This window comes from Phascolarctos cinereus, unplaced genomic scaffold, assembly GCF_003287225.1.
Source record: "Phascolarctos cinereus isolate Bilbo 61053 unplaced genomic scaffold, phaCin_HiC Scaffold_5;HRSCAF=322, whole genome shotgun sequence".
Classification (NCBI taxonomy): Eukaryota; Metazoa; Chordata; class Mammalia; order Diprotodontia; family Phascolarctidae; genus Phascolarctos; species Phascolarctos cinereus.
In genome coordinates this window covers 59,528,610-59,666,429 of record NW_027555958.1, presented here as the reverse complement: position 1 = coordinate 59,666,429, position 137,820 = coordinate 59,528,610, and the positions used below count along the sequence as shown (strand labels likewise).

General features: G+C 46.5%; 3 protein-coding genes across 8 annotated transcripts; 2 read left to right on the top strand and 1 right to left on the bottom strand.

Moving 5' to 3' along the window:
* The first annotated feature begins 6,205 nt into the window (after positions 1-6,205).
* Positions 6,206-25,811, top strand: SARS1 (seryl-tRNA synthetase 1). Its single transcript, XM_021000631.2, has 11 exons — positions 6,206-6,429; positions 10,789-10,859; positions 18,626-18,706; positions 19,565-19,723; positions 20,767-20,910; positions 22,171-22,326; positions 22,906-23,127; positions 23,857-23,986; positions 24,414-24,568; positions 24,882-25,011; positions 25,429-25,811. The coding sequence occupies exons 1-11, from the start codon at positions 6,294-6,296 to the stop codon at positions 25,584-25,586; spliced, it is 1,542 nt and encodes a 513-aa protein (XP_020856290.1). The 5' UTR covers positions 6,206-6,293; the 3' UTR covers positions 25,587-25,811.
* Positions 25,812-53,423: 27,612 nt separating this feature from the next.
* On the top strand, positions 53,424-105,177 carry CELSR2 (cadherin EGF LAG seven-pass G-type receptor 2). Its single transcript, XM_021000642.1, is given in 35 exon segments — positions 53,424-57,291; positions 67,752-68,399; positions 82,855-83,077; positions 84,421-84,536; positions 84,754-84,842; positions 86,789-86,946; positions 87,354-87,517; positions 87,662-87,787; positions 88,169-88,335; positions 88,637-88,933; positions 89,048-89,222; positions 89,381-89,522; positions 91,475-91,595; positions 91,927-92,110; positions 92,412-92,513; positions 93,554-93,629; positions 93,631-93,646; positions 95,223-95,432; positions 95,874-96,057; positions 96,284-96,427; positions 96,630-96,810; positions 97,102-97,269; positions 97,607-97,733; positions 97,890-98,090; positions 98,697-98,871; positions 99,407-99,519; positions 99,902-99,981; positions 100,111-100,237; positions 100,437-100,559; positions 101,275-101,402; positions 101,645-101,733; positions 101,873-102,055; positions 102,250-102,387; positions 102,722-102,959; positions 103,331-105,177. Coding segments are annotated over 35 exon segments (8,763 nt in total). The 5' UTR covers positions 53,424-53,969; the 3' UTR covers positions 103,359-105,177.
* On the bottom strand, positions 105,014-113,515 carry PSRC1 (proline and serine rich coiled-coil 1). 6 transcript variants are annotated; one of them, XR_002327196.2, is made up of 9 exons: positions 113,162-113,515; positions 111,746-111,802; positions 111,551-111,608; positions 110,321-110,759; positions 109,448-109,562; positions 109,104-109,349; positions 108,727-108,820; positions 106,658-106,747; positions 105,014-106,082 (listed from the first exon to the last, which is right to left on the bottom strand). XR_002327196.2 is itself a non-coding variant. In XM_021000662.2 (8 exons), exons 2-8 carry the CDS (start codon positions 111,762-111,764, stop codon positions 108,524-108,526), a joined length of 975 nt encoding a protein of 324 aa, XP_020856321.1. In that variant the 5' UTR covers positions 111,765-111,802; positions 113,162-113,513; the 3' UTR covers positions 107,678-108,523. The 6 variants fall into 6 exon arrangements, 2 of the variants coding, with proteins under 2 accessions (XP_020856321.1, XP_020856326.1); XR_002327200.2 differs by having other exon boundaries at positions 113,265-113,515; XR_002327208.2 differs by lacking the exon at positions 113,162-113,515 and adding an exon at positions 110,976-111,171 and having other exon boundaries at positions 111,746-111,778.
* Positions 113,516-137,820: the final 24,305 nt, after the last annotated feature.

The window sequence follows — 137,820 nt, the reverse complement described above, 5'->3', positions numbered from 1 at the left end:
ACACCCAGCCGGCAGTAGACGAAATCCCTCTGGGCAAATCTGTCTCAAATTCACCTTGTCGTCTACCTCAGTAGCAACTCCTTTAGCCCTGTCTCATATTTGAGTTTGGGTAATAGCCTTTCAGCTCTCATCCTTAAAGCTGGAATGGAGCCCAGAAGTCCACTAGCAGATCCCGCTCCCCTCATTTTAAAGATAGGGAAACTGAGGCCCAGAAAAGTGAAGTGATTTCGCCACAATCACACTGGCAGTGCCCAGTGCTCCTTCCCTAGTACCATGCTATTTACAAGCAGTTTAGCATTAAATTTCACTTAGCAAGACTGGAGGGGGCAGAACCGGCCACTCTGAAATTACACTATTGCAGTTATATTCTAAACCACAAAACAGTGCATAAGAGAAGTACAAAGCACTTTGAGAGTTCAGAGATTACTTTCAGAAGAGGAGACAGAGGGGAATATGAGAGAAGACATCATGCAGTAAGTGACATTTGAGCTGAGCCTTGGAGTATAGAGAGGATTTCAAGGCAAATATGGGTGAAGAGGCCATTCTAGACTTAATGGCATAAACAAAGGTATGGAAGCAAGGAAGCATGGGACGGGATTGCAGGACATCCACAAAGGCAATAATAATTAGTAGGCATGAGGAGGCTCATAGAATGCATGTGTACAAACTACCTGAATGGCAGCTTAATTATAACTACTCGGGCAACCAGGTTTTCCTGCTTTTACACTGTCATTAACTCTAAGAGCCCTCCTCTGTCCTCACCCAGGGACTCTATCAAAACGGAAAGCTTGAGTTTTATTTTGAAAGTTCTATCACAAAACTCCAGACTTCCCCCTAGCAGTGTTCCATAGTAAAGATGCCGAGAAGAAGAACCCCAGAAAGAATTCCATGGGTTAAATGTTGGTTCCAGATGAATGAATTACAACACTTCTTTTCTGTTACATGTTAAAACATACTTTCCCTTCCTGTAAGAGTGGAAAGTTATATGTGCCAACAATCACCATCACTGTATTAGATGGCTTTGCTTAACTTTTCTAAGGGAAAGTATCAGGGATGGGAGTAGGGGAAGGGAGAGGTTAGTAAGAAGCGATTGCTGGGTCCAAACAAAATATATCCATACGGGGTAGCTAGGTGGTGCAGTTGATAGAGCAAAGGCCCTGAAGTCAGGAGGACCTGAGTTCAAATCCAGCCTCAGACACATGACACTTACTAGCTGTGTGACCCTAGGCAAGTCACTTAACCCCAATTGCCTCACCAAAAAACAAAACAAACAAACAAATACATATATACATATATATCTCGATACATTTAAAAACCCACCACTAGCTACTGATCCTATTACCACAGAACCCAGATCCATGATAAGCCAATAAGCCCGGGATAACACAGATAAGCCAAGGGAGGAGCTGAGAGGAGAGATTCAAAGGGAAGGGGGCTAAGAAAGGAGGATTGGGAGAAAGCAGGATTTTTGTGGCTTTTCAATTATCCAGCTTCATTACATGGCTGCCTTTATGTCAGACTGATCTAGGGCACCTCCAGAACTATTAACAACAATCTATGTTTATATAATACTTGAAGGTGGAAAGTATTTTCCCTAAAACCACACTGTGAAGTAGATAAGCCAACTATTTCTTAAGCACAGACCATACCAAGCACTATTGATTCGGTTTAGGGGCTTCAGGGGTCCTGGAACCCCAAAATCACAATACGTGGGTCCTGGCTGAAAGAATTCGACCCAAGCCTTCTTTCAGCCAAAGATAAGGTTTATTAGAATATACTGGGCAGATTCTTAAGGAGTCTGAACATTAGTAAGCTATTGGCTAGATCATAAGAATCTGACCAGGGGCTATATTTTAAGAATCTAAACAGTGGCTAGATTATAAGAATCCCAGCAGTGGCTAGATTTTAGGAATCTGAGCAGTGGCTAAATTATATAAGAATCTAAGTATCTTAATGGAGACAAGGTGGACCTTGTGGGAGGGACCTAGGAGTGGCCAGTAAACTGGGGTGAACAGAACTCCTGGGACCTGGACCTCACGGTCAAGGGAGAATGAAGCCTAGCTAGGATTAAGGGTGGGAAATGACCGGGGGTCATACAAAGGGAGGTAAGACAAAGGAAGGCCAGGCTAGGTTAATAGAATTGGGAGACTGGGTGTAGCCACAATGAAAGGCCAGTTGATGGGATTATAGCCTCAGGCCAAGAGGAAAAGTCCAGGGTTTTTCCTTTCTGGGGAGCAGATCCCAAACCCATCACTATGTTGGTGGGGAAGGTGGGGGAAAGCTTGTGCAAATACAAAGACATACACAAAGCAGTCCTGGCCCTCAAGGAGCTTACATTTTATGTAAGGAGGAGGAAAAAAACATGTGCAAGTAAGCAGAGAAATTAGTAGTATCCTCATTTTTCAGATGAGAAATCTGAGGCTCAAAGAGATGAACATCAAAACCAATTTTGAACCCTGGTCTCCAACTCTATCGAGCTGAATTTTAAAGGGGATGGTCCAGACACTTCGGATATGGAATGGTCAGTGTTTTGAGATTTAACTGCTGTAATGTCTGGACACAACTTTGATAGTGGCTTTGTTGCAAATCACTTGGGGACTCATCCCAAAAAACATCTGCAGCCCTATAATTCAGCCTACCAACATGATGGTTTGTGAGGAGTTTCAGGAATATCTTGTTCCCCTGCCTTACCACATCTCTGACTCAAAGATTACTTCTCTCTGCACTTGCTTGCCATTGGGTTTAGACACTACTACCCTAAGGCAAGTGGAATTCGAGGGGGGCAGGTCCAGACAGCCACACTTTGCAAACCTGTCGGCAAGTGTCCACATGCCAGGTCTGCAGCTGTCAGCCCTGTTCTGGGGCTCGGGGTCCTTTAGCAGAGCCTTGTTGGAGAGAGGGCCAAACAAGGTGTAGGTAGATAGAACTAAAATGTATCTGGTAGACCTAGATTCAGAATTGTTAAGTAAAGTGGTGTTCTATGCCCTGCTTATGGCTAGCACTGGGTAACTGATGGAAGAAATGGAGTAGAACAGGTAGTTTACTAAATCATCCCCCTCCCCACCCCTCTCAGCAGAAGACTTCATTCTTCACTGTAAAAATTGAGGCTATCCATTTTTATCCCCAATTTATCCTGCATGTGCCTTGTTTGTCTGTAGCTGTTCCTATGTTGTTTCCCCCAGTAAACTTAAGATACTTGAAAGCAGGGACTGGGTGTTGGGGGGGGCAAGGGGCTCTGCCTTTCTTTATATCCACAGCACTTAGCCCAGTGCTTGGCACTTAGTAGGTACTTATAAATGCTTGTTGACTTGACTTGCTTTAATATCACATTCATTGCCCAATATACTCCTCTACTCTTCTGTCCTCACTAAACCTTCCCTGGTAACGGAGAGAAATCCACTGACATCCTGACACGTATATACATGTATATGCATATATATATATGTATAGGTATATATGTGTAGGTGTGTGTATATATATATGCATGCATGCATGTATATTTATGCAGATACATATATGTATGTTGTGTATATGTGTGCTTATATATATATATATATATATGTACATGCATACAGACAGACAGACAGACATTTAAACATTTCATACCCAGAGTCCCTGTCATCTCCCACAAAAGTAGAAAGATGCATTTTCTCTCTTAGGGGCTGAGCTTCTTCATTATAATTACACATTATTCAGTTTTGTGGTAGTCCTTCAACACAGTTTCAGTGCCTCTGTATGTTGGGAATTGTGTGAGGCACCAGGTACACGAAACCAAAACATTTCCTGCCCTCAAGTAGCTTATATTCTATTGGGAAGAAACTACATGTGCACTGAAAATTATATCTGAAGGAATTTCTGGGTGTGTGGGGAGAGCACCAACTGTGTGTCAGGAAAGGCTTCCTGGAAGAGGTGACACTTGAGTTGAGCTTTGAAAGAAGCTGGGGATTCTCAGAAGTAGAAGTGAGGAGGGAAGGCTTTTCAGGCACAGGAAACAGTCTATGCAAAGGCATGATGGCGGGACATATAATGGGCAAGGGGAACAAGAAGTAGCACATACATGAAATTGAAAATCAATTTTTAATTCTATCTGGTTGAGACTTAATCAAGCTATTTAATATTCCCCCTCACTGCTCCTTGCCCTTGTGAGTTTACTTAGCTAAACTCATGTCACTTGGGTTACAATTCTATTTTTTCTATTTATTTTTTGTTATGTTTTGAGTTCTGAGTTACCATCCTGTCTCCCTCCCTCCCAACCCCACATTAGAGTAGGCCAACATTTGATATAGAGGTTGTAGTTTGTCCTTTGTTCTGGAATAGGACCACCAGGAAGATGATGCCATGATTTGCAAGTGAATTGGATTTAAGTGAGGGAGGATCTGTGCAAAGTCACCAGCCTCACTTTCTCCTGCAGAGCCATCTGGATCCAGTGGCCAGGTTCAGATCAGGACAACTGGAGATGGCCCAGGATCCAGTGGGGAACCTTGGCCTTTTTAAGTTAAGGTCTTTCCCAGGTCTCAGTTTGACTGAGGCAATGCCCAATTGGTGATTAAGGCTAGGGAAGAAATGAGGCAGAGAATAGCCTCTTTTACCTAATCCAAAAAAAAAATCAATCTTGGGTTTATTGGCTAGATTTCTTTCTTAAAGACTATGTCTTAAACCTAGCTCTCTCTTAAATTCTGGCTCTCATGGATTGGCCATCAATAGGTCCCCCAGGCCAAGCCCATTTAATGGTCATTGCTTGGGCCCTGATGGTTCAGAGTGAATGTAAATAGTAATTGTTTCTGTTTGAACCAGAAACCCAGAGGGTCTTTCCCTCCCAGATTGAGGGTTTTTTAAAAATTATTATTAGATAAAAGAGGCCATTACTTGGCTCATTTCTTACCTAGCCTTAGTCTCAGAATGGGCTTTGCCTCATTCAAAGTGAGAACTCAGAAAGACCTTAGCTTAAAAAAGCCTAGGTCTCCCACCGCATGGGAGCCATCTCCAGTCATCCTGATCTATATCCTACCACTGGACCTACATGGCTCCAGAGGAGAAAGTGAGGATGGTGACTTTGCACAACCCTCTCTCACTTAAATCCAATTCACTTGCAAGTCATGGCATCACCTTCCTGATGTCATGGTCCTCTTTGAGAACGAAAAACAAACAATAACAATAACCATTTATGCCTGCCCATCTTGTGCAATTTTCATTCATGTCTTCCCAAAACTTTGTCACACGGGATCCAATCAACACCCTGGAGGCCTTTCCCAACATTTAAAGCATACCAGTAGGCACTTAATAAACGCTTGATTAGTTTCCCTAATTATTAGCTTCCTCCACAAAAAAATTCACTTTGTATTTATTTTTTTAGATAAGAGTATTTACTTAGCTGTCAAGATCCTATCTCCCAAACAGAGTGTAAACTGATTGATAGAGGAGACTTTCATTTTTGTGTTTTATTCCTAGTGTATAGGAGTAGCTGGGTGGCCCTGTGGATAGAGCACCAGACTCATCTTTCTGAGTTCAAATCTGACCTCAGACTCTTAGTTGTATGACCTTAAATAAGTAATTTTACTCTGCTTGTCTGAGTTTCCTCATCTGCAAAATTGCTAAAATGGTCATGAAGCATTGGACACAACTAAACAACAACTTCAGTGCTTTGCACAGTGGGTACTCAATCAAGGTGACCCCATTTGTGGTTTTCTTGGCAAAGATCTTGGAACAGTTTGACATTTCCTTCTTCAGCTCATTTTACAGATGAAGAACTGAGGCAGAGTGAAGTGACTTGCCAGGAAGTATCTGAGGCCAGATTTGAACTCATGAAAATGTCTTCCTGACCCTAGGCCAGATGCTCTATCCTAGCTGCCTAGCTACATCTACAGGTATCTATCTACATCATCCATCCATCCATCCATCTCTCTCTCTTTCTGTCTCTGTCTCTCTCTTCAGCATTGCTGAATTCCCTATGCCAGAATAAGCAAGGGTAGGGGAGCATCCCTTGATCATAATATTACTGAATAAATTGATCAAGAATATTGACCAAGAATAAATCTTCCCTTTATATGAAACAACGCAGAAAGAGAGACAGGGAGAGAGAGGACAGAAACAGACAGAAAGAGAGAGAGACAGAGCCGCCGACCAGAGGGGGCGCTCTGGGATTCCGACCTTCCAGGTCGCCTCTTTCTCCGGCCGCGCCTGCGCAATGCACCGCCCACAACGCGCAGCCGCAGTGTGCCGCTAGCTGGCAGGGCGGAGGAAGCCTAGAGAGGTGACTTCTATACCCTCAGAGCAAAGCCGGAAGAGAAGGGAAGATGGTGCTGGACCTTGATCTGTTTCGCGTTGATAAAGGAGGAGATCCGGAGCTGATCCGGGAAGCCCAAAAGAAGCGCTTCAAGGACCCGGAGCTGGTGGACCAACTGGTGCGGGCGGACCGCGAGTGGCGACGATGTAGGTGAAGGGCCACGCGGGAGACCCAGACCCTCCGTCCGTTCCCCTACCCCTTCCTCAGACTCCCTGACCCCGGCCTCCCCGCTGCCTGTCCTTCCCCCGGCCCTACCCGGGCCAAGTTGGGAAGGGATTCTCCATCCTCGCCTCCTTAGCCAGCTCCCCAGCCCACGTGTACCCGGCCCAGGACCCCTCGGGGCCCCGCCCACAGCTCGCCGGCGGGGGTCGCGGGGAGTCGCGTGGCGCATGCGCTTGGAGAGCAAGCTGTCAGCCTTCCTGCCAAATAAGGAGCCAGGGGGAGGGGGAACCCCAGGGCCCTTCCCTCCTCTGAGCCCCAAGGCTGTCTTAGATTAGAAGCCCCCTCTTCCCTGCTGCTCGAGGAGATAAAAGACCAAAGCTCCACCACGTGCACGGCTCTTAAGTTTTTACCAAAAGCCTATAAAGCTGATGCAAGGTAACCTTGGAGTCCGAGGCTTCCACCGCCGGTGTGGCTGGGAATGCCTCATCGGCTCTGGATCAGCCACCTTTCCTATAGCAAGGAAGGAATAGGGGTAGGCCTGGAATACCGCGGTGACCCAGGACCTTGCCATTTTAGGGGCGCAAAGTTCTTTCTGCATCAGATGGGATCGTGGGAGAGTTAAGAATGGTCAATCTTAGATATACTTCTGAGGCCCTTTGTTGATATAGAAGAGGGTAGAAGCTTGTTGGAAATGATTATTGGCAAAAATGGGTGTAGAAGTCAAATCCCTGCCGAGTTGCTGATGTCTAAGGAGCACCGGGGCAAGGTAGGGCATCCATCCTCTGCTGTCAACGTGGATCACTATTTGGCAGGATGCTGCTGCAGTTCTTGTGATTCATTTCATCTGATGCAATGCATCGGCAACCAGCTGGGAGCTAGGTTCATTAAGATGATGCTGCACATGCCCTGAAACCAGGGTTCCTCCCTTTAAAGGTTTTGAGAAATTTGTTTTCTTGGGATGGTGAAGACAGTGCTACCAAGAGTTTCTTTATAGCTTGTTTTATGCTGATTCTGTTCAGTAATGGTACTTTAAAGGGGCATATATCACAACTTGCCAGACAGTGATGTCCTGTATACTTTCCTGAAGTTCTGTGTTACATTAGAGTCTTTCTTCCTTCTCTGTTTGCTACTCTTTACTTATAAAAAGAGACAGGACACACCTACGTTATGCTTAGAGAAAATAAAAGCTGGGCCTGACCAAAAGTCACTAGAACCAAGTTCTTGAAATAGCCCTCACCTTTGACCCTGGCCACTGCTTTAGTTTCCCCATATGCAAAATGGAGAGTTAAAAAACAAAGAAAAAACTCAACATTCTCTAGTGAACAGACAGGTGCTTCTTAATAGAGGATGTATTTTCCCCCAAATCTGACATATAAAATGAAATTGTAACGCAAAAGTATTGTTTTTTAGTGTATGTTAATTTATCAGTTTTCTTACAGAGAGATCTCATTTAGGCATACAGCACATATTAGAATTAGAAGTTACATATTTTTTGGTAAAACCTTAGGCCTAGGGAACTCAGTGAGGAATCTCCCTCTACCAGGGAAAATCAGCAGCTGTTGTGCAACTTCTGGCCTTACAGAGCTACCTGTAAATGACTAAGTTTTACATGACCTGTTTTTAACCCAGGTCTTCTTGACTCTGAGGCCAGCTCTCTGCCATGAAGTTCCCCATATCAATGAAGTCACAGATTGTGACACCCGACCCCCTACTCACCTGCTTCTCTCCCCCTCACCTCCCCTGCCAAAAAAAGAGAGAGATGAAGAGAGATGTAGTGCTTTAGAATACTTGTATACTTACTAGTTGTGTGAATGTGAACAGGCCACTTCTCTGGGCCTTATTTTCTTCATCTGTAAAATGGAGATTATACTTACAGAGTTGTTGCAAATTTCAAATAGATGATGTAGAGCCGGTAAAACTCAGCACAGCCCAAACCAGATTAAAATACAATTGGGAAATGTCTAAAAAAAATACATTAAAATATAATACAGTATAGATGATGTTAATTGGTGATTTTCTAAGTTAGTGTGCAGCCCAAACGGATCTGCTTCTATTTGAATTTAACACCACTGGCATAAAGTGCTTTGCAAACCTTAAAATGCAGTTTGTTATTATACAGATTATGCATGTTGTAAGAAGAAATGAGGCCAGCGCATCTCAGAGTGCTTTGAACCCCTTGGATGAGAGACAATTTTAAAAGCAGTTCTTTTTTTAAAAATTTTTTTATTTAGTATTTTATTTTCTCCAGTTACATGTAAAAACAATTTTTAACATTCATTTTTAAAACTTTGAGTTCCACATTCTATCCCTTCCTCCCTCCCCACCTCCAATCCCCATTGAGAAGGCAAGCAGTTCAATATAGGTTATACATATGTTCTATAATAGTCATGTTGTGAAAGAAAACATAGCCTTTATCAGAGCCTATTCCCCCGTTTATTATATTCTCTCCTTTTACCCTGTTCCTCCTCAAAAGTGTTTTTCTTCTAACTGCCCCCCCAATCTGCCCTCCCTTCTGTCACTCCCCCTTTCTCTTATTCCCTTCCCCCCTACTTTCCTGTGGGGTAAAATAAATTTCTATACCCAGTTGGGTATAGAATGTTATTATCTCTTTGAGCCAGTTCTGATGAGAGTAAGGTTCACTCACTCCCCCTCTCCCACCCACCCCCGCTTCCCCTCCATTGTAAAAGCTTTTTCTTTACTCTTTTATGTGAGATAATTTACCCCATTCTACCTTTCGCTTTCTCTTTCTCCCAGTATATTCCTCTCTCACCCTTTAACTTTGTTTTTTAGATACCATCCCTTCCTATTCAACTCACATCTGTAAAAGCAATTCTTTTTAATACACCTCTTGATCTTCTGGAACAGCTAGGTGGCACACTTCAAATCCAGCCTCAGACGCTTACTAGCAGTGTGACCTTAGGCAAGGCACTTTAACCTTGTTTGTCTCAGTTTCTTCATCTGTACAATGAGTTGGAGAAGGAAATGGCAAATGACTGCAGTGTCTTTGCCAAGAAAACCCCAAATGGGGTCACGAAGAGTCGGATACAACTGGAACAACTGAACAACAGAAAATTGGTCTTCTGTTTTTTGAGACAACAATAAGCAATACCAATTTAAAGAGCATATCATATACTTGTAATAGTTTACATATTTAAGATTTACAAACATTCCTGTGAAACGGGTCAGTGTTAAGTATTATTCCCCTTTTACACATGAGGAAGCTGAAACACATAAAGATTGGCTCAGGGTCAAGCAGCTGGTAATTGCCATAGGTTGGACTCTGACCAGGAAGGGGTTGGCCTAGATCAGGGGTGGGGAACCTGCAGCTTAGATGATTCCCAAGGTACTCTGCAGCCCTGCATCCTGTGATGATAGTAGCAACTCACATTTATATCCTAGCCTGCTACTGTTTACAACATGGTTTCCTCACAACAGTGTAATCTTTAGAAAGGAAGATAAATTGAGAGTATGAAGGATGGTTTAGAGGAGAGACTGTTGAAGTGATCTACATGTTGGTAATGAGGACTTGCCCTGGGATGTGGCAGTAGAAGAAAGGCATGGATTATGAGAGCTCTAAGGAGGTTAGCACAGGACTTGGTAAACTGGTGGGATGAAAAGTAAGGAAGAGACATCAAAGAGAGATCCCTACAGTGTTTTACTTATTTTGGGAGAGGGATGTGGAATTTGACTTCACTGTTCTAGGGAACTCCTTATGAGGAAACCCCTTCTCCCAATGCAAATTAGTACCCCCTCTGCAACAGCCTTAGAGAGTTTGGAGCACTGTGGGATTAAGCCACTTTGCCCAGTTAGTCAGTATGTGTCTGAGCAGGATTTGAATCCAAGTTTTCTACCCATTATACCATACTGCCTCTCAGTCCCTGTGGTGTGTTTTTTTCCACTTTTTACTTTTTTTGAGACAGTGAGGTTAAATGACTTAACTCAGAGTCACATAGCTAGTAAGTGTCTGAAGCCGGATTTGAGCTCAGGTCCTCTTAACTCTTGGGCTGGTACTCTATCCACTGTGCCAGCTAGCTCCCCTTAATCCCTGTGGTTTTGACCCCACTCCCAAATCCCCTGATTTCTCATTATAGCCAAACATATTTGGAACATGGGCCTTCTGGTTTGCTGCCAGAAACAGAAATTCCATTCTCCCCCGGAAAGTATGACTTTTCTCATAGATGACATTTTTTCAGATACACAGTTCATCTTTAATCATTTTTTTTTTCTGCTTTGGACTAAAACAAAAGGTTTTCAAGATCAGAATTGTGACTGAGAAGGGAATTTCCTTTATGAAGTCTGCTCATCCCTTCAGCTTGATTTAATCCTGAATCCTTCGTTCCTAGGCAGATTTCGGGCAGACAACTTAAACAAGCTGAAGAACTTATGCAGCAAGACGATTGGAGAGAAAATGAAGGTAAGGAAGCTATGAAATGATAAAGGCAGGAAGGAGATGGTTGGCACAGGTACTGGATTTAGTCCGATAGACCATCTCATTAATGCCACGAGACCAATATGTCAGGTGTCTGCCTCATTTCACATTTATGACTAAGTCTATGGGATGTTGAGTTTCTCACTTCTCACATGTATAGAAATTATACAGATTTACAGCTAGGAGCAATCACTAGACAGGTGCTTGGAGAATCTGTGATTTAGTCAATAAAAGATATTCCTTTCACTAACATAGATGGCAAACCCTCCATGCTTTTCATCATAGAGGATCCTCTAGATATTTTGGAGATCTTCCTTTTATTCTCTTTACTTTCTCAAGTATAATCTTGCCAGAACTATACCCAAATCATTAGCTATATCTTTGTCTTGTTCTTAAAGGTTATGCTGGGATGTAGATTCCTCTCTAACTTTTTCCACACATAACAGTCACAGTACCTGGCATACAACAACCTTTATTAAATGTTTATTGATAGAGAAAAGGTCCCTTCTGGTGCATTTTAGGTTCATTTCCTCTTATTCTTTCTTTGGTTTTACACCAGCCATTTCCAGATAATGCCTTCCCTCAAATGAACCCTCCCTTGTAACAAAGAAAAGCAATTAAGCAAGGCCAATGAATACATTGATAGAGTGTGTAACATTCCATACCCACAGTCACTAGCATCTCTACCAGATGGGAAGACATGCTTCCTTGTTTCTTGTCCCAAGGTTGGTTATTACAATTACTTTGTTTATTATAAAGCAATAATCATTAAAACTATTTTGCATTGGTTAAAAAATAGAAGAGTAGATGAGTGAACTGGACTGAAAAAGTGAGTCATAAATTACTGAACTCAGTAACACAACATTTGATAAACCCAACAACACATACTACTTGGGGAAGAACATTCTATTTGATAAGAACTGCTAGAAAATCTGGGAGGCGATTTGGCAGAAATTAGGTTTAGACCAGCATCTTTTTACCACATTCTCAAAAGAGATGCATTACCTGAATATAAAACATCATGCCATAAAAAAAAGAGATTAGATGCTAACCTTTGTAGCTATGATTGAGAGAATTATTTTTGTCCATAAATTTTGTATTGAAACTCTTTGTTTTTACATTATCTACATTTCCTAATGATCTGTCCTAGCCATTGCTTATTACAAAAAATGTTTTTTAAAAATACAGCAAAACTAATCACCCCATGGAAAAAGTCTGATGTTCTATATAATATTCTGCACCCGTAATACTTCACCACTGCAAAGATGGTAGGGAGGTACCTTCTCATCTCTGAGTGGGGAGGAGGCCTAGTTTAGTCATTGTGATTTGACAGCATTAATTTTTTATTGTTTTGTTGTTATTGTTCTTTGCGTTTATGTTCCATTATCCCAAGAGAACACCATGTACAATGGCTTTAACAATGTAAAGAACAAGAAAATGGAACTGAATGCTGCATAATTATAGTGACCAAGCTTAACCCAAGAAGAGTTGAGAAAATGGGCTTCCTTCCCTTTGTTTCAGATGTGGAAAACTATGGGTGTGGAGCATGCCATATATTGTCAGCCACAGGTGGTGGTGATTCGTTTTGCTGGAGTTTTTTTTTTCCTCTTTTAATCTTTGTTATAAGGCATGACCTGCTGGATAGGAAAGGAGGATTGATATATTCAAAGACAAATGTGATACAAAAACGAAAAAACCAACAAAAATAAGAACACGTAAAAAGTGCTCAGTTTTGTTCTTTCCATTTTCATTATTGTAATCACTGTTGCATTGTCTTCCTACCAACCTGCATCTGGAAAAGCTTCCCAAAGTTCCTGGTTTTCTCATACTTGTAGTTCCTTAGGGGCAGTAGTATTCTATCACATCCCACAGTCTGTTTCGCTTTTCTATTTCCCTTTGTTCTTCCATCGGCAAAAGGATCCCTCTTCTAAGAATCTTTCATATACTTGAAAAAAACTGTAGTTCAGCCTCTTTTTAGGTAAAGTAATTCTAATACTGCTTGTCTTGTTTGTGACCTGGGCAACTTATTGAACTCCTCAATTTCTTCATTTTTCAGAGAGTTGAACTTGATGGCCTCTTGTTCATTTGTTGATTTTATGAATTTTACATCCATTTTAAAATTCTTTTAATCATTTTTCTATGCTTTTAGATCATTCAAAAATCTCTATGTCCTCTTCATTGTGATTGGCTTTCAGTTCAGTCATTAAACATTTATTAATTGCCTACTGTGTTCCAGACATTGTGCTAAGTGCTACAGATAGAAAATGAAGCAAAAGATAGTCCCTTCTCTTAATAAAGTCATGGGGGAGACAAAATGCAAACAAATATGCGCAAACCAATTATATACAGAATAAATAGGAAATAACAGAGGGAAGGCACTAGAAGTAAGACAGGTTGGAAAAGGCTTCAGGTAAAGGTTGAGATTTTAGTTTGGGATTTGAAGGAAGTCAAGAGGCAGAGATATAGAGATTTTTGAATGATCTAAGCACATTGGGCGGGGGGGGGGGGGGAGAAGGGCAACCAGAGAAAATTCCTGGAGCTGAGAAATGGAGTATCTTGTTTATGGAACAGCCAGGAATGCGGTGTCATTAGATTGAAGAGTATATGTTGGGAATAAGGTGTAAGAAGCCTGGGAAGAGGGGCAGCTAGATGGCACAGTGGATAGAGCACCAGCCCTGGATTTAGGAGGACCTGAGTTCAAATTCGGCCTCAGACACGTAACACTAGCTGTGTGACCCTGGGCAAGTCACTTAACCCTATTGCCTAGCCAAAAACAAAAAAGCCTGGGAAGGTATGAGAGAACTAGGTGATGAAGAGCTTTGAATGCCAAATAGCATTTTGCATTTGATCCTGGAGGTGGTGATTGGGAGCCACTAGAGTTTATTGAAAAAGGAGGTGACGTGGTCAGATTTGCACTTTAGGAAAATCACTTTGGTGGCTAAATGGAGGGTGGATTGGCTAGAGGAGAGGCATGAGGAAGGTAGACCCACCAGCTAACTATTACAGTACTCCAGGGGTGAGGTGATCAGGGTTTGCACCTGACCAGGGCAACACACCAAAGTGGGGGCAGTGTCACAGTATTAGAAGGGGGTATGTGAGATACTGCAAAGGTGAAATTGACAGGCCTTGGCAAAAGCTTGGATGGGGGTATGGAGAGTGAGAGATAGTGAGGAGTCCAGGAAGGCCTAGGTTGTGAGCCTGAGGGCCTTTGTCATAATAGAAAAGGTAGGAAAGCAGGAGGGCTTAAGGGGAAAGGTAATGAGTTTAGGTCCCATAGACAGACGTAGATCTAAACAAGATGCAGTACAATGACCAGTGAGGACTCTGCTGGAAAGTTTTGTTTTAAAGTTTCAATGCATTACTCTTCTACTGGTAGCAGTCAGTATTACTTTTTAGTAAGACTATGTTGCACATTTGGCTAGTGGCCTGACATGACCCTTAGATATCTATAGTCATGGAAATTGCTTTCTCTGGGAATCTTGACTGTGTTGCCGTGGAACTATTTGCATATTGTTTGCATCCTGGCTAGGGTCCCAGAACTGTATTATTTCCCTTCTTCTTCCCTCCCAGTCCCCCTCCTCCTCTCCCCTCATGCCCTCTCTGGATATACACAAACATTGCCAGTCATTCTCCATTGCAAGGAAATGAAAGTGTGTGTTCCCATTTTGATAAAACAGTCTTACGCTTGACTTGATTGCCAGTTCCATAGTACGGCAGGACAGTTTTCTAGACTCCTTTGTAAGCTGGCTCCTATTCAAAAAATTCTTCAGTGACGGGGCACCAAAAGTGCCCTACTGGATGTCCTTCCTATCATTGAGTTTCCTCTATAGGCAACATCCATTTGTGAGTTGATATTTAGGCGGTTTGGTTTTCTTCCCTAGATACATTCAACTCAGCAAACATTAAGTCCCTTATAGAGGTGGCTATGTGGGCACAATGGATAGAGCACTAGATCTGGAATCAGGGAGACCTGAGTTCAAATCCAGCATCAGACACTTACCAGTTGTGTGACCCTGAACAAGTCACTTAACCTCTGTCTGCTGCAGTTTACTCAACTGTAAATTCGAGATTGTAACAGCGTCTACCTCACAGGAATGTGAGGATCAAGTGAGATGATATTGGTAAAAAGCACTTAGCCAGGTACATAAGCACTACATAAATGTTTCCTCCTTCCTTCCTTCTGTCTGTGTCACTGGAGACACAGAGACAAAAGTGGGACAACCTCTGCCTCCAAGGAATTTACATTCTACTGGATACTCTCCTTGCTCCCTTGAAGGCTCGTTCAGAATTTGTTCTGCCCTTTTATCGAGGTCATATTGGATGACCATCCTTTCCTTTTAAGGAACTGAACATCTCACCCAATTTTTATATGTAGAATATGATGAAAGGGGTAGTGAAAGAATAGTGTCTGCTTTCTACCAGTTATTTCTGTTTATAAGAGCAAGTCATATGTAGGGGGCAATAGAACTTAGAACCAAAAGCCTCTGGAGATCATTGAGTCCATTTCACCCATTTTAGAGATGAAAATTCAGGCTCTCAGAAGGGAGGTCACTTGCCCAAGGTTCTCTAAGTAGTCCACAGCAGAACCCAGATTCCAATCCAGTGCTCTGTTCAAGTCACCATAGCGCTCTGCTGGGCCTAAAGAGAGTGATTTGGCCAGTTATCTTGACACATCCCGTGTCACCAGAGCTTTGTGTTCTAAACTTGCTCTACAGTGTTCAGTGTCAACTATGACTTAACTTTCCCCAAAGGTGTTATCTTCTTTGGCTTCCTTGGCCTTCCAAACTTCTTAGCCCTTGTTGGAGAGGAACTTGTAACTCCCAGTTTTCACCAAATGAATTTCTCAGTTTGTTGAGTTTCTTTTCCTATCTCCTTTATCAGAGGCAGTATAATGTAATAAAGGGGGGGCGGGGCGCTGTGGAAGTGGGCAAGACCTAGCAGTAAGTTCTTCATCCGACACTAGTTGTGGAGCCATAGGCAAGTCATTTAGCCTATCAGGGCTCCGGGCAATTCTCCATGACTGTAAGCTGCAAATAAATTGCCAGTCAGCATCACTAGAGAGCATTTCCAAAGTGAGAGTTCCTCAGATGTATGAAATCACAGGTGCAGGCCAAAAATAATTCCTAGGTTCCCCCATGCTATTTGTCTTCCAGTAAACGCTGGAGATGTGGGAAAATTGGAACATTAATGCATTGTTGGTGGAGTTGTGAAATGATTCAACCATTTTGGCGAGCAATTTGGAACTATGCCCAATGTGCATACCCTTTGACCCAGTAATAGCACTTATAGGTCTATATCCCAAAGAGATCATACAAATGGGAAAAGGACTCATGTGTGCAAAAATATTTATAGCAGCTCTTTTTGTGGTGGCAAAGAATTGGAAATTGAGAGGATGCTTACAAATTGGGGAATGGCTGAATAAGTTGTGGTATATGAATGTAATGGAATGCTATTGTACTATAAGAAATGATGAACAGGCAGACTTCAGAAAAACCTGGAAAGACTTGTATGATCTGATGCTGAGTGAAGTGAGCAGAACCAAGAGAATGTTGTACACAATAACAGCCACTCTGTGCGATGACTAATATTGATAAACTTAACCCTTCCCAGCAATACAAGGATCTAAGACATCTCCAGAGGCCTCATAATGGAAAATGCTGTCTGCATCCAAAGAAAGAACTATGGAGTTTGGTGGTTCCTCCTATTGGTTCTAATTCTTACTTACAACCTTATTAATTTGAAAATATGTTTAATAGGAATGTATATGTATAGCCTATATCAGATTGCACACCTTCTTGAGGAGGGAGGGGGGAGAAAAATTTAAAACTCAAAGCTTGTGGAAGTGATGGTTGATAAACCAAAATAAATTAATTTCAAAAAAATTGAAAAAATGATGTGGGGTGGGGTTTGTGGGTTGTTTTTTTGTTTTGTTTTGTTTTGTTTTTTAATAGCCTTACTTAGGCAAGGAGTATTCACTTGAAAGGTACTTGGGCAAGAGTTGTTGTTTTTTTGGTGATGAGTGGAGTTGAGATAAGAAAACTCTTTAAGACCCAAAACATTTGCAATTGATTGGCAACTTTGGGCATAATGAATTATAAGATTATAGCAAAGAGCCTGATTTCCCAATCCTGCTGTTTACTGATGGGTTGTTTAAATTTGGACAAAGCCAAATTCTCCCAGTTTTGTTTGTTTTTTAAATGAGTTATGTCTTTTTTATACCCCATCCATATCTTATCCTGTGCTATTCTTTTTCTGTATTTGTATTCCATATCTTTCCCTTAATCCTCCTTAGAGAATCAAACCAATACACTAAACCAAAACAATATACATAATACAAACTTCTTCTGGTTATTTGAATGTTTAATGGTGACCATGCCCTTACTCTCAAGTATCTGGGCTGCTTCCTTTTCTGAAGTATGCATATCCTTTATGTGGTCTTTTTAAAAAAATGTTTTATTGTTTTTTGTAAACATCAGTGTCACTTCCTAATGACTGCCATCCTCACTCCCAAAAGAACCTCTCTTCTTTTTTTCTCTACTTAATAACATTTTATTTTTTCCCTTTTTTTATTTTCCAGTGAGGCAGTTGGGGTTCAGTGACTTGCCAAGGGTCACACAGCTAGTAAGTGTCAAGTGTTTAAGGCTGGATTTGAACTCAGACCCTCCTGACTCTAGGGCTAGTGCTTTATCCATTGCTCCACCTAGCTGCCCCTCATTTTATTTTTTCTAACAATTTCATGTAAAGATACTTTTCAATATTTACTTCTGTAAGATTTTGAGTTCCAAATTTTTTACTCCCTCCTTTTCTCTCCCCCCCCAAGACAGCAAGCAATCTGATATAGGCTATACATGTACAATCATATTAAACATATTTCCACATTAGTCATGTTGTGAAAGAAGAATCCGAACAAAAGGGAAAAACCACAAGAAAGGAAAAAGAGAGAGAAGGTGCTTTGATGTGCATTCAGACTCCATAGTTCTTTCTCTGGATGTGGATAACATTTTCCATCATGAGTCTTTTGGAATTATTTTAGATCATTGTACTGCTGGGAAGAGCTAAGTCGATCCAAGTTGATCATTGCACAATGTTGCTGTCACTGTGTACGATGAAGAACCCTTCTTCTAACAGACTGCAGTGAAGCAAAACAAATCAACACGCTGGGCACGTTGGAAAGTGTGTGCGTCATGTTGCACAGATAGTCTCATTCCTCATGTCTCTGTTAGTACTCTGAAGTCACACTTGGTCACGGCATTCATTTGAGTTCTGTTCTCCTTCAGTGTTCTCTTCTCTGACCTTATTGTGATGATCATGTAAATTGTTCGCCTGGCTGTACTCACTTCACTCTGCATCTTTTCATCCAAGAGTTCCCAAGATTCTCAGAATTCTTCATATTTGTCATTTCTTATAGCACATTAATATTCCCTTATATTTAAATGCCACCATTTGTTCAACTCTTCCCCAGTTGGCAGGCACTTCCCTGCCATCTCTTTGCTACCACAAAAAGGGCTGCTATCGATATTTTTGTCACTCTGGGACCTTTCCCTCTGTCTGTAACCTACTTGAGGTTTGATGATTTCTTATAAGCTACTTCTCCATGTTTTTCCACATTCCAAGAACACTGAAAAAATAATTGAAGTTATTAGAATTTTTTTAACTTCAAAATTATTTTACATAAAATCAGGTGTACATTTATAGAACTATGTTAGAGTAGTCCTCTGTGTTTATAGTGTTGGATTTCTTTCTCTCTGCAGAAAAAAGAGCCTGTGGGGGATAATGAATCCTTACCGGAAAGTGTGTTGAACCTTGATGACCTGACTGCAGACATGTTAGCGGTATGGTAGACTTTCTCTTTTTCTGTCACAGCATGGCTGGATTGGGTTTTCTGTCCTTTTTTTCCTGTGACCTTATTCTGAAATTACAGATATATATATTCAGCTCTACTGTCCTTACTTCCTTCAACTCTTTTGAACTTGTACAGTTTGCAAAATAAAAGGCTAAACATAGAGCACTCCTTTGCTGTCCACTATATTCCAAAGACTTCACTGGACTTTAGTGATGGAGGCAGATGAAAAACAGATGTGGAGAGGGGAAATGTAAAGTAGAAATTGAGAAGGGGGGTGGTGGTGCTGGACCAATGTTTAGGTTTAAGTAATTTCATTTTTGCCCTCTTTATTTCCCAAATACAATCCAGTATTTTGAATTTGAATCAACAAGTATATTTACTGGCTACCTACTAGCATTGTACAATATGCTATGGGAGAAACAAAGGAAGAATCAGCACCTACACGAGAAGCTTTCCTAGGAAAACAATAGATACAAAACAATTAGGGAACAATAAAAGATAATGCCTACTGTATTACTTAATTAGAACACTCAGGAAGATCTTAGAGAGAATTCTTGTGAGGTAACTCAAAATGTGCTCTCCCACCAGAACTTCTCAGATGGACAGAAGTGCACCTGTGCTTTAGGCATTCCAAGGGAAAACATGAACATGGTTATAAGGATGTTTTTCATGTCTAATCCCTTTGTGAAATAATCCTCAATACTTTGCAAGCCCAAGTTGTTGTTGTTGTTGTTATTGTTTAATGGCACACTGATACATTGTCTTTTGATGAATTCACATAATGGGGAGGTAGGTCACTCGAGTCTGTTAGAGTAACCTGGACCGGCCTGGGTTTCTTGATGTGTAGAGCCTGAAAGTGACACAGATTAAAAAAGTCCGACTCCTCATTGATGAAGCCATCATCAAATGTGATGCTGAGAGGATACAATTGGAAGCAGAGCGATTTGAAAGTCTCCGAGAAATTGGGAACCTCCTCCATCCCTCTGTGCCCATCAGTAATGACGAGGTAAGGGGCAGTCACCCTAACAGGAAAGCATCTTACATTGCTGTCTCTGTTCATTGGGGAAGAGCTGCGAAACACTGGCACTCTCTGAATAACAGGCCCTGGGTCACAGGCAGGCTCTTTGTGTCTTCCTTCTGCCCACCAGTTGGGAATTGAAGCAGTCAGAGCCCTGCCTGATTAGGAAGTAGCAGAGGCAGTAGGTAGGAAGAGATGCTGGCACAGAAATCTCTTCTAAATAGGGCTGCTCTTCCACACTGCTTGTTGCCCAGGGGAGCCGTGGGTTTGGTGGGAGGGGTCTGCTAAATCAACCAAACCCCCTCACCCACACCCAACTGAGAAGAGGCAGGTTGAAGGGAAATCTGCATGATAAAAGTTTCCTGTGGAGCTGGAGCTTCCAGAGCACAAAGCAGCTCTGAGCTCAGTCTTTGTTCCATGACACCCCAGCCGTGGCAAGGCCCATCTGTGCCTCTTTCATTCATTCTCTGTTGAGCATTAAACTCTCTGAGTCCTGGTGTGCAAGAGGCTGCAGAGCTGAGACAGGCAGTTGGGGTCAGGGCTCTGAGTCCGCCCTTACTATGGCCTCTGGACCAATGAGAGCCAGGAAAAAAAGATTGCATTCTCACCAGTACTCCAGGCAGTGCTGATTGTCAGGAGAAGGTTACCCTGGTAGAGGCCTTTCTAGAAGGGGCAGAGTCATTTAAAAGGGTAAAAGCAGAAAGAGGACTACAGGTCTCCTGAAAAATCGTGATCTCATTCATCATGTCTCTAGGCTCTTGGACTTTCCAAACTAGCATTTATGGCTTGAATAAAGCTTCCTGCAATGTCTCTTCTCTGCTCTGTTTACAGTGAACAAAGCTCAGTTGTGGGTTAGCTAGGGGCTTTCTTTACAAAGCAGGTCGCTCTTAGAGTAGGAGTTAGACAAAGCTCAGTTGTGAGAGAGCTAGGAGCCTTCTTCACAAAATTGTTTCCTTTTAGTGTAGGCACCAGATAGAAGGTGATTACAGAATGAGGACTCCTTGTTCTCTCTCTTGACTCTGTTTACTCAGGATGCTGACAACAAAGTAGAGAGGATTTGGGGTGATTGTACTGTGAGAAAGAAGTATTCTCACGTGGACCTGGTGGTGATGGTAGACGGCTTTGAAGGTGAAAAAGGAGCAGTAGTGGCTGGGAGCCGAGGCTACTTCCTGAAGGTGAGAGTTGGGAGCCAGTGTCCATGGAAGGACGAATCTATGGAGCAGTCCAGCCTTCTAGAGAGAACCATTTTTGCTGTCTCATCTCTATGAGATATTGCTATCATATTCAAATATTGCCCACTCAGATGGGCGTGAGAGATTTGGGGTGGGGTCCAATGTCACAGCAGTGACATGGTGAAGGTAACAAGGGCATAATACATTCCAGTCTAGGGTCGAGTCCATCTACTCATTGTCTAGCCAGGAAAGCAGTTATTTCTAACAGTGGGACCAGAGAATGCTTTCTAGGCATGAGTGTCTCCTGGAGCTACTTCCAAAGGGGTCCTCTTCTGGAAAACTAAAGGTCATGGCTTCCCCACCAAGCAGCTAGGGAAAGGTCACCACTTTGTCTCATGTCTGCTCTTCAGATGTCCCTTGGGAGTGATGCTTACTCTCAACTGGGTTAATTTATAGGGAGCAGGTTGGGGCTTTGAGTTTTCCTTCAATTGGCTAGTCCCCCAAAAAACTGCCGGGAGAAACTATTCTAGACTTAGTTCTTTTCACTTCTGAAAGGCATCCATGGAAATCCTGACATCTTTCTTTAATTACCCCAAAGAATTTATCATTAGTAATGAGAGTTCCTATTCCCAGCCAGAATTACTGCTAAAAGAACCCAGTGAAAGGGAAATGCGGTGTTGTAAGGAATAAGCTGGAGGAGACCTTGCTCTGAATTCTGTTTTAACAGCATGGTTACCTTTATTTCATTATCTTAATCCACCCACTGCTCCTGGTTGTGCCCTAGTGTTCTTTTTGGTCCCAGAGAGCAGAACCCCAAGTAATGACTGGAAATTACAAGGAGGCACATGTAGATTTGTTGTCAGGAAAAACTTTCTAACAGTTAGAACTGCCCCGGAGTGGAACCGGCTGCCTCCGGGTAGTGAATTCTCTCCTGGGGGATCTTTAAGCTGAGACTTGACCACCACTTTGGGCTGTTTTATAGTTGTGAGATACCTTTCATGTATAGGTCAGACTAGATGACTCCCAGGGTTCCTTCCAGATCTCAAAGTTTGTGCTTTTCCTCTAAGGGGTTTCATTTATTGGCACGTGGGGACAAATAACAATAGAGAACAGCTACCCGGGTTTGTTGCTTACAGTTCAGAAAGTTTCTTGCCTCTTCAGTAATGACTGGGTTTTGTTAGGTCCTGTCACCCAAACTGCTTCTGGTTTAATTCTGGCATGTGGCTTAACTTTTCGAGAATCAATAATTCTTTGTTCCTACAGGGAGTCCTTGTATTCTTGGAGCAGGCCCTTATCCAGCTTGCACTTCGAACCCTTTCCAGCAGGGGCTACACCCCCATCTACACCCCTTTCTTCATGAGAAAAGAGGTGATGCAGGAGGTGGCACAGCTCAGCCAATTCGATGAGGAGCTGTATAAGGTGCGTATCAGAGGACTACGCAGGCGATCTCTGTGCATAAGGAAGGTAAACCTGGCTGCAGGAGAAGGGAGAGACTAAAGGGCAGGAGATCTTTCAAGGGGCCATCAAAGTCGTCCAGCAGGGTAGGAAGAGAAGGAGAAGAGATTACAGCTCTTGGTAAATGATTGCAGTTCATTATCCATTCTCAGTCTCCTTTGTTTAGCGTACTTTGGAGGAAGAATCCCTGGAGCTCCAGCCCAGAGGGTCGCCTTTTGAATGAGAGGCCCTTCCCTTGTCTCACCTGAGCCATCTTGTATCACGTTTCCAGCTAACCTCAGTTTTCCTTCTCATCCTCTTGGCCAGCAGCAGCAGGAGAGGGGGAAAGGATGGGGGCTTCTTCAGTGTAGTGAAATATAAAGACTGCTGGATTTGGAGTCAGAATGCCTTGGTTCAGTCCCCCCTGCTCTCCCATGCAACCTTGGGCCAGTCCTTTCACCACTCTAAGTCTCATTTTCCTCATCTCTAAAATGAGGAGGTTGGTCTAGAAGATGACTTCTAGTACCGCTTCCAGTTCTAAAAGCTGATCTGTGGACCTCACAGGTGATTGGCAAAGGCAGTGAAAAATCTGATGATAATTCCTATGATGAGAAGTACCTGATTGCCACCTCAGAGCAGCCCATTGCCGCTTTACACCGTGATGAGTGGCTTCGGCCGGAGGACTTGCCCATCAAGTATGCTGGCTTTTCTACCTGCTTCCGCCAGGAGGTGGGCTCCCATGGTCGTGACACCCGAGGCATCTTTCGGGTCCACCAGTTTGAGAAGGTGAGTAGATAGTCAGGGTAAGAAGTAAGCCATGCAGGATGGCTAGAGAAAATAACTAATCTGATAAGTGAGTCGTTTGAGGTCACATTGGACCAAGTCTCACTTTTTACACTGCTGCCTAAAAAGTGCGCCTCTCCTTCTTCTTAGACTAATGGATCCTTAGTCGCGTCCCCCAGCTTTCTGGGGAGAGAAAAAAATCTCAGGAAATGGCTCTTGCTCTGTGTCCATTCTTCCCATTGACCTTGCTAGTTTGGGGATTGCTTTTGTTGGAGAACTCAAAGGAGAAGAGTTCTGGTATTAATAGCGTATTATATCAGGAGAAAGGGCACTAGACTTTCTGTCAATAGCATCCTAAATTTGTCCTGCTTCTGACATTTACTCGTTGTGTAGCCATGGACAAATCACTGCCTCTCAGAGCCTGTTTTCTTCTCTGTAAATGGAGCTAATAATACCTGCAGTGCCCAGCTCACAGGGTTGTTGAGAGGCTCATAGGAGGTTGAGCACCTTAAAGTGTTACCAAAATGCCATCCATCAGTAGTACTGAGGAGCTCTGACTTTTGTGTTCTGTGGGCCCCAGCCTTCTTCACCCCTGATGGCCCCACTGGCACTGGCCAAGAGCAGGAGAATTAAATTCCCTCCCCAGTCCCTACTCCTGATCCCCCAGATCCCTCAGTTGACTCATTCTAACCCTGCATCTTTGCCACCTTTTCCTTGGCTCACTCTCTCTAGATCGAGCAGTTTGTCTATGCATCACCACATGACAACAAATCATGGGAGATGTTTGACGAGATGATCAGCACTGCAGAGGAATTCTACCAGGCCCTGGGCATTCCTTACCACGTTGTGAATATTGTCTCAGGTATGAGGCTAGCAGCGACTGCCCACTGTCTTCTCTTCCTCTTTTCACTATACCCTATAAACATCTTCACCATTTGGGCTGCTTCACGGAGACACAAAACAGCCCTACTAATTGGTTACGTTGATTAAATTATTATAATTGCATTTGCAAACTAAAATTAAAATATAGTGCTCTTCTCACTCTGCTCTGGAGTTAGCATATAAATTTGACTGCCTTGGGAAAAGGGACATTTGGTGAGTTTCAGAAGCCTCCTTTCCATCCTACATCTCCCAGATAGAAGAGAATTCTGTGCTGTAGTTGATGGGAGTGAGTTAAATGGAAAGTGGCTTCAGTCCAGCTTCATAGAGAGAGAAATGAAAGGAAATAGAAAATCCCTGAGTCTGGTTTCTCCTCCTCTGTCATGAATTTTCGGGGTTTTTCTTTGTAGGCTCTTTGAACCATGCTGCCAGTAAGAAGCTAGACCTGGAGGCCTGGTTCCCTGGCTCAGGAGCTTTCCGTGAATTAGTATCCTGCTCCAATTGCACAGACTATCAGGCCCGTCGGCTCCGTGTCCGCTATGGACAGAAGAAGATGATGGATAAGGTAGGAGGCCTTTGGACAGTCAGGAAGAAGTAGGTTGTGGGGTGAGAATTAAGAATATAGTTCAGCCTTAAAACTGCTGAGGGAGGCTAAAGTTTTCTGTTCAGTCAAAGCAGCACAGTGATAGGGGTTGGATTCTAAGCCTAATTTTGGCCCTTCTGTACGAAGTGTTACTAGCTTTGCTCTCCTTGGCTTGAGTGAAGGATGAAATAACTACTTCCTTGCACAGAACTTGTTGGAGATAGTTATTGGGTCTCAGAGAGAACAGCTGGCAGTTGGGCTTTGAATGACACTGCAGGGACACCCTTCTTCCCAGGCGGAATTTGTCCATATGCTCAATGCTACAATGTGTGCCACTACCCGGACCATCTGCGCCATTCTAGAAAACTACCAGACAGAGAAGGGTATCATTGTGCCTGAGAAGTTAAAGGAATTCATGCCACCAGGTGAGATTCTTTCCTCTGTTCTTCTGTTCTCTCTACTCAATTCACCCATACTTTTTTGCTACCCTCCTTATAGCTGATCCCAGCTGGTCAGGACACACCTGCCCTGCTTTTTCCCTCCATACCCCGTTCCCTTCATTTCCTCCTTCCAGCCTCTCAGTATACTCAAGAGTTTTGTTGTTTCATGTATATCTCAAAGACCTTGTCCTCTGAGCCTCTCAAAGAACATTATCGAGGGAATGAAGAAAGCAAGAGGGAAATACAAATATAGCTAAAACCCTAGTTCAAAGGAGAGGGTAGAGAGATTATAGAATCTTCTTCCCTCAGAGGGTCTCCATTGACTCAGTTCTTCTGTGGGCTCACCACCTCTTACTCCCTAGCCACTAGAAACCACTTGGTTTTGTTCTTTTCCCTTCTAAGCTCTTCAAGAATTGATCCCCTTTGTGAAACCCGCCCCAATTGACCAGGAGCCATCCAAGAAACAAAAGAAACAGCATGAAGGTGGCAAAAAGAAAATGACAGCAGGAGATGCAGCCCTGGAAGGTCGGCTGCAGAACATGGAGGTCACTGATGCCTGAACTTAGCCTCCTTATCCCCCATTCTTTCATCTCTGCTAGCCTGGAACCCCAGGACCCTGCCCAGGGACAGCAGAACTGAGCATCCATCCATTGCCCCACCCCATTCTGGCTCTGAAGCTAAAAGAGAACCAGTCTGTTCTTCCAATGCTCCTGCCTCTGCCTGGACATAGGATTTTATCTCTGATAACTGATAAGATGTTTAATAAAGAATCTGTGGAGGGTCCAGTGCTTACTCAGTCATCCTCACTCTACGCTAGTGCTATATCTGACACTTCTCACTGCGATTCCATCCTATGCCTGCCTTTCTGCATCATTTGTCACTGGGTTTTCTGTTTCACAAAAATAACTGCCCTTTGGCCTAGGGTGGGGGTGTCTCCCACCACTCTGGAGCACCAACCGTGGGAATATCTAGCCAGGCCCCGGAGATCTAAAGTAGGGGGAGGGGGACTAGTGGGAGCGTTTAGAAAAGGCACAGAGAGAAAAGTAAAACTTTAGGGAACACAGATTTACTGGCCTGGAACATAGTATTGTTTTAATGATGAGTGCTATTACGAAGTCAGTGAGAAAGGAACTACATACAGTCAATGATTAATTTGTAAAGCTTCGCAAGCCCCTTTGCTGCTGTAGCAGGGGTGGTACAGGAGTACTTCATTAATTCAGATCAACTGAATTAATACATTAAGACCTCTTACATGTAAGGTGCTACAGAGAGCTGGGGGGACAGAAGCAGAAGTGAAATCTACTGCCTTCAGTTCTACTAAGGGGAGGGTGGCAGTTCTGATACAACATGTATGCACAGAAGCAGATGCAGTCAATCAATAATCATTTATTAAGATCTGCTCTGTTCATGCTAAGTGCTGGGAAAGTGGTTTGGACTAGGGATAGGGAAGAAGAGAATATTGACAGGGTAATCTGAAAAGTCCTTGTATAGAAAGTGGCCTTGCAGGCCACATCAGCTAAGCCTTGAAGGGAGCTAGGAATCCCAAAGGGCGGATATGAGGAAGGAAGATCCTTGTTTGGGCAGGGGACATGTTGTTCAAAGACCAAGAGGTGGGAATCAAACTCGTGTTTGGGGAACAGAAAGACCCATTTAAGTATGAAGGATGGTAAGGTGAAATATGTCTGAAAAGATAGGCATGGAGCAGATTTTGAAGAGTTTTGAATGCCAAAGATGGGCTGGTCACATGGCAAGAACGAAGGATGAAAGCTCAGCCAGAGTGCTGTACTAATAGCCTCAAAATGGTGGGAGAAATTAAGGAAGGCCCCAGCTTTCAGGAGAACGTGAACAAGAGTCACCTAAGATGGACAGCTGTGGTTGGGGTTGGAGCTGTGTCATTAGAAGGAGCTCCCTAGTGAGCTCATAATGAGATCATAGATCCATGAGAGTATTGAGTATCTGGGGGCCAAAACAGTCAGATCCGTGCTTTAGGAATAGCAGATATGTGAAGGACAGATTGGAGAGAAGAGAGACTAGAAGCAGGGGAAGCAATTAGGAGGCTGTTGGAATTGTCTAGGTTGGAGGTAATGAAAACCTGAAGCAGGGTGGCAGTCCTGTAAGTGGTGAGAATAAGGATATAGAAATGTTACAGAAGCCGATTGAACAAGACAGCAGCTCATTGGATATGGTGGATGAGGGGAAGGGCGAAGTCAAGTCAGTGCCAGGCACTGTGCTAAGCATGAAAATACAAAAAAAAAAGTCCCTGTCCTCAAGGAACTTACATTCTACAGGAGAAGACAACACATAAGGAAGCTGAAAAATAGGAGGTAAGGGAAGAGAAAATGTCCACAAGGGGGCATGGTGGAGAAAGAAGTCCAAAGAGTCATGAATGGCCCCTGTAGAGGAAGGAAAGAGTTGACCTGGGTCTGGGCTCTTTCTTGAAATGGAGGTTTCAGGAAGAACTGACCAATCAGAGGAAGGGACTGAAGAGGCAGCACAATCTTCCAGGGTAAGAAGGCTGCTGGATCTTGATGACAAAGATATTATCTTCCAGGTTGAGAAGGCTGCCAGGGCGTGATGGAGAAAGAGGTCCAGAGAGTCAGGAATAAAGCTGGGAGAGGAATGAAGGGGAGTAGAGGATAACTTGGAGCTTGCAAACTTGGGAAACTTGGATGGTGATGGCTTTGACAAAAATGGGGAAGAAGGAAAACCAATGGCTTAGTTTGTGGATGGAATGGATGAGTTCCATCTGGAGTTGGCATGAGTTTGAAGTGTCTGTTGGACATCTAGTGATGTCCAGCACATAGTGATGAGAGATTGGGAGGGGTATTAGGGCTGGGGACGAGAGCTTTAGAGTCAGCATAGAGGATGATAATGGAGCCTAACAAGGTCGCTGAGAGAAAAGAGAGCCCTGGAGTGTACCATGATTGATGATCCAGCAAAGGATATATTCAAGTAGGAGTGAAGGCAGGTAAAAGAACTAAGAACAGCACCAGGAAAACCATGAAGAAAGGGTAACCAGGAGGAGATAGTTAACCATTTCAAACAGCTACAGTGAGGTCAAAAACGATGAGAGGTGAGGAAAGACAATTGTATTCAGTTCACTGGCAATCTTGGAAAGAGCAGTTTGAAATGAGTGGTGAGGTTGGAAGCCAGATTGAAAGGGCTTGAAGAGTGAATGGGAACGGAGGTCAGGAGGCAATGAATGGAGGCAGCTCCTAGCCAAGTGTGGCTGTGAAAGAGGGCAGAGTGTTGGCTTGGAAGGTGTCTCCTTTCCAGGTGTGGGGAGCTCCAGCTGACCACTGCAGTTCAAAAGCACAGGATGGGGAGGAGAGATTCTCACTCCTTTTTGTGGAGTTTCCGGCAGTAATTTGACACAATCCAGCTCCTCCTGGTTCACCGTGACATTCAGAGTCTATATTTACCCAATGCCTTTCATCCTAGGATCTATCTACAGACACTTTTCTTTAATAACACCTTATGAAGTCTTCTGACAACCCTAAATGCCAACCGTTTATTATTTGTTTTATCCTTATGACATTCCCAAGGAGGTAGGAAAAATGATACCTATTGCAGCCAGGGGAAAACTGAAGCATAAGAAAAGTAAGAGAGAATAATAGTGTATGATCCATGGCATTGTAAGGTATGCGCTGAGCTTTATACACATTGTCTCATTTCATCTTCACAACCCTGTGAGGTAGGTTACTGCAGATGACTACACTGAGGCTCAGAGAAGGGTCACACAGCCACGAAGTGGCAGAAGCTGACCCCGAATCCAGCACTAATTGCCGCCCCCATTCCTTCTCCAACGCGCCACACACACTTCCCTTACACCGTGTTGCCAGTGCCGGGCTCCTAGGTTGTCCTCTAGGTTTTGTGCCGTATGGCTGGGCCCACTGGTCTCTTTGGGGGGCTGTGACCTGTGGACTTGCCCCTTCACCTTCTCTCCACTCTCTTTCTCAAGGATAGCAGCCCAGACCTCCCTGAGTTGGGTAGGAGAGAGCCCAGGGATCTTACCCATGCCTGCCTCTCGGCCAGAGGTTTGATCCTATTAATCATGCTGCTAGAAACCCTGGTCAAACTTGGGGCACATGAAAGGGCGACTGAGACACACATCGGTCGCCTTGATTGGCTGGTGCTGACATGGGGGACCCAGGCCTTTTGAGGCGGGTTGAGTGTGCGCTGCCTTTGCTGGCGCTGATTGGCCCCTGTCACCCCCGCTCTGGGATAGATAACAAAGCCTGCAGCCTGACAAAGGAAGGCAAGCGGCGCCCATTTGTAATTCAAAAGGCCTTGGAATTCACATTCCTGCAGCCACTCCTCTGGACCCAAAGAAAGAGCAGCTTAACGGCTTTGATTTAAGGCCGGAGCAAGGCTCTCACTCTTCTCTAGGAGGCTGGATGCCGCTTTGCCCCACTGGCTCAGCCTCCTATTCATGCATGCCTTTGAGCATCTCTGCCGTCTCCCTTCCTGCTGCAGCCAATCATCGGTGCCACTGGGCCCGCTGAGATGTATTGGTTCATTTAGCAGAGCCCTCCAGAAGGCTTTTCATTCAGCCTCTGCACCCGCTTCTTTCTTTGGCCACCTTCCTGCCACCAGGAGGCACTTCTGAGAGCCATGTGGGAGGGGAAGGGAGGAGAAGGTAGTGGGTAGTGGCTGGAGCACTTAGCTCTCAGCCCCTTCAGGGCTGGGCCCTGCTGCTAGCTCCCCTGCAGAGGGAAGGCCAGCCCTCCAATTTCTCACCCAACTAGTTCTCAGGAGCTGGCTGCCTTGGAAGCCCGGGCTCAACTTATCAGCTGCTGCTTTGTGCCAGGAGGGCCTGGCCCCTCCTGTGTTGTGCTACTTAGCAAGCAGGGCTCTGGGACAAACTGCCCCCACCCCTCTCTAGAGCCTCTTGCCTAGGATGAGGAAGAGAGGGCAAAAGCCAGGCTGCAGGCAAATGGTGGGGTCTGAGAGGAAGCCTCCCAGCTAGGGAGAACCCAAGCCTGCGAAATCCTCTGGTGGTAGCGAGGGCACTTTTACTCCCTTTTCTCAAGCTGATGGAGAAGAGAACCAGAGAATCGTAGGTTTAGAGTTGGAGGAGACCTTAGACACCCTTGAATCCAACTCTATCATTTTACAGTTGTGGAAATGGAGTTGCCCCAGTCAGCGCTAATATGTAACAGCCTTAGGAGGTGAACTGAAGATGGGGTTTCTCCTCTTCCCCAACCCCTAGGAATGGATCACAATGGGCTGGCTCAGGAAGGCAGGGAAGCTGTGGGGAGACTGCCCTGGTCCTAAAAGTAGGCAGAATTAAGATGAGGAGCTCTTGGGAATGGCCCCAGATCGCTGGTATGGAGGCTTCGCCCTGGCAGCTCCCTCATCGGCCCCCAGCTCATTCTCTCATGCCTGGCACACCATCAACCTCCCCATCACCAGGGGTTGGCCGACTTGGCACAGCAAGTCCCACAGGCCCAGTGGGGTGAATCATGGAGCACTGGGCCCCACACCAGCCCTAATTCCCACACCTTGGAAGTCAGACTCCAAGATTCAAGTTTGGGTGCTGAGGAAAGCAGGGAAGGAATGAAAGGGCAGGGGCCCAGGCTCCTTCCTTCTCTCTCTAGGGGGGTAGGCAGACAAGCTAGGCTCCCAAAGAGAGATGCTTTGTCTTCCCAGCAGCAACCTCAAGGATTGAGTAAAGAGGGAACCTTAAGTCTACTGGGGAGACAAGAAGTAAATAGAAAGGTGGTGCAACCCCACTTGACTTCTGGAAACTGAGCCCCAGGATTGGAGACTTCCCCACTCCCTGGAGTCCCTTTTGCTTCCCCTTCCTGGAGGCTTTTCCTGTCTCCCATGGGCCCTGGGAATGTTTCACTTGCCCCCATCACCTCCCACTGAGGCCTGGGGGAGCCCTGGCTGAATTCCCAGGATGAGTCTGACAGGCAGAGCTGGGCTGGGCCCCAGAGAAATGTGCAGCTTGTTGGGGCCTGCTTGAGAGATGAGGCGTCTGGTCTGCCCCCCAAGCCACCCCTGCTTCTGGGATCCCCCAGTGGTACACCTGGGCCCCAGCCCCACCTCGTCCCACACAAAGGCAGAGGCCCCCCACAACCCCCTCTTCAAGCAGATCCTCAGGAGACTGGTGTCACCTAGGCTGTTATTGCCCTTTTAAGAGCCTTCCTACTCTCACTTTGGGGGTGGGGGTAGCACTTGCTGCAGGCTGGCTCTTGTTGCAGAAACACTGAGAGGTCCAATTAGAAAGTATGGGACCAGGGGCTCCCAGCCTCTCAATTTCCAGCATCCTTGCACTTAGGTCCTGAATCGACTCATCACTTGAGAAGTGGGGTCCCCTGAGGTAAGGCTCAGAAGACCTTTGTTTCAGGGAATGACTGTCTTCAAGACTAGAAGTCCCTATCTGGAGTATTCTGATTGCTTATTTTATAAGCCAGGAGGGTTGAGGAAGACCTCTGTATACAACTGTACCAGGTAAGGAAGGAATAGCTTCTTCCCCCCTCTCCTCCCTATCCGAACCTGCTCTCAGAAAAGATGTGACAAAAAAAAAACTGCACTGTTATAAATGACTGATACGGATAAATATGCTTCCTCGCCAATGGCAGTTTTAGCATTTCAACACAAAGGAATGAAGATAAAAAACTGAGGAATTTTAAACATCAACTTCACCACTATGCTATGGAAAATTATATTTCAAGGGTTAGCAGCTGTCTGGGGGCAGCTATTTAAAATTATAATAACAGTAATAGCTGACACTTATATAAGTGCTTTTAAGGTTTGCAAAGCACTTTAAACATATCTCATTTGGTCCTTACAACAGCCATGTGAAGTAGGTGCTGTGATTTCCCTCATTTTATAAATGAGGAATTATGAGGAAATTAAGGTTGCTCAACATGTTTAAAAAGGTGTTAGCGGAAAGGGTTAAAAAAGAAGCAACACTCATAGAATCATAGATTTAGAAGGATTTAGAAGGAAACTTCCATTGAAACCTCCCTCATATTTTACAGATGAGGAAACTGAGGCATAGAACGGCTCAGTGCCTTGCCTAGGATCCCACAAAAGGGTCTGAGCAGGGATTCAAACCCTATTCTTCCTGACACTAATTCCAGTGCCCTATTCATCATGCCACTGTTCCTTCTCATACCATCTCCTGCAGCCCAGGATGATGATGATTAGTGGTGATGTAGGTATCCTTTGGCAATTAAGACTGTAATAGACTGAGACAAGAAGACCTGAGTTTGAATTCTGCCTCTTAATACATCAGCTTTGTGACCATGGGCAAGTCACATAACCCATCTGAGCCTCCATTCTTAATCTATAAACTGAAGCTAATGATCCTTGGAATACCTCCCTCGCAGGGCTATTGGGAAGATAAACAAAGCCCCGTATATAAACCCCTTTGTAAGCCTGAAAGCACCTCTTGGTTGGCTGGCCTGGTCTGGGCCTGTGATTTTATCTGTGGAATAACTTCCAGTGTGGAAACAACCCCCACTAATGTAAATGAGCAGTGATGTATCTATGTCATTTAGAGTTTTAGAGAAATGTGTGGGGACCCTAGGCCTTGTGACCCGTGGTCACAAGGCTGGTATGTGTCAGAGGAAATACTCAAACTCAGATCTTCCTGATCCTAAAGCTAGACTTCTAGCTACCATATCATGCTACCTCTGTATTGTTACTGTTGTTATCATTATTCTTATTAGTGTAAATTGCCAGGTGTAGATTTTTATGCTCTTAATCCTTGCTGCTAGGAACTCTGAGGCTGATAGAATTCTTGAACTTGGGAAATCACAGCTGCAATAGAATTGTAGCCATTGGGTATCAGAACTGAGTCCCTTACTAATATAGTGAGTCCCCTCTAAAGTGCTGGTTCTGGAGTCAAGAAGACCCGAGTTCAAATCTGATCTCAGACTCTTACTCTGTGGCCCTGAGCAAGTCACTTAACCTTTGTTTGCCTCAGTTTCCTCATTTGTAAAATGGAGATCATATTAGCACCTACTTCTCAGGGTTTTCGTGAGGATGAAATGAGGTAATATTTGTAAAGCACCTGGCGCATAGCAGGCACTATAAAAATGCTTATTCCCTTCTCTCCCTTCCCTCCTCACAGAGGGGGTAGGAGAGGCCCAGCAGACTGACTAAGGAGGATCCAATTGACCTAGGTCAGGGAAATGGAGCAGATCAAAGTTTCTGTGCTGATCAGTATTGTTAATGGGCCCACAAGTTGTGGTCATGCTTCCAGTCTGGGCAATATGGGGCAGAGAGAGAGAAACAGAGAAAGAGAGGAGACAGAGAAAAAGAAACAGAGGCACGGAGAAACAGAGAGATAGAGAGAGACAGAGGAAGAAAGGCAACAAAGTCCAATGTGAGAGGTGCCCTGAAAGAGGTATATAAATACACAGGGGTTTATAGTAGGGAGGGTTCACACCTAGTTGAGGGCATTGTCAGGAAAAGGTTAATGGAGGGACTATTCATTTGATTTGGGCTAAGAAGAATTTTGATAGGTGAAGAATGGGGCAGGGAATCATAGTAAGTCAAGGCAACAACCTAAGCCGAGACACAGAATTGGAAAAGGGAAGAAGATGGAAAGTGGCAAATGGCTAGAGAACCATAGAATTCCAGCATTGGAAGTGCCCTCATGGGTCATCCAGTCCGACTTTACCTAAAGCATGAATCATTTAAAGAATATCCCTAATGAGAGATCACCAAGCCTCTACTTGAGCAGGGTCAGAAATAGGGAACTCACTGCCTCAAGATGACAACCATTCCATAGTTGAACAGCTCTAATTGATAGAAAGTTCTTCAGGTTCAGCTGAAATTTGACTTCTTTGCAACTTCTACCCATAAGTTCTAGCTCTGTCCACTGGCTCCAAGCAAAATAAATCTAGTCTTCCTTCCGCAAGAGGACCTTTTAAATACTTGAAGACACCTGTCGTGACTCTGAATTGTCTCTTACAGTTAAAACATCCCTTAACCAGTTCCCTTAGCTATTCTTCATATGATATGGAGTCCCATCACCTTTCACTGGCTTCTCCCCAGTTTGTCAGTGTTCCTCCTAAAATATGATATACCAATCTATTTAGTTCAGAGTGCGACAATCATCTCCCCCCCCCTCTTTTTTTTTCTCTGGATGCTTTAATTCTATTAAAGCAGCCTAAGATGCATTAGCTTTCCTGTCAGCCACATCAGACTGTGGATTTTCAGTCAACTAAAATACTCAAGTCTTCTTCATGTGAATTATAAATAGTTCAGAATCGTATTTGCTTATGTCCAGTATGTAGCACAGTAGGCATTTAATAAATATTGACTTAATTGAATGAAATGCAGCTTAGCTATGTCTCCCCTGTCCCTTGCTGGTACAATTGATTTTTTTTTTAATCTAAGAGCAGAACTTTGTTTACATCTGGTAAAGTTTCATCTTTCTAGATTCTGCCCTTTATTCCATCCAGTCTTTGGACCTTCTTGTCATCAAATGACAAGAAGCTTCATGCCTTCTTCAAATTGTCTGAGCATGGCATCAGCGTTTAGGGAAATGTTGAAAATGGTGAGCAAACCATAGCAGAGAACAGAACTCTCTCCCGGGTTGAGAGTGACCCATTGACATTCTCAGGGTCTAGGTACCAGCTACATTTCTTCAACTTGTCCAACAAAACTAGCATAGTTTTGTCAAATGCTTTACTGACATCCAGAGGTACCATACATATAACACTCCCCTGATTTTGGCATGGACTAAAAACCCAGTTAAAATGGAAATGAGATTAATCTGGCATGAATTGCTCTTGGTAAGCCCATGTTGGCTCCTACTAAGTAATACTTTCCTTTCTAAGAACCCACAAATCATTAAGCAGTCCCTTCTAGAAATATACCCAGAATCCACCTCAGTTGTACTAATCTGTAATTTATTGACTTCATTTTTCTCTCCCTTTTTAAAAAACAAGAAGGGCAGGTAGGTTGCACAGTGGTTAGAGTGCTGGTCCTGGGGTCAGGAAGACTCATCTTCCTGAGTTCAAATCCGGCCCCAGATGCTTATTAGATGCGTGACCCTGGGCAAGTCATGTAACCCTGTTTACCTCAGTTTCCTCATTTGTAAAATGAGCTGGAGAATGAAATGACAAACCACTCCAGTATATTTGCCAAGAAAACCCCAGGTGGGGTCATGAAGAGTCAAACACAATTGAAAAATGACTGAACAATAACAACAAAAAAAATCAAGAGAATGTCTTCAAGACACAACAAGGGGGCCTGGTGTATAGAGGGCTGATCCAGAGTGAGGAAGATATGAGTTTGAATCCTCCTCAGATACTTAGTAGCTTTCTAGACTCTGGACAAACTGCATAATGTCTCTCAACCTCAGTTTCCTCTTCTGTGAGATGGGGATAACAGTATCTACTTTAGAGGGTCTTTGTTATATTCCAGTGAGGTCATAATAATGCTAATACTAATAGCTAGCTTAACATAGCACTTTAAGACTTGTAAGGCACTTTACACGTATGTTAATTCATTTGATCCTCACAATGGCTCTGTGAGTAGATGCTATTATTACCTCCAGTTTATAGTTTATAGATGAGACACAAAGAGGTTAAGGACCTTGCTATTACGAGTCTGAGGCAGGATTAAAACTCAAGTCTTTCTGCCTCCAAGTCCCACACTCTATCCACTTTGCCGCCTAGCTGCGAATATATTTAAATAATCTATGTAAAGTGTTTTGAAATCCTTCAAGCACTCTAGAAGTTAGCTATCATTATTATAAAAGTCATGACAATATCTGCAAGTTGTGCCAAAACATTTATCACTGGAAGGAATCATTTAGTCCAACCCATGCATTTTACAAATGAGGAAACTGAAGACTTGCCTAAAGTCACCAAGGTAGGAAACAGCAGAGCAGACTTAGAATTCAGGTCTCCCAACTCCAAATCAAATGCTCTTTCTTTACTATATTACACTCCATTAAGATCTCCACTATACTAAACCCTAAACTAAGATCTTGGTTTTATGATACTTCTAAAGGACATTATGCCTTCACCAAATTCTTTGTGGCTCTGAACACAGAATTGCTTCATCAAGCAGCTATTGACAACTCCCATTCTTTCCGCCACTACTCAAATTCTGGCTCTTACTACCCATCATCTGCACTATTGCAATAGCTGAATAATTAGGAACACCCCCCCCACACACACACACACACTTGCATGCACATCTATCTAGCCTCTCCTCCCTCTAATCCATCCTATAGACCTATCACTGCCAGATTAATATTCTTTTTTTTTTTTGGCAGATTAATATTCTAAAGCAGATCTCTGGTCCTGTCACTCATCTGCTGAAAAATGGCCTCAGTGGCTCCCCAGTGCCTACAGAATAAAGTCCAGTCTTTTCAACCCACCATTCAAGATCCTCCCTAATGTAGCTCCAGCCTCCCTTCCCTCTAGATCCCAGCTAAACTGGACTGTTCCTTCTTCCCTGAACACAACCTATACTTTCCCTCTCCAGCTCTATACTTAAGGCTTCAGATACTGCTCCCATTCTCCATGACCCCTCAAAGAACACCACAAGGATTTCACAAATGAATCTATGCATTCTTTCAGTGCTCTGGAATGAAATTTGTCTAAGCCAAGAGGCCTAAATTCATTTGGCGTTGCTATGTGCTCTTCTGTGCCTCACCTATGTTCAGCCACCAATTCACCCTTAACCATGTTTGTTCTGCCCTTCCTAATCTGAAGAGCATTCTCCTTGATGGAGAAAATAGAAGCAAAATATTAGCTAGTAGTTGTTTTGTTGGCAGAAGCAGTGGACCTTTTCTTTTTCCTTTTCTTGTACCAAATGCATCTTTTAAAAGCCTGTCTCGTGACCCTTTACGTATTTCTAAAGCCTCAGATTACCAGGAGCTTAGCCTTTTTAATATTACTCTGTTTGGTCCATACGGCTCCTTTGTAGTATTCCCCTGTTATGTGCCCCTGCTTCCATCTTTTTTTGACATGTTCTTTTTGAATCTGAGCTCATGGAACAGTGTTCTATGAAGTTACTCTGTTCTCTCTAGAAGCATTTAAATGAATGAAATAATTCATTTTTTTAAAAGAAATTTATCAAATGCTTACCATGTGTCAAACACTGTGCTCATCATTGGAGATACACATAGACAAAAGTCAATATGTGATGTACCCTCAAGGAACTTATATTCAAATTGAGATAACATACAAAGAGGAGTAATGGTTTAGTAAGGGACCCTTTGGTCAGTGTAAAGTTATGTGAAGTCAATTGACCCCATCCTGGAACAATGGCAGAGTTGACTTGATCATGATTCATAGGTCAGGAATTGTGGGGGGTAAGGGGAAAAGAAAGAGTCCCTGTTAGAGGGTCAGACAGCTAATGAAGAAAAGGCTGGACAGTCTAGAGTGAAGTAAAGCACTGTTGGAGCTCTTCCTGGTGTAAAGGGAGCTTTGGAGCATCCCCCTAAGGGGGCTTGCCTGGACATACCCAATCTTCTAAAATGGAAGCACTTTTTGCCACATAGGTGGATACAGCCTCCTTTGATTGGCTGCTTAGTATCTTTATAAATGGCAAGATTGAGAAGATAACTATTTCTGTCTCTTTCTGACTCATGAACTTTCCTGTGCTCTCTTTTCTGCTTTGGGCACCGTGAACTGAACTGGAAAGAGGGAAAGGACTTCCTTCTCCTACTCTCCCTTTCTTTTACTCCAGTTCCAAGAAATGGGCGGGGTGGGGGGAGTTGGGGGGGGCATCTGTCTTATTCTGGTTCATTTGTCCTTCTCAGTTTAAGGTCAGTCAATCAATAAACATTTATTAAGTCTCTACTATGTGCTAGGCACTATGCTAAGCCCTAGCAATACAAAAAGAGGCATAAAACAGGTCCTGCCCTCAACGAGTTTACAATGGAACAGAGGGGACAACAAGCAAACAAATATGAACAAATAAGCTATGTACCAGATAAATGGGAAATAATTAAGAACAGGAGGAGTCAAGAGGGCTTGGGACAGGCTTCCTGTAGGAGATGGGTGGCAGTGGTGATCTCTACCACACCAGGAGTTTGAAGCCAGGATTCCTGGTGGGATGGAGTAGCCAGCCAGTCCAGCAGGCAAACTTTGAGAAGCCAGGGTTCCTGAGGGAGTACAGGAAATAGGACTGTGAGCTCTATAGGAACCGAGCTAAACTCTAAATCCCTTATCCCTTTCCCCTTCCCAGAAACTGAGGTGGTACAAGGTGGGAGGGGGATTATGCCTTCTACCTTTGGGGAGGCAAGGGAGGGTGGAGGGAGCAAATTTGTATATTCATGATTATAGCTTTTGAAGTAAATATTCCTTTGTAAAAGTTAACCTATTAAGGGGCAGCTAGGTGATGCAGTGGAGTCAGGAAAACCTGAGTTCAAATCTGGCCTCAGACCAGAAAATTGACACTTACTAGCTGTGTGACCCTGGGCAAGTCACTTAACCCCAATTTTCTCACACACACACACAAAAAGTTAATCTGTTAATGTCTAAATAGAACTAGGGTGCAGGAGAACCTGCTATACTTGGGAGAGCTAGTTGCAGAGAGCCTAGTCTAGGGGTGGAGAACCTATGGCCCTAGTTCTTCCCCAAATCCTCTTAAGGGAGAGGGGGAGAGAGGTAAAATGTAGTACCTCTGGCCTTCCAAGCACTGAGGGCCAGGGTCACAGTGGTTTAGGAGAGGCAGTCACCAATCCGGAGAGTGGGAGCCCCAGGATGGAAGTTTCTACAGGTCAAGGAAAAGGAGGAGGACAAAGAAGAGAGAGCCTGTTCCATTTTCAGGCAGATCTAATAAGAAATTTCTTCCTGACATGGGGCTAAATCGGACTCTCTGTACCTTTCACCCATTCTTCCTAGTTCTCTACTCTGGGTGACAAGCCTAATTCCTCTTCCACATGAAAGCTGTATATACTTGACAATCCAGATCCTGTCCCTCCCCACGAGTGTTGTCTTCTTGTATGTGAGCTCCATCTCTCAGCTCTGAGCATTTTTCACTGACGGTCCTCCATTTCTGGAATGCTCTTCCTCCTCCTCTCTGCCTCCTGGATTCCCTGGCTTTCTTCAAGTTCCACTTAAAATCCTACCTTCTGCAAGAGGCCTTTCCCAACCCTCCTTAACCTTAATGCATTCCCTCTGAGATTACCTGCAATTTATCCTGTATATATCTTCTTTGCACATAGTTGTTTGCATGTTGTCGCCCTCGTTAGATTGTGAGCTCCATGAGGACAGGGACTGGTTTTTTTTTGCCTTTCTTTGTATCCCTAGCATTTAGCACAGTGTCTGACACAAAGGTACTTACTTAATAAAAATGCTTATCAACTTGGTGATAAGCTAAATGTCCCACATTCCTTCAGCTGATCTTTCTATGGCATCATCTACAATCTTCTCATCATACCGTTCCAATTTGCCAAAGGCCTTCCTAAAACATGGTGCCCACAACTGAATAGAATGCTCCAAATGCTGTTTAACCCAGACAGAGTACCATAGAACTACCTTCTCCTTTGTTCTGGACACTATGCCTCTGTTAATGCAGCATAAGATGTCTTAGGTTTCTTTTTTATTGTTATTGTTAGCCATACCACACTGTTGACTCATTAAGCTTACCACCAACTAAAACACTCAAGTCTTTTTCATATGAGCCATGAACCATTCAGGAAAGCACTTGCCTAATCCTAGTTTACTCTCTCAGTTCTCTTTCTGCCCTGAGCTAGCACTTAAGCTTATTTTGAGTTTTAATGTTTCTGATGCCTTTTCTTACAGGACTAAATTCACACTCAGTCACCTGTCTTTCCTCTCATCTTCTCTATAAGTCTCTTTTAAAATCTCAGTTGATCAGTGAGTATCCTGTGCATCTACATTGTTCTTGTTAGACAGCGCCTCCTTTCCTTTCTCACTGAAGTAATTTGGGTTCATCAGAATTTTGTTCCTGACAGCGTTCTGTTCCTCTTGTTCTGACTTCACTGGTAGGATTTTTTAGGCTGTGGGATCCTATCCATTTTCTCCTCTGGATTCTTTGAAATCTGCTGTAGTGTGCATGTTAGACCATTTCAAACTTTCCCCTACTTATCTATCATAATTCCAGGATAGACCCTGTTTCTTCCTTCACCTTTTGAAGAATTACATTATTTTAAAAATAAGTCAAGATTTGAACTCCTTTGCTTTTAGCAACAAGAAGGCTCTGTTGTTTGTCCTTTGTTTTTCAAGGGATTGATGCATCACAGGGTGATGTCTTGACTTGCACGTGAACTGGATTTAAGTGAGGTGGAGTTTCTCAACGTGCCACCCTCACTGTCTCTTCCAGAGTCATTGAGGTCCACTGGCAGCACAAGAGTCAAGATGATTGGCTATCACCTGGGATACAGTGGATGACCTTGGTGTCTTCCACATCTGACCAAGCTCTAAGTGCTCCACAGTGCCTGCTTCATCTGCCTTCATGGCCGTTGGAACAAATTGTTCTTATCTGCCCATTCTGCCAGAGGAAGTCTTCACATGCTTGGGGGTAGGCATCCCCCTAACTCACTGACATATTTGAGGCCTGTCAGTTACCCTCAGTCTAGCTTAACCTGTCTGCAGAGACAGTTTTATTGGGGCATGGCCCCTGAACATGCTACAGCTTCTTAGAGCCACACGTTGAGAGTTGGGTGAAAGGTGGACACCAGAGGTGGGTGACCAATCCTAAAAAGGGCTTTAGCAGAGGTGCTAGTAAATGAAGACCATGGATACCTAAGCGACCTTAGATTCTGGACTAAGCATCCCACATTCCTTCAGCTGATCTTTCTATGGCATCATCTCCAATTTGCCAAAGGCCTTCCTAAAATATGTTGCCCACAACTGAACAGAATGCTCCAAATTCGGTCTGACCTAGTCAGAATATTATGGAACCATTACTTCCTTCAGCTACAGAATTCTAGATTTCATCTAGTTTGACCCCTTAATTTTACAGCTGAAGAAACTTAAGCCAAGAGAGGAGGTATAACATTCAGGGTTACACAGAGCACAAATGTCAGAGGCAGGATTTGAACCCTGGCTCTCTGACTCCAAATTCATCACATCAAATTGTCTCTCAAAATCCCCTATCATTAAGAGATCCTCCTCTATCCCCTTTGTGATCCATTTCCTGAAGACTTCCTCTTTCTTGATCTATTTCCTCCTTCTGGTTAAGTGGTTCATAGCCTACTTCTGCCGTAATCTTTCTTCTGTTTCTTCTTCCATTGATCTTCATCCAAATGTTCTCCACCATGCTTATCCCCATCAAGTTTATGGATTTTCTCACATGACTATAGTTTCTTGAGAGTCAGCATGAGTTCATAGGGCACTGGAACTGGAGTCAGGAAGACCTGAGTTTAAATCCCACCTCACACATGACCCTGAGCAAGTCACTGAATTCTTCTTTGCCTTGGTTTCCTCATCTGTAAAAGGATGGTTGGGGCCAGGTAGGTGGTACAGTGGATAAAGCACCAGCCCTGGAATTGGATGGCCCTGAGTTCAAATCCAGCTTCAGACATTTGACACTAACTAGCTGTGTTACCTTGGGCAAGTCACTTAACCCCAATTGCCTCACTAAAAAGCAAAACAAAACAAAACAAAAAACGATGGGGTTGGATTGAAAGGCCTCTAAAGTCCTTTCCAGTTCTAAATCTATAATGCTGTAACAAAGCTACTTTACTTCCCCGACAGGGATTCTTCACTTTTTTTGTGTGTCATGGACCCTTTGGGAAACTGGGGAAGCCTATAGACCTCTTCTCAGAAAGAATAATATTTTCAAATTCATAAAACAAAATACACAAAATTATAAAGGAAACAATTATATTGAAATACAGTCATCTATATATATGTGTATGTATATATATATATAATTTTAAACATGTTCATAGGGGCAATTAGGTGGCACAGTGGATAGAGCACTGGCCCTGGATTTGGGAGGACCTGAGTTCAAATCCAGCCTCAAACACATAACACTTACTAGCTGTGTGACCCTGGGCAAGTCACTTAACCCCACTGCCTAGCCAAAAAACAAACAAACAAACGAAAAACCATGTTCACAGATTCCAAGCAAAGAACTCCTGCTAAAACATTCAATTTGAATTAGTTGTGTCCTCCCATAGCCATATATTCCAGTTATGAATCACATCTCACCCAATTTCAGTACCATCCATCAGGCTGAATTCACCTATTTGCTTTAAGCTCTGTAGTTCACCAGAGGTGGGTAGTGGTTATCAAGGCTGACAGTTCTCAGGAGGCTCTCCAACATGTCCCAGATCCATACTCCGGGGAAACACTAGACATTGTCTTTTTTCTTGTTAGGTTCATATATGGCTGGCCACCTTGGCATTCCCCAGCAAGAAGTCCAACCACCATTATTTGTCTCTTCTTCCTCTGATCGGCACTTTCTGGTTTCTCACTTGATGACCCTTGCACATCCTCATCATTGTTCCTTGAAAAATAAGAAGCTTCTTCCTTTTTAGAAGATCTGTTCTATCCTCTGTGAGAAGATAACCAAACTCATTACATAGTTCCAGAGGTCTTTTTCTTTTTTCTTTGTAGCGCACTGTTCTACCCTCCATCCATTTGACATTAGTGAAGTTTCCCCTCTTACTCTAGCCAGGGGTGGGGAACCTTTGGCCTTAAGGCCACATGTGGCCCTTTTATTAACAATAATTAATAATCCTTAATAAAAGGATTTGTTCTGTAAAACTTGGACTCAGTCAAAGGGCTACATTTGAGGATCTAGAGGGCCTCGGGCCAAAGGTTCCCCACCTCTGCACTATTTTCCCTCTTTTCCCCCCCTGGAAGCACAAACATTTTATTCTCCCCAATAACCTGAAGAGTAGAAAGACATTCTTTCACTCTCTTTTTCTCCGCCAGCAGAGAGATCAACATGCACTCCATACCAAATAGTTGCTACTTGACCAATGTCAGGAACACAAACACAGCAAACTTTGTAAGTCACTGCAGAATCCCCCTTGCCTACCATTCTGTCTGGAAGTGGGAGTTTTCTGTCATTCTTGCTGCTTTGCTAAGGGTGACTGCTTGTTTATTCTGCTTGTTCATTTCACTGGAGGCTCTCAGGCCTCCTCAAGGAGGTTTTATCTAGAGTGGCCTTTTTTACCTTTTTCTGGAGCTTTCCCACCCTTCCTCCAGATAGGAGTCTACATGCTCACTTGTTGAGCAATTAGCAGATTCTTGGCAATTCCCTAAGACAAACAGGAGCTGCCCGTAGCTATTATGTGTGAGGTCTCAAGTAAAAAGCTCAGCTTCTAGCCGATCAGACGTGACCAGTCGATCGATCAACGAGCATTTGTTAGATATCCTCTATGAGGCAGACACTGTGCTAGGTGGTGGGGACAGAAAGACAATAACTGAGCAGTCATTGCTCCCAAGGATCTAGTTAGGGGGAACAACACAGACCACCTGGCTGCTCCGGCCTCTTTGCTTTCTTGGAGTCTTCTGTGGTAGTTTTATAATCTGCATCAGCAACCCAATATCTATTTCTCTCATCTGGCTGGGCTTTTTGTAGTATACTTCTATGATTATAAAATTTCTATTTCTCTCTCAATTTTTATTCACTCAGATACTCTCCAACATTCTTCTTCTATCAGTCAAAAAGCATTTCTTAAGCACTTACTGTATGCCAGGCACTGTGCTAAGTGTTGGGGATACATACCAAGAAAGGCAAAAAGACAGTCCCTGCTCTCAAAGAGCTGACAACTTGATGGGGGTTCAAGGATGTCCACTTACTATGAAAATAAAAATAGTTCACATTTATAAAGCACTTTAAAGTTTACAAAACACTTTCCTCACAGTCCTGTAGGGTAGGCTGGGAAGTATTATTATACCCATTTTACAAATGAGCAAATTGAGGCACAGAGAGATTATGTGATTTACCCACAGTACATAACTAGTAAAAGTTAAAGCCAAAGAGTCTATTCTAATCTCTCCACTCTGCTGCATCACCTTCACATATATGAGGTGTCCCAAAAGTCTTAGTACAATTTTAAGCTTTAATTGCTCAAATTAGCCTCCTCTCTGATTTCTCCATCTTCACTCTCACCACCACCTCCAGATCATCATACACACTGATCATGTTACTCCTTAGTTCAAAAACCCTCCATGGTTCCTGATTGCCTAGAAGACAAAACCTAGACTCTTCAGTCTGTTATTCAAGGCCAAATCATATAGCTCCAGTCTATCTTTCTGGCTTTATTTTCCATTGTTCTCCATTATATATCCTATGCATCAATAACATGTATATTTACACGAAACAACTCTGAGGGAAAGTTTGACAAGGTAGTAATGTATATGGGGAGCGTCCCAAAAATCTTGGTTCAATTTTAAGTTATTAAAGCTGAACAAAGATTTTGGGGTTAAATGAGGTTATTTCTTTTGAACAAATTTAAGAATAATTTCTTTTGATCGATGTTCCTGCTGAATATAATGGAGAACAATGGAAAGCAGAGTCAGAAAGACAAATTGGAGCTATATGATGGGGCCTTGAATAACAGACTGTCCTCTAAGCAATCAGGAACCATAGAAGGTTTTTGAGCTGGAGAGTGACGTGATCAGTGCTGGCTGCTGTGTATGGGATGGGCCAGCAGAGGTGGGAAGACTGGAAATGAGGAAACCCGATAAGAAGCTAATTGCAATAATACACAATCACAAGGTCAATGTATTCAGAACAATGTCATCTGGCCCAGCTAACTCAGGGTTACATGATATTAAGAACTGGGACTGGAGTGGTAGAGGAAATGGAAAAATGGAGTAGATATATAGGATTTTGCAGACGTAGAAACAACAGGATCTGATGGGAATCAAAGGTTGAATAAAGGATTGTTCTGACATTTTGAGCCAGCCCCTAACCTCTTTCCTGGCCTCCAGTCTCACATCTCCCACTGTTTACTGGATATCTTGAAATGGATGTTGCAAGAACGTCTTATATTCATTGTGACCAAAACCCATCTTTTTATGCTTCCCCTCAAACCCTCCCTTTTTCCAATCTTCACTATTACCAAGATGGGTACCACCATAGGCTCTCAACTTTTTCTCCCCACTCTCTCCTGCCCTTCATGTTCAATCTATTTCAAAGGCCTGTTTCACCTTTGTAGCATCTTTCATAGAACCCCACCCCCATTCTTTCCTCTGTTACTACCACTGCCCTGGTACAGGGCCTCATCACCTCATGGCTGGACTATTACAGTGTTATTGGTACAGGTAGTTGGTTTCTCTGACCCTCAAGTCTCTGCCCACTCTAGTCCATCCTTCACTTAGCTGTGAAATTGATCTTCTTAAAATGAAGATCAGGTCAACTCCCCCAACACACACACTCACACACACACACACACACACACACACACACTTCCCCATTTCCTCTCCTCCCTCCTTCTATTCAAAAAACTCCAATGGCTCCCTGTTATCTCTAGAATCAAATATAGAATACTCTATTCGGCTTTCAAAGCCCATCCCAACCTGGTGCCATTCTCCCTACCTTATATACTCCTTTCCAGTCTTCTTATGTACCCCAGCTTCTACGTGGTCCAGTGATACTGGCCTCCTAGCTGTTCCTTGAATAAAACATTCCCATTTCCTGACTGGACATTTTTTCTGGCTGTTATCCATGTCTGAAATTCTCTTCCTCCACATCTCTACCTTGTAGCTTCCCTGGCTTCCTTCAAGTCCCAGTAAAATCACACCTGCGAAAAGCCCTTCTGATCCCATTTAAATTCTAATCTCTTCCCTCTGTTGATTACTTCAGCAAAGGAATATGTAAGTTGTTTGAACATAGTTGTTAGAATATTGTCTCTACCATTGAGCTATGAGCTCTGTCTTTTGCCTTTGTATTCCCAGTGCTTAGCATAGTATCTGGCACTTAATAAATGTTTGTTGACCAACTGATTGACCATTAGCAGAAATGTTTACTGCTTACTATACCGGCAAGCCCTTTCCTAGACCTATGAGGGGTGCAAAGATCACACAGCTTCTGCTCCTGAAGGAGCTTGCTGGCAAAGCAAGCTTCTCCACTACGGGGAGAAGACACAAAAATGTCAACAGCTGCACAAGGCCTCTTCAGCTCAATGTAGCCAAAATGAAATGAACTCTTTCTAGTTTTCCCTAAATCCTTTCGTCTTCCTAACTTCCCTGCATCTGTTGAAATGAACACCACTCTTCCCATCATTCCCAGCTCTTCACCTACTCTCACTCCGCATCCTAACCAGTTGCTAAGTCTTGTCCACTCTGCTTTGATATCTGTCATATCTGTCCCCTTCTTTCAGTTCATTCACATGGCTACTACCATGGCTTAAGCTCTCTTTACTTCTCACCTGGACTATTGCAATAGCCTTATAAATTATCTCTATGCCTCTAGCATTTCCTCTTTCCTATCCATCTTCTACACAGGTATCGACCTGATATTCCTGAAACATAAGCCTGATCATCACACTTACGTGCTCCTGCTCAAGAATTTTCAGTGGCTTACTATTGTCTATTGAATAAAATAAAAATTCCCCTCTCTGGCATTTAAAACTCTCAACAATCTGTGATATATGATCTATGACTTATTTCCCATTGCTGCTCTCACATTCTATATCCTAGATAAACAGATCTACTTACTATTCTCCATATACCATGGTCCTTCTCCTGCCATAGTGAATAGCTGGGTGGCTTCAGAATCAGACTGACCTGGGTTCAGTGTCATCTCTGACACACGACCTGGGCAACTCCCTTAATTTTTCCATGCCCACACACTAGTCTTTAAGACTCTAAGTATCAGAACACTTACTGATCCATATGAGTGGGGGGAGATTCCTCACCATGAGTTTTCCACATAGATGGAATCACAGATTGGGTCCCCCAGATTCATTAACACTTGAAAATGAATTTGTGTTTTGCTAATCATAACAGCATCTGTAAACAGCTAAAAATAGCAATGCATATTTGTGTGAGACATATTAATTATTCAGCTTCCAGAATGCTTGCTCTGATATCTCCCAATGGGCTAGTGGTGACCCTAGGTTCACAAAGGCTATGTTAATGGAGTGCAAGCTCTAGCAGGGTCTACCTGGCTGCCTGGCTGGAAAAGCTTCAGGCATGGACCTAGCAGCAGACTATGTCTGCTTTCCAAGGGTCAGCTTAGCTAAGGATAGAGAGGCTTGCCACCAAGAGGGTAGGCACTAGGTAATGAAGTCCTTGGCTATGGCAACATAGGAGATAAAGCAAAAATGGACCTCTGTCCTACTTAGCTTCCTGTTTTTGCAGTGACAATGACAGAGTGGTGGGAAAGTGGGCAGAAAGTGCTAAGAATCATGCATATTTTTTAGACCATCTGTCAATATTAACAGTACTCTAAATGTGAGATCCTTATCTAGTTAACAGTGAGTAGACATGCTCCTGGAAGAAATACATCTTATCCATCCCAACATACTTGAAATAATAAAACTGGAAGACAAAAGGAAGTTGCCACTTAATGGCAAGATGGTGCACAGGTTGTCCTTGGAGATGCATTTAGAGGAACTTGTGGGGATGGTTTTATCTTCCATCTAAAGCCAACAAGAAATATCATTTCACGGGATATTTGAAATACCCCTGTTAAGACCATGTAAGAAGATCAGAAAGAAGATAACTGGGGCTTTTTCTCCAACATCAGTTGCAGAGGATACAAAAGAAGACAAATTATATGAAGAACTCGATAAGACCCTCAGATTAAATCAACATACACTTGATGTTGTTGAATTGTTTTTCAGTTGGGTCCAACTCTTAGTGACCCCATTTGGGGTTTTCTTGGCAAAGTTACTGGACTAGTTTGCCATTTCCTTCTCCAGCTCGTTTTACAGATGAGGAACTGAGGCAAACAGGGCTGCATGACTTGCCCCGGGTCACAGAGCTAATCAGCATCTGGAAACAGATTTGAACTCACAAAGATGAGTCTTACTGGTTCCAGGCCCAGTGCTCTTATCCACTCTGCCATGTAACTGTCTTGGTGACTTTGATGCAAAGGTGGGCCTAAGAGAAGATAGCAAAAAAAATTGTATATATATATGATATATATATTATAATACATATACATATAATTTATAAAAGTATGTATGTGTGTGTTTATATGTATGTGCACATATATTTGGATAGATAGTAAAACATAATTGAGGAGTAAGAAATGAGAGAGGCTGAAAACCATACAAAAACCTCGTGTCTATAAATCAAGGCTACTTTTTTCAAGAAGGAGAGACAGGAAACCATGGACATGGTTAGCACCAAGTAAAATAACAAAAAAATGAAATTGATTGGATTCTAAGAAACAGGCAATAACTTGTTACTGCTGTGAGAGTCATTTTCAAATCAGTTGTTTGTGTACAATCAAACAATTTTTGTTTGTATACAACCAGATAATTATTGACTTATAGATTTAAAAAAATGAAAATAAGAAGATACCATGTTCAACTAAAGTAACTCTGACCTGACCTGTTTAAATAAGCTATTGACCTGGAAAAATGAGAAGTGGATGAAAGAACAGATATTAACACAGATTATTGCTTTTTCCTAAAGAAGTTTAATAAATACAAATGAATCCTCAAAATGAGGCCTCTAAGAGCCTAGATGGAGTGGGGAACTTCTTATTCTGTGAAGTTTGGATTCAGTCAAAGGGCTGCACTTGAGGACATAGAGGGCCACACGGGGCCTTGAGGCCAAAGGTTCCCTACCCCTGGCCTAGGAGCTGCCTTAGCTAGCAAATAGTTGCTCTTCTTACCAAGCAGAGAAATATGTCAGCTAAGGGCAGTGTTGGTTTAGAAAATAAACTCATTTGTAAAATCTTATAGAGGAGGATAGTGGGAGATTATTAGCAGTACTACCTAATAAACCAGTGAGACACAGTAAAAGGAAAAACACATTTACAGAGTACTTGGTGAGAAACCAGTGAAGCCAGATCATCACAAGAGCATCTAAGGATGAAAGTAGAAGGAAAACCAACAGACTGGAAAACTGAGGAAAGATCCATTAAGATTTCTACAACAAACCTCCAACTCTTCTCTGTTAATGCCAGTGGAGCCAATACATTTGGTCACTAATATCATAATCCCTGGTGCATTATATGAAGAGGCAAAAATGTCAATAAAGAAAACAGAGTTGAGAAGAACAGCTGGATTAGGTCAAATGTACAAAAAGGAGGCGTGTGCTGGACGTGACAGAATTCTGAGGGCAATGGAAGACAGATTTCTTAAGGTGTTGGGAAAAGGGGAAGGATACCAAATAATGTGGAAAAATCATCGATTTGATGATTAACAAATAAAAGTATTTAAGAAAATATCAATAACTACTGACTTACATGCTTACTTTCTCATTTCTACAAAATCTTTATGGGACTAATCTATTGTGGAGATGCTTGGTGAATATGCAAGAAGGGAACAGGCAGGCTTTCCCAGATGATATCCTGCAACAGAGAGACCTTGACAGGTACACAGTTAACAGGTGCAGAAAAGACAAGATCCCACTGTACTTATTTAGTTTCTTCGGTACAAAACAACAACAAAAAGAACATTCCATCTGGAAGTGCAAAAATGCCACCTAAAAGGCTTCCTTCCATCATGGCGACTCCATTTTGGTTTTGGTTTTGCTCCAGACCTAAGCTTTCATTGGCAAAGCAAGTTCTTGGTGAGGAAACTCCCTCTACCAGTGTAGATCAGCAACTGTCCAGAACCTTATAGTCTTGGAGAGTTGTTAGGGAAACGGAGAAGTTAAGTGATTTGCCTAGGGTCACACAGCTACTGTGGGTCAGAGGCCAAATACTGTGTTGGTTGATAAAAATGCAAAGCCAAAAAATGAAATGAGGTCTCTGCCCTTAAGAAGCTTACATTCCACTGGAGGATACAATATATACACAGATAAAGTCGATTTCAGCTACATGGAAAGTAAATGCACAGTAATTTGAGGCAGTAGTGAGGTTAGCAAGGGAGGGGTGGGGAGGAAATAATACTTCTTTGTATCTTCATTGGTGTGTAGCACAAGGCTATTCATATAACATGTTCTCAGTAAAAAGAAAATTGTCTTTAAATAAATGTTTCATTGGTGCTTTTCCCCCCACACAGCTGGAACTTCCAGTGAACCCCCTTCCCTCTTCCTCCCTACACCCATAAACCCCTTCTTTTCTTGGAATTAAATAGATAAATAAAATAAACCAACACTTTGGCCATGTCTGAGGGAGACAGCTTGGAGTGAGCCCCCCAAAGTCAAGATTAGTCCTTGAATTGATGGTTCTGATGGCTTTCAATATATTGTTTTCCTTTGCATTACTTTAGTCATTGGGTAAATTGCTCCCCTGGTTCTGCTTACTTCATTTTGAATCCATTCATAGAAGTCTTCCCAAATTTCTCTGCTTCTTTATATTCAAAAATACAGTAATATTCCATTACTGTCACATGCCACGATTTGCTATTCTTCTCCAGTTGATGGGTTCTCAATTTACCTCCTGTCTTTTTTTTCCCTCAGTAAAATCTCTATCATGAGAATCACTACCCTATGTTCTCTGAAGCAGCCCATTCTACAACCTTCCCCTTTCCCTCACGTTTACCATCAAGGACAGGGGAGAGGGTTGTCTGAGCTTCATAGAAATATTCTTCCCTCGGGAGAGCAGCAAGGAAGAAGGGAAGGAGGAAGAAGTCGGAGCTTGCAGCTGGATGGAGACTTTAGGTAACTTACAAAGACAGAGAAGTTTTTTGTATTAGGAGATGGAAGGAATTCTGAGGAATGAGGAGGGGGGAGGCAAGGAGGGGGGGTGGCACTGGGGAGAGGCAGGGTTGACTCACCCTGGGGCTCAGGGTGAGCTGCTCAACCTGTCTCTGTCCCTCCAGGGGGTAGGGGATTAATAACTATTTTCAGACCGTGCTTGGAGATCAGGAGAAGAAAGTACCAGGGAGGGGTCACTCCCTGGAGCTGAAGAGGAGTTCCAACTCTGTCTCTCCAAGGGCAAAGGTGCCTGCCTGTCTGCTCCCTGGCACCCCTTTCAGGACGATGACTCACTCCAGCCTCTTTTCCCTTTTCACTTTCCTTTCTTCTTACTCCCCAATCTCCCTCCAGCCAGAGCAGAGGCCCATAGCTACCTGGCACCAGCCCCCTCATACATAAGCTCTGAAACCATATTCTATGGCTGGGGGGCCAGGCCTGTCATTCTCTCAGCCCCATGATTTCCTCTGGGTTTGTGTTCTCTCCCACCCAAGCAGCTTATTTTTAGACACAAAGGGAGAAAAATAAATTGAGAGCCACAATGCTACCATGTGTTTGATTGGGACCTTGTTGAAAAAGAAACTCTTAATTACCCAACCTCCATTCAAGGGATAATTAACAGATGGTATAATTTCCTAGCCTTCTCCACACCACATATGGCTATTAGGTGAGGGGCAGAGTGCCCATGCAGCCCCCAAATCTCTCCAAATTACAGAATCAAAAAAGCCTAGTGGGGCAGGGACCTGTTGTACTGAGAAGATTTAGACTAGGAGACAGGCTGGGTTCTAGCTCCAGCTCTGTTGTTCTCTAGCTGTGTGAGCTTGGGCAAGTCATTGTCTAGGCCTCAGCTTCCCCAGTGAAGAAAAAAACAAGAGGTTAGACTAGAGGGATGACAGCTTGTCTAGCTCAGAAGTTCTGTGATTCTGCAGGGGTCATTCAGTCCAGATAGAACTACTCTTTTTTTTTCCAAAATATTTTGTTTTTTTCCAATGACATGTAAAATTTTTTAACATTTTTTTAAATTTTGAATTCCAAATTCTCACTGAAAAGGCAAGTAATTTGATATAGATTATACATGTGCAGCAGATATGACTGCTCTTGACAACCCAGAAAAATAATCATTCTTCTAAAGGTATTCTAACAAAGGCAATGAATTCTTGGGAAGGCTCTCCCCCACAGGTAGAAAGAGCCCCAGATTGGGAATCCAGAGTTTTGACTCTACTACTAACAAATGGGGTGATCTCGAGCAAGTTAACTCCTCTAGGTCTCAGTTTCTTTTTCTGTGAAAGAAGGAGGTTGATACAATTGATTTCTTTCCTCTCTAAAATTCAAGATTTTAGGGACTGAATACATGTGTCCAATTTCTTTGTCTTTCATCTTTCACTGTCAGGAAGTTCTTCATAATAAGACATGGAGAAGGTATTGGATAGAGAGTTGGAAGATCTGAGTTCAAGTTCCATCTGCAAAACCTGGACTCCAGCACTGCCTCTGACGCATACTGGCTCATTCTGGCCAAGTCACTTTAATCTATCTCTCGGTGTTCTGGGCAACTAAGATTATAAATTGCAGAGAAAGGATTGACCTACTTTGGGAATTTTGCCTTAAGTCAATGAAGTCATAGGGCCAGTCCTTAATTTGACAGGTTGTGCAAGCTAAGTCCCAGAGAGGGAAAGTCATTTGTCCAAAGTCACACAGCACATTAGTGGTGGAGCTGGGACTGGAACCCAGGTCATGGATCTTAGGACTCAGAGATGGAAAGACTCCAACTAAGGCCTAGAGAAGCCAATTGACTAGCCCAGGATCACACAGCAAGTTAGTGGTAGGGGTGAGATCAGAGCTCCACTCTCTTATTTCTGGTGCCAGGCTCTTCCCACTATTACTCCAGGTTCTAGAGCCTTTGTCAGATTCTGGGGCTTCTCAAGGTCATTCTGCAGAGCCCCAGAGAGAATAATTCTCACTCTAGGACTTGGTAAGGGTCTTTTCTTCAGTGGAGAGCCACTGACTCCTCTCTGCCTGGGGTCTTAAGATCTATGTATAGCAGGAAGGATGACCTGAATTTTTACCTGAAAGTGAAAATAGTTACCAGCGTGCCTGAGGGTGACTTTGCCAGGACCAATGCTAAGTTTGAGAGTGTTTTGAAAATTTTTAAGATTTTTTAAAAGCTCTTTTCAAATTTAGGGCTGTGCCATTCTGGTTAGTATTCTTAGCCCTGGGCCTTGCCTCTTTGTTAAAGTCTCCATAGACTCTTAGGGAGCCTCATAAGGTGGCCCAGACAAAGGAAACCGGTTAGAGGACCTGGGTATGAGGGTCCAGGCATCAGGATCTTCGGGTTGGGGCAGGAGCCTGGCGGTGTAGTTGGAGAGGAGGAGTGGGCTGGGAGATAGGGCTGGGGGCGGGCCCACTTTAGCCCGCTCGGCCCTGGCGTCGCCGCTTTAAGAGTCGCATAGGAGAGGAGCAGGTCTATGGTAATGAGCCGCCCGCAGCCGCCGCTGCTCTGCAGAGCTCACCGCCGGGGAGGCGAGGCGAGCGCTGGGGGCTCGGTGCCAAAAGGGAGAGCCTGCCGGAGGCGCAGGGACAGAGTGAGGGTCTTGGAACGACTACCGGGGCTCTAGGGAAGGAGCTCCAGGGGTCCAGTGGGGCGATCTGGAGGCGCAGGTGGGAGATGTAGTAGCCCTGGGAAGGATCTGGAGGGGGAGGGGGAATACGGAGGGGGGGGGTGCGCAAGGACCGATGCCGAGCTGCGGGCGGTGTCGGGGAGCTCTTGGGGCTCAATAGGGAGAACTGAAGATCCAGGGCGCGGGGATCGGGAACCCTGAGGGAGAACCCCGGAGGTACAGGTGAGAGCCGAGGACGCAGGTGGGAGTTTCGGGGACGCAGGGGTAAAGACCCGGAGAAGCAGGGCAAAGATCTAGGAGAGAGCGGGATTCAGGAGTGTAGAGGGAGCTCGGAGGCGGACCTGGGAGCCCCCACCAGGGCTCCAGGCTGAGCTCGGAGGAGGGTCTGGGGGTGGGGGGACTAGGGGCGCAGGAGGGATTCTGAGCAGTTGCAGGGATCCAGGAGCCGCAGAGGAAAGATCAGGCCAGAGGTGAGCGGAGAAACTCTAGGGCGCAGGAGATCCGCTGAGGCCGGGGCCCCGAGGGAGCACGCACGGAAAGGTCCCGGGAATCAGGTGCCCCCGGCCCGGGCATGCGGCGCGGCGGGGCCGGGAGGAGCCGGAGGAGGAGCCGCCGCCGCCGCTGACCCGGCCGGGAGGAGGGAGAGATGCGGGGCCGGGTCGCCCGCGCCCCACTCCTGCTGCTGCCTCCGCCGCAGCTGCTGCTGTTGCTGCTGCTGCTACAGCTGGGCCCCGGGAGCTTCGCCCTGGCCCCATCGTCCTGCCGGTCCCTGGAAGTCCCGGACCTGAGCTCTCCAGCTCTCTGCACTCCCCAGCATTGGTTCTGCCCAGCCGGGACTGAGGGCCACTGGCTACACACCAGCCGCTGCCGGGCCTGGGGGCCTGAGCTGACTGGCCGCCTGGTGCCCCTGGATAGGTTTGGAAGCAGGAGGGCCTGGTGCCCAGAGCCTGGGGCTCATATTCCCCTGCCACCAGCCCCCATAGACTGCCCCTGGAGCTGCCGCCTGCTGGGTGCCCGAGGCCACGTCTCCCCACAGGGCAAGCTTACCCTGCCCCCAGGGCATCAGTGCATCCAGGTACCACAGCTTCAGTGCCAGCTCTGCAGGCTGGCATGGACCCAGGGGCACCAGATCGAAAAGTGGATGGCTGGGGTTCGCCCAGGAAGTCGAAGGAAACGCAATGTGAACACAGCCCCTCAATTCCAATCACCCGTCTATCAGGCCACCGTGCCTGAGAACCAGCCAGTGGGCACTCCTGTGGCATCACTTAAGGCTGTGGACCCAGACGAAGGTGAAGCGGGACGGCTAGAGTATACCATGGATGCCCTCTTTGATAGCAGATCCAACCAGTTCTTCTCCTTGGATCCAGTCACTGGAGCTGTGACTACTGCTGAGGAACTGGACCGGGAAACCAAGAGTACCCATGTCTTCAGGGTTACTGCCCAGGACCATGGTACACCTCGGCGAAGTGCCCTGGCCACACTAACCATCACGGTGACCGACACCAATGACCACAACCCCGTTTTTGAGCAGTCTGAGTACAAGGAGAGTTTGAGGGAGAACCTGGAAGTGGGCTATGAAGTACTTACAGTTCGAGCCACAGATGGTGATGCCCCTCCCAATGCCAATATCCTGTATCGTCTGGTGGAGGGGCCTGGTGGTACCCCCCCTGAGGTCTTTGAGATTGATCCCCGTTCTGGTGTGATTCGAACCCGGGGACCTGTGGACCGGGAGGCCATAGAATCATACCAGCTAACTGTGGAGGCAAGTGATCAGGGTCGCGATCCCGGTCCCCGGAGTGCCACAGCAGCTGTGTGTTTATCTGTGGAGGATGACAATGATAATGCCCCCCAGTTCAGTGAGAAGCGCTATGTGGTCCAGGTGAGGGAAGATGTGGCCCCTGGTGCCCCTGTGCTTCGGGTCACAGCTACAGACCGTGACAAAGGCAGCAACGCTTTGGTCCACTATAGTATCATGAGTGGCAATGCCCGTGGCCAGTTTTACTTGGATGCTCAGACAGGGGCACTGGATGTTGTGAGCCCCCTTGACTATGAGACAGCCAAGGAATATACCCTCCGGATTCGGGCCCAAGATGGGGGCCGCCCTCCACTCTCCAATGTCTCAGGCCTGGTGACAGTTCAAGTCCTAGACATCAATGACAATGCCCCCATTTTTGTCAGCACCCCCTTCCAAGCTACAGTACTAGAGAGTGTCCCACTGGGGTATCTGGTTCTCCATGTCCAGGCCATTGATGCCGATGCAGGTGACAATGCCCGTCTGGAGTATCGATTGGCAGGTGTTGGACCTGACTTTCCCTTCACCATCAATAATGGTACAGGTTGGATCTCTGTGGCTGCTGAGCTGGACCGGGAGGAGGTAGACTTCTACAGCTTTGGAGTGGAGGCGAGGGACCATGGCACACCCCCGTTGACAGCCTCTGCCAGCGTCAGTGTAACCATCCTTGATGTCAATGACAATAACCCAACTTTCACTCAGCCGGAGTATGCAGTGCGACTGAATGAGGATGCAGCCGTAGGTACCAGTGTAGTGACAGTTTCAGCTGTGGACCGAGATGCTCACAGTGTCATTACTTACCAGATTGCTAGTGGCAATACTCGCAACCGATTCTCCATCACCAGCCAGAGTGGTGGAGGGCTGGTTTCCCTGGCATTACCCCTCGACTACAAGTTGGAGCGGCAGTATGTGCTGGCCGTCACAGCCTCAGATGGCACACGTCAAGACACGGCCCAAGTTGTGGTGAATGTCACAGATGCCAACACCCACCGCCCAGTCTTCCAGAGCTCTCACTATACTGTGAATGTCAATGAGGACAGGCCAGCAGGCACTACTGTGGTCTTGATCAGTGCCACAGATGAAGACACGGGCGAGAATGCTCGCATCACCTATTTCATGGAGGATAGCATACCCCAGTTCCGCATCGACGGAGACACAGGAGCTGTCACCACCCAGGCTGAGCTGGACTATGAGGACCAGGTTTCCTACACTCTGGCCATCACTGCCCGGGACAATGGCATTCCCCAGAAGTCAGACACCACGTACTTGGAAATCCTAGTCAATGACGTCAATGATAACGCCCCCCAATTCCTGCGTGATTCCTATCAAGGCAGCATCTATGAGGATGTGCCCCCCTTCACCAGTGTCTTACAGATTTCAGCCACAGACCGTGATTCAGGATTAAATGGCAGAGTTTTCTACACCTTTCAAGGTGGGGATGATGGTGATGGCGACTTCATCGTTGAGTCCACATCAGGCATCGTGCGCACACTGCGGAGGTTAGACCGGGAGAATGTGGCCCAGTATGTCCTACGGGCATTTGCAGTGGACAAAGGAGTCCCCCCAGCCCGGACACCAGTGGAGGTGATGGTGACTATACTGGATGTGAATGACAATCCACCCGTTTTTGAACAAGACGAGTTTGACGTATTTGTGGAAGAGAACAGCCCTATCGGTTTGGCGGTGGCTCGAGTCACAGCCACAGACCCAGATGAGGGTACCAATGCCCAGATCATGTACCAGATTGTGGAGGGAAACATCCCTGAGGTCTTCCAGCTAGATATCTTTTCTGGGGAGCTGACTGCCTTGGTGGACCTGGACTATGAGACACGGGCAGAGTATGTCCTTGTCATCCAAGCCACCTCAGCCCCACTGGTGAGCCGGGCCACTGTACACGTCCGCCTCCTTGACCGCAATGACAACCCCCCTGTCCTGGGCAACTTTGAGATCCTCTTCAACAACTATGTCACCAACCGCTCCAGTAGCTTCCCTGGGGGAGCTATCGGCCGGGTGCCAGCCCACGACCCCGATGTCTCTGACACACTGAGCTATAGCTTTGAACGTGGGAATGAGCTCAGCTTGGTGCTGCTTAACACCTCCACGGGGGAACTGAGGCTGAGCAAGGCTCTGGACAACAACCGACCCTTGGAGGCCATCATGAGTGTGGCAGTGACAGGTAAGGGTTGAGTGTATGTGTTGGGGAAGTGCTGTGTGGTCCCCTGGAGCTTGGGAGGGGCTGTGAGGAAGTCTCAGGCCTGGGAGAGGCTGGCTGTGGGATTAGGGGAGGAGTCTACTCCCAGGGTTATGGAGGAGGAGACTGGGAATGAGGCAGTGTTGGGGTGAGGTGGGGGGGGAGCTGGCAGATAGACCCTCTGGAAGTGGAGGGTGGGTGCCTAATCCATTCCTCAATCCTGGGGGTCACTGTGGCCAAGGAAAGGCAATGACTGGCCTGGGAAAAGGAGTCCTAGCTCCTCTTGCTCTTTCCACCTCCTGTCCCTCCTGTCCCTGGGTTGGTCTGCTGCAGTTGGATGCCCCGGCCTCCCTTCTTCCCTCCCTACTCTGTGATGTGGGGGAGGGGGGAGGGCTTAGATTTTTACCCTGGAGCAAGAAACTAAAAAACTGCCAAGAAACTAAAAATCCTCTAGTGAGGGGACATTCCGGTGGGCAGGTGGGTTGAGGTGGAGAGATGAAGGTGGGTTTGAGTCTAAATTGTCCCTATGCCCAATCTGTCTTGGGCAGCTAGGAGAACATCCAGGTTTCCTTTCTACACATACCCCTATACTTTGACCATCTCCCCCAGACCCGTGCCCCGTGAGGCTTTTGTGATCTCATCTAGCAACTAGGGCCAAAGCTGGTCTGTGTCTGTGGAGGGGGGAGGGGGCACACAGTAAGGTCAGGACCCCAGAGTCCAGCCCCTTCTGGCCCCCTCTCCCTCTAGGCTAAGCAGGAGACTGACGGGGACTTTGTCTAGTACATTCTTTCCCCTCTAGGCTGAAAGAGCTGGGGCTGCTACCCCCCCTCCAGAGCTCACTGCAGGAAGTGAGCCCAGAGCTCATTGTCTCTGTCCAAACAAACCCCACTGTCACAGGCTAGGGTTTGGGGTCCTGGGGGGCAGGGGATGCAAAGTAGGCAGACACTAGCTGGGGCCCCCTGGATTCTTTGAGCCTGTATCTCCCTCCCACACACACACACACACACACACACACACACACCCAGGGGAGCCAACCTTCCCTTTCTCCCAGCTGAAAGTTGGATTCCCACAGGATGGCCTCCCTCCCCCAGGTCAAAGGAATGTGAATTTAGGGGGCCAGGATGGCTAGGGGACTTTCAGTATATGGAGGAAAGGATCCCTAGAACATTCTACCTCTTCCCTACCTTTTAAAGGGGTGTGTGTGTGTGTGTGTGTGTGTGTGTGTGTGTGTGTGTGTGTGTGTGTGAGAAAGAGAGAGAGAGAGAAAGAGAGAGAGAGATCTGGCCAGGACCCAAGCTGAGGCATTCCTGGTGCCCTGCAGAGCAGTACGGCCTGCAAACTCCCCTGGGGGCAGAGTGGAGGGCATTCTACTTCTTTCTGCTAGATAATATCCTCTTCTTTAGCATAGCTGCGGTTGGTGGGGAGATGAATCTTGGGGCTGAAAAACTGAGATTTCTCCCTGACACCAAGATGGGGAACAGATGAGACTCTCATGAGAGATTTCTGTCTAGGGTGGGAGGAGGTATGCAAAGAAATCATTTGGCACTAACAGCTAGGGGTAGAAGAGAGATGCCATCTGCCTATCCATATTGGGGTTAGAGTTGTAGACACATGTGGGGTCTTACCAGAACAGCAGCCTGATGTGAGAGGCCAAAAGGAAGGTGAACAGAGGGCTTCTACCTTCCCCACCCATGGGTCTGGGCAGGGGAGGGGCTAATTTTTTTTTTGTCAGATCCCTCTCCCCAGGTTTTTATAGGGGCCTTAGGGCATAGCTGGAAGCAGGAACTGTGAGAATCATACAGTATAAGAGCTGCAAAGAACATTAGAGAACTTCTTGTGCCATGCTCCCATTCTGCAGGTGAAGAAATTGAGTCCCAGGGAAATTAAGTGACTTGGGGAGAGTCCCTACCCTGCTTGGTCTCTCAGTTTCCCCTCTCCCAAGAGAAGGGCTCTTAAGTTAGAATCTGAATTTGAAAAAAAAATTGATAACTATATTTCAATAGAATTGGTTTCTTTTGTAATCCTATGGGTTTTTATTTTATGCATTTGAAAACATTATTCTGAGGAGTCCTTAAGTTTTACTAGACTCCAATGGGGTCCATGACACCAAAAAGGGTTAAAAACCCCTGTGTTATAGAGGTGGAGCTGAGCTCTTTATGGGGCAAGGGTTCAGAAGGCTGGGGTTCATAGGCTCATAGACTTAGGGCTGGTAGGGATCCTAGGGTTACTGAGTCTATTGGAAGTGTGGAAGAGCTAGGGTGAAGACTGATGATCTTTCCCTGGAGCAGGGGCACAACGAAACAGTGGGGCACTGGGGTGGAAAGGGAGAGGACGAAGTCCTGGAAGGGTACCTCCAGCTCTTTTACCCCTTGCCAGGGCCCAGTCTTTCTCAGTCCTTCATGGCCTTGTGATGCCCTGGTTCTCTCAGAGAATTAAACGGGGAGGGAATTCAGAGGCGCCTTGTGGTCCCACCCCTGCCCCTCCCCCAGATTCAGAACCCCCCCTCCCCCAGGCTCTGACCCTTGGAGGCAGTCACTATGGCAACCCCAAAGTTAAGCATTAGACTGAGGAGGGGGAAGCCCGTTGCTGCCCCTAGACCTTTGTCTCTCTTCCCCTATTCTTTGTCTCTTCTTTCTCTCTTTCTCTGGCCCATGTTGCTTTCCTCTTCTCCCTGCCCCCCCTCACCCTCCTATGCTGTGGATCTCTCTCCCTCTTTCTTCTGCTTGATTTTTTTTCTGTCTCATTCTGTTTGAATTTCTTTTATCTTCTTTTCCATCACTAGCTCCCTTTCTGTTTCTTTTCTCTCTTTTCTACCTCCCTAGGTCTCTCTTCCCATGTCTCTTTGTTTCTTTCCATGTATCTCTTTGTCTCTCTATCTAGATCCCTACTTCTGCTTTTCTGTCTCTCTTTGTCTCTCTCCCTCTCTTTCATTTTCCCCAGAGCCGCTATAGCCCCAACTTCGGTCCTAATGATCTTCCCTCAGTCTGATCGATCTCTCTCTCTCTCTCTCTCCCCCCGCCCCATCTTCCCCTTCTCAGTTCAGACATAAAGGTGCTTCCTGTTTAGTGCCCCTGATCCACTTTTCCCTTGGAGATGAGCATTTCTGGGCTGGGTTGTGTCCCCAGTATCTGGCAGAGGGACACTTTAGGACTGGAGTGGTTTCTGTGATTGCTATTGCCCTGGGGCCGTTCTTGAGTAATGAGGGATTATATAGAGAGCTGTAGTACTGGGTTCTGCTAGTGTTTTCTGGGTGCCTGATCCTGCCCATAGCCTTCTCCCATCCAGTCTGGAGGGTAGGTGGGTAAAGGGGCAGGCTTTCTTCTATCTTAACCCTCCCTTTTCCCCCAGTTTCCTAAAGCTCAGGCTCAGACTGCCCTTTTCTACTGGACAGTCATTCTCACACATCCGAACTTCTCTGGTGCCCAACTGGGGAGGATAAGAGGATGGGGTGGCAGCTGAGAAAGGAGAAAAGAGAACAGAGTGGGGCAGGTGGCTGTAAGTGGTAGACCAGATGGGAAGCAACAGGGTGGAGCAGGGGAGAAGAGGACAGACTAGAAATAAGGAGACAGACAGACACAGATGCCCAGGACGGGGTGGGGGGTGGGGTGGGAGGCTGGCCCCTAGAATCTCTCCCTGGAGTGGGGAAAATCTGGCCACCTGGGACACTGAGGGGAGAGCTGGAGATCCATTGATCAGCAGAGCTGAGTGTTAAAGGCTTCTCTTTCAGCTACGTGCCATGTGGTCAGACAGTCACTTTCTTAAACTCAGGTCTTTTGTGTGTATAGCTGAGAGCTGGATTCTGTGGAGGTAATAATGAAGGAGCAGAAAGTGCCCCTTTGTTTTAGGGGCTCTTAATCTAATGGGAAAAAAAATCCTAGAAATGCACAAGTGATATGAAAACAAGTAGAAATAATTGAGTCCTCCTACTGTTAGTAGCTAATGAGATTATCTTTATATCTTGTATGTCCATTTTGTGTGCATTGTCTATCCCGGAAGAAAGTGAGCTCCTCCAAGGCAGGGACTGAATTCTTGCCTTTATGCCAGCGTGTCCAGAACCCTTGGTCTGGAATCAGTAAGACCTGAGTTCAAATGCAGCCTCAGACACCTACTAGCTGTATGACGCTGGGCAGGTCACTTAACCTCTGTCTGCCTCAGCTTCCTCAACTGTAAAATGGGGATAATGATAGCACCTACTTCCCAGGGCTGTTGTGAGGATTGAATGAGATAATATTTGAAAAGTTCTTAGTGCAGTGCCTGGCACATAGCAGGCACTATATCAATGCTTATTTTTGCCCTTCCTTCCTTCCTTCCTTCCTTCCTTCCTTCCTTCCTTCCTTCCTTCCTTCCTTCCTTCCTTCCCTCCTTCCCTCCTTCCCTCCCTCCTTCCCTCCTTCCCTCCTTCCCTCCTTCCCTCCTTCCCTCCTTCCCTCCTTTCTTCCTTCCCTCCTTCCTTCCTTCCTTCCTTCCTTCCTTCCTTCCTTCCTTCCTTCCTTCCTTCCTTCCTTCCTTCCTTCCCTCCCTCCCTCTTCCCAGCACACCACACAGTGCATAGCGTCTAATAACTGCTTAATATATATTATTGACTGGCTGATTACAAACTCTGTAGTGGGAAAAATATTGGACTTAAAATCAGGAGAAGCAATGTTCAGAGTTTTGAATTTAACACTGCTCCCCTTGGCAAGTCCCTTAACGTCACTGTGCCTTAGTTTCTTCATGTGTAAAATGGGGTGATACATTTCCTACTTCTTAGGGTTGTGGCAAGGAAAGTGTTTGTTAAGCTAAAAGTGTTATGTAAATGTGAGTTATTGTTATCATTATCTCATTGGACTGTCATGAGGAAAGTGCTTCACAAGCAAAAAAAGTGATATAGAAATGTGAGAGCTGTTATTCATAATAATTCAACTGAACAAGCTTTTATAAGCTTTGACAGTATCAAGTTCACAGAGCTTGAATTTAAAACATCTGATTCTCCATCCCTTATGTGCAAGGAACTTATTGCTGTTTAATGGAGGACTGCAGAGCCAGAGGGGGTTAAGCTGGGTTTCCTGGAGGTGGTAAATTTAGAGCAGGGTTTAAAACTGGCAAGTTCATAGATGGGTTTAGAGGAGAAGAAAGGCAGGGAGGCATGTCAGGTCAAGGAGAGTGGCCTATTTAGAGGCTGGGAGGTCCTAGGATCATAGATTCAGAGCTGAAAAGGCCCTTAGAGGTCATTTAGTACAGACAGATGAGGAAAATGAGGCCCAGAGAGTTAGACTGGCATGCCCATATTCACATGGGTAATTAGTAGCAGAGGCTTTGATTCTAGTTCTAGCATTTTATCTGCTATACCAGAGGTGGGGGGTGGGAGGGAATAGTACAAGGTTTGCCTAGCTAGAGCATCAAGTCCATTAGGGCTAATCACAGGGAGTAAGGGTCCATACTGGGGCATGTGGTTCAATGTAAGATCATGACATTTAGAGTGGAAAGGATTTTTAGAGATCATCTATTTCAACTCCTGAATTTTACACAAAAGCCCGAGCAAGGTGTGTATGGGTCCAGGGTGGCATATGAATGAGTATGCATTTAGACTGGCTCATTCTAGACCTCAGTGGTTCCCCTCTATTTGCTGTTTCCTTCCCCCCCTTTTTTCCCCTACCCTATTTCCTTTTAAGACCATCTTTTAAGGTGCCCCCTCCTCCAAGAAATCTACCAGGATCTGCCATCAGGAGGTAAAAACTTCTCCCTTGGACCTCATACAACACTTTGCTTTTCACCTCTCTGTAGTTGTGTTTTTGTTAGCTCCATGAGGAGCTCATGTCTTATCTAAACAATGAACCTTACATGGCCATTGCAGAGAAGATGCTTAATCACTGCTTGTTGAATCAATGGCCCAGGGCAGATTTCAGTATGACCTGTTGTTGATCACCCAGGACAGAGATTCTCCTCTTTCAATCCCAGTCACTTGTTTATACATGCTACACCCTCCTGAGTGCTTTGTGAGATCTTCCATTTTGAAGGACAATACCAGTGCTTCATTGCAGAGCATAAGTCTGTACCAGCTTCCATCCCTTTAATCCTTCCTAGACCTAAAAAGATCAGGTAGTCCAGCGTCCTCATTTTAATAATAATAATTGCTAACATTTACATATGTGCCAGGCACCCAAGTGCTTTATAGTTTTCTCATTCGATCCTCACAACAACCTTGAAAGGTAGGATTGCTATTATTATCCCTATGTTACAGATGAGGAAACTGAGGCAAAGAGTTTAAATGACCTACTGGCCCAGGGTCACATGTTTGGTAAGTGTCTGATGCCAGATTTGAGCTTGGGTCTTCGTGATTCCAGGTCCAGCACTCTAACCATTGTGCCATCTGGCTGGCCATTTTACAGATGGGGAGGCTAAGACTTGTGTAAGGTCAGACGGTTAGTAAGTAGCAAAGCCAGAATTCAAATCCAGGTTCCCTGTCTCTATATCTATTGCTCATCCTCTACATCAGAGCTTTCAATTGATCCTTGTATAGAGCCTAACTTCCACTGTTCTTGCCTTCCTGGTTGGCCTTCTCTGGATCTGTCTAAATGTCTTTGGGCCTTTCTAAATTGTGTCCAGAACTTATTATATGCAGAGAGTGGTGGATACTGAGAAACAAAGACTGGGCCTGGCCTTCATGGAGCTCACAACCTCCAAAAACTCATATATGAATAACTATGGTATAGAATGATTCATGATAAATACATAATACTAATAACTGGCATTTACATTGAGCTTTTGCAGTTTGCAAAGCACTTTCCATAAATTATCTCATCTAAACCTCATAATAAATCCATGAAATAGGAACTAAAAGAATTTTTCACCCCATTTTACAAATGCGGAAACTGAGGCTCAAATAGGGTAAGTGACCTGCCCATGATCACACAGCTATTAGGAGTCAGAAACAGCATTTGAATTTAGGCACTCTAGGTTCTAGATCCCTTAACTCCAGTTTTGTTTTGTTTTTTACTTCTGGGATGGGGGTCAGGGATAAAGGCTTATCACTGACTGGGGAATGGGGGGAGTCTTCATGGAAGAGAGGACATTTGAGTTTGGTCTTGAATAACATGGTCAGGAAGGGGCATAGAATGTCAACAGGTAGAAATGGGGAGGGGGGAAGCAATGTTCTAGGGATAGAGACTGGACCTGCAACTTGAGGGGCATTGGGAGCACCTGGCTAAGGAAACTCCTAGCAATGGATCTTCACATCTTCTCTGCAATTCAGTCTTATAGAGTCATCTAGAACATTTAGGGATGAAATGACTTGTCCAGGGTAGTATGTGACAAAGGTGGGACCAGTTCTTCCTGGCTCTCCAAGGCTAGCTCTGTATCCCATTATCTCTGTCTCTGTCTCTATGTCTCTGTTTCTCTTTGTTTCTGTGTGTCTCTGTCTCTGGGAGATGGTTAGAAGTCAGTACCTAAAGGGGGTTCCCTCTTTCTATTTCCAGGTTGTCGACCTATTTCTACTATGTAGTTAGATGTGTAACTGTGTTTCAGAATACATATACACTAGTGTGTGTTTGTAAGTTAGGTATGTTATGGGAGTGTGTGCAGTTAGGCATGTATGTATTTATGGTCATAAGTAGGTGTGCTTATGTAATATACTTAAATAACTTCAATGCACAGTGTACGTCTGTCTCTGTATCTGTGGGTCTGTGTGAAGAGTAGTTAGTGAAGCCTTTTGCAAAGATTTCTCGGGGGTGGAGGGTTGGGGGAGACTTGGCAAGGAGCCCCATCCTAGAATTATTTTGTGCCAAGGCCTGTCCCAGTCAGCAGCACCACCTCCTCTCCCATTCTGAGAGTGAGAGAGTGAGAGAGAGAGAGAGAGAGAGAGAGAGAGAGAGTGTGTGTGTGTGTGTGTGTGTGTGTGTGTGTGTGTGTGTGTGTGTGTGTGTGTGTGTGTGTGTGAGAGAGAGAGAAGGGTGGGGTCATTTCCCCACCCAGCTAAGGAGGGTTTGCTCTGGATTCCCTGGGGTGGAGCTGGAGCAGCCTGGGCCTAGCCAGGCTCCCTGAGGACACAAGGAGCTGGGCGGGAGGAATGCTTTGTGTTGGGGCAGTTGCCATGGGGATGGAGGTCCTGCTTTCAGGCAGCTGTAGGGGCTGGGGAAGGGTTAGGGGGTTAGGGAACTGGGGAGAAACTCCTGCCCTCAAAGCTGGAGCCCACCATTGTCCCATCCAACCCTTCTGCCTCCCTAGACTGGGTTGGGGGTGGAGGGCATGAAGATGATATTGAGAGGCTGAGATCTCTGTTAATCTCCTGTATTCAGCTGTCTGTTTTCTGGGGCTTCTTAAGATACAGAGGAAGGAAGGGGGCAAAGGTCCCTGCTCCCCTGGATGGGCCCAGTCTTCTGGGAGAGACACAGCACGGCATACACGCAAAATGAGACCGATTACGGAGACAGAAAAAGAAATCTGTCTCACAGATAGCTAACTATGCAGGTTCAACTTCCCTTTACATAACGAGTGAATTCCTGAAAAGTTGGGCAAACACATGAGTTTTTATAAATTGAATCAGATCACATTTTAAGTGCACCAGGAAAGCAGGCTTCTTAAAGGAATCTTTAAGTAAGACTCCACCCATTTAGCTTTGTCATAAATCATTTCCTCCACTGGGTTTGCTAAGGTGAGAAAGGTCTTTTGGAATAATAGAGACAGCATGCAACAAATAGCTGGAAAACCAGTCTGAGTCCAGAAGTCCTAGGCCCAAGTACCACCCCGATATAAACTGGCTGTGTCACTCTGGGCAAGGCATTTAACGTCTCTGAGACTCCCTCTGTAAGGGGCAAAGCACGTGCTCACCTGTACTGGCAGAGGGGGTTTTCTCAAGGGAAATTCCTTCACGGAGGAATTGAGTTCACAGAGCCAAATAAATAACAACTAACATTTACTTATAGAGGCTGTTCCAAATGTATTAGTAGAGAGAACACTTTCAGTTTAGGGGATCAGGGAAGGCTTCAGGGAGAAGTTGGTGGTAGCCGAGGCAAGACTTTTGGGACAGTGCCTGTATGGTGCCTTAATGTTTTTTTCTTTTAAATTGTGTTATTGTGAACTCTAATGGTAGTCAACAAACACAAACATTTCAGTATCTCTGTCAGCCTTGGTTTCCTCATCTGTAAAATTTAAATGATGAAGGTCCATCAATCAGCCAGTGCCTTGCACATAGTATGTGCTTAATAAATGATTGCTGACTGACCCTCCTTCCCCCCAAAAAGAGCTAATATCCCTCAAACACTTTGCAAACCTTAAAGTGCTATGTAAATACTATTATTATATACACAGCAGAACAACAACAAAGTTGCACACAGAGCTGGTGGGTCACAACAGCCCTGCAAGGTAGGGAGCGTTTGATCTATGCAAAAGCTAAATTAGAGGGCGCACAGGTACCAAAGAGCTTGAAATTTACTTTAGAAAAAGTCTCGTGATTCTTTTTAAGAAGCCTTCTTCCCTATCGCGCTTATCAACCGGTCAGCCAAGCAGCATTTATTAAGGGCTTACTATGCCAAGCAGTGGGGCTGGAGATTCAAAGAACGACAAACACATAGACCCTGCGCAGCCTCAAGGAGCTCACATTCTACTTTGTGGGGAGAGGGGGACTCCCATTCTGATGGGGGTGGAGAGGAATTCACGTTAGGATAGGGGGAGGGGAGTTCCTATTCTACTGGGGGGAAAGCTCTGATTCTAATGGGGGAGGGCAACTCAGGCTGTCGGGGAGAGGGGACCCCACATTCTAATGGGGGGAGGAGAGTTCCCATTCTGTTGGAGGAGGGAAGCTCACATTCTGATGGGTGGAGGGGAGCTCACATTCGAATGGGGTGCACAGCAGGAAAACAGCTATGTCAGTATAGGATATATGCAATATAAAGAGGAAGGGAATCTCAGAGGGAAGGCAGTAGAACTTGGGATGGCAGGGGAAAGGCCTCTTGCAGAAGGTGGGATTTGAAGCGAGTCCTGAAGGAAGCTCAGGTGGGAAAGGGGTGGGGGAGGAGGGAGAGATCATCCCAGACATGGAGGGCAGTCAGTGCAAACACCCTTAACATAGGATTTGATTTATAAGAACTGAAATGTTGGCTCCACTTTTCAGGAAACCACTCGTTATGAAAAATGAGATGTCACGTGCACGTGCCCCGATTTCCTTCTCTGTAGGTGTGTCACCTCTGTGTGCGCTGCCTCTCCCAGGGGCCCAGGCACGCCCGTGGCTGGGGGTGGGGGTGGGGGTGGGGGTGGAACTGGGACCTCGACTCGCTCTAGGTCACAGGGTGGGGGAGCGCCGGCTCAGAAGCCTCATTCTCCCTGGTCCCGTTCCCTCCCCGCGCGCCCCCAAGTCTCGCGATCTTTCTGCTTCCTGCTCTCCCCATCGGCCTCGCTCCCTCGCAGGGGCCACGTGCTGCGGTCTGCTCCGCGTGCTCTTCCCTCCTGACTCCTTCTGTCTTGCCCCACAGACGGCGCTCACAGCGTGAGCGCCCAGTGCGTGCTGCGGGTGACCATCATCACGGACGAGATGCTCACGCACAGCATCACGCTGAGGCTGCTGGACATGTCGCCCGAGCGTTTCTTGTCGCCGCTGCTGGGCCTCTTCATCCGCGGCGTGGCCGCCACGCTGGCCACACCGCCAGACCACGTGGTGGTGTTCAACGTGCAGCGGGACACGGACGCGCCGGGCGCGCACATCCTGAACGTGAGCCTGTCGGTGGGGCGGCCTCCCGGGCCTGGTGGCGGGCCGCCCTTCGTGCCCTCCGAGGACCTGCAGGAGCGCCTCTACCTGAACCGCAGCCTGCTGGCGGCCATCTCGGCGCAGCGCGTGCTGCCCTTCGACGACAACATCTGCCTGCGGGAGCCCTGCGAGAACTACATGCGCTGCGTCTCCGTGCTGCGCTTCGACTCCTCGGCGCCCTTCATCGCCTCCGCCTCGGTGCTCTTCCGGCCCATCCACCCGGTCGGGGGCTTGCGCTGCCGCTGCCCGCCGGGCTTCACCGGGGACTACTGCGAGACCGAAGTGGATCTCTGCTACTCTCGGCCCTGCGGCCCCCACGGGCGCTGCCGCAGCCGCGAGGGCGGCTACACCTGCCTCTGCCGGGAGGGCTTCACCGGTGAGCACCCGGGGGAGGAGCTAGGAGGGAGGGGGGATGCTGCGCAGCCAAGGGGGGAGGGGGCCGAGAGGAAGAGGGGGATGATGTGCAGCCAGAGGGGGGGTGGGAGGGAGGGAGAATGCAGGGGTGGGGGCTAAGAAGGAGGGGGGACGATGCACAGCCAGAGGGGGGGCTGGGAGGGAGGGAGAATGCAGGGGTGGGGGCTAAGAAGGAGGTGGGGATGATGCACAGCCAGTGGAGGGGGATTGGGAGAAAGAGGGAATGATGGTGGAGGGGGATGCCCATCTATGGGGGAAAGTGGTTTAGAATGAAGGGAGATGCCCAGCAATTGGGGGGGGGGCTGGGAATGAATGCTTATTGATGGGGAAGTATTGGGAGTAGAGATGGTGAGTGGTGGAGGGGAGAAATTAATAACAGAGACACTGAAGAAGGTGTTGGGAGTAAAGGGAATCCATTGATAAAAAAGTAAGACTAGAGAGGTGGGGAACAGGAAGGGAATACTGGGAATGAAAGAGGTGCTGAGTGATGGTGAGGCCAGCTCAGGGACACTTGAGGAGGAGAACAGGTGGGACTCTCCCTAGGAGATTCAGGCTCCAGGGCAAGGAATAAGCTATGTTTATCCGTGTGTATTTGTCACTACATCCCCATGAGGAAGGTGGGACAAGGGTTTCTTATCCTGCTTACACAGTCTCACAGAGATAATTTGCCCATGGTCACACAATTAGTAAGAGACAGAGTTCAGATCAACATTTATTAAGTGGTTGCTGTTTGTAAGGCACTGTGATTAAAGGCATACTGAAGCAGTCCCTGCTTCCAGGAGCTTACATTCAGTGGAGGTGGGGGTGGGGGTGGGAAGGAATATGATATGTACGAAGACAGGTAAGGTAGGGAGTGGTTGGAGCCAAGGAGATTCTGACAAGGATCTAGAAATTTTTGAGAAGAGAGGTCACTTTTCATTTAGGGGATCCTGGAGGGCTTCATGGGGGAAGTGGTACCTGAGCTAAGTCAGAGGTGAGGAAGAAGTGCTTTTCAGGCATGAAGAGATGGCTTGTCAAATTTAGGGAACAGCTATCGTTCTAGTTTGGCTAGAAGAAAAAGTATTTTAATCATTGAGGACCTTAGGTGCCAAGCTAAGGAATTTGAATTTTATCCTAGAAGCAATAGGGAGTCACTGGAGGCTTTTGAGCAGGGGAATGACCTACCCATAAGGCACATGCCCTGGGCTTTATGAAGATAATTTTGACACCTTTGTGAAAGATGATTTGGAGAGGGGAGAGATTGGACGAAGGAAGACGAATTAGAAGGTGGTTAAGAGTCCAAGTGAATCAGAGGTTCTGAGCTAGGGTGGTGGCTTTGTGGAAGTATAAAGAAGGGAACAGATGTGAGAGATGCTGAGGAGGTAGGATAGACAGGGCTTGGAAGATAATTGGATGTGAGAGTGAAGGGAGAGAAGCATCCGAGATTAGATGCCTGGGAGGTTGCCTGTGTGCTCCACAGATAGAGGGAAGTTTGGAAGGAAAGTGTTGCTGTAGAGACTAGCCTGAAGGGAGGAAAGGGGGTTAAGACTAGGGATTGTGGATTGGGAGCAGAGCGAAGGTTGGAGAGCAGGTTTAGGTGGAGTAAGACCTAGGGAGAGGTGAAAGCACCTGAGATAGTGATCGGAAAGGGGAATTTGGGTTTAAGATCACTGAGGTGAAACGGTTAGGGCTGATGGGGAAGTCTAAGGTGTGACCACTTATGTAGGGGATATAGGTCATGAGAATTGAGGAGGTGGATGAGCCAGGAGGCCAGGGTGTTTGAAGAGTTGTTGGTCTTAATAAGGTGATCACAGAGAGAGAAGCAGGGAGAGAGGAAGGCTTGGGGTTAGGTACTGAAACTCATTGAGAAAGGAAGGAGAGTGTCCTGGAGATTGGAAGGTGCTGCCAACAAGGATATGGATGGGGGAATGAGAAAGGAAGGAGTGGAATTCAAAGAAGTTGTATGATGGAAACTGGAGGAGGATCTGGAAGGGGAAGGGGATAGGGAAGAAGAGGTATTCTGCTTCTTTTCAGCTTTGTGAGCAAGCAGCCAGCAATAGAGAAAGTTGTAAAGGATCATGTGTCTTCAAAGGAAATCAGGTTTGTGAGCTCCAGAAGATGGGTAGATGGGAAACATGTGAAAGGTAGAAGATAGCAAGCCTAGGTTGAAGGGGAAGGGAGGGAGGAAGGAAAGAAAAAAAGTAAAAGAGCATTTATTCAGTGCTTACTGCATGCTAGGCATTGTGCTAAACGTGGAGGATACAAATACAAAAAAGCAACACCACCCTGTCCTCAAGGGGCTTTGGAATAGGGGAAGGAGAGGACTAAGGCTGGAGGTGAGTTCGGGGAGAGGTAACAGGACTGAATCCTGGGGCTTATTGGGTTGAAAAATGAGAGCTTGCTGCTATCGGGCAGGAAGTGGAGGACTTGTGGAAGGGAGAGTGAATCCATGGTTCTAATCCAGATTCTAGCAAGACAGTCCCTTTGCTAGGGAGGTTTCCCAGGATCCTCTTTGGTAAACCCTGGAGGTGGGCAGGAGAGTCAGTAATGTGGTGACCAGGACAGTGGTGTGACTTCCTATAACTCCAGGCAGCATGGGGCACCTGCTTCACCCTTCCATACCTTTTTACCACATTGTTTCTGAAGGCCCGGGGCCTTTGGTGGAGGGTAAGGGAAGAGTGGAGTGAAGGCACCCTGCAGGGGGGTTTCCTTCTTTTTCAGCTGCCCCAGCTGTTTTGGGTTTTGTTTTGTTTGCAAAGGTAATTTCCAACTCCAGATGGAGCCCCCTGTATTACGTGGAGTTGAAGGTAGGAGGGTTGATGTTAATGGCGATGGAATTTGAACCAGTCCTTCTGATTCTGAGTTGAATGCTCTTACCCTGTCACCACATGGGTGGACTTCTTTGAGTTAATTCTTCAACATTTTAATGCAGCGGGAATCAGGCTAAAATGAGGACCCCAGGGATGGTTTAGAAGAATTTTGCCTGCTGACTGAGATGGACTTCTGGGTTGATTGTATGTGTATGAGCCTCAGGATACGGGTTTTTTTGGTTTTGTTTTGTATTAGCTGATAACCCTAGGATACTGAAAGCCCTAGAACATGTGATTTTTGAGTCACTATTAGGGATCTTTGAAAGAATGTGGAGAATGGGAGAGAGAGAGACTGCAGGAATAGAGGACAAATGGACTAATTTCTAATAAAAAGAAAATATGGAAGCTGTACATTTTAAGTGAATCCTTTTGGCAAATTCTTGGCAAACTTCTGGAAAGCATTGTTAAAGTGTTGGTTAGTTTCCATATAGAAGAAGCAGAAGTGATCCGAAGAACCAGCAGGGCTTTATCAAAAGCAAGTCACTCTGCATCCATCTTTTTTCTCTTTTTGGTGGGAGGGGGGTTGGGGAACTAAATTAACAGATGAAGAGAATGCTATACATACTTTTAACAAAGTGTGTGATAAAACATCTCATATTATTCATATGGAAAGGATGGAGAGATATGAGTCAGATGATAATACAGTTGAATGGATTTGGAATTGGTTGAATGGCTAGACTGAGAGCAGTCAGCTTGGTAGGGGTCTCCATTAAGAGCCCCAGGGATCTGTGCTTGGCCCTGTGCTGTTTAACATTTTCATCAATGACTTGGATAAAGTCATTGGATTTGCAGATGGCACAAAGCTGGGAGGGACAGCTAACAGAAGGCATGACAGTGTATGGATGCAAAAAGATCTTGACAGTCTAGAGCAGTGGTTCTCAAGATATGCCCTGGTGACTATTGGGCATCCCTGAGACTTTTTGGGGGTCCTTGAACTGTTTTCATAGGTCAGAACCATTTACATGATTCATTTCTTGTTTGTTTGTTTGTTTGTTTTGGTTGGGCAGTTGGGGTTAAGTGACTTGCCCATTGTCACACAGCTAGTATGTGTCTGAGGGCGGATTTGAACTCAGGTCCTCCTAAATCCAGGGCTGGTGCTCTATCCAGTGCGCCACCTAGCTGCCCCATGATTCATTTCTGATATGGTAAATATCAAGAGTTGTAACCCCTCCATGGAGGCACCTAGGTGGTTGAGTGGATAGAGGACTGGGCCTGGAGTTGGGAATACCTGAGTTCAAGCCCAGCCTCAGACATTTACTAGCTGTGGGACCCTGGGCAAGTCACTTAACCTCTGTTTGCCTTAATCCACTGGAGGAGGAAATGGCAAACCCCTCCAGTATCTTTGCCAAGAAAACCTATCATGAAGAGTTGGGTGTGAATGAACAACATAACCCCCCTAAACAAAAGCTCATTAATTTGAGAGTAAAATTTAGAGTCTTGAAACCAGAAAGTTTGGGGACTTCTTCACTAGAGCATTGAGCTGAATATAATTAGATGAAATTTAGTAGGGATAAATAAATGTATAGTCTTACTCTTGGGTTCAGAAATTCAACTACAGAAATACAAAGTAGAGAAGGCATGGCTAGAAAGTGTATTGTCTCAAAGAAATCTTGAAAGCTGTGTATGTCAGCAATATGATTTGGCTGTCAACAAAGGTCATGGCCTTTGTTAAGAAAGGCACAGCTTTGGGGCAACTAGGTGGCGCAATGGATAGAGTACCGGCCCTGGAGTCAGGAGGATCTGAGTTCAAATCCGGCCTCAGACACATGATGCTTACTAGCTGTGTGACTCTGGGCAAGTCACTTAACCCCTTTGCCTAGCCAAAAAAAAAAAAAAGGCACAGCTTCCAGGGCCATCTGAGCTCTGTCCTGGATTGGGTCCCATCTATAGGCTTGTGTTCAGATCTCAGCCTTCATTGTAAGAGGAATATTCATAAGCTGGCATTTCTAGAGGTGGGTGGACCCTGGAATCATGTTCCATGAGGATAAGTTGAAAGATCTGAAGATATTTAGCTTAGGAAGGAGAAGACTCAGAGAGGACATTTCATCTGTCCTTATATAGTAGGAAGGACTGTCTTTTGGAAGAGGGATTACACTTATTTGTTTGGTTCTCCAGGATAGAACCAGGAGTAATGAGGGGAAGTTGCAAAGAAACAGACATAGGTTTGGTGTTCAGAAAACCTTTCTAATAATTGAAGCTGCTGCCGTGTGGAATGAGCTGCCTTGGGAGGCAAAGGAGTCTGCAAACCTTTATTAAGTGTGCTTTGCTTGTTAGGCACCATGCCAGATACAGGGAGTGCAAAGACAAAAATGAGGAACTTTCACTCTCCTGGTGGAATTCTTCAGAAAACACCTGGATGCCCATTTGCTGGGTGTCTTGGAGAGGGGCTTATCATTCCAGTTTGAGTTGGACTCCTTTCCAGACTTAAGATTCTAGAAGTCTGTGACTGGAGCAGCCAGCTTCCTGTTGGGCTGTTGTACTGTTCCTGACTTCTTGCCCAGGACCAACAGATGCCAAAGCTCAGAGTCAGAAATTATTCTGATTTACATCTGGTCTGTCATTCATTCATTCATTCATTCAGAAACACCTTTATTGATTGCCTGCTGTGTGTAAGGTTTGCCACACTAGGCTCTATGAGATAAAAATAGTGAGACACAATGAATGCCTATCCTTAAGGTATGTACAGCTCACTAAGGAAAATAAGGTATGTATGCAAATAACGATAATACAAAAGATGATAATTGGAAGTTTAGGTTGTTATAGCAGAGGTACGGGTAAGGTGCCAATAGTGGTCACAAATGTGAGCAGAATTGATCTTTCCCGTTTCATTGAGAATCAGAGAAAGCTTTACAGAATCTCAGAGTTGAAACACATTTCAAAGGTCATCCCCTCCACAGTAGTGCTAACTGTGTGATTGTCCAGCTCTGTTTAAACATAGCAACATAGATTTGAGCTGGGAGGGACCTTAGAGGTCATTGAATTCAACCCTTTCTGGGTCCTCTAGAATGAAAGTGACTTGTTAGGGTCACACAGCTACTAAGTGAGGCTGGATCCAAAAATCTTCCTGCCTTCAAGTCCAGTCCTCTGTCTACCACACCATTGCCTTTCATCCCCAGTACTGTGAAATTTACCACTTTATGAGGTAGTTCACTCTATTGTTGGACAACTAATTATTAGGAAATGTTTCTGTATACTTAAGTCATTGATTCAATTCAGCAAATGCCTGCTGTGAGCAAAGCACTGCTATGTGTCAAGGATACAAAGATTTAGTCAGTGCTTAATACATGCTTGCTGATTTTTTAAATGGCACAGTCACTGGGAGTTACTGGGGGAATGTGAGATGTACGCAGGGAACGATAGTATGGGGCAGGGTGTGGCAGGGCCAAAGGGGAGAGCCAGGCAAAATGCTCAAGGGAGATTTGAGGAAGGAAGAGGAGACTTTTGGGTGGGGGGGTGGTGGGGGCAAGATCAGGGGAGACTCTGGAGGGGTGGCACTTGATGAACTTTGAAGAAAAAGATTTCAGCAGTTAAAGCATGGGGGAATGTGGTCAAGGACAGTTTGGTTGGAATATGTCAGAGGGTACTAGGAGAATACTAAGCTTGAAAAATTGACTGGAGTCAGTCCGAGGAGGGATTTAAATGTCAGACTGAGTTTTTATTTTATCTGGAGCATTAGGGAGCCAGTGCGGGTTTTTAAGTAGGGAAGTGGCACGGTCAGACTTGTATCTTAGGAAGATTATTTTTGGCATCTGTATGAATAATAATAGTTAAGCATTATGTAATGTTTTACATAATGTTACTTTTATACTTTATATTTGATCATTATCCCCATTTTATAAGTGGGAAAATTGAAGCTGAGAGAGATTAAGTGACTTGCCTAGGGTGATATAACTGACTCCGAAGTCAAGTGCCTTCCTCATTCACTACATCACCTCGCTGCCTAGAAACTAATGCCTCTTGTAACATGTATGCCATGGTCCTAGTCCTGCTCTCAGGAGCTATGTAGGACACTTCCCACAAGCCTAATTCTTCTCTTCTGTATAACAAGCTTGCAGATATTTCAAGGCTTCATAGAGGAGCTAGCATTTTCGTTGGGTCCTGAAGGCTAGATAGATATTGGGAATGAGGAGTTTTACCCTCTGAGCACCAGGTCTTTATTCCTTGAACTCTCCCCTAACCCAACAGTGTGATTCTTTTCACTATCCCCCTCCCCCGAATAACCTCCTAGGCTCGTATTTAGTGCTGTTCTTCCTTCCCTAGACTGGAGAGTTATAGAGACCTCATTGAATCTAATTCTTAACCGAAGCATCCCCATCCTCTGGCCCAAGAAGTCATCCTACATCCTTTTGAAAGCCTTCTAGCCTCTTCTTGAAGACCTTCCTTGATGAGGAACCCACTGTCTGTAAAGGCAGACCATTCTGCTTTTAGATTTTTCTAATTGCTAGGAAGCTTTCCCTTAATTGAGTTGAAATCTGATTCCTAGTTCTGGTCCTAGTTCTGCCCTGAAGGGCCCAAACAGAAATACCTCAGTTCCTCTTCCATATATTATCCCTTTAAGTATTTGAGGACAACTATCATTTCCATCCATCACATTCCATTCTATCTTTTCTTTAGAAGCAAGCATTCCCAGATCCTTCAGATGAATGAAAAGGTATTTATTAAACACCATCTTTGTACGCCCCAGGTTTGAGGCTTCTCACCATCTTGCCACCCTTCCTCAGGCATACTCTGACTTACCAGCACCGCTATAAGAAGCTAGTACTCAGAACAGGGCCATGGGTGTGACTAAGGCAGAATACAGTGGGAGTAGCCTAGCCCTTCCATTCTTTAGATACTATATCTGTCTTAATAAAACCTAAGGCTGCTTTAACTTTTATGGCTTCGTCTTACTGAGGAAATGAGGAGAGCATTCCAGGCTCTTGCCGAGAGACATCATGACATAACAGCTGCAGAGCTAGCTTTGGAGTAATGTGGTTCAAGTCCTGCCTCTGACACAGCCTGATGGTGTGACCCTGAGCAAGTCATCTAACCTCTTACCTTTAATGCCCCAGGCTACTCTCCTAAGGCTATAAGCTTCAAGACAGTTGGAGATTTACATTGAGAGAAGAGTTTTGTTTGTTTTTTAACCAGGAGCTCACAACACAAATGATAGCACAGGGTTCGACCAAAAGAAAAATCCTCTTGCTAACCGCTACTGAATTTGTAGTCTACTTTAGATCCTGGAGTCTTTTTGGTGTGCATTGTAACCCAGCCACATTTTCACTTGCTACTGATGCAATTGATTGTTTAACCTAAGTACAAGACTTTACATTTATCCCTATTAGTTTCATATCATTAGCTTTAGCCTACTGTTCTTAGCTCATCGAGATATTTTTAGATCCTGATTCTGTAATCTAATGCATTATCAATTCCTTCTAGCTTTGTGTCATCAACATATTTGACAAACATAATATAAATGTGAACTATGACATCAACTGGACTTGAGCCAAGGACTGAGACTTGTGGTGCTCCACCAGAAACTTTAATCTGGGTTGACATCAGTCCATTAGTAATCAACAGGCATTATCTGGGTTAGGTAACTTGGGCAGTTTTTAATCCATCTTATCTTGTCCTCTAATCCTTTTGCTTCATCTTGTGAGAGATTTTTGTTAGGTACCTTGCTGAAATCCAGATAATGCTAAGTGTCTGTCGATTTTACTGTCATAAAATTTCTCACATACACTGTATCCTTTCTCTCCTCTGACACTGCCACCAGCCTGGTGCAGACCCTCATCACCTCATCCCTAGACAACTGGAGTAGCTGCTGCTGGGTCTCCCTACCATGAGTCTCCCCCCTTCCAGTCCAAAGTGCGGATCTGACCTTGTCCCCTCAAGATCAAGTATAAAATCTATGTTTGACATTGAGTCCTTCATAACCTGCCCTCCCTCACCTTTCCAGTCTTCTTACAGCTTATACCCCAACACATACTCTTCAGTCCAGTAACTTCAGTCTCAGCCCAGTCTCCTGGCTGTTCCTCAAATGAGACTGTCCGTCTCTCAACTCCAGGCATTCTTATCAGTGACATCTTCCAGGCCTGGAATGCTCTCCTCATTTCTACCTCCTGGCTTCCCGGGCTTCCTTCAGCTCCAGCTAAGATCCCACCTTCTACAGGAAGCCTTTCCCACTTCCCCTTAATTCTAGTGTCTTTCCTTTGTTGATTATTTCCAATTTATCATGTAACTTATTTGTGCGTACTTGTTAGCATATTGTTTGCCATCAGACTGTGAGCTCCTAGAGAGCAGGAACCCTCTTTTGCCTTTCTTTGTCTCCCCTAGTACAGTACCTGGCACGTAGTAGGCATTTAACAAATGCTTATTGACTGACTGACAGACTTTCACTCCAGTAGTCTCTAAATGCTGTCAAAAAAGAAAATTGTATTTGTCGTATCTGGTTTTTAATGTACCCAGTGTCTCATAGTGATCACCTCATCTCTTTTTAAATCACCGCAGGCATTCCTTTTAATAAGCCATTCCAGAATTCTTCCTTACAACTGCCAACATTCTACCTTCTTTCCTCTCCCATTTTCCTAGCCTTCCTCTTTCCTCTCAGATCAGTTCAGCTGGTCCCACATTTATTAGACTGCTGTTGTGTGCCAGGCACTGTAGGGATACAAAGACAAAAAAAAACCAGCCCCTGTCTTTAAGGAGTTTACATTCCAATTAAGGGAAACAGTATGTACACAAATGAACAAATGTGAAATCTATAGAAAATAAATTCAGAAGGGGGAGATGGGATGGGATGGGGTGGGAACAAACCTTAGTTTATCTTGGATGTAGAGTGTGTGACAGGCAGATGTGACTAGAAGGAGAGATGGGGCCAGATTGTGAAAGACTTTAAGTCCCAAGTGGAGGACCTTTGTATTTTATCCTGGGGGATTGACTTGGAATATCACTTTGGCTGCTGGGTAGAGAATGGATCGCAGTGAGGAAAGTCTGGTTTCAGGGAATCCAGTTAGGAGGAAACCATCCTCTTCTCTATTTCTTTTCCCCCCAGCCAGCTCTTCCTCCCCAGAGTTCCTGGACTTCTCTGTCGCTTTGTTCTTGCTGCTTCTCCCTCCCCACACACATCAGGTCACACCCACTTATTCTGTTTGGGTCACGTCTGGCAGGAAGGACCCCCTCAGATGAGGAGATGGGTAAATGGCATAGGGGTAGGCAGCTCTGACAAAGGGGGATAGAGAACCTGTGTGTAAACACTGGTCCTGGAGCAGACACCTACTTAGAGCCCTTCTGTCTCCCTAGCCAGTCTTTTCAGTCCCATCTTGCCTTCCAGGTTACTTTTCTACTGCAGGTAAAGAAGAAAAGAGGGAGGGGGAAAGGGGTACATGAGGAGAGGGGAGGAGTGGTCTTTGTCCAGGAGAAGAGGAGGAGGAAGAGGAAGGGGCTGGGGTGGGAGGACAACAGTTTCCATGGTAACAAGCCGGCCAGCAAGCCCAGGATCTGAGAATTCATCTCTAGAATCTGGCCTATTGGATTGGTTGGTTTGGGAGTGGGGAGAGACAGGCAGGAGGATAGAGTGGATTAAGTAAGGGAATCAGGGATATGAGATAGGGACTAGGGCCTATGATTCTACCAGACATTAATTATGTTAATGGCTCTTTTAAAGCCAGGATAACCACAGTCCCTCATCAGGAGTCCACCCCTAGCCTGTCAGGCCCCAGCCCCAGAGCATCCTCTGACCCCACAAGGGCCTCTATCTTGACTCCAGATCCCAAAAGAACCAGTGTAAGTTCCCTGATTCTCCCTCTCTGGGCAACAGGCTCAGATTATAGTTGGGCCCCATGCCCCTCCCCCACCTCTTGGCTATTCCTAGTTAATCTGAGTGGGAAGCTGTGTGTGTGTCTCACCCCCAGGGAGAGAACCTGATCTTATTGTCCAACGATGACTGAAATTGAGGCAACTGGGAGGAGAAAACACTGAACTAGTATCCTCTGCTTCTGTCCAAAGAACCTTCTTTGGTAGTCTTGCTGCCCGAGGCCACAGGGCCCAGGGGCCATGGGCCTAGGCTTCTGAAGCTTACTTAGCACAGCTGTAACCTGTGTGGATGGGGTTTAAATTCCAAAATGAAATAAATTTGGTATGTGAAACTATCTGGTTAACATGGAAGGCTCAGAGAGAGCATTGGGGAGGGAAGGGGATAGAGTACCATCTGTTTGTGAGGAGGGAGAATTGGAACAGTTTTGAGATGATAGGGGATTATGGGAGCAGCATAGAGAGAGACGGAGTCAAGGAGGGGATGGTGCAGCATTTGTTTGAAGGAAGAGGGACTATGGAGAGGATGGACCATAGATTTATAGGATCTGGAGCTACAAGGGGTTTTAGAGGTTATCTAGTACAATTCCCTCATTTTACATATGAAATAAAGTAAGTCAGATTGCCTATGTTACAGAGAAAGATAATAGCCTTTGGTGGACAGTAATAATAATAACTCATATGTATATAGTGCTTTCGAGTTTGGAAAGTTGGCATAGATTTACCTCTCTACAAATTAAGTATTCTTTCCACTATGCAGATGTATATTTGTGTGTGTGTGTGTGTGAATGTGTGCATGTATGTATGTGTAGGGTTGAAAGAATCATGGAGGTGATGGAGACATGTGTAGGGGTGATAGAGGGTTCTGAAGATGATGGAGTACTCTGTGTTTGGCAAGGGGTGTGACCCTGGGCAAGTCACCTACCCCAATTGCCTCACCCCCCCAAAAAAAAAAACTAGTGGATAGGGAAAGATTAGAGATGGTTATGGGGGGAGATGACTTGGGGGACAATCTGTATAGAAGATGGGATTAAGGGTGTATGTAGTGAAGTGGTTATCTCTTCATTAACGATGAGTCAAAGGAGGAGAGAATGGCTGTGATGTCCAAGGAAGGGGAAGGGGGAGGCCTGAGGAAAAGGGAAGGTTTGGAACCACCTCTTTGGGGTGTGGAAATTGAGGAGGGAAGGATTGCTCTGCTGTACTGAGGACCTAGGTGAAATTAGAAACATAAACTTGTAGTGGACACAGTCTTCTGGCTTGAGTGATTTCCCCTAACTTGGTAAATCCACTGAAATCACAAGGGTTTCTTTTTTTCAAGCAAACCCTTGACTGTTTACACCTTGTTTTTTGATTTGTGAAGTTGATTTTTGGACCTAGTTGCTTCCTATTAAATCTCATCCTGTTAGGTTTAGGAGAAGTAGTGGGGTACAGTTTAGTGAGGTCAGATTGAAATGAAAACAGATCATATTATCTGTGTCATGTCGTATTTTTATTTATTTTGTTAAACATTTCCTAAGTACATTTTGATCTGGTTTGGACACTGACTGGTGAGTTTTACTGGCTGTTTGTGGCAGGTTTGACACCTCTGGCATAGTGAGTAAAGAGCTGTCCTTGAAGTCAGAAAGTCCTGCCTGTGGTACATTGCAGGTATAAGACCCAGGGTAGGTCGCTTCCCTTCCCAGTGCTCTAGGCCAGTGGCATCAAATTCAGATAGAAAATAGGGCCACTAAACTGGGGCATGTTGATGTAGAAAATGTCAAATTAACATTTTCCATTTTTATTTATTTTGTTAAATATGTCCCAGTTGTGTGTTAGTCTAGTTAGGCCCCACTCCAGTGTTCTGGGCTGCATGTGAGATACCTCTCCTTTAGGCACCTCCCTCAGACTCAAAGTTACGAGGGAAGGTGTCAACCTGCATTGGCAGAGAGTGCTTCCTCACTGGAGAGTTCTCTGTTTAGTCTTCATCCTTATTAGGTTTGACCCCACATTGTAGCATATTAGGATCTTTTTTCTTCCCGCCTCTGCCATCTGCTGTCCTAGACATTCTGACTAGCTTTGAGTTATCTGCAGACTTAGTCATGATGCCATCTCTGCTTTTTTCCAAGACTTCAGAAAGCGTATGCAGGTACAGGATTGAGTGCAGAACACTGGCGGGGGTGCCCCACACTCGCTTTGGACACTAGGTGCTGCTCTTCCAGTCAGACCATTCAGTCGCTTTCACGTCCATCTACCTGCATTGTTAACTGTCTGGAGCCTTCCTGCTCCAGCACCAGAGAAGTTGTCCCAGGTGCTGCCTGGGATGTCCTCTTTCCTCGCTCTGCTGCTTCATCAGGAGTCCTTAGCTCCCTGCAGGGCCCTTGCCCTGGTCTCCTAGTTGATGTCCCCTCCTTGCTCAGACAGGCACTGTGTCGAGCCCTAGGGGTACAGAGAACATAAAAACAGTCCCTGCCCATGAGGAGCTGACAGTTTGAATGGGAGAGAGCCCACGCAAACATGTGAAGAACTATGTGCATATGAGATCTATGCAGCCTAAAGAAGGGGTAATTTCAGAGGGTATGCACTAGAATTGGGGAGACTGCAAAGGACCTTTGCTGAAGGGGGGGTTCAAGGTGAACCTTGAGAGAAGCCAGGCAGCAGAGCAAAGGAGGGAAAGTCTTCCAGTCATGGGGGACAGCGCATGCAAGGGTCATATGGGAGCAGCTTCAAGCAGGCCAGTATTGCTAGAGAGGAGTAAAGTATAACCTGACTGGTAGAAGGGGCCAGAATGTGGAGGGATTTAAATAAAGCACCAAACAGCATTTTGTATTTGATCCTGGAGACAATAGGGAGCCACTGGAGCTTAGTCAGTCGGATAGTGACATGGTTACAGTGATGCTTGAGGAAGATCACTAGGGTAGCTGAGTGGAGGATGGACTGCAGTGGGGAGAGACATGAGGAGGGCAGCCAACGAGAAGCCTGATACAGTAGTCCAGGGAACAGGTGATAGACGCCTGCACTGGGCTGTGTGTACTTCTCTGTGGACATTCTGCTAGCTTGGGTTCTAAGCTCTTTTAGGCCAGAGTCTTTCCTTTCGGTCTTCATAATGACCATCATATACTAAGAGCTTAACAAATGTTGGATTGGATTGAATTGGACACCCGTTAGGGAGTCATTGCAGTAATATAAGCATGAATTGGGATAGTGGCAGACAGGATGGAGGTGATGGCTTCAGGAGACGTTTCAGAAGTAGAATGGGCAGGTTTGGATAACTGATTGGACCTGAGAGGTGAGGGAGGGTTAAGGGAAAGTCAGACATGGCAGAACAGTGGCACTACAGGTCATAGAGGGTGTGCTGTGGCTGTGAAGGTGGGGGATATGGAGGATTGAGGGTTGGTCTGGATAGTGTGATGGGGCTTAGGGAATTAGGAAGATGAGAAAGCAATGGAGTAGGGGATATAAAGTTGAGGAGAGTGAGGGGATGGGAGATGATGGAAGAGAGGGGGCAGTGTATATATCTCTAAGGTTGAGGATTGTGTCAGGGATGGGGTGTGCATGTGTGTGGGGATCTGTGGATGAGACAATGTGTAAGGAAACAGAGTATTGAAGAGTGAGTGGGGTTTGGGAAAACGGGGTATTAGGAAGGAGGATGTTGGAAGGACTGAGGCCCAGGTCCTACTGAGTTTTTCCTTGTATCCTTCTGCATATCTGATGTCTTGGATGGTGGTATCCTTGGGTCAGTGGCTATGCTGCCATGGGTACTGAGCTTGCTGTTCATCCCTACCTCTCCCGTTGTCCCAGGCGAACACTGTGAGGTGAGTGCCCGCTCAGGCCGATGTGCTCCTGGAGTCTGCAAGAATGGGGGCACCTGTGTCAACTTGTTGGTTGGTGGTTTCAAATGCGACTGCCCGTCAGGTGACTATGAGAAGCCTTATTGTCAAGTGACCACACGCAGCTTCCCAGCTCGGTCCTTCCTCACCCTCCGAGGCCTTCGGCAGCGCTTCCATTTCACCCTGGCCCTCACGTGAGTGATGATGGGGAGAGGGCCCAGAGAGAAGGGATTGGGGGAACTGGGAGAAGAGTCTAAACTAGAAACTTGTGGGCTCCAGGCAGTGTTTGAAGATTGTGTAACTTCTCCTTATCCTTTTCCACAAGTTTAAAACTTGTGCCCTGCCACACCATGTTTCTGAGAGACAATGTGACATGGTGGATAGAGTGCTGAACTTTGCTGACATTAACTAGCTGTATAACCTTGGGCAAATCACTTACTTAACCTCTCTTGGACTCAATTTCCTCGTCTGTAAAATAGAGATAGTCATAGTTATCTCTTTCTCAAGACTCTTGTGAAGACCTAAGATAAGCTATGTAAACCACTGTGGAAGATTTATAGTGCTATTTAGATGTGAGCTGTTACTATTAATGCTATTACTGTCCACCAGAGGCTATAACCCTTTTCTGTAACACATGCAATTTGGCTTAGCACAAAATGAGTATGTGCCATGAAGAGAAGACTTTGGGCACATTAAAAGTATGTGTATTGATAAGAATGGAGAGGTGGGGATTTGGAATTTCTATTGGTCTGGGAAATTCCTAGTTGAGGACTCTCTGTCTACCACTCCTTCTCTACAGTTATCATCTCAGAGAGCTGCCCAGAGCCAGGAGTGGTTGGGACTTGCCTCAAAGGTGGCAGAGACGCAAGGCTTTCAGTCACATTTCTCTGGCTGCCCAGCACCACCTCTCTTGTGCATTTGTAATGTGCCTAGAATTACACATATAAATATGTGCTTACAAAAAACAGTTTTGAAAATATTCCTTGTTTTGGCCCCTGGATGTTGAGCTGTTTACTTTTCTTGGTCTTGTTCTGACCTGGAGTAGCAGGACAGTAATTCTCCCTGGCATTTCCACAGTGATTGATAACTTTCTTCATTAGTTTACCATGAGTTTTTACATACGATCCTCACAACAACCCTCTCAGCTAGGCAGGGGGGTTGGTGGGATCCCTGTTTTACTCATGACTAACCTGAGACCCCATGGTTGTCAAACAAGTCATTGGCAGAGCTAAGCCTAGAACTCAAGTCTCCTGTGTTTTCACCTAGTGCAAGTTCATAATGAATCTGCTTCTGCTGGCTGTCTTCCCTGGGGAGTCCCCAGAGGAGAGGAGGCCCTTCCTCAGGGAAGTTGGCTACCTCCTGGTTCTTTGAATGTACCCACCCCCTTCCTACGCCTCTGCTCCCATAGTCCTCAGCCCTACGACTTGGATGCACCTGTCCTCTGGGCAGGCCTGCCTACTCTCATCCCACCTCCCCTAGGGGTTCATTCTCTACAACATCCTGCATATTTCTTACCCTCTCCCTACCCTCCAAGCAGGTTTGCCACAAAGGAGAGGGACGGGCTTCTTCTGTACAACGGGCGCTTCAATGAGAAGCATGACTTTGTGGCCCTTGAAGTGATTCAGGAGCAGGTCCAGCTCACTTTCTCTGCAGGTGTGCCTCTTCTTTTCTCCCTGGCCCTCATCTACCTTTGTTTGTCTTTTCTTGCCTCTTGCTGTCTCCCCCAGCCCCGTGCATTCATCCCAGGCCTTGTTCAAACTTGGTGTTGCTTACTTCTCCTGAGGACAGCATGTCATCCCAAAGTGTACCCCTTCCTACTTTACCAGCCGGTCCCACAGGGCCCTGGTTCACTTTGTCTTCCTTTTCCCAGGGGAGTCAACGACCACCGTGTCTCCATTCATTCCTGGAGGGGTCAGTGATGGCCAATGGCACACTGTCCAACTTCAGTACTACAATAAGGTGAGGCTCGTCTGGACACTGTCAGGAGGAGGGGACTGTGCCAGGAGATCCGGCTCCTCTGGAATTGAGGCAGAGAAGCCTTAAGGGGGTCATGATAGCCTTCAACAGTGTGAAGGGTTATCATGGGGAAGGGGGTCTGATTTGTTGTGCTTGGCTCCCGGGGGCAAAACTGACCAGTGGGTAGGCCCTTCAGAGAGGTAGATGTCAGCTTCTTGTTTGACAGTTAGGGCTTTTAGCCACCAGAGTCAGCAGCGTGACAGTGACTAGGGTGTTGGCTGCCATGGCAGCAGAGATGGCTTCAGCATCTGAGTTTTCCATATACCAGCCCTGTGACCCTGGGAAACTCCCATCACTTCTCAGTTACTCTAGGCAATTTTCTTCCGATTATCTATTGCAGCACAGCTGCTGATCTGCTTTGGAAGAGGGAATGTCCTTACCAGGATTTCTCTACACCTCTGAACAAACAGAATAAATGAGAGCTGTCCCAAAGGAAAATGTGCTTCTTTGGGAAGTGGTGGGTTCCCCATTCCTGGAGGTATTCCCAAAAGAAGGCTAATTGACTGCTTGTGGGGGAAGGTACAGAATTGGACCAGATCTGGGGTCCAGGGATAAATTTCAGTGGGTCCGTGAACATGGGTGGCAGACTTGATTCCAGGAAGAGCTCCATGGGTTTCACCAGACTGCCACAAAGGCCTGCAGTACAGAATTGTGTGTCACATGAACTTGTGGACAAGTGAACTCAAAAGTCTGAATAGACTTCTTCAGAATCTTGTTTTTATTGGTATCCTTTCTTTTTTACGTCACTTTCATTTCATCCTTTCTCCCCTCACTTATGAAGTTATTTCTTATTATAAAGACAATCTAATAGCTGGACCTGATGGTCTGTAGACATGACATGCCACACCTATAGTTCTTCCTTTGCAGGGATTCAGCTGTTCGGTTGAGTTTATGTGATGGTCATTGTGTGTATTCTTTCCTGGGTGCCGTAGACTAGGGAGGTCTGCGTCACATCCTAGGTCTTCCCCTGCTTCTCTGAATTCTTCCTAGTCTCAGACCACAGTGCTAGTCTGTTACCTTGTGCATCGTTTTTTGTCCAGTGGTTCCCCAGTGGATGGTCATCTGATATGTTTCTGCAAAAAGTGAGGCTCTAAATATTTTGGTGGACCTGAGAAAATACACTTTACCATTACTGTCCTTGGGGGGGAAATACCTAGGAATGGGATGTTTGGATGAAAGAGCATGGACGTTTTGGTCGCTTTCTCAGCCTGATTCCAAATTGCTTTCCAGAATATTCAGGGCAGTCCCTAGCTCCACCGGCAGCGTGTTCACATGCCTGTCCTGTCAGCTTCACTAGGGTGCTGGGTATGAGGTGAAACCTCAACTGTTTGACTTAACCAACCATAAGTTTTGTGGTATGGGTGTGGTGCTTAGCTATGAGGTTACAAAGACAGAGACACAAGGAATAGTCCCTGCCTTCAGAAGCCTTGCATTCTTCTGAGGTGCTGCGAAATGAGGCAGCTAGTTTGCATAGTGGGTAGAGAGAGCTCTGGGAGTCGGAGTCCTGAGTTCAAATTCTGCTTCAGTAAGACACTGTGTTGTAGTGATGCTGAACCTAATTCTTTTCATCGATAAAGTAAGGATAATAGTACCCATCTCACAAGGTTGTTGTAAGCACCAGAAAGATATAATATGTAAAGTGCTTTGCAAACTTAGATAAATGCGAACTCTAAATGGGCCCAGCCTTTCTGCCAGGGGCATTTGTTTGACCAGGCCATCCTGGTCATCATCTCTGTCCTCATCACCTGTAGCATGCCCTAGACGGTGCTACAGGGTTGACACAGTGAATGGATAAAGGGATTGAGTGTGCCTGAATATTAGGGTGTCCGGCCAAGCCAGGTTGTGCCCCCACCCTGAGCCTGACCCCTTCCTCTCTTTCTCCTCCACAGCCACTGCTAGGTCGCTCTGGACTCCCACAAGGCCCCTCTGAACTGAAAGTCGCCGTGGTGACAGTAGATGACTGTGACCCTGGTGTGGCATTGCGCTTTGGAGCTGTCCTGGGGAACTACTCCTGTGCTGCCCAGGGCACCCAGGCTGGCAGCAAGAAGTGAGAGGGGTGGGAAGCAGGGGCTGGGTGCCAGGGGGCTGGGCATGTTCTTCCCATCTTTCCCTCTTCCCTGCCAGCCATGCTGAGTCTCAGGTGTGGGGCATGGAGGAGGAGAGGAGATGAGCAGGAAAGGAAAGAAATCTAAGAGCAAAAGAATGAGGTTAAGGGATAGTGGAGGATTTATAGGGGCCTGGGTGCAGGTCAGGGCACTGTGGCCAACTTTGGATGTTATTGTCAGCTCATCCTGAATCTTTGTGTCCCCGTGTTGCCAGCCCTACCCAGGGTCTGCTAGTTGCCCCTTTTGGAGCCTGAGCTCAGACCAGCTAGAGGTCAGGGCCTAGGGAGGTTCAAGAATTCTGCTACCTCCCTCTCCCCTTACTTCTACCCTTCTGTGATATCTGGATCAGATCCCTGGATCTGACAGGTCCCCTGCTACTGGGAGGGGTTCCTGACCTGCCTGAGAGCTTTCCCATCCGCACCCGCCACTTTGTGGGCTGTATGCGAAACCTGCAGGTAGATAGCCGGCGTGTGGACATGGCTGACTTCATCGCCAACAACGGCACTGTGCCCGGTATGAGGGGATAGGAGTGGGGAGACCGTGGGGGTGGGGGGACAACTCTCCCTCAGCACAGCAGAGGGGAGGGCCGGCTACTGTCTGCTCTGCCAGGGGCTGCCCAGGCACCAGGCCCACCCTGAGACCCTCTACCTCTTCCAGGGTGCCCAGCCAAGAAGAACGTATGTGACAGCAACACCTGCCACAATGGGGGTACCTGTGTCAACCAGTGGGATACGTTCAGCTGCGAGTGCCCTCTGGGCTATGGTGGCAAGAGCTGTGCCCAGGGTAAGCTAGCGAATTAGGGCTGAGCATAGGGCAGTCTCCACGCACTCTGACCTCCTGCTTCTCCTTCAGGCTTGGGAGCCAGGATGTCTCAGACAGAGCAAGTCTGTCTGTGGGTGGAAAAGCTTGCCTGGGCGAAGCTGCCCTGGGGTGGGCAGCAGAGGAGACAATGGGCCCAGTCAGACTGCGGGTCTGAGCTTGGCTCCCAGGGTGTGGCGGGAAGAGTATTGTGGGGCTGGGATTGGGGGTGAGTGGGCAGGGCAGGGATCTGCTGCACATGGGCAGCTGTACCCTACACCCCCTTCCCCATGGCAGAAAATTTCCCCTGATTGCTTTAACCATTTCTTCCCTGATTTCCTTGTCCCATTTCCTTGACTTCTTCAGAGATGGCAGATCCTCAGCGCTTCCTGGGTAGGAGCCTAATGGCCTGGCATGGCTTGGCACTTCCCATCACCCAGTCCTGGCACCTCAGCCTTATGTTCCGTACGCGCCAAGCAGATGGCGTCCTGTTGCAGGGGATCACCAGAGGGCACAGTACCATCACCCTACAGGTGGACCTTCAGAGTGGGATTGGGAATGGGTAGGAATAGAGAAGAGGGGACGGGTCTCTGGGATAAAGGCTGGGACAGGGCATTTGGATCAGAAATGGCAGAGATACTTAGGAAAGCCCTCATCTTCTTTGGGGTGGACAACAGTGCCATCTGCAGGACACATACATTACAACACTGTGCCCTTTTTATAGGTTGACTGGTGGGTGGGTGCTGTAACCAGCAGCAGCAGAAATGAGAATGGACAAGGTAGATAAAAGCAGTTCCCAGACATTTTATCTTCTCTGCTCTCTCCCTTCCCCAGATGAGAGAGGGCCACGTGATGCTGAGTGTGGAGGGTACCGGTGTCCAGATGTCCTCTCTTTGGCTGGAGCCAGGCAGGGCTAACGATGGGGATTGGCACCATGTGCAGCTTGTGCTTGGAGTCAGCGGAGGTGCCCGAGAGCCTGGCCATGCTGTCCTGTCATTTGACTATGGGCAGCAACAGGCAGAAGGCAACCTCGGACCCCGGCTGCACGGGCTACACCTCACAAATGTCACTGTGGGTGGTGTGGTGGGACCTGGTGGAACTGTGGCCCAGGGCTTCCGGGGCTGTATGCAGGTGAGTGTCAGGTAGGGAGATGGAGAAACTGCCCTTCCTCCAGGCAGCCTGCCCACTCAGACTGGCCCTGCCCTCCTCACTCTGAGGGATGGGAATACTGCCTCTTCTCCCCAGGGCGTGCGAGTGGGTGAGACCGCAGATGGTGCCAGCAGCCTTGACCCCAGCAGAGCAGAACGTGCCAATGTCGAGCAGGGCTGTAGCCTCCCTGATCCTTGTGACTCAAACCCCTGCCCCACTAACAGCTACTGCAGTGATGACTGGGACAGCTACTCCTGCAGCTGTGATCCTGGTACTGAACAGGGGCATGGGGGTAGATGGGCGGTCAGGCACCGTGGGGAATAGGGGACCATGGAGAGAGAGGGAGGGTGGGCCACTAGGGAAAGAGGAGGTGAGCAGAAAAATGAGGCCAAGAGGACTAAGCCCTGATGGCTTAGTCTGTGGCTTCAGGTTACTACGGTGATAGCTGTGCCAACGTCTGTACCCTGAACCCCTGCGAGCACCAGTCCGTGTGTACCCGTAAGCCCAGTGCCCCTCATGGCTACACCTGCGAGTGTCCCCACAACTACTTTGGGCCGTACTGTGAGACCAGGTGCGTGGCCTTGGGTTGGGGCAGCATGTCAGTGGTCTTCGTGGGAGGCTGGAATGTTGTAGAGAGGATTTCCGGTTGAGCAGGGGATGGGCCAGATGGCCTCAGAAGTCCTTTCTAGTTCTTCTACATGAGTGGCCATATGGGGGCAAGAAACCTATCCTTGCCCTAAAATGAATGCGCTTAATAATCATGGACTGTGCGAGGCAGAGTTCAGCTGGTGTAGTGGACAGAGAGGCAGCCTCAAGGGCTGGGTGCCAGTCCTGCCTTTGACACGCGTTGGGTCTCTGACCCTGGGTACCTCTCAGGTACAGGTCTGCATTGGTGAGAGGGAGTATCTTCATCAGGAATTCCTGACACCAGGGAAACATGGTGTAGTCCCTTCGGAATGTGCTAGACACGCTGTCAGGTGCTAGGGATGAAAAGACAAAAATGACAGTCCCTGTTGTAGAGGCAGCCCCATGGCACAGCAGAGAGAATACTTAGCTTGGAGTCAGGAAGACCCAAGTTCAAATCCTGTATCACTCAGAAAGCTGGGTGACCTTGGGCAAGTCACTTAACCTTTTTAGTCTTAGTCTTGTCATCTGAAAGATGAGGATAGTAACAGCATCTACTTCACGGAATTGTTATGAGGGTCAAACAAGTTGTGTAAAGTGCTTTGCAAACCTTGAAGTACCGTAAATACTAGTGTTATTATTATGTAACAACATCATGTTCGATGTTATTATTCAAGGAGCTTAGTAACTGGGGAGAGGGGGAAATAAGGAATAACTTCATCAGGGAATCACTGAGCATTTGTTAATTGTTTACTTGTGCCAGGCATGGTACTAAGCTCTAGAGATATGAAGAAAGTAAAAAATATCGTCCCTGTCCTCAAGGTGCTTCCCTTGTAATGGGGGAAACCAGGCGTAAATAATGATATACACCCAAGGTTTTTATAGAGCAGAGAAGGTGCTGGTGCCGGGGGACAGGGCCATACCTCCTGCAGAAGGTGGGATTTAAATCTTTTTTTTTTAAGGCAGTTGGGGTTAAGTGACTTGCCTAAGGTCACACAGCTAATAAGTGTCAAGTGTTTGGTCTGAGGCCGGATTTGAACTCAGGTACTCCTGACTTCAGGGCTGGTGCTCTATCCACTGCCCCACCTAGCTGCCCCCTGGGATTTAAATCTTGAAGGAAGTGTGGAAGACGAAGAGAGAGAAGTGAAAGAGGAGGGCCTTCCAGGCACAGAGGACAGCCAGGTCAAAGGCATGCAGGCGTGTGAGGAGCAGCAGCAAGGCCAGTGTGGCCAGATTAGAGCGTGGGGTGTTGCCAAGGAAGAGCAAGAAGGGCTTGGGTTGTGAAGAGTGGGGCAGGCCAAACTGAGGTCTCTGTTCTGGGTCCTGGAGGTAATAGGGAGTCCCTGTGATGCTAGGGGGAAGGCGGCAGGACCAGGCAGACCTAGGCTTTGGTCAGATCTTTGAGACAGGGAGGCCAGTTAGGAGGCTATTGGAGTAGTCCAGACCAGCCTGAATTAGGTAGTGGTCACATGAGTGGAGAGGAAGGGACACATAGGAAAGTTGTTTGAAGGTAGAGACGACAGGGTCGACAATGGATGGGAGATGTGGGATGAGTGAGAGGGAGGGGCATTTGACCTGAACCTCAAAGGATGGTCCAGACTTGGAGGGAAGGAGGGAGTACATTCCAGGTCTCAGTGTGCTTCACACTGTATATTTAATCTGTATATCATACTGTGTCTTAGATTTAGAGCTGGGAGGGACCTCCGAGGCCTCTAGTACAGCTCCCTCAATGGTGTGGAGTAGAGAAGGGACTTTACTCAGGTCACACAAAGTATACTGTAAGTATCAGAGGCAGGTTGAATCCAGGTCATCTGACTGCTGAACCAGTATTCTCTTCAACCGCGCAATTCCACTGTAAATGGATTGCCACTTATGTCTGTGGGTGGCCTTTCTCCGCAGGATTGACCAGCCGTGCCCTCGGGGCTGGTGGGGACATCCCATGTGTGGCCCATGCAATTGTGATGTCAGCCAAGGCTTCGATCCCGACTGTAACAAGACAAGTGGAGAATGCCGTTGCAAGGTCATTAGCACTGGCTGGCCTGTTGGGGCTACTCTGCAGACCTGCCTGACCCTCCCCCTGCCCAAGGGGCTACTCATTGTCCATGCAAGTCCTTAGTTGCTACATTAGGGCCACTGAGGAAGAATGTGGAAGAGAGGAATGTTAGGCAAAAGGATAGGGAGGAAATAAGAGGGACTTCCATTCAGATGTGTGCCCTTCCTTGTGCCTTGGGGGCCAGGATTCTGCCCTGAAGGTCCATACCTGAGAGTCATGGAGAGGGACAGTGGGAAGAGATGGTTGTGTCTGGCACTTCCTTCATCATCTCCCTTTCCTCTGCTCCCTCCCCCATTAGGAGAATCATTACCGGCCACTGGATAGCCCTGCCTGCCTCCTGTGTGATTGTTACCCCACGGGTTCTCTGTCCCGGGTCTGTGATCCAGAGGATGGCCAGTGCCCTTGTAAGCCTGGAGTCATTGGGCGTCAGTGTGACCGCTGTGACAACCCCTTTGCCGAGGTGACAGCCAATGGCTGTGAAGGTGGGTATGCAGGTTATGGGAGATCAAGCTGGGTCCCCAAACTGTGCTTTGCAGCATCCTTCTCGGAGGGTCAGTGTGCGGAGAGCTCTGCACAGTGGCCTGAATGCATCTCCAGACTTGTCAGCTTCCAGGAAGACCTCAGGCTCCTGCCTGCTAGCCCCTTCCCAGGGAAATAATGAAGAGCTTACCCTTAAGGAAATTTTGTTTTGTCTTCTGACACATCTGCTGGAGAAGAGGATGGAGAGGACTTTCTGTGGCAGCCCTGTCCCCATCCCCAGTAACCTTGTCTCTCCCATTGCAGTGAATTATGACAGCTGCCCAAGGGCGATCGAAGCTGGCATCTGGTGGCCTCGGACCCGATTTGGGCTGCCCGCTGCAGCGCCGTGCCCCAAGGGCTCCTTCGGTAGGTTTTCCTCATTTTTAGGATGCCACCTGTACTTGGGTCCTGCTGACTGCTGACGCCTCTGATCTGAGTTCAGAGGTCCCATAGGTGAGGCCAGGGCTTCCTGGCTTCCTGCGGCTGTAGGGGAGCCACTGCTAATGTTTGGGGCCTGCTCCCCAGACCATCAGACAAGCTCCTGCAGCTCAGTTAGCTAGCAGATGTTCACAGAGCACCTGTGAGCACTAGGCATTGAGCCGGCCTCCCTCCTCTCCCTGGAGTGTGCTTACCGTTAACTAACAGAGATGAACGAGGGTACAGCAGCTTAGGATGGTCCTGGGTATGAGCTGGGTACCATCTAACTCAGCTGAGGATGGGCTGTTGGAGAGAGAAGGAGGGGCCCTGAAGGACCACTGGATAAAGGACCAGCCTCACAGCCAGAAGGCCTGGTCAGGGTCTGCCTCTCACGCATCTTAGCTTTATGACCCTGGGCAAGTCCAATCAGAGATCAGCACTCTAGGCAGCTTTCTCTGCCAGGGTGGGGCTCCCTATTCCAGTGAATCCGCAGGCGCAGGCCCAGGCCCTGCCCCTGCCCCTCAGGGGAGGGGTAAAAAGAGGCTAATAATTACCCTGGAGGTAGTCTAGAGAATTTATGTAAAACGCTTACCAAAGCTTCTGTACTTTCCTCAGTGGAAGAGCTTCTAGGATGGGAACGCCCTGCGCCAGCCCAGGGGCAAATCCCAACTTGTCCAGGCTTTAGGGCATAAATGCTTGGATTTATCTAACTGGTTTACCATCTTCCAGCTAGTAAGTGTCCCAGGCAGAATTTGAACCCAGGTTTTCCCCGAATCCATCTGCAGCATGCTTTCTACCATCCTACACTGCCTCTGTTGCAGACGTTTGAAAGGCTATTGATTTGATCAAGGAAGAGGGGAGAGAGCATGGATACACACGTGATCACTTGGAGGGTAGCACGAAGTGGGCCTGAGTCTCAAGAAAGTCCCCTCTTCCTCTTTCTTCCCCCCTCCACACTGTGGCCCCTCATCCTGTCTGCTCCCCACCAGGGACAGCAGTACGGCACTGTGATGAACACCGAGGATGGTTGCCCCCCGACCTCTTCAACTGTACTTCAGTCACCTTCGGAGCTGAAGGGCTTTGTAAGTAGCTCTGCCTCTGTGGCCCACTCACCATCCACCTCAGAAAGGGGGGAGTCCAGGGAACAGATGGACTATGACGCATTATGGGAAGAGAGGCCCTGACCTCACATCCTGTCTCTGACAAGTCTCAGCCTTCCCAGGCTTCAGGCCCTTCCTGGGGTCTTCCTTTTTAATATGAGAGGGTTGGACAAGATGACCTCTTAAGTCTGTTCTGGATATATGACCCTTAGAGGGAGACCACCATAGGGACACTCGTTCTCTGCAGCCATGGTTTCTTGGCCATTAGCTCCAAAGGAAATAATGCTGTATGGGAAGTAGAATTTCTAGGAAATATTGGTTGTAATTCCTTTTTTTTTTTTTTAATTTTCAGTTCCAGATTTGCTCCCTGCCATCTCCCTTTTCCCACCCAAAGAAAGAAAACGAAATCCATTTCAGATATGCGTAGTAAAGCAAAACAAATGTCCTGCATTGGTGGGAATAGAGGCAACTGGATGGCACGTTGGATAGAGCCCTGGGCCTGGAGTCAATAAGATCTGAGTACAAATTTGGCCTCACTTATTAGCTGTGTGACCCTGGGCAAGTCACTGAACTTCTATTTGCCTCAGTTTCCTCATCTATAAAACAGGGATAACAATACCTACGTTCCAGGGTTGTTGTGAGAATCAAATGAGATAATATTTGTAAAAAATGCTTAGCATAGTGCCTGGCACATAGTAGATGCTCAGCAAATGCTTATCCTTTCCCTTTCTCCTTCAGAGTTCCTGAGTCTTTCAAAGTTGATTTATCTTCACAGTATCCCTGTTAATGTATAAATGGTTCTCCTGGTTCTGCTCACTTGCCTCTGCATCATTTCATACAAGTCTTCCCAGGCTTCTCAGAAGCCATCCCTTGCCTCGTTTCTTACAGCATCACTCTCAAGGGTGTGCCTGGTTCAGCCGTTGCCTACTTGATCCACGTCCCTTCTGCTCACAGTTCTTTGCCACCACAAACAGAACTGCTGTAAATGTTTTTCTCTCTGTGGCTCCTTTCCCTCTTTTGCTGACTTCCTTGGGGTCTTGATCCAGCAGTGGAATCCCTGGGTCATGGGGCATGCCAGTTTCATAGTTTTGGCGGCATAGTTCAAACTGCCTTCCCGAATGGCGGGGCCAGTTCACAGCTCTACCAAGAGGGCCTCAGTGACCTGCTTTCCCACAGCAACTCCAACGTTGGTTATTCCTTTATTCTTCAGCTTTGCCGGTGTCACTCCTACTCTCATTAACTCCCACACACCACACATTGCCTTCTGGCCCCCTTGACTTCACAGGGAGAAGAAAGGGAGATTGCAATTGTGCTCGTCAAAGACCCAAACCCCTTTATCTGCACTTGGCAAAGTAGTGCCCTTGTGGCAGATGGCAAACAGCGTGCTAGCCTGTGGTCCCAGACAAGACCTTAAGCACACCCTGACCCCATTTCCTCACCTCAAAAGTGATTTCCTGCCTCACCTGGCATCATGAGCCTTGGGTGGAATGCTCTCTCGGCGTTGGTGCTCCTATGTTCCCCGCTCTGGTTTCTCATTCCTCTATGTCCACGTTCCCAGGCTGAACGGCTGCAGAGGAATGAGTCCGGCTTGGATGCCGGGCGCTCCCAGCGGCTGGCAGTGCTGCTCCGGAACGCCACACAGCACACGGCTGGCTACTTTGGCAGTGATGTCAGGGTGGCCTACCAGCTGGCCACTAAGCTGCTGGCCCACGAGAGCATCCAGCGGGGCTTCGGGCTGGCTGCCACCCAGGACGTGCACTTCACAGAGGTGGGGGCAGGGCACTGGTCTCAGGGTGGGCCAGGCAGTTCTGAAGTTAGGAGAGGGTCTCCCCAGGCAGATTCCCATCCAGGGCCTGGGCCAGAGCTGGGAGCTTTCCCTCTAGAAGCTCAGTGTGGCCAGAGCAAGCGCGTGTCAGAAGAAATGGGATCAGGGCTCATGGCAGAGAGCTAGGTTGGATTGTTCAAAGAGGGAAAGACTTCCTGGAGGAAATGACCTTGGGCTTTGATAAAGGAAGGAGGAGGTGCATCATAGACAGGAGAAAGAAATCTCTCTCTCACTGGGAGCTGATCCAGGTACAGGCTTAGGGACGGGGGAGGGGAGAATGTCCAAGAGTGGCCTTCCTTTGCCTGCTGCCGTACTGGGGAGTTGGTGAGGAGAGCTGGGCCTCCACAGCCTGATTCTGCTTCCTTCTGCTCCTCTCTCTCACAGAATCTGCTGAGGGTTGGCAGCGCCCTTCTAGACATTGGTAACAAGCGTCACTGGGAACTGATTCAGCAGACGGAGGGTGGCACGGCCTGGTTGCTACACCACTACGAGGCCTATGCCAGTGCCCTTGCCCAGAACATGCGCCACACCTACCTGAGCCCATTTACCATCATCACCCCCAATATTGGTCAGGACAGGGTCCGGGGGGGACTGGGGTGGAGGCGGGGATGGGGAGACTGAGGCTGGCCCATTCAGCAATTAAAAAGGGAGGTCTGAAGGGTGGTGGAATGGGTATCCTGGTATTACAGGGACTGGAGTCCTAGGGAACTAACAAGTCCCACAACAGATGTTGGCTGTAGTTCATGCCTTAAGGCTAGGGAGACCTGACCTGTCACGTCTTCCCCTTCCCCCAGTCATTTCTGTTGTGCGCCTGGACAAGGGGAACTTTGCTGGGGCTAAGCTGCCCCACTACGAGGCACTTCGGGGGGAGCGGCCTCCTGACCTTGAGACAACTGTCATCCTCCCTGAATCCGTTTTTAAGCCAGCAGAAAGTCAAGGTTAGTGTGGTGGGGGTGAGCTCTTAGGAGGAGGTATGGAGGGGTGGATTCAAAGGCAGAGGGCTTAAGGGGTTGGGAAGAGAAGGATCAGAGTTCATGGGGAAGAATTTGTGTAGGCCTGGCAACCATACTGGGGGAGGTGTCTTAAGGGAAGGGGAAGGGGAGGCCTGTGAGCTGAAAGTCTCGCTGTCGTCCTCCTCAGACCATCACCCAGCAGGTGGGCCAGTGGTGCCAGGTGAGGCTCGGGAGCAAGAGGAGCTGGGGCGGAGGCAGAGGAGACACCCAGAGCTAAGCCAGGGCCAGGCAGTGGCCAGCGTGATCATCTATCGCACCCTGGCTGGGCTGCTGCCCCACAACTACGACCCTGACAAGCGCAGTCTCCGGTGAGCTCCCGCTGCCCGTATTCTGATGAAGAACTGGTTGGGGGAGAGCCCGGGCAGGTGGGGCCATCCAGTGATTGGGGTTATGGTTGTGACAGGGTCCATTAACATAGCTGGCATTTAGATAGTGCTTTAAGGTTGACAAAGTCCATCCCTTATGTTATTTGATCCTCACTACAACCCTGTCAGAGAGTGTGCAGGAGGCGTGTAACATGTGCATGTACATGCATGTGTGCATATGTGCATATGACCCCTGCGTGGCCGGGGGGGCCCTGTCTCCTTCCTCCCCACCAGGGTCCCCAAACGTCCTGTCATCAACACACCAGTGGTGAGCATCAGTGTCCACGATGATGAGGATCAGCTGCCACGGGCCCTGGACAAGCCTGTCACGGTGCAGTTTCGGCTTCTGGAGACTGAGGAGCGCTCGAAACCCATCTGTGTCTTCTGGAATCACTCGATTCTGTGAGCTGGGGCCAAGAGTGGAAGGGTCTCCGGCAAAGCCTGGAGCCTGGATGCTTCCTCTGCCCTGCCTCTTTCCCTTCCCTTTGTGGTCACTTAAGCCACTAGTGGCAAGGACTTGGCGGCTGGGCCACACACTGAGCAAGGTCCCTGATCCTGTTCCCCTCCATCCCCACATTGCACCCCCCCAGTCAGAACACAAACCCTGCCGTGGAGCTACAGGAAACTGCATGTGTGAGCAAGGAGGGTTCCAGAGGCAGAACACCAGTTACCTTCACCCAGCTCCATGCCTTGGTGACCCCAGACCTGCTGATGTCCTGCTTCCCTTCCCTTCCCCCAGGGTGAGCGGGACAGGTGGCTGGTCAGCCCGGGGCTGTGAGGTGGTCTTCAGAAACGAGAGCCACGTCAGCTGCCAGTGTAACCACATGACCAGCTTCGCAGTGCTCATGGACGTGTCCCGCCGGGAGGTGGGAACTGTGGCATGGGAAGGAGGGAGGAAGCTGTGGGATTGGGGGTGAAGATGGGGGGCCATGGGATGGAAGCATAGACAAGGTCCCATGGGAGAGGGGAGTGAATACCCTCTGCCCTCCTGATGCCCTGACTGGTCCTCCCTTGCCCTGCAGAATGGGGAGATTCTGCCCCTGAAGACAGTGACTTATGCAGCCCTGGGTGTGACCCTGGCTGCCCTGCTCCTCACCTTTCTTTTCCTCACCTCCTTGCGGGCCCTGCGCTCCAACCAGCATGGCATCCGTAGGAACCTGGTCGCTGCCCTCGGCCTGGCCCAGCTTGTCTTCCTGCTAGGTATCAATCAGGCTGACCTGCCGGTGAGTGTCCTCCTGTCTTCTCTGCCTCTCCTTCCCTCAGCCAAAGTCTTTCCTTGGCTCCCCAGGGGCCCTCCCCCTAAGTCAATCCCTTCTTGATTCCCTGGGCCTCCTTCCATGATTCTGTGTTGCCACCTTAGCTCCCCCCCACACTCACACTCTCTCTCTCTCTCTCTCTCTCTCTTTCTCTCTCTCTCCCCCTCCCTCTCTCCCTCTCTGTCCCTCTCTCTCTCCCTGTCCATCTCTCCTCCCTGCCCCCCTTCCTGGCACTTCCTCCCAGCCCACCTCCTACATTTGCTCTGACACTTGTCCCAAGACCCTCCTCTTCTGTGGCCCAGCCCAGAGGCTCTCCCCTTGTTCTGTGGGTCATAGATCCTTCTCAGGATCATGTATGTAAAATGAAATGCAGAGAATTATCCTAATAGAAATAAAGATATAATTTTTCCCACCCAAGTTCACAGACCCCAGAATAAGAACCTTGTGTGCCCCCCACACATACTATGGTTTCAGGGAAGGGAACCCAGGAATCAGGCACAGCCTCTGGCACTGGTCTGATAGACCCTGGGGCCCTGGCTAGGCTGAGCCTTCATCTGTGCCCTGCTCTCACAGTTTGCCTGCACTGTCATCGCCATCCTGCTGCACTTTCTGTACCTGTGCGCTTTCTCCTGGGCCCTGCTGGAGGCACTGCACTTGTACCGCGCCCTTACTGAGGTTCGAGACGTCAACACTGGCCCCATGCGCTTCTACTACATGCTGGGCTGGGGAGTGCCTGCCTTCATCACAGGTGCCTGCCTCTTTCATAGGAGCCCCATCGCTGCCCAGCTGGTGGTACCTGGTCCACCTAGGCTATACAGGAGTTGGTCATCCATTATACAGGTCTAGGAGCCCAAAGCTAGGCACTCCATGGCAACCAGGGTTCTAGTGTTAAAGGAGATCACTTTAGGATAGTTCCCTGAAGAAGATGGCACAAGAACCCGGGGACCCTCATGAGGCAACTGGTAGCACAGTGGATTGAGCCCTGGGCCTGGAGTCGGGAGTTCAGATCCAGCCTCAGATACTTCCTTGTGGTGTGACCCTGGGCAAATGACTTAGCAGCCTGCCTCAGTTTCCTCAACTGTAAAATGGGAATGATACAATGGCACCTACCTGTCAGGGTTGTTGTGAGGAACAAGTGAGATACTACCTGTAAAAAGCACTTAGCCCAGGGCCTAGCACATGGTAAGCGCTAGATAAATGTTAGCCACAACCGTAATACTGATTTATTATTGTCATTCCTTCAGGCTCCAATCCCTGACCCTTCTCTTTTCCTGTTTCCATAGGCCTGGCAGTGGGACTAGACCCTGAGGGCTATGGGAACCCTGACTTCTGCTGGCTCTCCATCTATGACACTCTCATCTGGAGCTTTGCCGGCCCTGTGGCCTTTGCGGTATCGGTGAGAGCCGGGAAGGGGAGGCCTCCTGGTCCCCTCAGGGGAAGTGTGACGGGGATGAGAGTCCATGTTGAGAGGATATGGCAGTGAGGGGTGGAAGGGCATGTGCAGGTGGTTTGGGGTTTCTCCTGTTCTCCTAAAAGCAGACTAGAAATGTTAATTAATCTTGTGCTATGTGAGAGCTGCTCCTGCTCTCAGCAGCTTCTATTCTGACAGGGAGACCACTTGTCATTTGCAACTTGGTGCATCTAACATAACATCCGAGGTACACCATGATGAGATAACATTTACTGGCTGGAGATGGATGAGAGGCCGAGACCTCTTGGGTTGGGGGCTGGACTCTTATCTCCCTCCATTGGTAACATTCCTTCTCTCCTACGCCCAGATGAGTGTCTTTCTGTATCTCCTGGCAGCCCGTGCCTCGTGTGCTGCCCAGCGCCAGGGGTTTGAGAAGAAGGGCACCGTGTGAGTATGGGGCAGTAGCACCAGGGGGTGGAGATGTTATCCTAGGCCATGCCCACCACAGTGCATGAGGGGCATCATGGGGCCAGTCATTACCTGGGGGTCACAGGGCAGTGCCCTATCTTTCCTCAGTTCAGGTTTGCGCTCGGCCTTTGCTGTGCTGCTCCTGCTCAGTGCCACGTGGCTGCTGGCCCTGCTGTCTGTCAACAGTGACACTCTCCTCTTTCACCACCTCTTTGCTGCCTGCAACTGTGTCCAGGTAGTAGCTGTGGCTGGGTGGGCACGAGGAATCCCAGAGGAACCCTGTGGCATTGGGATGCTGGCCAAGATTGGGAGTATGGGGTGGGTGGGGAGAATTCCTCAAGGGCTTGGGGGCTTTCAGTGGTCTGTGGTCATGAGGGGGTCTCTGGGGTTACCTGACTCCTGGACACCCTCCTACATCCTTCTTCTCCTTCCAGGGCCCCTTCATCTTCCTCTCATATGTAGTGCTCAGCAAGGAGGTCCGTAAGGCCCTGAAGTTTGCCTGTAGCCACAAACCCAGCCCTGACCCTGCCCTTACTACCAAATCTACTCTAACCTCGGTGAGAGGGGCACAGTGGGAGGCCAAGAGCTCATGGTAGGGAGGGAAGGGGACTGGAGTGGGCTTGGGTGGTGCCAAGGGGGGGTGCAGTAACCTTGGAGGTGAGGGCCACTAGGGTGTGGACCTTAGAGATGGGGTAGTTGTGGTCTCCTGCTTCCCCAGTAGGACATGAGCTCTTTTAGGGTAGAGGCAGGTTTTGTCTGTCTGAATCCCCAGTGCCTAGCACAGTGACATGCGTGGAGTGCATGACGACTATTTAGGAAATGTTGGTTGGGTTGAATTTTGTTCCACAAATCCTCCCTGTTCCCCAAAGGTAGAATGGAACAGTGTTTATATCTAGGATAAGGAGGTCATTGGGTGCAAGGAGCTAGGAATATTTGACTTGTAGTTCTAGAGAGAACTAGTGGGGATTTTTTTTTTTGAGGAGGACAAGAATGGTGGTGATTATGAGGTAGCAAGTGCTTGGAGCCAAGAGGGCCTTTGGAGAACTCTTCCTGTGGTACATGAGGTTCTGTAAGAGGAGGGATGAGCTCCTTTACACGTGCTGACTTCACTCAGAAATTTCCGTTGGTTTTCACTGCCAGGTGCCCATTACGGGGGCCAGGGAATGTTTTATCAAACAAAGGGAAAGTGAGAACCATGGTAGGCTACAGGGAGAAGCAGGGACTCAGGGAAGCTTCCTGGGCATTACTGCTTACCTTTATCTCCATCCCCAGTCCTACAACTGCCCCAGTCCCTATGTAGATGGACGACTCTACCAGCCCTATGGAGACTCGGCTGGCTCCCTGCACAGTGCCAGCCGCTCAGGCAAGAGTCAGCCCAGCTACATTCCCTTCCTGCTCAGGTGAGACCCTCGGGCAGGAGAGGTGGGCCTCCCAAAGAGGAGGGGCTCTCTTGAGGTCGCTGTGGTCCAACCGACTCAGCCAGGCATTGGGAGCAAGAAAGGGAGAGAGGCAAGCTGGGGTTGGGGGGTGGAAGAGAGGCTGGGACTGAAACACGGGGCAGAGAGACAGGGCAGAGGAGAAAATGAGCAGGCCACCATCATGAAATCGATGCCCACTACAGAGTGACCTTGTCTCCCTGCAGGGAAGAATCAAGCCTGAACACTGGCCAAGGACCAGCTGCATTAGGGGACCCAGGAGTCCTGTTCCTGGAAGCTCCAGGCCAGCAGCACGGTGAGCTCCTGAGCCCACCTCCCTGGTGGGCATCGTGGGGAACTTCTGTCATCCCACACTCACCCTCTGTTGCCATGGGCTTGTGGGTTTGGGGTCTGTGGAGGGGAGTCTCTGACTCCTTCTCTCCTAACCCTTCCAGGGCCTGACACAGATTCAGACAGTGACCTGTCCCTCGAGGATGACCAGAGTGGTTCCTATGCATCCACCCACTCATCAGACAGTGAAGAGGAAGAGGAGGATGGTGCTTTCCCTGGGGAGCCAGGCTGGGACAGCTTGCTGGGACCTGGTGCTGAAAGATTACCACTGCATAGTACCCCCAAAGGTAGACAGGGCAGTTGTGGTGGGTGGGAGCTAGTCTCCTGGGGAAGGGTGGGCATAGCAACCTTGGCCGCAACACTGAGACTCTCTGGGGAAGGGGCCTGGCCTGGAGAGTCCTCATCCGGCAGCTTGGGGGCTCTTGGGAAGGGAATCTGGGAGAGAGGCTCCCTGGACCCTGACCCACTTTCCTTCCTCCAGCTGATGGTGGTCCAGGGCCTGGCAAAGCCCCTTGGCCCAGTGAGCTTGTGACAGCCTCCAAGGAGGAGAATGGAGAAGCCTTGTGTCGGGATAGCACCCTGGGCCCCCTGCCTGGACCTGCTGTGCAGCCCCACAAAGGTGAGCCACATAGCCTCATGCCTTCCATTTTTCACCTGAATTCAGCTTCCTCCCACCATCCCCCAGAAAACTCCCATCCTTCCTGTTTGTTCAGGGGACTGGAGTATAGTGGGAAGTGTATTGTATTTGGTGGTAGAAGATCTGAGTTCGAATGACAGCTCTTCTAAAGTTCCACCTACTACCATATTCTAAGCAATCTTTGCCTTCCGGTTATTTCTGTTTATAGTACATATGTTTTCTCTGTCTCTCTCCTGTCCTTGGCCGTATTTGTTTTTATCAGGGCCCACCTCTGCTCCTGCCAGGCCCTAATTACTGCTACTTCCTTCCCTCCCAGGTATACTCAAGAAGAAGTGTCTCCCAACCATCAGTGAGAAAAGCAACCTCCTACGGCTGCCACCTGAGCCAGGCACCGGTTCTTCCCGGGGCTCATCAGCCAGCGAGGGCAGCCGGGCCGGCCCCCTCCCACCTCGCCCACCTCCCCGACAGACGCTTCAGGAGCAGCTGAACGGGGTCACCCCTATTGCCATGAGCATCAAGGCAGGCACAGTAGATGAGGACTCGTCAGGCTCAGAGTGAGTATGTGGCCTCCCCACAGCCCCCCAGACAAGCTTCCCTTCCTCCCCCTTTACTCTCCTCCCTCACTCCCTGAGGCAGCTGCTCCCGTGGCAGGAGTCAGGGATCATGGGGTGCCCAGCGCTCTCTGGGGCAGCCCCTCCCTCAGTAAACCCGGAGCGTTCTGAAGTGGGTAGGGAGACAGCCAGGAGGGAGAGAAGCCTGGGCCAGGGAAGGGTGGGCATACAGATTTCAGGTGGGAAAGTCGAGGAATCTGAGGGCTGGGGTTTCTTTCCTGTTTTCCTTCTCTGGTTGAAAGCTTCTGTCTCCTCTGCTCTGAAACTAACCTGCTCTCTGCCTTTCTGTCACTTTTCCTTTCCTGCATCTCCAGATTTCTCTTCTTTAACTTCCTGCATTAACCCTGGGCCCATGGCCCCCACGCCTAAGGCTTCCCACTCCCTCATGGCTCCATACTGTATCTTGTGCTTTTTCCCCTATTCCCCTCCCCACCCCACCCCAATTTCCCTCTTCCTGCCCCACAGCAGTGACGAGACATCCATCTGAGGAGCCTTTGGGCATTGCCAGGAGGAATGCCCACTCCCCCAGCCTATCTTGTGCCAATCACCCCTGCCATCTCCCCTTGGCCCCAACGCACTTTGGACCCCTGGGGCCACACTTCCAAGGAAACGTTTTTTCAGAAAAGAGGAAAAAAAGAGAGAAAAAAAACTGGAAGGATCTCCGCTCTTGTGTCTTCAGGGATGAATTTTTTATATGACAAAAACTGACTCTACTCCACCCACTAGAGGATGGGACCTCCTAGGATTCTCCCCTGCCTCCCCCCAGTTTCCCATCTGCTGTGCCTGGGAGATGGGGAAGGTCCTTGGGGGGCATGGGAATTTCCCGCCCTCCCTTCTACCATCACCAAAAGAAAAGGACAAAGCCACACACTTCCTGCAGGGGACACTCAGCCTTGCCAGCTGGACTCCCAGAGAAGCTCCAGTTTGGGGGAGAGAGGATAAGAGACACACCGCAATTGCCCCTTGAAAAGAAGTGAAGACTGCTGTCTGGTTGCAGGAGGAGTGGTAGAAGGACAAGCCTCCCTGCCCCCAATGCTGCATGAACAAATGTAAAGGGGAAAGGACCCAGGAGTCCAAGACCCCCAGCTGGGGATGGTGCCCCCTTTCCTTTTCTCTAGGCCTCTGGCAGTGCTCAAGAACCAAGGTTTTTGCTCAGTTTGCTGACCCAAAAGTGCTTTTCTTTCTGCCCAAACCATGCTTTGGAGGGGCCGGTTTACATTGTTTGCCTTTGCTCTGGAGGTGGCTGGGGAAGACTTGAGGCTCCAGGTGGCCGGCCCCTTCCTAGCTGGGACTAAGGCTGGCCCAGGAGATGAGGAGGGGTCATAGGTTTGGGGGGGAGTGCAGTGGTTGAGCTCTGACTGCATGTCACGTACTGTCACCTGCCGTGGCCTCTGAGGTAGATTCTGGTTTTTAATCTCTTCTCAGAATTGCCTCTCTTCAAAGTCCCAGGAACTAGTCTCCTCTTCCTTCCCTGTCCTCCTCTTCCTCTTCCCTCCCCCCTCCCCCATTCCCTCTGAAGAGAGAGATAATATATATTATTTTTAATTTATTTGCCTTTTGTGTTGGGATGGGGTTGCCCCAGAGGATGTCGTGGATGCCATCTGATGTCATGGATTTAGTGTTTGTGGTCTTCTGGCTTGGGGGGCCAGAGCCCCTGGTCTACTTGTTTCAGGCTCAGATTCCCGTCTCAAGGGGAGAAGCTAGTTTCAGCCTTATGGCGTGTCTCCCCACCCCCACCCCCCATCTTGCCAGATGCCATTTACTTGAGTCAGTTTATCCTAAGCATGTGGACCAAATTCTGATGTCACCGATTTTCCTCTTGGAGGCAGATGGGCTAGGAAGAAAGGCTCCAGACTGGTAAACTTGACATTTCTCATCTGTAAGATTAGGTTAGTTTATGGCTCTTCCTAAGGCCTTGGATTGCCCATCTCTTTCCCAATCTTCTCCTCCCCCTTACAATTCCTGCAAAAGGTTAAAACTGTAACTGCTTCTACTACTTGAAGACTTTAAAAAAAAAAACCACAAAGATGCTGGACTCATAACTTGTTACTAATTGTTGGACTGTACAGTTTGATTGTTACTGTAAATATTTATAGGTTTTTTTGTTTGGCCTTCTCCCTCTACTGAATAAACTAGTTCTGTACAGGTTTGAGCACTGCCAGCTCGACCCATTTGTCTTATTCTTCTGGAAGAAAGGGGAGTTGGTGTGGACAAAGAAAGCTCAGGCAGGTCTTAGGGTGGGCTGTGAGCCAGATCTTCAGGGTGGCCCAGCCCCCTGACAGCTGCCTAATGAAAGCACCTTTCCTGCCCTTGTTTCATGACTCATGCTCACCAACAAAACCTTAGCACCATTGCTGTTCCTGGTCATTCTTAAGGAGCATAGCGCTGGTGGTGAGCCTGCATGCAGCTGCTTAGACAGGCGGGATTGATCTAGATGGGAGGACCTTGTGCCAGTGTGGGCACTGTGACAGCACAGTTGGGCCTGCTTCTCCCAGCACAGGGCTGAGGCCAATTGGGAATGGTGATTGAGAACCTTCCATTCCAGGTATGGTGACTTGAGGTTAAATGGGGTTAAATCCTTTGGGCCTCAGTTTCCTCATCTGTAAGAAGGGATTAGAGTCCATCTCTAAACAGAGTGGTTTAGGAGAGAGCTGGGGATCAGTATTCAGAGTGCCTTCTTCAGACACTGCCTTCATCCCTTCCGTGCCCCTCCATGGTTTCAGATAAACCACTCAACCTTTCTGGGCCTTCAGTCCTTCATCTCTAGAGTGAAGGTATAAAACTAGGTGGCCTGTAAGGTCCCTTCCAGCTTGCAGTCTGGGCTCCTACAACCTTCCATCTTTCCAAGTTTTTCCCAGCAGTCCCCCAAAGAACACTGGGTGTGGAGTTGGGATCTAGGTCACATCCCATCTCAGATTCCCACACACTTTCTGTGACTAGGCAAGTCAGTCTTGGGCTTCCATTTCCTTCTTTGTAAAATGAGGGGTTTCACAGGGTGGGGCCCAAAGCCTTTTGGAGCTCTTAATCTGATTCCATAGTTGTCTGGCGTAAGTGTACTCACCGAGTCTGTGAGGCAAGGCAGTGGGAATGAGAGGAAGGAAGAGGACAAAGGAGGGTTAGGGTGAGGTGAAGAACTGGAAACAAAAGTAGCCAGGGCAACTGACCAAGAACCAGGTCAGTGACAAGGCCCCTTCAGGGGCTTGTCCAGAGCAGCCAGCTGCAGGGGCCTGCACTGCCATGGGTGTGATGGACTCTATGGCCCGTAGGTGGCAATAGAACACATTGCTTGATGTCTGCAACCATATGGCCTTAGTGGATTGGAAAAGTTCTCATTTGGACTGACTAGCTCTGGCTCTAAGGAAGATGTGATCACTATAAATTCTGTTGGCATCTAGTGGTGCAGAGAGATGACTTGGCACATTGCCAACTAGGTTGCAGTTTTGTTTTCTTGAAATTAGGTTCTGTCTCAGTTTCCTATCTAGATGAGAGGGTCTGACTCAAATGTCCCATGGACAGAGTGCTGGGGACTTAGCTTCCCTGGGTGGTGAGAGGAGATCTCAAGCTTGGCATTTCCCCAGTTAAGTTGCTCTGGTTCCTCCCCATGGCCAAAGCAACAGTAGGAGGCACCCCTTCCCTCCTACCTTGTCCATCAAGGGTGTTAGGGGAGCAGCAGCTGGTTGCCATGTGTAGTAATCACATTTAAGGTTACAAAGTGCTTTCCTCACAACCACCTAGGATGGAGGAAATATGGGAGCTTCATTTTACACAAGAAACAGGTTTGGGGAAGTAGATGAAGTTATTTGTCCATGATCCCAGAAGCTAGTAAACATTAAAATGCCTATGTACCATATTGTGTTAACATCAAGAAGGGATGTCTTATAGGGAAGAGATGAATGTACCCTCCCCACCTACAAGCATTTGAATATAAGTAAAATCCTATTTATAAGAACCTTAGCGATTTGAAGGACGAAGAATGCCTCAAAAGGGCCCTGCAGAAGGGAGCATACTCTAGTTCAGGTGTGGCTGCTTGTACCCGTTAACACCAGTGAACAGCAGCACACTCTCTCTAGCCAGCTGCCTCCCCAGCACCACCCAGTTCTTAGAAGAGGGAAAGGATTGCTCCTATGGGGAAGGCAGCATCAGCCTCCCTCCACTGCTCGCAGCTTTGATCCGGCCTAATTGCATTGGAGCCAGGTCTCCAGATGAGGCACTTGCTCCAACAGTGCAGATGAGCTCCTGCTTCACACCTGTCAGCCTTGAGAGAGTTGTCTTGGTCGCTTAGGACACCTAGGCCAGTGTCAGAGGTGGGACATGAACCCAGGTCTTCCTGATGGAGGCCATTCTCTAGCTTCCTCTACCTACCCAATCCCCAGTGGCCCTAAATATTCAGACCACTTATCTCGTCCAAAGAAGCTCCATTTAACTTACTGATCTGGACCCTAGAAGGTTATCATCCCAACTCCCAGAAACCTGGATGTTGGAACCATAATTCCCCTTGCCACATTCCAGAAGGAAGCAGCTTTTCCATGACCCAACACCCGCAAATCCACCATAATGCAGAGAATTCTGGAGGCTAAGGCTAATTCTGACAAGGGTTTGTCACTAATGTTAGCATTTCACATCCCTAGCCCATCCCATCTCCCAAACCTCAAGGTCATGCAAAAGTTGACAAAACATTTATTAAAGATGAAACAATCACTTTCTGTAAGGACACGAATTATTTTTTAAAAATGTTTTTTTTTGTTGACGCAATTGGGCTAAGTGACTTGCCCAGAGTCACACAGCTAGTAAGTGTTATGTGTTTTAGGCTGGATTTGAACTCAGGTCTTCCTGACTCCAAGGCCAGTACTACATCTACTGTACCACCTAGCTGCCTGTAAAATGCTTTTTTTAAAAAAGAAAAAACAGTATGCAATTTATAAAACTGGTCCTTTAGGAGCTAAAAAGTATTTACAGAAGACAGATTTTGGAAAGACAGAACCTGGCTTGGCTAGACTCAAGCCAATACCGAGTCCGGTGGTAGATGTGATTCACGAAACACCTCTCTCTTCTGGAAGGTAAGATACAGAGAGACCATGGAAATGGGCACTTTGTAAGAGTTTTCCCCAGCCAAATAACACCTGAACAACCAAATCTAGAGCTGAATGGTCGTGTGGAGATAGGATGGGAGAAGGGGTTACTTTCATTCTTCACTTTTTTTTTTCTTTTGTGGGGGCTGGAGGGGTTATATTTCACTTCAGGAAACAAAACTGTCTCCCTACTCTTTCAGCCCAGAAATACTTTCCCTTCATTCAACTAAAGCAAGATTTCCCCTCTCCCTCAAGGCTCTCTACAGCTAAGGCATCAGGGTCAGGTAGGTCCAGGACCTTTGGTAATGGGTGGTAATGATGGCCGCAATGCCTCTTAAAAGCTGGAGAGAGAGGTGGCTTGAAAGCATGGCCTGAGCCCAGCTGCTCTTTGGAGTGGTTTGGTCCTAAGGTTTGTTTTCACAGGCCAGACTGATCTCATTACCTACAGAGACAAAATGAGGTGCACCTTGAATTGCTGGTATCCCCCCAACAGCCCTGCTCCATCTGTTCCCCAAGCTGAGTTCCAAATCCTTAAGTCTCTCAAAAAGTAGGGAAAAGGAAACCTGGGGCACCATTTCTGGTACCCACCCAGCTGCAGGGCCAGAAAGTCTGAGTACCTAGTACACCCCAATATATATTACCTGGTGAGTCCAGGGATTGTCACCTTTTTGGGGGACTGTAGATGGTTTCGGGAGGCAGCAGAGACTGGAAGATTTGACCTCGGGGTAGAAGGACCTTGGTGAGGCAAACAAAAGAAATAAATGAACAAGGAGACACAAGAGAGAGCAGAATGTCCCTGGAAATCACGAGGCCAGTGATCCCAGTGAGCAAAGCCTATAAGACCCAGATGTCCAGAACTCTGGGTTCTCGACCCTGACCCACACTCCCCCTGTCACCTCCTCTCTAAGTCAAGCGTGTGAACTAAAGGGAACGCAGAATTTCTGCTGTCGCCCTTGGCAAGGGTGAGGTTTGACATGCCTAGCCTGGGGTGTCCTCCCCCAAGTCCATTCCTCCTCACCTCGGTGTCCGGCTGTGCTGGGTCTAGATGGCCCTTTCCGAGGCGGAGCCGTTTCTAGGGGCAGGCTGCCTTTCCCAGACAGGGGACTTCTGCTGCAGAGCAGGGCCTGGCTGGCAGGTTTGGGGATGGCAGTAGGCGTGGGCAGCCTGCTGGGCCTGACAGCTGGACCCTGAGTCCGGGCTGGGCGCTGAAGGGTGTTTGGGGGAAGTTGTAGGGCAAGGGCTGGCCTTGTGGCGGAAGCTAAGCCTGATGGTAAAGAAAAGTCTTTCTAAGCAGAGAACCACAATCTCCCCCTCCCCCAGGACCTGTCCCCTCCCGGGCAGGGCCGCCATGTTCCTTGTTACCAGCAGCAGGTGCTCTCCCACTGGGCCCCGCTTTTCCCCGGGTTGGGGGGGCAATCCGGCTGATGGGAGAAGACTGACTTCTTGTGGTGGGGAGCACACTGCCAGTGGGCGCCTCCTGAGAAGCGAAGAGACAGGAAGAAAATAGGAGACACAAGGAGCAGGACGTTTTCTGTGGTGAAAGCACAATCCTGACATCAGATTGAACCTGGGACGGGCCTGGCATGTGTCACAATATGGAAAAGGGGGTCATAGAAGAAGACTAATTAGTCTTCCACACAACTGCCCTTCAATTAATTGAAGACAACTACCATGTCTCCCTTAGGTTTTCCCAAGTCTAAATATGACAAGGCAGCTGGGTGGTACAGTGCCTAGAGTGCCTGGAGTCAGGAAGATCAGAGTTCAGATCCTGCCTCAGACACTGACTAGAGCTGTGTGACTTTGGACAAGTCACTTTATTTCTGTTTGCCTCAGTTTCCTCCTCCGTAAAATGAAGACAGTGAGAGCGCCTGCTTTCCACAGTTGTTGTCAGGATACGATGAGATAATTATTATAACATGCTTAGCACAGTGCCTGGCGCAGAGTGGTGCTTATAAATGCTAGTTACTATGGCACGATCTCCAGTCCTCTCATTATCCTGGGTTCCCTCTACTGTACCTCGTCAGTGTTCTTAAAATGTGGCGACCAGGTCTGAATATAATACTTCCCACTGGAATCCCCTTTGTATGGGTCACACTAGACCAGCCACAGACAGTCGCCAGAACCCATCCCCATGAAAGCCTCTATAAGGGCGGGGGCCAACATCCCACCACAGTAACAAGCCCTGCTGTCCTAGCCACTTGGAGTATCTATCCCCAGATGTCCCTCCACCCTCACCTTCTTAGTGCTAGAAGGCTTCTTTCCAGATGTGGCTCGAAGCGCCCTGCTTGACCCCTTCTTCTCACTGCTCCGGAGTCGGGGGGTCAGGCCTCCTGGAGAAGAGGCCCCCCGGACAGGAGAGCTCACAGTGGGCAGCAGGGCTCGGACAGGACTGTTCTTCACCACAAATGTCTCACGTCGGGGACTGGCCTTCACCCGCCGCCCCTTGCCATCACCACCAGTGTCCTTCTCCTGCAGGGCGCATTGCTCCAGTCGAGCTGCCAGACGGTTGGCCTCATCAAGAATTTCCTCCAACTTCTCAGGGCTGAGAGGGCCCAAACTTAGCCTTAACCCCTGAGGTTCTTCAGCCACTACATTCAGGTCACTCCGGTGGGCCAGGCCCCGCCTAGGTGGCCGCTCAGGAATCACCAGGTCAGGAGCCTCTTCCTCTTCGCGGCTGGGTCAGAGAGCAAATCTAGATGTTCCAGAACCAGGCACCATTCCCACCCGGGAAAAGAGGGGGGCAGGAGGGCACAGGACCAGGGAACAAGCAATAGGTCTGCCAGCTGAACCAAAGTCAGCTCTCCACTCTATGGGTTGCATTTCCCTACTAGAATATATTCTTTGAGGGCAGGGACTGTCTGGCTAAAATATTCATATTCTCAGTACTTACCATGGAGCCTGGCACATAGTAAGGGCTTAACTTTTTTCATCCATTCAAAGTTCTAGCTTTTGTTCTGGCTACAAAGTTAGTGCCTCGATGATACCCCAGCAGTGGTTCCAGGGACAACTGTTCAATTTTCCATTTACACCCTCAGAAATTGGCAAATGCTACAGATCAGGGCTAGATGTGTTGTTTTGTCAACTGTCTATAGTTAAGAAAGTAATAAAATGTTAATAATGAAGACTAAACTTAAAAGTGTGTCCTGCATTTTTGGAGAGCCAGTACACCTTTGCTGCTGTACCAACTAGCAAATGAAACAGCTAACAGACCACCTTGGGCATGGCTGGCCCAGAAAAACCCCCATTGAGGGATGAGCAAATGTCTTTATTCCTTTTGCTGCCCTGAAATCCCAGCACAGCCACTATCAATCCCTCCCAGCTCTGTACTATTACTGCTAATCCTTGATGGTACCAATCATCTGGCCACCCACCCAGCCCATTGATGCCAGCCTCCCCAAACTGCCCAGTTCTCAAGGCTTCAGTGAGTAACAAATACAGAGAGAGACAGGACAAAGGGACCCTTACCTGTCAGAAGGTGATGGCACACTAAAATCAAATGTCTCATCCACAATAAACTTTACGTCTGAAGGGAGAAATAATAGCTGCTAAGGCTGATCCCTCCCCACCTCCCAACTTTGTCTCCTTAACATTGATCTATAACTGATTCAGAGTCCAGACTGCCTTGGGCCGATCCCCACTTCAGCACCTGGGATTTCTTACCTTCCTCCAAATTCTCCATGTTGTAGTTGGCAGGATCTGGGTCAGCTTGAGCCAGAACTGGAAATAAAGCATGGCATTTTTGGGGTCTTCCCTCATTCTCCCATGAAGGCACTCCCGACTTTGCTACTACCATCCCACTTCTCTAGGTTCTGCTATCGGTCCCAGATAGCAGAAATAGAAACAACAGGCATAAATTGCAGATAAGTACATTTCCATTCTTGTTAAGGTGAAACCTCCTAACAATCAGAGCTGCCCTAAAGTGGAACAGACTGCCTCCAAAGATTGTGAGTGGGGCCTCCCCTCACTAGATTTTTGAGAAGCTGGATAAACCCTTGCTGGCGATGTTGCAGGAGGAAGTCTCTTTCAGGTACAGGTTGGACTGCTAGATCATAGGACCCTTCCACCTGGGAGATGCTGTGGATTTCCTTGGCAGAATTTTCTGGATTAGGCTGAGAGAGCCAGTGTTATGGAATCACAGACTGTCAGAGCTGGAGGGAATTCAATTCAATAATCCTTTATTAAGCACTATGTGTCAGACACTGAGGGGGAGACAAAGACAAAGACCAAAGCAAACAAAAAGAATCTCTGCCCCCCAAGTTTATATTCTATTGGGGAGGGACACAGGAAATGATCTGACTCCTACACAGCTAAGTTAATAAGCAATATATACAAATTAAACAAAAGTGACTTGTTCCAACCTGTTCCTTTGACAACGGACACAGGCCCAGAGTGATTGTCCCAGCTAGTTAACAGGAGAGCTGGGACAAAAGCCTAAGCCCCCAGGCCTAGGTATGATCTGCTCTCTGATGATGAAGATGATGATGCTAACAATAACCAGCACGTATGCAGAGCACTTTACAAACTTGATCTCCTTTGATCACAGCCACCCTGGGAGGTAGGTACTATTATTATCCCCATTTTACAGAGGAGGAAACTGAAGCAAAAAGAAGTTAAGTGACTTGCCCGGAGTCTAAATTGAACTCAGGTCTTCCAGAGTTCCAATACCTGAACTCTATCCTCTGTGAGTAAATACACTAGGTATCAGGGGGCGGGGGCGGGGGTGTGTATGTTCTAACTCCTCCCCCTTCATCCCCAGGAATGAAAGGAGGATGCGTTCTCCCCTGTTTCGGCGGCCGCTCCACGTGCACCCCCCAACCCCTGTCCTGTGCCTCCTCATGGCCATACAAGTCTCCCTCCCCGCTGCAAGCCGCCCCGCCTCCCTCTGCACGCCCCTTCCCCAGCCCTGCAAGTAGCACTCCCCCCACCTTGCATGCCCCACTGCCTCCTGCCCCTGCACGCCCCGCACCCCCTGACCCTGCACGCACCCCACTTTCCCCAGCCCTGCAGCCCCCCTCCTCTAGGCCTCATCCCACCCATCGCGGACCCCTTCCTCCAACCCCGACCTTTTCTTCTCACCTTTTCTCCCGTCACTTCCAATTCCCCGTCGCCACCAGACCTGTTGCCCCACGCCAACCCTTCGCGCGCCCCCCCCACTTCACTCGGCTCACAGGACCCCCACCTTGCGCAGTCCGCGGACCCTTTTTCTTAAGCTAGTCGCGGGAATTGATCCCAAAGGCGCGGGGCACCTTTCGAATCTCCCAGACCCCACCCCCTTTTCCATGAAGCGCTCTATGATTGGTAACGTCTCTAGGCCGGAAAGCCAAGGGAGGGGGCGTTAGAACGGAAAGAGGCGGGAGAGGAGCAGGAGGCCGCAGCGCGAGAGCGCACAAGGGGGCGCCTTACTCTCCCACCCCCCTCCCTCGGGGAGAACGCAGGCCAAACTTGGAGGGGGCGGGGCGGGGTGCGCCCTAGAAAACGCTCCAATGAGCGTCCGTTGAGCGCCCAGTCCCGCCTCCGGGGGCAGTTACCGCGCCCCAACAGGCTCCTTCCGCGGCTCGGCCTGGCGGCTCTCGGGCCGGTCTTGGGCTGCGCAATCAGAGGCGGAGAGAGCGATGGAAAGGCCCTCGCTGCCCCCTCCGTGGCCACCTCGCCGCCTTCAGCTCGGGCCTCGGCCTACGAGAAGCCTCACTGATGGCCTCCAGTTATTAGTTTCCCCCCCTGGCCCCGCCCCCCGTCTTTATTTGTGGACTTGTAGCGCCTTACGCCCCTCCCCCACCGAGAACATAAGCTGCCCGAGGGCAGGCCCTTTTCCACTTCGCGCTCTCACCGCACTTAATAGGCGCCTACTGTTTGAATGAAAGCCTAAACACGCGAGGCAAACGGTGTTAAAAACCCACGGCAGGAGGGAGGGAGGAGGTGGTTTTCCGCGCGTGGCTTTCCAAGATAACGGAAGATTCACAGATTTGGAGCGTGAAGGAACCTCCAAGGTCATCTAGTTCAAAGCCTTCCCCACCCTTCTGAACAGATGGGGAAACTGAGGCCCTGGGAGGTGAAGCGATTTGCCTTGAGTCACACATCTGCTGTACTACGTGCTTCTCGTTCTTCAAAAAAAAGCATGTGGGCAGAAATCTTTTTAGAATGCAATATCTGTTACAAAACAAAAAAATCAACCTATCAGGAAAAAAAAATTAGTGCCTTACAAAATGAATATCTTTCTCTCCATGCATCCCGCAATTTGGTTAGGAAAATACGAACTGTGTGATCCCCTCATCCTTTAGCTTGTGATGTAATTCTCTCATTGAAAACCCAAGGTTGTGATTATGAACATCAGTTATTTTTACCAAGAGCTACTTGGCATTTTCTTCAGAGAAGCATCTTAATGTACGAGAAAACTGATATAGACATTTCTAATTTAGAGAGGTTTGAAGAAGACTATAGCAAGTGGCTTAAGAAGAAATAGCTGTAAAACTTTATTTGGGTGTAGCCAAAAGTTAGCAAATGTTGCATTTCAAGTGATGAGAAAATTGTCAAATAGGAGCTAAAATCTGAGCCCTTTTCAGGCCCCCCTCCCAAAAAAAGGGGAAAATTTTCACCTACAGTTATTATTGAGTCCACCGGGGTGAGGAGGGTCATTTCCATACCTTATAATTAGTTCTTGTATCCATTTTCTCCAGTTTTTCTGTCCCCTTTTGCTCACTTCTTGCTGCAGTCTTTTGACACCCTTTAACGTCTCACTACCTGCCCCCCCCCTTAATTGGCTAATTCTAATGTACTGGAGAGCTGAGGAAAGAATCAGGTTTTATTCCTTTTGTCTAAATTCCAGCAAGTAAACTCAGAGCAAGGGTCCAAGGAGTTGCCCTTGAAGGAGAGGCAGAAGCTATCATCAATGGACTTGGTGACATCTATTAGGGGCTCAGAGACCCTCATTTTGCTTCTCAACTGTGTTAAGGGCACTTTGAGGGTGCTGGACAACAGCCATCTGTTAAGGAAGTGTTAACTGCAATAACTGATAGGAAATAAAAGGGCTCCTAAAGGGTGAAGGAAAAGGGGAAGCCAGGAAGTTGCAGGTTTATGTGACTTGGGGCTGAGGAGCCATGACTGCCTCTCAGTTAAGATCACCTTCCAGGATTTGAGGAACTGTTTAGATTTTCAAAATTACATACTAGGGAGGCTTGGGGTCCCTGGGGAGAGCCAAGAGTCACTGCCTTTCTACTATCCCACTTTCCTGAGGTGCCAGGATTGGACTTCATGGTGATTTGGGGGGGAGGAGCCATATTGTGTCCACAGAACTGAGAAGTCACTGTGCCCCTTCATCACTCGAAGGTATTTATTTGCAGGCTGTGTGGGTGAAGTAATAATCAGTTGACCACAAAAGGAAACTCATTTGAGGCTGGCCAGGGATTAATGCCTTTTATGTTGAAAGTTGTAGAACCAGGGGAAAAAGCTAGTGAAACAGAGCTACTTTCCCTTTCTTCTAGACTCACTGGTGGGGCCTTTGAGTTTTATCTACTGAAACAGGACCAGAAATGTGACCACCCTAGACGCAGAAACCACCTTTTCAACCTCAGCCCACTCATTGTGGGCCCCCAAGGGATTGTGGGTGGGTAGCTGATTAGAGACCTGAATAGATGAATAAACTATTCACACCCATTTACCCAAGTCTTTGCTTAAAGGTGGGGAGATGATCTGTGACTAGAAGTATCATTCAGTGTGACAAAACTCTTGTTCCTTTACCTAATTGGGTATAAGGAAGTAGGTACTATGGGTTAGCCTTGAGTGCTTCAGGCCAGCTGGTGGTCTGTGGTTTGTAAGCTGACTCATCATTGAGTATCATTCTTTCTTAAGCCCTTCACTTGGACTTTGTTCAAGTGGGAAGAAAATCTGGTCACATAATTAAGTGGCTTAGGCCTCTAACAGCCTATGCACAACATTTCTCTCAGCTGCAGTGCCTTCCCTATACTTCTCAACCAAAACTAGTCCTTCTTCTACTCCAAAGCTTTATTCAAAATTTATCACTTTCTTGACTCCTCAGTTCCCAACCTCCCACTCCAAATGGTTTCTCAGTAACCTCACATGACTTCAAACCAGGACCACTTTATCTTTTGGGGGAGAAGGCACGCAAACCAGAGTCCATCACTTTTAGGGTATGATGACCTTGACTTATGTCTTGGATAAAAAGGAATGAGTAGACACAAGTGTAGGCACGGGGGTCCCTCCAGACTAAATTTACCCAGTCCTTAATGTGATTCTCCTTCCCTCCATTACTCTAACACCCTCCCAACTTTTGGGTACAGAGTTCTTAAGTTATTGATTTTTGTATGTTGGTTATTAATGTCTTTGTTATGTGTCCTGTCTTTTCTTAATATGCTGATATCTTCTTCCTCTCTATCTCTCCCATATCTGCGAGAGCACTTCTGAGCCCCAGTGAGTAGAGATCTATAACCATTGAGGGTACAATATAGTTCTGTATTTTGTTCCTATCACATTCTTTCTAGGGAAAAAGTGGCCCAAAAAAAAATCTAGCTCAAAGAGAAATTTGGGTGTGGTAAACTGAACTCAGGTTTGGGAATGAAAAAGAACATATTGCCACTCTTGATTAATTAGTCTTCCTCATCTCAGATCTGTTTCCCTGAATGTCAAACACAAACATTTATTGACCCAGATCTCATCATGGGGACCCACACATTCAAAACCAAACTCAGGCATCAGGGGAACTGTGCTCTGTGTAACTCCTTAAGACCAGTCACCAGCCAGAATGACTCAATGTGCTAACCAATGTTCAGATAGATGCTGGGTAATCAGTTTACTGCTGTAACCACCACAGGGACAGACTGTAGGCAGGGAATGGGAGAAGTGTCCCTCTTCAGCTGGATCCTGAATTTCTGTGCATATGAATTCATTATGTGTATCTTGTCTGGGCAGTGATTTGTAGAAAGAGTTGAAGTGACCAATAAGGTACTGAAATGATAAAGAGAGATGGAGGAGGAGTTGAATGAGTGAATGAATGAAAAAGCATTTATTTAGCCCTATAGGCCCAGCATTGTGCTTCGAACTGGGGACACAAATACAAAAGCAAAGACAGTCCTAGCTCTCACAGGCCTTACTTTTTAATAGGAGACATAATTTTAAAAAAAAGGGAGGGGACTGGAGACCAAGGAAAGATATTTTGGGGTGGAAAGTTACAGGAGTAATGAATGGAGTTTAGGAGACTAAGTTGACCCACCCTTTCCAGGAGCAATGACTGAGTTGGTTTAATTATAGTCCCAGAACTGGAAGGGGCAGGGGAAGGGAGGGGTGATGGAGACAGGTGGTGGTATTGGGCCACTAGATGGCTGGGGAGTGAAGTGACACATGGCTAGAGGCAGACCTGGATATTGTGGGGACTTGCGTTTCTCTAATCAATAGTAATTTAGAGCATTTTTTCATATGACTATAGATAGCTTTAATTTCTTCATCTTAAAATTTCCCCAAGACCCCTGGGTAAAAGGGTTAAGTCCAAAAGATCACTCCATAGAAGACAATGATAGAGTTACCAGAATTAGAATTTAAAGAAAAGTATAGTCTATGTTTAATTATTTACATAGAAATGTATAAATGATGCTCAATCTGTTCACTTTTAAGTCATTGTAAACATTTTCTATCCTTTAAGGTTGCTGATTTCTTGCAAGAATCTTATTCAAGCTTAGTTATGACTAATCCCACCTCCAAGCTGCAATTTAGACGTGTGTGTTGGAGCAAGGAAAGCCCTCTACTTGACTGTACCATACTCGCAAGCTAAGCCTTTGTTTTTCTTGTTTTTCACATACAGCTCCTATAAAAAAGTCTTCTGTAAGCATTGCTTCTACTTTCTCTCCTTCCACTCATTCCTTTTCTATTTGACCTTCCTTCTGATAACCACTGGGAAAAATTCTAACATCTGGATAATTTAAATGTTACAGACATGTAAAGGATGTATCAAGTGTGGACTTGATCTTAGCTTTCTTTTTTTTTTTCATTTTTTTAATTAATTTATTTTGATTTATCAACAGCCACTTCCATAAGCTTTTCAGTTTTAAATTTTTCTCCACCTCCCTCCCCAAGACGGCGCACAATCTGATATAGGCTATACATATACATTTCTATTAAACATATTTTCACATTAGTGATGTTGTAAGGAAGAATTAGAACCAATAGAAGGAACCACAAGAAAGAGGAAACAAAACAAAAGAAAAAAAAAGAGCAAATAGTATTCTTCGATCTGCATTCAAACTCCATAGTTCTTTCTTTGGTTGTGAATAGCATTTTCCATCATGAGACTTTTAGAGATGTCTTAGATACTTGCATTGCTGATAAGGACTAAGTCTATCAAAGTTAGTCATCGAAAAATGTGGCTTTTACTGTGTACAATGTTCTCTTGGTTCTGCTCACTTCACTCAGCATCAGACCATCCAAGTCTTTCCAGGTTTTTCTGAAGTCAGCCTGTTCATCATTTCTTATAGCACAATAGTATTCCATTACATTCATATGCCACAACTTGTTCAGCCATTCCCCAATTGATGGGCATTCTCTCAATTTCCAATTCTTTGCCACCACAAAAAGAGCTGCTATAAATATTTTTGTCCATGTGGGTTCTTTCCCCATTTGTATGATCTCTTTGGGATACAGACCTAGAAGCGGTATTGCTGGTCAAAAGGTATGCACTGTTTTATAGCCCTTTGGGCATGGTTCCAAATTGCTCTCCAGAATGGCTGGATCATTTCACAACTCCACCAACAATACATTAGTGTTCCATCAGCTTTATTTCTTGAGCAGGAATGGATATAAGTGGTAAATCTATAGTGGCTGGGTAGTAAAGGGCTAGGGGACTAAGGGTAAATGATATGGTTTTGTTTTAACCTCAATATTAAGAGGCTTTTTTTCCCCCTTACCTGCCTTATAGCCCACCACATTCTTGCAGGTGGCCTCTCCGGGGTCTACAAGAAACCAAATACTTTATCATATCAGTTTCAGAGATTCACAGGAAAACGCTCAGAACACAGATGACAGATGATTCTATTCATCTTTGGTCTTCAGACATTTATATTATCCCTCTCCCTGTATTCGTGGGAGGGACTAAAAGATCCTTAGATTCTTAGCTATATTGGGGTGCTTGTTAGAGAGGTTGGAAAAGCCCTAGCGTCAAGTGATGGAAGCCCTGAGAAGTAGAAAGGATGTACAAAATTCCCTGAGTAATCTAGAGGGCCAACTTAAACCCCATCACAGGATCTTCAGGATACAGAGCAGTCTGAGTGGTGGCTAGGCAGGAGTTGTGAGGCTGGATGGTCTAGTGGAAAAAAAATCCGGGATGGATGGGCTCAGCAGACTTACATAGTAGATTCTGCTTTGCTACCAACCACTTCCACACTCTGTACTTTGGTTTTCTCAGCTGTTAAATGAGGATTATAACTCCCATCTTGTCTATTTTAAGGAGTGTGATTGAGATGAAATAATTGATTTTTAAAAACCCTATTCAAATATATAGAATATATATTCAAATATATAGGATAATGATAATTATAGCACAATCTAAAAGATGAGAAGGAAACCAGAGCCATGCTCCTTCATATTCATTTGTACTCTAGATCCCTGGGTTTCCAACTGTGGGAAGATCTCTAAGAAGCCATAGTAATGACTAGGTTCCCAGGGTCCCAAATCTCTCTCTTATAAAGATGTCATTGGTCCTCTTCCAGAATGAAGGATGAACAACAACCACCTTTCACATCCACTTGACAATTCACAGATGCTTCTCCTGAAGGGTTGATGGCCTTGAGAGTGTATATTTCCCCATCAAAAGGTCCTGGCTTCCAAATCTCCAGGGAGTAGACACCCTGGTCAGTAAGGGCTCTGTGCTTGGAGCTTCTCTGGATATCTATCTGGTTCTTCATATTATCTTGGCTTAGAAGGCAAGATTGAGAGTAAGAGGTGGTGGGACAGGACTGTCTTACATTGTTCCCATCACCCCCCCAGGCTGTGGGATAATCTATTTTTCAAGGGTTTGGTAGCTGTCCCAAGTGACAAGGTGGCTAGGCAGAGGAAAGATGCCAGTGCAGCTGACTAGAGAGACTGTCCTTTTGGACTCCTCTTCCATTTCTACATTTCAGGAAGGGATGAGTTCCCCGGGTCATTTTCCCCTCCCACCAAGTCCACCAAGGCATTTGTCTTCAGTCCCTGAAATCTCACCTCTTTCACTGAAGCCTTCCTGACTGAAAGAGTTTAAACATGGAATTCCAGTAACCTATACCTGCCACAAATGCATCGAAGCTTCTCTTGGAGACAATGTGAAAAGTTATCTACGCACTTGCTCAGCTCTGTGCCAGTCTTCTCTCCCTCAATACAAATTATGCTTCTGGAAGGTAGGGATCATTTTCACTTTTGGGGCATCTTTCCCCCCCATCCCCACACCAGGGAGCCAAATGCTTACAACAGAGCACCTAACAAGCATGTTGGTCTGTGTGTATTAGAACAAATAGTGCTGTGTTTAACCCCTAGGTGGGGAAACGCTTACTCTATAGCTAGTCAGCATCACAAACCCTAGTCAATCATTTTGCAAATACATGCTATGGGTCAGATGACTGGACTTGGAAAGACCTTATTGGCCTTCTTGTAAAATGCCCTGAAGCACATGCCCAGCTGCTGGTGGGTCAGTAGTGTTATCTTTGTATATGAAAGGCAGCTCTGTATCTTAACGTATGCAAATTGGCACAAAGGATTCTGGATGATGACAGATGTACAGGTTCTCTAGTGTTGAAGGAGGAGGGGAGCAGAGTCCATGGCCTAGAAGGCAGCAGGAAACAAGGCAGCACAAGCCCCCAAATTTCCCTGCTCACCTTGAGAGATGCCAGACACCCAAAGGAATGGGTGCTGACAGCACTGATCGTGCTGCAGTCTGCCAGTGAGTAGGTGAACTCTGGGGCTTCAGAGAAATCTCAGCAAACTTCTCAGGTTTGAAAGTGATTGCTGGGGCGAGTAGGAAAGAGAGGAGGATCAGAAAGGATCATGTTATCTGTGACTTCTCCATCGCTGGCTTTTCAGCTCTTTGGCCTCAGCTCTTCCCGTTTCAATTTTTTTCTGTATTGTGAATCCTTACCTGCTTTCTGGATGTGGGCGAGGTCAGTAGTGATAGGAGCTGAGGCACTGAGTCAACACTGGTTTTTAGCAAAGACCCAGAAAGAGTAGGTGTTGCCAACAGTGAGGTTAGAGACAGTGCAGGTGGTGTGATGCTAATGCTCCAGCACCGAGAACCTCTGCCTCTACTGCAGGGCACCAAGGATACCCAGCAAATGAGGGCCTAGATGGTCTTCTCCCCTTTGACACTCTCACTTTCAGAAAAGTATCTGTGGGAATCCCAAACCTTGAAATGTCTGCAGTGTCCCCTACCTCCCTTAAGTCCCTGTGCCACAGTGAGTTCTCCCCTACAACTGTGTTCCAGTGAGGTGGGTGGGGGAGTTCGAAGGAGTGGCTTGGCTCTGTCTCTCAGACATCACTAGTTCTTAGGAGAAGGAATCCTTGACTAGACAAATTGTTCCCCCTACATGCCCTTTGCTTCCCTCATCACCAGGATGTTGACTGGGGCCATGGCTTTTGGGCCTACTGGCTGCCCACTCAGCTGACATTGGCCTGAATCAGTACACTGGGCTGCTTGGATGAAAAAGGTGAAATCATACTCTCCAGTCCTTACACTCACCTGCTTGGCATTTAAGACATGGCTGTCATGTGTCCAGGTGACTCGAGGCTTGGATTTCCCCTGTACAAAGGATGGAATTATAGCAGCCCTCCCAGATATTCCTACTAATAGGGCTTAGATCTACCCCATGTCCTTCAGGTGAGGACACAGCTAAATATATGCAAAGTACTCCTAGAAAATTATAGTGATATTCAACTTACTACATTCCAAATAATTTATCTGGTTCTGGAAAAATCCCTTGTATTTAAGTTGGTGGGTTCTCCCAGGGGACTTCTTTCCAGCAGCATCCACAAGAGGTCTGGACTGGCCCCAGGCTCTGAGGACCATAAGACATGGAGTTGAGTGCATTTACCTTCCTCTGGAGCTCAGGTTGCAGACTCCCAGGGCCACACGGGTCTAAATGAATACCAATAGCAGCGATAATTCACATTTATGAAGCGCTTTAAGGTTTACAAAGAGCTTTCCTAACAACCACTATGCAAAATAATAGAAGGGTAGTACCTGGGACACCATTCCCTCTCCCTCCCTGCTCTCATACAACTATCATCCCTACTTTTCATATGAGAAAACTGGGCCTCAGAGTATTGAAATGACTTGCTCATGGCTACATGCTTAGGAAGCTTTGAAACTGGGATTTGAACCCAGATCTCCTGATATCTAATCCGGAGCCCTTGCCAATAGTAATTCAGACTCGTAAAGGTGCTTAAGGTTTAGCTAGCTTGAGGCCCAAAGTTATTGCTAAACAGAATGAATGTTTCTTAGGAATTCCTGGTTGGAACAGTCCCTAACCCACCCTGTAGAGATAACCAAATCTACCCATGCTCAAGAAGGGCAGAGAGCTTATCACCATTAGACTTTTGCTTTTGGCTCCTGGTGATACTTCTTGCTTTATTCAGCATCCCTAAACATGCCTCCTCCACCTTTGGGCAACCATTCCATTCCTCACAGGCAGGATTGGTGGAATCTGATCATAGAATAAAGGTTCCATGCCTGATCCCAGGCAGGAACCTACAGAGCAGAATGAATCACATCTACCTGGAAAGGGCTCAGCAGGCACACCATATCCCCAGCTTCCCAGATATGTCTGTCTTAGGGACCAGGGTAGCCAAATCTTAGGGTCTTCTAGGCCAAGGCAAAGAGATAACATGGGGTCACAATCTCTCCATGATAGAGGAAATAATGCTGAATTTGATTGAATTCAATGTAACTAGAGGATCAGGGTATATTGTTGTTCAGCTGGGGTTTTTTCAGTCTTGTCTAACTCTTTGTGACCCCATTTGGGGTTTTCTTGGCAAAAATAATGGCGTGGTTTGCCATTTCCTTTTCTAACTCATTTTACAGATGAGGAAACTGAGGCAAACAGGGTTGAATGACTTGACCAGGTTCAAACAGTAAGGGGCCAAGGCCAGATTTGAACTCAGGAAGATGAGTCTTCCTGACTCCAGGCCCAGCACTGTATCACCTGTACCACCTAGCTGCCTTCTCAGGGTATGTGTGAGCTTAAAAATTAGAACCATAGAATCATACTTTAGAAAAGGACCTTAGAGGTCACTCAGTCAAAATTTCCATCTCAGGAAGGAATAGCATCCCCGATAGTTGGTCATCACTATCTGGCTTCAATACTTCTGGTGATGAGGAACTCATCGAATATGGTGGTGTTCTATCACCAGAAAACTCTACTTGTTAGAAAGTTCTTCTTTACACTGAGCTTAAATATGCCTTCTTGTAACTTCCATCTGTTGATTCTTTTAAAAAATATGTATCTTATTTTTATTAATATATTTGGATTTTACATCATATTTGTTTGTATTTGTCTTTCCTTATCCCTCTTCAACCCAATGGGCCATCCCTAGTAACAATAATATACAAAGAAAGTGGGGGAAAGCAGTTCAGTATTAGCCCTCATATTGATAGCGTCTGATAGAAAGCAAATGTTCCATAGTCATCATGTCTGCCACCTCCACAATAAAGGGATAGAGGTGCATTTTCTCAACTTTTCTCTGGGGCCAAGCTTCCACTCCTTGATTCTAATAGTGCTGTCTAGAGTTACAGATACTAACCTAATCCTTCTTCCATATGACAGCTCTTCAAATATTTAGCCAGCCATCCTGGTCTCCCTCTACCCTCTCCTCTCCCCAAGTTTTTCATTAAGCTAAATCTATTTTCCTCATGTGATGTAGCCAGAAGACCCCCTCCCCCATCCTATCCTGGTCTCCCTCCTCTTCTTTTTTTTTTTTAATTTTGGAGGCAATGGGGGTTAACTGACTTGCCCAGGGTCACATAGCTAGCAAGTGTCTGAGGCTAGATTTGAATTCAGGTCCTCCTGACTCCAGGGCCAGTGCTCTATCTACTGCGCCACCTAGCTGGCCTTCTCCTCTTGTTTCTTTAACCAGCTCTGCCTTTGATAAGCCATAACATGTCCTCCATGTCTTCATTCCTCTCTCTAGTGAATGTAATTCCTGCTCTCATTTCCCTCCTTGGATAGAAGATGAGTGAAAACTGTACAATGTTGAATACCTCCAGGTAGGTATTAGTGTGATGTATAATACATTATTATAATAACAAAGATATGAAAATTACAGAATATTTAGGAAATAAGTCATGAAAGAAAATCCTATCTTTGCTACTAACCAGCTGTGTGATTTTTAACCTCTTTGCATCCTCAGTTTTCTCATCCATAAAATGGTTATATGACTACTACTACTACTAGCCTTGTATATCTCACAGGTTTTTTATGGGATAAAATGAAATAATGTATGAGAATGAGCTGTTGAGCAGCATCAGTAGAGGGAATTTCCTCACTGGGAGCTCCCCTACATAAATTAAATCACAGGTCCAAATGCAATATTCTTGCAATAAACACTTATTAAGCAACTACTATGTGTCAGACACTACCTTCTGACCTTCAGAAAGGGTAATCCCAGTCAGATCAGATCATCCCAGATAAGTGAGAATCAATCATATTTTCAAAGACCTCCAGAGAAGTAGATTCCATAAACATCTTTAGTTACTACTCGTTTCTAAAAAAAAAAATCCCCACTATCAGAGAGTTGATTTTTATGTTTAACCAAAATTCCTTATCCTGCATTTTAAGCCTAATTCTTCTCATTAGCTCCCAGGGGACAGGAGGAACAATTGATTACCATTCTATCTTAGTAATGAAATCCCTTTCAGCATGATCACTTCCTGGCTAAATAGAGTCTTATTTAAATTAGATATTATTTTCCAACCCTTTCACCAGCTCTATCTTCTTCCCCCATTCTTCATGCCCCCTTTTATCAAACTACATTTGGACACAGAAGTCTACCAAGGGGCTGACTAATGTTGACTATAATGGGAGCTCATGGTTTCTATATGTCCACATTCCCCTTCCTTAGGGGGCTGTGAAAGAAATTGAGGGGAGTTGAAAAGCATCCCCCTCAGCTCCTAACAAGTAGGTTCTGCTCAATTTTCCTTCCCTCACTGTCCCAGCTCTTCTCCTTCCTGAAAACCAATCACTGGTACCTGAAACCTCATCAGATGCTAGAAGAGGAAGAGAAACGGGTCTAGTACAGAAGCACAAAATATAAGAGGCAGTCTTAGGGATCATTTCATTTATCCTTCCTCCCCCCCGCCCCCGGCCAACTTTAAAGGTGAGAAATAAAGTGGCTTGCTTAAGATCACAAAGCAAATTGGATCAGAATAAAATACTTAGTTGGATCAGAATAAGATACTTAGAGAGGGAAGCCATGACTGCAGTAAAGCCCAGGACGGGAGGTAGAAGGTAATCATGGAAAGCCAAATTTTGATCTGCTACACTTTGTTATATTTCATTTATGCATCTGAGTTTGGGGCTCATTCCTTACAATAGCTCTACATTGATGACTCATCAACTAAAACCCAAGAATACTTCTGTGTTGCTTCTGCCCAAATCCAGTCCTTCCTTCTCTACCTTGGCTTCAGCCTATCAAGAGCACTCTCAATATTTTACTCTGTTAAGGTGCTGGCTTTCCCCTGTAGCAGAATGTTCTGTTTTCGTGAAATGTTAAATAAACACCCCCGGTCCCATGGAGCAGCCCTGTGAAACTACTCACATTCTGCAAAGATGAGCACAACCACGTGTAGGTGAGGACCCTTCAATGCTTTGTTTGGCTGCCTGTGGATGAGTATGTGCAGAAGGCCTTGATCTCCCAGACCTGGTCCTATCACAATTGGCAGTTAGGTTTAAATTGATCAGGTCTCAAGGATCCAGATAGGAGATGCCCAGGAAAGTGCCGAGTGTAAGGCATAGGGGACCACAAAGGTGTGGTCCTTTCAAAATGCTTCCTGGAACTCTGCAAGCTGGCCTAGCTGTGAAACATCAAATGGCTCTCCAGCTCCTCCTATATTTTGTGCCCTGCTGGTGAACTGATTGCTACCCAGGCTAAGGAATGACAACCTTGATGCGTGTCCAGGGCATCTCTTCTCTCATGCCTCAGACTGTACCTGTAGGATGGAGTGTGACAATTGCTTTGGGCCTAACTAAAGTCATCTCTATAACTTGTATCCCTCCTGGGAACATCAGTCTTTCTTGGCTATAGCATGAATAAACATTTTGATGTCTAAATGGGAACCTTGGGCTGCCAGAGGTTTGCTATGTTTTAGATTTTATGCCAAAGGCAAATCTCTTAGAGATGAAAGCTCTAATTGATTGGGATAAATGTATTAGTCCCAGCCTGATGGACATCCTTTCTCATACACAACTACCATTCCGCAAATCTACTTTTAAAATTATATATTATATATGTCTCATTGTATCTACTTACTCATTTATATGTGTATGGATGTTCAGGCAAAACTAGCTCCTTTGGTGTGAGGGCTGCTGAGCCCTTTTCAGGGCTGCTTTCCACCTTTGGTATCTACCTGATTCACCCAAATCTCGCCTGCAGCTCTAAGAAGCTGCAGCATGCAGAGCAACCACACTCCAGAAAACCATTACACCAGATGGGCTAAACCAGGTCAAGGGTAACCAAGGGGCCTCAGACCCATTGGTGAATTAGAGGGCTGTCTACTCCAAGCCTGTGAAGACTTCCTCTAGCACAATAGGCAGATGTGAGCAATTTGTTCCAACAGACCATGAAGGCAGCAGAAGGGAGTGCTGTGGAGTACTTAGAACTTGCTTAGACATTGAAGATGCTAGAGTCAGCCACTTGACCCTGACATAGTGCTATCATTTTGGTCCTCTTTGAGCATGAAGGACAATAACCACTATGTGTATAGATGTCTCCCCAGTGAGTGGGAAGTTATCTCTCTTACTTTGTACTCTTCTAGGCAGGGCACAACACACAGTCCTCTGAAGCAATCTCCTAGCTTCATACTGTTGAACCTGATTGGCTTTTACAAGGAAATCAATGGCAGCATCAGTTCAAGAGGGTCACTAATCCAAGAATCCTCAAGTGAAATGAACCTGCTTTAAGTTTCCTTCAGGGACAGAACATTAAGGACAAAGTAAAATAGTAGAGTATAATCCCATTGCTAGCAAACCAAGGAGGTGTGAATGAGCTGTCTTAGTATTTTTTTTTTTCAGAGAGCAGGGTCCTAAAAGGTCACCATGAGGTAACAGGCTTAGTTGAGTAGAGCACTCCATCTTCCTTGAATTTAGTAGCTGAGGGTTCATCTAACGGTTTCTTTGGCGCCAGAGAGAGCAGGAGGAGAGGATGGGCATGAGGTTGAAGCAGCCGGCAAAGTGCTAGAGGGAGCAGAAGAATGCTTGACAACTCCAGATGGCCCAACTAACAGCTGAGAGAGAAGTTCTCTATTTGTTCCCCCAGCTCAGCTCTGGCCTGTTTTCACCACAGCTAACACTTGGCCTCATTTATTTTAGCCAATAAGAGAAAGCCAACCCTCTACTAAAGAATGTTCTTTCACAGGACTCTTTGGGTACATCTCTGTTCACACATCCACTAGCAGGGAAGGTGCTAGTTACGCTGACCTTGCTGAGTAGGCTTGACTTTTCCCCTAGATTTCAAGGTCTCTCATTCTCTAGTTCCATTGAATAGTCAACTGTGGATGCTCACTGAAGTAGCCCAAAGTTTTCAGGAGGCAGTCCGATGGAGCACTGCCCATTCAAGTACCCTCTTTCCTTCCCCTTCCCCTTCCCCTTCTCACAGCTGAGACCCATGGAGAGAGGGCTGTTGCACAAGAGGCTCAGTACACAGACAACGACCAAATGCAGTGAAAGGAGAAGAAGGCTAGTGAGAAGAGCAGTCTAAAGCAAACTTTCATGAAGGGAGTTAGGTGGTGGCACACTGGGAGATCTCTCTCCCACTCCCGCCTCAGGAGGGAAAGAATCACATTAGAGGCAAGATCGGAAACATCTACCCTGGCAGATGGCAGGGGGCAACTGCAGTGAGTGACCTGACCAGGAACTACCTGAAGGAGATACAGGTAGAGGTCTGCTCTGGGACCCAGGGGAAGGGAAGAAAGTCAAAATGGGCTCAATCGCCTTGCACAGTAAGAGAAGCACCCAAGCAAACCTAATCCCCGCAAAAGGTATTGGAAACAAATAACTCATATTTCTGTAGCACTTTAAAGTATCACCAATGAGTGACACACTCTTTCCTCAGAAGAAAAGATATCGTCTGAGATCTAGGGACTCAGATTCAAGGTGGGACAGAGATGGGACAAAATCACTATCAGGTAGGTAGCATAAAAAAAACCCCCAAATATATATTATATATGTGTGTGTGTATTGGTACACAGATTGATATAAATATAAATATAGGGAGACAGATACAAAATCTTCTGTTTGGCTTTTAAAGGTCTCTGTAACTTGGCTCCTTCCTATCTTTGCAGCTTTCTTACACTTTATACCTCTCCACATAGCCTACAGTTCAGGAACCCTGGCCTTGCTGTTCTTCACACGGGACACTCCAGTTCTAGGCATTTTCTCAGGCTGCCCCCCACGCCTGCAATACTCTCCCCCCTCTCATCTCTACTTCCTGACTTCCCTGGCTTCTTTCAAGTCCCAACTAATATCTCGCCTCCAAGAAGACCTTCCTGCTCTCCCTTGTATGCAGCTTGTCTGTACATAGTCGTTTACAGGTTATTTCCCCTATTAGACTGTGAATTTCCGTGAGAACAGGAATTGTCTTTTACCTTTCTTTGTATCCCCAGCACTTAGCACAGTGCCTGGCACATTGTCTTGTTCAGTCATTTCAGTTGTGTCCAATTCTCTGTGACCCCATTTGGCACATAACTGTTTGTCCTTCATTCTCAAAGAGGACCATAGCATCAGGAAGGAGATGCCATGACTTGCAAGTGAATTGGATTTCAGTGAGGGAGGGCTGTGCAAAGTCACCAGCCTCACTTTCTCCTCTGGAGCCATTTGGGTCCAGTGGCCAGATATAGATCAGGACGAGTGGGGATGGCCCCCTGGCACACTGTAGGCACTTAAGAAATGCTTACTGAAAGGAATAGTTTACCTATCGGATTTATGGAGAACAGAAGAATTCATGACCAAAAAGGAGATAGAGAACATTACGAAAAGTAAAATGGATAACTTTGATTACATTAAATTGAAAAGTTTTTGCACAAAGCCAATGCGGCTAAGATTAGAAGGAAGGTAGAAAATTGGAAAAGAATTTTTACAATCAGTCTTTCTGATAAAGGCCTCATTTCTGTTTTGTTGTGTTTTCTTTTTTAGGCAATTGGGGTTAAGTGACTTGCCCAGGGTCACACAGCTAGTTAAGTGTCAAGTATTTGGTCTGAGGCTGGATTTGAACTCAGGTCCTCCTGACTTCAAGGCTGGTGCTCTATCCACTGAGCCACTTAGCTGCCCCCTCATTTCCAAAATATATAGAGAATTAAGTTAAATTTATAAGACTATAAGTCATTCCCCAATTGATAAATGGTCAAAGAATATAAACATGCAGTTCTCAGATGAAGAAATTAAAGCCATCCATTATAGTCATATGAAAAAATGTTCTAAATCACTATTGATTAGAGAAATGCAAATCAAATAACTCTGAGGTACCACATCACACCTATCAGACTGGGCAAGATGACAAAACAAGAAAATGATGAATGTTGGAGAAGATGTGGGAAAACTGGAACACTAATGCATTGCTGGTGGAGTTGTGAAATGATCCAACCATTCTGGAGAGCAATTTGGAACTATGCCCAAAGGGCTATAAAAATGTGCATACCCTTTGACCCAGCACTAGCACTTCTAGGTCTGTATCCCAAAAAGATCATACAATGGGGAAAGGACCCACATGGACAAAAATATTTATAGCAGCTCTTTTTGTGATGGCAAAGAATTGGAAATTGAAAGGATGCCCATCAATTGGGGAATGGCTGAACAAGTTGTGATATATGAATGTAATGGAATACTATTGCGCTATAAGAAATGATGAGCAGGCAGACTTCAGAAAAACCTGGAAAGACTTGTATGGTCTGATGCTGAGTGAAGTGAGCAGAACCAAGAGAACATTGTATACAGTAATAGCCACATTTTTTGATGACTAACTTGGATAGACTTAGTCCTAGCAATGCAAGGATCTAAGACATCTCCAGGGCCTCATGATGGAAAATGCTATCCATATCCAAAGAAAGAACTATAGAGTTTGAATGCAGATCGAAGTATACTATTTGCTATTTTTCTTTCTCTTCTGTTGAGTTTTGTTTCCTCTTTCTGGTGGATCCTCCTATTGGTTCTAATTCATACTTACAACATCACTAATATGAAAATATGTTTAATAGAAATGTGTGTGTGTGTGTGTGTGTGTGTGTGTATATATATATATCACATATATATGTATATATATACACACATATACATATATATATCATATATATATGTATATATATACGTATATATATGTATATATATATACATATATATATACACATATAGCCTATATCTGATTGTGCACCACCTTGGGGAGGGTGGTCGGAAGGACGGGGGAGAAAAATTTTAAACTCAAAAGCATATGGAAGTGACTGTTGATAAATCAAAATAAATAAATATAAAAGCATTTAAAAAAAAGAAATGCTTACTGATTAAGAGAGTTTTCATTCTTTGTATTCATATTCCCCAGTGCCTAGCACAGTGTCTGACATATAGTAAGTGCTTCATACGACGGCTGTTGGATAAGGGGGAGAGAGAAACTGAACATCATCAATGTTAGGTAATTGATCTCGATAGTGGTTTATGTTCAGCTAAGCCCAGAAATTGAAGTTTCAGTAGCCATGGGTTGAATTGATCTGAAGTTGGGTCTGTGGCACCCAGAGTTACCTTTCATTACCTCATACCTATAGGGTATGGCAGGGTAGAGAGCATTTTAGGAAGCTCTCCATCCACTTACTTCTGAACAGGATTGTCCAAAGACTGTCTCAGACCTATAACTGAGACTTTAAGATATGTCAGAAGGCAAAGGCTATCACCTCTCTTAGTAACATATCCTGGGCTATCAGGAAATTATACTTAATATCTTACCTTAATTTCTGCTACAGAAGTTTAGGCCTATTTCCTTATGCAGTCCTAAGCCTGCTTCTCTGTCTTTCATGTAATATTCCTTTGCCTTCTCTATTCCAGGTCAAGGATTTCTGACCTCCTTGAAGACGGGTTCAGTCCCAGGCCTTTTCTTATTTTGGTGGATATGTTGCTGGGCCCTTGCCAAACCCTTCTTGTCAAATGAAAATACTGAGAGAGGAGATTGTCTCTGCAATTCTTTTTTATTTGCCTATTTGCCTTATGTCAGAGGTTCCCAAACTTATTTGGCCTATTGCCCCCTTTAAAAAAAATTACTCAATGCCTCCCCTAGAAATCTACTTTAAAAAAAAAGCCAACTGGGGTTAAGTGACTTGCCCAGGGTCACACAGCTAATAAGTGTCAAGTGTTTGGTCTGGGGCCGGATTTGAACTCAGGTCCTCTTGACTTCAGGGCCAGTGCTCTATCCACTCACTGTGCCACCTAACTGCCCCAAGAAATCTACTTTCTTTAACAGTGTTTTTAAAATTTGCATCATTTCAAAAAAAGTATAAATTTTTTTTTTAAAAAATGATGCATCTTAAATCTAATAATTTACTGTAAATTTGTGGGTTTTTTTTTCCTGCATTGAAATTTTGATGACACAATATCTACTGCGCCATCTATCTGTGAATATTTTTTACATGACACCTAATCTGTTTCCACCAAGGAGAAAGAGGACTACTAGTGTTAATGGTAGAAGGAAATAGTGAGAACAGAGCAAGACTAGGGGACTTTGTTGTCCTTCTAACATTAGTTGGAATTACCTTTACTTCCCAGAGAGGGAATATTATAGGAAGAAGGGATAGAAAACCAATGAGTGATACTCTCTTTCCTCAGAAGAAAAGATAGTGTCTGAGCTCTAGGGATTCAGATTCAGGGTAACCCAGATGGGATCAGCTCTCCATTTTAACAGCAACCCATTTCTATCCCACATCCCAATATCTTCAGAATTATGGCTAAAGGCAAATATTGGTAGGAACCACCACTTTACTTCTTCTAGAAAGCTTTGGCCTAAATCTCATTAATGGAATCAAATGAACTGACCAGGGATCAGTATAGGAACTATATCGTCTCAGTCTTCTCCCACTGGGGTAATCTTTTCATATGAAAGCTGATCTGAGAGGATGCTTGGAGAAGAAATGAGCCTAGATAAAGTGTAGGAACTCATATTTCAAGGCCAGCATAATCTTAAGTTGGGCCTGTGGTACTGTAGGTAGTGTTTGTTCAAATCCACCCAGTGTCCTCTCCTGTTCCCCCATTCCCTCATTCATACACCAGGCAGAGCTCTTTATCAATGATCTCTGATGTGCAGAAGGCCAGGGTGGCCACAGCACCAGCCCCCAATGAGTTCGTGGCTGCTACTCAAAAGCAAGGTGTCTTCAAATGGAAGATGGTGGCCAGGTGGCCTTCAAGGGCTTATTGCTAACAGCCTCTCACTTTGCAGCTGGAAGTAAGACTCATCTGTGAAGCAAGGAGCCATCGTTGAGGAATCTGTGAGGCCAACAGGGGTTTGTTGGAAGATAGAGGCCAGGAGTCAGGAGTTCTAGAATTCCATCTTTCCTCTACTGTTGGGCAGTATGATTTTCTTCCTGGAATTAGAGAGTATTACTGGAACCCCAGAGGTTATTCTGGGCCCAAGCAAAGATAAAGTAGGGAAGCATTTAGGAGCAATCATGCCTCTTGGCATTTCAGGGAGAACACTACCCAGAGGAGGAGACTTGGGGGGTGGGTGGGTCCCTTCAAGCTTGTTTTCCTGAAGGTCCTCAGTACAGACAACTAAAGAGAGGAGGGTTTTTGAGATAGGCCATGTCCAGTGCCTTCCTACATGAAGGGTTCCTGGATCCCAACTACCAGAAGCTAGCTCTCTATCCTCTAAATACTTAACAGCACTTTTTGTACCCTTTTAACACTCTTACCACATTCCACTTTGTATTACAGTTATTTGTACACGTCTTACCCTCCCCTACCACCTCATAGTCATCTTTCCATTCTCAGCTACCAGCACAGTGAGTAGTTTGCACACAATATACGTTTAATTGATACACTTAATAAACATTTGTTAAATGAATGTGTAGAACCATTTGCTCTTTCCCCTCATTATGGGGCAAATCCATGATACTTTCCATACTCACTCAGATAACTTGAAATTCTCCTTCTCCCACAAACCCTTGCTAAGGTTATCAGGCTGACAGCTTCTCTTTCTTCCTCTCTATCCTGTCTGGAGATGGAGCTCCCCAGCTAATTCCTGACCTCTAGAGGATGTAAATAACTTATTGCCAGTTTATTTACCTATTGATGTCTCCTATCCTTTGTTTCAGAACTCCAAGCCTCTGTAAAGTAGGAACTGCCTATGGGGCTTCTTCTCATAGTAGGGAAGTAAACCTACACTTGTCATAATGCCACACAAAACTGGGTATGATATGGTAGGTATTGGGGATTTTTTGCTGATTCCCACATGCAAGATTTGGGAAGCCCATTTCCAAGGGCTAAAGAAAAGGCAGTTAACCCACCCCCTTCAAGGAAGCAGGCTCAACCTTTAAGTCTCTGCAAACAAGTAAACTGAGCAGGTGTGAGAACAGGAAACACCTTCCCACTGGTGTGCAGGATTTGGGTTTTAGAGGCACCTCGCTCCTCTGTGACTCCTCAAGGAGCCCCAGATTTCCTTGTCCCCTCTTCCCTGTGTCGGAGCAAACAGGAGTCTTCTTACTTTTATCTCAGCAGCACTCAAGCATGTAGCTACCCAGCCTGAAGGACTTAGATTCTCAGGAGCCTCCCAGATCGGTGACACAGAGCTGTCAGTCACAGACTCCACAGCCAAGTGCATGGGGGTGGGGGATGAGGGGCCTGGGAGGTCCAAGAACAGAGAACCAGGGTGTTGGAGACAGCCACCATGGCCTATTTCAACATCCCTCCTCCTTTAGTTGTTTCTACTAGAAACCTACAGGAGGCCAAACTTGAGAGTAACACCCTGTCCCCCACCCAAACCTCCTCTTTTGGATAGGGTTGTCCCTAAAATGCCAAGAGGCTTGGCTGTTTCTAAATGCTTCCCTACTTTATCTCTGCTTGGGCCCAGACCAGAGTAACCTCTGGGGTAACATATTCCCTAATGCCTGGAAGTTCAAGCCTGTGGTGATGGTCATGGGGAGAGGAAGCATATTATCATTACGCTCACTTGGCCTGTTGCCATTTCTCTATTGCCTACTTTCTCTCTAGGATCTCCCTTGCTACACAATTTCCAATCATCACAAACTTCTGTTTTCCACTTTCCTCTACAATTAATTATTGGCTCTCAGGGGAGAAGACAAGAAGTATGGAGGTAATTGCTAACTCAGATTTTACTTCTCCCTCCTCCACTTCCTTCTACAGAACCTGTCCCTTCAGAACAAAGTATGGAGGAAAGTAAATGTACAAAGAAATAGCATTTTAAACTGCTATAAAATAAGGTGCAAATATACTATACTGACTTCTCAACCAAAAGCAACACACAAACACAAATACACCCAAACAAATCATATTTCAGCAGCAAGAATCCTAGGAATATGCCAGCAAACTAGCTTCGATGAATGCAGCCACCAACTGTTAAATTTCCTCAGAGGTAACCACTGATTCTACAAATATTAAATCAGGACAAAGCCAGCATGGATCCGTATGTGTGTGTGTGTGTGTGTGTGTGTGTGTGTGTGTGTGTGTGTGTGTGTGTGTGTGACTTAAAAGAACACCCCTCATCTCACTTCACATCCTTAAGCTTCTAGATCTCCTCAGCACTAGACAAGGCACTACCACTCTTCATCTCCTTTAGGATGCACAGGCATTGATGCTGACCAATCCCTGGGATGACAGTATGAGTGAAATCAGCCTGGTCCAGGCTGACTTCTTCCACCGTCAGTGCTGGTTCTGGAATTGCTTCTGTGCTAGGATTTCCTCTGGCAGTCTTATTTACCACGAAGGTAGGTGGGCTGGGATTCAGCTCCAGATTCTTCACAACCTCTGGTCGGGAGAAACTGAGCACTTTTGTCTCCAGGCTGATAGGTTCAGCAACTTGATTAGTCTTGGGCTGTTCCGTTTTCCACTTACCCATTTCCAGCTGCAAGGCTGAGGTGGGGGCTTTGGGGAAGAGAGGGAGATCAAAGAGCAGACACAATAGTTCCAAGGGGAGAGACATCGGATGTTCATCACTGCCTAGTCCCTGGTACGAAGGGTGACACTCTTCAGCCTTTTCAGAGACAGCATCAAGGAAGTAGCCTGGATCTTTCACCTAGACCATACTCTAGAATGGAACTCTAGAATCCATACTATTTGGCTACTGATTGGATTAGGGAGGGGAGGGGAAGAGGATTTGAAAATGACAGCTCCCCTTAACAGATCCCTGTAACAGTGTTTGGGACCTTAAAGCTCATGACTAGCCCTTTGTACTCAGCCTTAAGATATGAGTACTTCTTGACCCCCTTTTTCTTCACCATCCTGCATCCCCCCCCCCAATCCAGTAAGTTGCATCTGCCCCCTCCTATGCCCGCTGTCACCACTGGATACAGTTCAGGACTCCATCACTTGGCACCCTGTTGCTTACTAAAATCTAAACTCCTAAAGATAGCATTCAAGGTTTATGATCAGGTCTCGATTTTCCTTTCCAGTAGTATCTTCCAGCTATTCCCTACATTGCTTCCTATTCTCTTCCCCTTTCCCTACACCTTTATGTCTTTGCTTTTGTTCAGAATATCACCCAACCTACCCCCTCTCAAATCCCTATTTCTGTTGAAATCTGACTTTGTGACTCAATTGGAATGCTACCATTTCTATGAAGACTTCCCAGAATTCAACTTCTTTCCTGTGCTGTGAATTACTATAACACTTTGTATCTTGCTGTTTATTATAACCATTTTGTATTCTATTTGTGTACCTTTTATTTCCACACTAGACGGCAGTATCCATAGCACAATGCTTTATACGGTAAAATGTTAATGGATGTTAAGGGATGAAGTTAAACCTATTGTTTTATCCTAGGACTTCTTATCTTCACTCCACTCTCCACCAATTAACACACTGGCTAAGATACAAAGAGCCCTGAGTGATACATGGCCTGAGACTAGGGCTATCTCTGTCAACTGGGCACAGTGGACTCTATGCTGGGTAGGCATCGTGATGCCACTTCTTTTGGATGTTTTGGAACTGGGTGTGTCATGTCTAGTGAGAACAAATTATAAGCATCTGTGGTCTCTGGGCTGGCTAGGTAGGAATGTAAATGCTACATAGTGGGCACTAAGAATACAAGGGTCTCACCTGACACTGTTCAGGCTCCTGAGGGATGGTAGTGACCACTCATGGCCTTGGGAACACAAAATCTAGACATCATTTTCTGGAATACAAGCTCCCTTTGGCTTCAGCTCCTACCATAAAAACACTGATGCCAGGTTGCCTGAACTCTTTATTACACTGTGGGGCTGGCATCAAATTGTTTCCACTTCCTGACTACGACCCAGGGGTAGCCTTCTTTGGAGAGCAAATTCCTTGTGGAATTTGTCAGCAAGGGCTATTTGGGATTCACTTTTCTTAGCTAAACAGAAGTCAGGTGGTTCCAACATTTTGACCTGGTGTCCAAAATACCAGTGTACACATTGAACTCCCTTGAACTCCCATCTCCAAGTTCTTTTCTACCATCCCTTAACTCCAACATCAGAGGGATTCTATACTAAAGTTACAAGGTTGCTGTAGCTACTAGACTCCAATAAAAGTTGCCAGTAGCAAATTAGCTAAGAGAATGGCTTTAGACAACTAATCAGGGCCCCAGCCCTTCTCTGTTCATGATTCCCTTCACCACCTTCTTCCTTTCCAGTCATACCTCAAACAGCTCATTTGGACAAAATGGTGAAAGGGTGGGTGGGTAAAGAGCAAAGGCCCAACATGACCTAGGGAAGATGCAGTTAATCTGCAAGAGGAAAGTCATGTACTGGCATAATATGCTATATAAACTGGCTAGGGCCCTTTGCCATAAGAATCTTTCCCTTCATACGGAATTCTACCTTTAGGGATTTGTTCCTTCAGGTCTTCAAGGGTCTCATGAAAAATGCAAACATGTGTCGATCAACCTCAGCTGGTACCTTAGCTGACATTTAAGCAGAAGTTAGGCCCTGTGGGCCTAACTTGGTGAAGGCACCAAAGTCCTAGTCCAGGTATGAGGAACCTGTGGCCACAAGGCCACATGTGGCCCTCTAGGTCCTCAAGTGCGGCCCTTTGACTGAATCCAAACTTCACAGAACAAATTCCCTTAATAAAAGGATTTGTTCTTAAAGCTTGGCCTCAGTCAAAAGGCTTCACTCAAGGATCTTGAAGGCCACATGCAGCCTCGAGGCTGAAGGTTCCCCATCCCTGCCCTAGTCCTATCATATTCACCTCAGTTTTGCCCAAGATCAGCCCTCATACGAGAGGCACGTCTAATCATTATTTTTGGGACAAGAAGCAGCTAGTAGTAACTTCATGCCTTGGAAGGAAGAACATCATTTGGAACTCCAAGAGGAGGATTCAGTAATGGACGAAATGTATGCA

Excerpts from the sequence above, each read along its gene's own strand:
- SARS1 (XM_021000631.2), top strand. The coding sequence starts at position 6,294 with ATGGTGCTGGACCTTGATCTGTTTCGCGTTGATAAAGGAGGAGATCCG. Across the intron at positions 23,128-23,856 it reads GGGTCCACCAGTTTGAGAAG|ATCGAGCAGTTTGTCTATGC; the intron begins GTGAGTAGATAG and ends CACTCTCTCTAG. Across the intron at positions 25,012-25,428 it reads AAAGGAATTCATGCCACCAG|CTCTTCAAGAATTGATCCCC; the intron begins GTGAGATTCTTT and ends TTCCCTTCTAAG.
- PSRC1 (XM_021000667.2), bottom strand. Across the intron at positions 110,760-111,550 it reads GTGCCATCACCTTCTGACAG|CCGCGAAGAGGAAGAGGCTC; the intron begins GTAAGGGTCCCT and ends TCTCTGACCCAG. Across the intron at positions 108,821-109,103 it reads CAGCACAGCCGGACACCGAG|GTCCTTCTACCCCGAGGTCA; the intron begins GTGAGGAGGAAT and ends TGCCTCACCAAG.